Source organism: Azolla caroliniana, unplaced genomic scaffold (assembly GCF_043228905.1).
Source record: "Azolla caroliniana isolate FFs.n. ecotype wild unplaced genomic scaffold, voAzoCaro1.0.p SCAF_9, whole genome shotgun sequence".
In the NCBI taxonomy this organism is placed as follows: domain Eukaryota; kingdom Viridiplantae; phylum Streptophyta; class Polypodiopsida; order Salviniales; family Salviniaceae; genus Azolla; species Azolla caroliniana.
This window is the reverse complement of record NW_028230444.1, coordinates 4,678,123-4,822,301: the sequence shown is the minus strand read 5'-3', so window position 1 is coordinate 4,822,301 and position 144,179 is coordinate 4,678,123. Positions and strand designations below refer to the sequence as shown.

At 39.5% G+C, this 144,179-nt stretch overlaps 7 protein-coding genes and 7 non-coding genes across 17 annotated transcripts; 10 read left to right on the top strand and 4 right to left on the bottom strand.

The window, feature by feature from the left end:
* Positions 1-43,172: 43,172 nt before the first annotated feature.
* Positions 43,173-43,258, top strand: TRNAY-GUA (transfer RNA tyrosine (anticodon GUA)). The gene is given in 2 exon segments: positions 43,173-43,209; positions 43,223-43,258. It is a non-coding gene; the product is annotated as a tRNA-Tyr (tRNA).
* Positions 43,259-44,395: 1,137 nt separating this feature from the next.
* Positions 44,396-44,481, top strand: TRNAY-GUA (transfer RNA tyrosine (anticodon GUA)). The gene is given in 2 exon segments: positions 44,396-44,432; positions 44,446-44,481. It is a non-coding gene; the product is annotated as a tRNA-Tyr (tRNA).
* A 505-nt stretch (positions 44,482-44,986) lies between these two features.
* On the top strand, positions 44,987-45,072 carry TRNAY-GUA (transfer RNA tyrosine (anticodon GUA)). The gene is given in 2 exon segments: positions 44,987-45,023; positions 45,037-45,072. It is a non-coding gene; the product is annotated as a tRNA-Tyr (tRNA).
* A 7,214-nt stretch (positions 45,073-52,286) lies between these two features.
* TRNAY-GUA (transfer RNA tyrosine (anticodon GUA)) lies at positions 52,287-52,372 on the top strand. The gene is given in 2 exon segments: positions 52,287-52,323; positions 52,337-52,372. It is a non-coding gene; the product is annotated as a tRNA-Tyr (tRNA).
* Positions 52,373-53,463: 1,091 nt separating this feature from the next.
* TRNAY-GUA (transfer RNA tyrosine (anticodon GUA)) lies at positions 53,464-53,549 on the top strand. The gene is given in 2 exon segments: positions 53,464-53,500; positions 53,514-53,549. It is a non-coding gene; the product is annotated as a tRNA-Tyr (tRNA).
* Positions 53,550-57,927: 4,378 nt separating this feature from the next.
* Positions 57,928-59,331, bottom strand: LOC147859974 (uncharacterized). The gene has a single exon (XM_087324605.1). The coding sequence runs from the start codon at positions 59,329-59,331 to the stop codon at positions 57,928-57,930; it is 1,404 nt and encodes a 467-aa protein (XP_087180731.1).
* A 2,411-nt stretch (positions 59,332-61,742) lies between these two features.
* On the top strand, positions 61,743-61,828 carry TRNAS-GGA (transfer RNA serine (anticodon GGA)). The gene is given in 2 exon segments: positions 61,743-61,779; positions 61,793-61,828. It is a non-coding gene; the product is annotated as a tRNA-Ser (tRNA).
* Positions 61,829-62,349: 521 nt separating this feature from the next.
* TRNAY-GUA (transfer RNA tyrosine (anticodon GUA)) lies at positions 62,350-62,435 on the top strand. The gene is given in 2 exon segments: positions 62,350-62,386; positions 62,400-62,435. It is a non-coding gene; the product is annotated as a tRNA-Tyr (tRNA).
* Positions 62,436-73,081: 10,646 nt separating this feature from the next.
* Positions 73,082-76,654, bottom strand: LOC147859971 (5'-methylthioadenosine nucleosidase-like). Its single transcript, XM_087324922.1, has 8 exons — positions 76,519-76,654; positions 75,374-75,437; positions 74,985-75,076; positions 74,799-74,905; positions 74,241-74,315; positions 74,078-74,152; positions 73,904-73,996; positions 73,082-73,548 (listed from the first exon to the last, which is right to left on the bottom strand). Exons 1-8 carry the CDS (start codon positions 76,583-76,585, stop codon positions 73,351-73,353), a joined length of 771 nt encoding a protein of 256 aa, XP_087181048.1. The 5' UTR covers positions 76,586-76,654; the 3' UTR covers positions 73,082-73,350.
* Positions 76,655-89,931: 13,277 nt separating this feature from the next.
* Positions 89,932-93,298, top strand: EMB2769 (Cwf15 / Cwc15 cell cycle control family protein). Its single transcript, XM_087325190.1, has 7 exons — positions 89,932-90,110; positions 92,053-92,156; positions 92,252-92,296; positions 92,408-92,495; positions 92,595-92,685; positions 92,789-92,883; positions 92,974-93,298. The coding sequence occupies exons 1-7, from the start codon at positions 89,980-89,982 to the stop codon at positions 93,095-93,097; spliced, it is 678 nt and encodes a 225-aa protein (XP_087181316.1). The 5' UTR covers positions 89,932-89,979; the 3' UTR covers positions 93,098-93,298.
* A 5,023-nt stretch (positions 93,299-98,321) lies between these two features.
* On the top strand, positions 98,322-103,490 carry LOC147859969 (uncharacterized). Its single transcript, XM_087324604.1, has 6 exons — positions 98,322-99,833; positions 99,963-100,173; positions 100,559-101,362; positions 101,733-102,444; positions 102,719-102,794; positions 103,054-103,490. Exons 1-6 carry the CDS (start codon positions 98,322-98,324, stop codon positions 103,159-103,161), a joined length of 3,423 nt encoding a protein of 1,140 aa, XP_087180730.1. The 3' UTR covers positions 103,162-103,490.
* Positions 103,491-105,533: 2,043 nt separating this feature from the next.
* LOC147859968 (uncharacterized) lies at positions 105,534-106,949 on the bottom strand. 2 transcript variants are annotated; one of them, XM_087324195.1, is made up of 2 exons: positions 106,060-106,949; positions 105,534-105,763 (listed from the first exon to the last, which is right to left on the bottom strand). In XM_087324195.1, exon 1 carries the CDS (start codon positions 106,766-106,768, stop codon positions 106,067-106,069), a length of 702 nt encoding a protein of 233 aa, XP_087180321.1. In that variant the 5' UTR covers positions 106,769-106,949; the 3' UTR covers positions 105,534-105,763; positions 106,060-106,066. The 2 variants fall into 2 exon arrangements, with proteins under 2 accessions (XP_087180321.1, XP_087180322.1); XM_087324196.1 differs by lacking the exon at positions 105,534-105,763 and adding an exon at positions 105,952-105,967.
* Positions 106,950-114,400: 7,451 nt separating this feature from the next.
* Positions 114,401-120,709, top strand: LOC147859967 (alanine aminotransferase 2-like). 2 transcript variants are annotated; one of them, XM_087324485.1, is made up of 15 exons: positions 114,401-114,613; positions 115,293-115,343; positions 115,456-115,506; positions 115,641-115,706; positions 116,147-116,208; positions 116,351-116,429; positions 116,633-116,737; positions 116,832-116,942; positions 117,646-117,783; positions 117,869-117,943; positions 118,077-118,197; positions 118,760-118,914; positions 119,449-119,523; positions 119,620-119,823; positions 120,246-120,709. In XM_087324485.1, the coding sequence occupies exons 1-15, from the start codon at positions 114,437-114,439 to the stop codon at positions 120,360-120,362; spliced, it is 1,587 nt and encodes a 528-aa protein (XP_087180611.1). In that variant the 5' UTR covers positions 114,401-114,436; the 3' UTR covers positions 120,363-120,709. The 2 variants fall into 2 exon arrangements, with proteins under 2 accessions (XP_087180611.1, XP_087180612.1); XM_087324486.1 differs by lacking the exon at positions 120,246-120,709 and having other exon boundaries at positions 119,630-119,774.
* A 421-nt stretch (positions 120,710-121,130) lies between these two features.
* On the bottom strand, positions 121,131-124,869 carry LOC147859966 (serine/threonine-protein kinase SAPK3-like). 2 transcript variants are annotated; one of them, XM_087324487.1, is made up of 11 exons: positions 124,535-124,869; positions 124,337-124,435; positions 123,618-123,747; positions 123,406-123,480; positions 123,211-123,312; positions 123,066-123,119; positions 122,812-122,904; positions 122,533-122,625; positions 122,037-122,141; positions 121,829-121,927; positions 121,131-121,442 (listed from the first exon to the last, which is right to left on the bottom strand). In XM_087324487.1, exons 3-11 carry the CDS (start codon positions 123,735-123,737, stop codon positions 121,167-121,169), a joined length of 1,017 nt encoding a protein of 338 aa, XP_087180613.1. In that variant the 5' UTR covers positions 123,738-123,747; positions 124,337-124,435; positions 124,535-124,869; the 3' UTR covers positions 121,131-121,166. The 2 variants fall into 2 exon arrangements, with proteins under 2 accessions (XP_087180613.1, XP_087180614.1); XM_087324488.1 differs by having other exon boundaries at positions 123,211-123,317; positions 124,345-124,435.
* Positions 124,870-144,179: the final 19,310 nt, after the last annotated feature.

The following is a 144,179-nucleotide window of genomic DNA, read 5'->3' as shown; positions in this document are numbered from 1 at the left end:
AAGGTTGGGTCTGATCCATTTCCGGCTCATTTAGAGCCTTCCGCGTAGTGCGACCTCTGATGCCTTTCTGCGTCTTTTCCGCTCGATCCGGTTTTGTCTGAATCGACTCTCTTCTTCCAACACTCGCTCTCCCTGTGGCCTTTCTTTCCACAGTACTAGCATTCCGTCACGACCTTCTCTTGCCGGCTTCCGGCGCCGCTGTGGCTCCCCCTACTTCCAAAGGGTTCGGAATTGCTTCTGGCATTTCGATTATGCTGCACATTCTACTCTTTTCGGCCATGTCCATTGCGTGCCGATTCGCCTCATTTGCCACGAACATGGGGCCTATCTTTCTCCATGTACAACATCCTACCGTCGGCGTGCATACTTGTCGACGCACCCGTGTGATTTTCCTCCACGAGCAACATCGACTGAAGCTCGAAGAACGAAGGCATATTCTCCCTTGTGCAGAATCCCGTTCGGAATGCTCCAAACTTTGACGCTAACCCTCCAAGACAAACCTGCACCATTTCGTCCTCCTCGACATTCACGTTGACGGAGGCGAGAGAGTTGCAGATCTCCTTGATTTGGGCCGTGTAATCGGCCACGAACAGATGTTTCTGTTGGGGACAAGGCTGTCAATGCGGAAGTGCAAGCAACATTCGTGATGAAGAAGAACCTGTGTATGCACGAGCAAGATAGACATAGGGAGAGAGAGAGAGAGAGAGAGAGAGAGAGAGAGAGAGAGAGAGAGAGAGAGAGAGAGAGAGAGAGAGAGAGAGAGAGAGAAGCACAAAGTAAACAATATATTCCAATAGCAACAGTTACAAATGACAACCAACCTTTTCTAAAGGTTACAAAGTCACTTTATATAGTGACTATCCTAGGGCAACTGCCCTTTATGCTATTTACAGAAATAGCCCGAACTTGGTCTGTCCAAAGGGACAGTGTGAATACGGCCATTATACACTCGTATTCGACACTCCCCCGTAATATGCATATACATGGGTTATCTAGAGAATTACAAGTATATATATAAAAGGTTTATCGGACAGATCGGTTTTGTCAGAGTCGGCAAGATCCGAAGACAGAGGACTGAACCGGTCGGGTCAGAAGGGCTGAAGCCGATCCTCAGAGAACTGATGTTGGTGGTCCGAAACCATCCTGTGCTGTGTGTCCGACTTTAATCGGACCGATTTTTCGTTACGCCCATCTGGTGCCGAAGGGACCGGAAACGATCTGCCGAAAGACACTTGGTCATTCCATCTGTGACATTATCGGTTGTGGATATCTTCTCGAGACCGATTTTCCCTGAAATGACGCAGTCCTGAACGAAGTCATATCGAACGTCGATATGCTTAGAGGCGTTGTGGTGAACCGGATTTTTTGACAAAGTAACAACACCCTGATTGTCGCTGTAGACAACTGGAGCTGAGTTGGAGTCGACCTGTCGAAATGTGTGCGCCAGCCGACCGAGCCATAAAGCTTCTTTTGCCGCTTCGGTCATTGAGGTGGCTGTGCACGCTTGAAGTTTTGACTTCCACGAGATTGCTCCATTGCCGAATTTGAAACAGTATCCGGTTATTGATTTCCGACTGTCCACACAGCCAGCGAAGTCTGAGTCGGTGTAACCGACTATGCCTGAGGTTGAGTTCGGACCGAAGAGAATGCCGTGGTCTTTTGTGCCAACTAGATATTTGAACACATGCTTGACTACGTTCCAGTGCGATCGGCTGGGGTTGTGCATGAATTTGCTGACGACTCCTACGACGTGAGAAATATCAGGCCGTGTCGCGACCATCGCGTACATAAGGGAGCCGACTGTCGGTGCATACGGTACCGACTTCATATCTTCCCCCTCCGGATCAGATGTCGGGTAGTCTCGCCGAGATAGCCGAAGGTTGATGGGGAGCGGGGTTGAAGCAGACTTGGCCGAGTGAATGTTGAAGCGTTCCAGGACACGTCCGATGTAGTCGGTTTGAGACAAGAAAAGTTGTCATGTATCACGATGTCGACTAATCTTCATACCGAGTATGTGTCTTGCCGGACTGAGGTTCTTCATGGCAAACTTCAACCGTAGTTTCCAAATGAGTTCGGTGAGCTCTCCGGCATGCCGATCAGAGAGTAGCATGTCGTCCACGTAGATGATGAGGAAGACGGGAGACCCGTCTTGAGCTGTTTTGGTGAAGAGACAGTGGTCCTCATCGCTCTTTGAGAAGCCGACCGACTGGATGAAGTCGTCGAACTTCTTGTACCATTGTCGGGGTGCCTGTTTCAGGCCGTAGAGACTCTTCTTGAGTCGGCAGACTAGATGTTCCTAGCCGGATGCCACAAAGCCTTTCAGCTGCTCCATATAGATTTCCTGGAGGAATGCCGTTTTTACATCTAGTTGAATCAACTCCAAGTTGTCGGCGGCCACAACGCCGAGCATGAAACAAAGGGTCGTCATTTTCACCACTGGTGAAAAGATTTCGTCGAAGTCGACGCCATATTCTTGTCGAAATCCCTTCGCAACTAATCTGGCCTTGTACTTTGGGGTGGTCGAGTCGGACGTCTCTTTTAGTCGATAGACCCACTTACACGGAAGAGCACGTCAATTCTTCGGTAATTCGACCAAGTCCCAAGTCTTGTTTGCCCGAATGGAGTGCATTTCCGACTCCATCGCCAGATGCCATGTGGCTGAATCGGTAGATGCTGATGCTTCTTCGTAAGATGTCGGTTCGTCGGCGTCGGTAAAGAAAATTCCGGGAGAGTACCTCTCCGGAGGTTGCGACAGTCTCTCGGATCTGCGAGGTATGACTGGACTAGTCGCACTGGGTGTCGATGTCAGATGGTCGGGAGCCGAGCCATTCGGCTGTGCCGAATCGGTGGATTCGGTGCGAGAGTTGTCGGTTACCCGTGAAACCAATCTCGTGTGGTGGGCTGGGCCGTCATGAAGGGTTGGCACTTCGGAAAATATTACCCTTCGGTCTTCAATAGGCCTTTCGTCCGTTTGATGCATAGCCGACTCGTTGAACACGACGTTCGAACTTCGGACGATTTGTTTGTGCTCGGGGTCCCAGAGTCGATATCCAATCTCGCTGTCGGGTCCATATCCAAGAAAAACACATTTCCTTGACCTTGGTTCGAGTTTCCGGCGGTCGTCTTTCGGTATGAGAGCATACGCCTCGCAACCGAAGATCGTCAGTTTGTCATAATTCAGCTTACTGCCGGTCCATATTTCCTGAGGTATTTGAAGTCCTAGAGGTCTACTTGGCGACATATTATGTGTACTACCGTAAGTAGAGCCTCCGCCCAAAAGCCATCCGATAGTCCGGAGTGTTGGAGCATGGATACTACGCGTTCTTGAATCGTCCGATTCATGCGTTCAGCAATTCCGTTTTGCTCTGGACTATAGGGTGCCCTATATTCATGTCGAATGCCGCGTTCCCAACAGAATTTGACGAATTCTTCAAACTTGAATTCTCCTCCATTGTCGGTTCGGAGACATTTCAGTTTCCGACCGGTCTGATTTTTGACCATTGCAAGCCATTCAGAGAAGATCGAGAACACCCGATCTTTGGTTTTGATAGGGTAAGCCCACACCTTCCGAGTTGAGTTGTCAATAAAACTGACGAACGCTCATGTATTACATGTGGTGCATGATAACCATGTCACTCATTTTAGCTCGCATGTATGAGAATTTATATGTAAAAGTACAATGATAGAAATATAATTTCAACTAAATATCTTGGCTTAGTGGTAAGCCAATTGACTTCTAACTTGGAGGTGCAAGGTTCGAATCCTTACTTGCCTTCCTTGTATATGTATATATATTTATATATTTATTTATCTAGTCGCCGGATGCCGGATGACGCCGGTTTGCCGGATGCTGGTCGCTGCCGATTATCGTCGGTCGTCGGATGCCGCCGGTTACCGGTGGCTGCCGCCTCGTCGATTGCCACCGGATGCCGTCGCCTCGCAGGCTCTGTCGGATGACAATTCCGCCAGATCACCGGTTGCCGGTGTGCCACCGTCGCTTTGTCGGCTGCCACCGGATCACCGGCTCCATCGCCGGTCCGGTTTTGGTTGGCCAAAACCTTTATGAGTGGCTAGGCTACCTCCACTCTTAGTTCAAGTTACCTTGAACTCTCTATGCTTGACACATAGACACAAAGATAATAACTTTTGCTCCACCTTATATATGGTGAGAGCCTTATTCGTCTTGTCTATGTGGGATACCTCACAATTTTCTCTTTTTCTTTCGCAACTTCTTACCCACATAAGTTGACACTTAGATGTCTGTTTCTTATGTAGTAAAGTGCATCTCTTGAAGATCTTCGTCTTTTGTACTAAGATATTAAACTTACTTAGAATTAGTATATTCACTATTATTGTTTTATGTGATTCATACTCGATTTTGTACTTTTTATGTCATTTTCACACCATTGCCGAAAATCTTCACGACAACGCGGAGAAGGTTCGAAGATTGGGTGGAAACACTGGACAAGGGGCTGAAGGTCCTCGATGTGTTTTTGGCATTCGAAAGTCGATTCAAGAGGATGTCCACGAGAGATCAAGCTATCCTCGCACAAGACAAAGTGATCATGTTCGGGACCGGAAAGATCTTGGAGTGCTTCTAGAGGATACGACTACTGAGAGTGGGCTCACCAATATATGGGAAAACATGCGGGACATAGTCGCGTGATACACAAAGAGGGGGAAATTGGTCGGTAACGAAGAAAAGAGAATATCAGAACCAATCTCGAGACCAAGACCCGGATTGGAAGATCACCAACCACGACCTTGGGAGACTATGACCAAAAAGGGAATCGATGTGACCACGGTGGAGCAATTGTTGAAAGAGATGGAAAATCTCAAGATTACCATGGTGATGAAATCGGAAGACCGTCCCACGAGTTCTAAGCATATGAACCGTTGATGCATATGGTGCGATAGCACCGAACTTGATCAGAATGATTGCGATGAGCACAAGGAGGCTCTACAACGGGATCTCATCTACTACGAGGGAAATCAGATCCATTTTATGGACTCCCGGAAGCCACTTCGTCCGAACTTCCGAAAGGGCTGCATGAAGAAGTTCCTAGAGGAAGAGATTGCAGCAAAAAGCAACTATGCGACAACCGCGGGAATATGTGTGGGAGAGACATCTAGAGCGAAGTCGTCTTTCTGGTCGGAAGTGTTAGAAATCTCTGAGAAAACCGACTCTAATGAGATTCAAAGCACCGCGGAAGGCATCCGAGAAGCTACGGGATGGGAGTGCCCCGTAGACAAGAATAGAGTTTACGCCCTATGCCAATTACATGAGGTGTTTGTATATGAGAAACGACGGTGCACAGATGCGGCCAAACCATCAAAGACACCGGAGAGCTGGAATTTTGAAGGAAAAGGAAAAGGGAAAACTATTCTGGCATTCAAACTCGCGTTGAATATCGAACAACATACGGATCTAAAGAAGGTGTTCGAAGAGAGAATTCTTGATAATCGGGTGGAATTTTCTCTCCGGGAATTGTTCGAAATAGCAAAGAAAGAGTTCCAAGATCTCCTTGTGAACCTGGCGAAGAGAAAGAGGCAAGCTATGGAAGAATTAAATGCTCCAAGGGTGAATGAGAATACCGTAATGAACGGCACGGAAGTGGAGGATGAGATTCCAAACTCTCACTACGCAAAGTCACACTGGGCACGAGCAACTACGGAGACTCCGGTCTGAATTGGAAACATCAAAGAGCCCGTAGTTGCATTGATTGATCATGGATTGGAGATCAATCTGATGTCCAAGGAGTTCTACCAGAAGGGGAAGTGGCCTATTAACACCAATCATGGATGGAAGATCCGGGCAACCTCTAAAGCAACGGAAGACCTATTTGCGGGTTGTTTGGATGTGACGGCGAAGATTGGAGATGTGGTGATTGGCCAAAATTTCTTCATGCAAGATGAGGTCTCACATTCCATGATCCTCAAGCAACCTTTTATCACGGCTTCACGGATGGAAACATAGGTGCTTGATAACAGAGCGGCTTTTGCACGGATTCGGAGCCAAAGCGGAGGGAAAACCGTCCAATTCCTAACTGTGGCATCAAATCACAAAAAGAACAAGAGAGAGCTCTTGTCCCAAACAAAAATGGATGTTTAAAGCGGACTATTGCGCAGTGGGGAAGTGATGGTCCGAGAAGCCTTGATACCCCACACAAGAAGAAAACTCTTGCAACGAAACAATTGCAGATTAGTCCAGATGGGGCATCTATGTACATGGTCGTGACCAGAGAAATGAAGAAAGATCTCCAGATGATGCAGGATGAGCTACGGTCTACATCAATCATAAAAGAGGATGAAGAAATCATTGGAGTAGTCGAAGAAGTGTTCTATGGGCACACACTACAACGACTTGAAGAGCTTGCGAAAGAGAATAGCCAAGAAGATTGGGTAGTTCAGGTGGAATCGGTTGGGTTGTACGAGATCATTTTGAAAATGGGGCCGGATGTGCTTCGCAAAGAAGAAGCAATGGTATGTAAGAAATATAAGACCGTAGAAAAGAAGGTAAAACCATATGCGGAACCATTACCAACCAATAGTGAACAAAAGAGGAAAGAAGTCTCGGGAGATCCAACACTTCGAAAGTTCGTGGATATCAAACATATCTTCACAAATGAGACCCGAAAGAAACTCCGGATCGGTGGAGATAGGTTCCTCTTACCGAAGGAGGAAGAAAGATTTCGTGAGATTTTGGAGCAACATGGAAAAGCATTTGCAGCCGATGGTGATCTTCACGATTGAATATGTGCTGTGGAACCTGAAGCCGATTCCGGTGCCACGGGCGTATATTCCGAAAATCATTGACTTGCTCAAGGAGAAGGTGGCGATGGGGATTCTAGAGCCATAAAATGCTCCATACTCAAATCGATGGTTTACGGTTCCAAAGAAGAATGGGTCACTCTGGTTCATTCAAGATTTGCAGCTGGTGAACAAGGTCACGATTCGGAACTCCGGAGTCGGTCTGATTGTGGATGAATTTGCGGAAGCGTTTGCCGGACGTGCGATATACTCCATTGGAGACCTATACTCCGCGTATGACCAATTCCAACTAGCCGTGGCAAGCCGAGATATCACTACAATGTGGACACTGATAGAATTAGTCCGGATGTGTATGCTACCACAAGGAGCGACAAACTTGGTCACACATATGATGAATGTGATGGACAAGGTGCTCCGAGACTGCATCCCGGAGATAACAATGCCGTTCCTAGACGACATTCCAATGAAAGAATGTGCGGCGGAAGAAAAGGATGAAAATATGGATGATCAGGGATGTCGTAAGTTCGTAGTCGAGCATATTCGCGACTGTGAGAAAGTGCTACAGAAGTTAGAAGATGTGCACTTAACACTCTCCGGAGAGAAATCAGCATTCGGACAAGGAGAGATATTGGTAGTCGGACATCTATGTGGGCCCTATGGCCGAAGACCGTCACCAGTCAAGATTGATGCGATTCAAGCTATGAAAGAAATATGCGAGTCACAATCTGAAGTTCGTAGATTTCTTGGTGCGTGTGCATTTTTTCACAAATGGATTCCGCACTATGCACACATTGCAAACGCACTTTATCACTTGTTCGGGAAGGGTAAGAAGTTCGAATGGAGACTGGAACATACCAAAGCCATGAAGAGCTCAAGAAAACACTACGAAGGGCAGAAGCACTTAAGAAACCGAACTACGACCGACAGATCATAGTAACGGTTGTTGTATGTTTTAGGGTTAGGGTAAATGATGATAATGATAAAGATAGGAATAGAGTTAACAATCATGTAGATTGATAATGTATGTGTGATGATGATGGTGAGAGATCATGAAGAACAAGACAAGCATTGAATGATGATGGTGAGAGATCATGATGGTGATGATGATGGTGGGGGGTGGTGCCTAGAATGGCTCCACCCCCCTCCCAAGGGGGTTCAACGTTAGGGAAGGGAGAGAGAGAAAGATCTCAAAGAGAGAGGGAGAGAGAGAGAGAGAAATGGTTATTGTCTTCATTCATTCCCCATAAGGGGTTAAATAGGTACAAAGGGTGAGATACACAAGGTTGCAAACCCCTTGGGCATTCACACCTAACCACTCACTCACACCTCTTTGTATCCACCACACTCACACTTACATTCACACTCATAATCATATAACATTACACATACATATCAACACATTACATCTTTCACCCTCACTTATCACAGTTATCAATCACCTGTACAATTATCACAGTCCAACCGGGATCGGATGGGTCGTCAACCAAGTCGACTCGGATGGTTCGCGATACCCGATTTGATTCGGAGCAAAGGTTCTCAACGAAAGGCAATGCGGATATGCACACGTTAAAAGAGAATTATGGGGAGTCATGTCGGCAATAAAATCTGATCAAGATTATTTGATCGGAGCTGAAGTAGTGATTGAAACGGATTGTCTTCCGTTACTCAGGATGATGCGATGTTGCACGGTACCAGATGTGGCTATGTTAAGATGGATTGCATATGTAAAGTCACTTAATCCGGAGGTTTGACATATCTCGGGAAAAGACAACACGGTGTCGTGAAGATTCCGGGCCATAGGTGGAAACAATGTGAAACGCGCAGGAACACTGGTATGCACGAGTGCACACCCCTAGTAAATTAAATAGTGTAAGTACTAGGCATAGGTAGAAAAAGGTGTACTAGGTAGTTAAGGCATTAATAGGGATTTAGACATCGCGTAAGGAGGGAGAGGTATGAGGAGAGTGAATCAGGGGGAAGAATTTAGGAAGGGAAAGCGACAGGTCATGAATGCTCTATAACGGTCGCTCCTTGTGCTATAAAAGGGGCGACCTTTGATTGTTTTAGGGGGGGTGAAGTAGAGAGGAGAAAGAAACAACTAGAGGAAGGGACGACGAGTCCTACGAGGTATCACCGGAAGGCGCTTCGCCTGCTCGCGTCAGACGCCCGAGTGCTCCCGACCGGGGGGTTGACCTTCTGCGTGCCTACGTACCTTTGCATCTAACTACTGCAGAGCTCTATGCACTATCACCGGCACTGATCCGGTTGTAATTACCCATAGCACTACGCGCATGTTTTGATTAATAGAAACTTATCTACCTAACTCAAGTTGTTCTCAAAATCTCTTTCTGCGCCTGTGTCTACACGCGGTCCTCTTACACTCTCTCTCTCGTTTCGCTAACCTTCTCTGTTTAACCGCGGTCTCGGGGCTTACGTAAACTACAAACTTGTTATTCCTTAGGGCAGGACAATGGCCTAACACAGGGTGTCTACGGAAGACACTTCACCAAAGGGGTGCTACGGCGAGATAAATTAAGACTCAACAATTAATCAGACTTTAATTGGTTACTTAGCAATATGGCATTAGATTTGATACACGTGTATGATAGAACAATTAGCACAGAACGATAATCAACACTTAAGGACAAAACAAGAAGCTCTATTAATTATCCGTCAAAGTTTTACATTGTAACTGGGCCTTTATATAGGTCACCGGTGTTGAGTACAAAACGGTGCCAACCGGCACCTGTTCGGAACCGGTTCGGATCCGGATCGGCATATTGATTCTAGTTCATCCGTTCACGTCTCATAAACTACTTAATTATAATAGATTCCGAATATACAATCCTTTTCACATTCTGGTCTTTAACTCCTTTGCTGGCCGGGTAACAAAACTCTTCCTCACTTCTTGATTCCTTGGTTCAAGATCCCCGTGGTCCTGCCCAACTTCTACGCATCAACGAGGATTTTCTCGACATATTTGGTGAACCCGACGGAAGGTGAAGCCCGTTGCGGCCCCCTTGCCGGAGGGTAGCTGGGAACGAATAAAGGGGGTCGCTACCGACTCGAGCTTGCGAGATCTGACCGTCATAGGACACCGTTTCACTGACAAAATGCTACGAGAGCTGAAGATCGGTCGGGGTGGCTTCCTACTGCCGACGGAAGAGGACTGGTTCAAAAGGATGCTCGAGAGGCATGGGAAAGCCTTCGCATTCTCACTAGGAGAGATCGGATGCGTCGACCCAACCATTGTCGAACCGATGGTGATCTTTACCGTGCTGCACGTGCCATGGAGTCTCAAACCGATTCAAGTACCGAGAGCTCACATGCCAATGTTGATGGAGCTTCTTAAGCAGAAGGTGGAGCTGGGCATCCTCGAACCATCGAGTGCCCCTTACTCTAACCAGTGGTTTACGGTACCAAAGAAGAACGGTGTCGCGTTACGTGCGCACATGTAGAAGGGGCGGGACCACGAGGGTCTCAGACTAGGGAGTAGAGGAGAAAGAATAAGATAGGATATGGAGGCTTAGCTCAAGAGGAGAAGCAGAAAGAATAAGATCACCACATAGAAGGAGAGATCGGCGGAGGTAAGATACTCAACAAGATATATTAAAAGAAACGAATGATTACAACAATGGTGGCCGCATGGGCCGCACCAAACGACTATGAGAAAACCCTAACCGAAGGAAAACCCTAAAACGGTAAGAACTCTAGACTAAGTGGTGTACCTCTCCTACGCAAAATAGGCAACCCTTCATAAGTGATCCCTCCCTTCCTTTTATAGCCCAAGGAGGGAGGGACCTTACAATGTGGGATAAAATTTCCCCTCTTATTTCTATACACCATTTCCTAGTATAAGTGTGCACATGTTGCACACCACCGACTTGCCCTTTCCACCCCAGTTTCCGCCTATGGATGAAAATCTTAACGACAACGGTACGATGTGCTTCATCCAGGACTTACAATCGGTCAACAAGGTGACCATCTGTAATACAGGAGTTAGACCGTCGATCGATGAGTTCATGGAAGCCTTCGCCGGGAGGTCCATATACTCGGTCGGAGACCTTTACTCGGGGTACAACCAGTTCCAGCTGGCCGTGGAAAGCAGGGACATCACAACAATGCGAACCCCTCTCGGCCTAGTTCAAATGTGTATGCTACCACAGGGAGGGACCAACTTGGTAGCACACATGGTGAATGCAATGAACAGAGTTCTGCGGGACTACATTCCAGACATCACCATGCCTTTCCTGGATGACATCCCTATCTAGGGGTGTCCGGAGTACACCAAGAATGAGTCGATCGGCACGGACGGGTGCCGAAGGTTGGTCACCAACCATATCTATGACTGCGAGAAGATACTATAGAGGCTTGAAGACGCGCAACTTACCTTCTTGGGAGAGAAGTCGGCCTTCGAACAGCCAGAGATCTTAGTGGTGGGCCATCTATGTGGGTCGTACGACCGGAAGACATCGCCGACCAAGGTAGAGGCCATCTGGGCAATGAAGGAGGAGTGCGGATCCGTCACAGAGGTCTGACGATTCTTAGGAGCATGCGCCTTCTACCACATATGGATCCCTCATTACGCGCACGTCGCCGAACCGCTCTACGGCTTGCTCAAGAAGAGCAGGAAGTTCGAATGGACAAAGGAACATACTAAGGCGGTTCAGAGGCTAAAACGAACGCTCACCGCGGCACCAGCTTTATGCAAAGCGGAATACGCACCGGGAACTCCGGTCTACATCACGGTGGACACCAGCCCGACTGGGATTGGATGGGTCGTAAATCAAGAGAACGAAGACGACACACATTCCCCTATCCGGTTCAGCGCGAAGGTATTGAGTGAGCGACAACGAGGATACGCCCAAGTCAAGCACGAGCTATGGGGTATCGTTTTGGCGGTTAAGGTCGACAAAGACTACCTAATCGGGACAGAAGTGATTATAGAAACGAACTGCCTGCCGATTCTCAGTATGGTCTCCGGATGCGCAACTCCCGACCTGGCAATGCTCAGGTTGATTGCGTACATCAAGTCCCTGAACCTAGAGATACGACACATCTCGGGTAAAGACAATGCCATGGTCGATATGCTTTCTAGAGCAAGGTTCGAGGACGAGGACGACATGGTATCAGAGAACGACGAAGTCGGCGCAGACTTCTTCGAATCAGCAAGGATGAGGATAAAAAAGCGAAGTGCTCCGCCCCTGAAGGAGTTCGACGAAGACGGCTACGATGGGGAGTGGCTTCTAATCGGAAGATTTCTAAAACCAATGACGGCGGATGCCTCGATGACTAGGGAGGAAGCGGGACAGCTCCGAAAAAGGGCATACCAATACTTCCTACGGAACAGGAAAATCTGGAGGGTCCCAAAAAGGCGAAACGACGCGCCGCTCCGGGTAATAGCGCAGGCGGATGATCAAGAGAAACTAATATCGGAGTTCCACGAAAGCCCTTGGTCTGGACACCGGGGTACATGGGCCACATTTGAGAAGTTAAAGGAGAAATACTGGTGGCCGGGTATATATAAGAGCTTGCACGACTTCGTGTCCACGTGCGAAAGCTGCCAGATGCACTCGGTGGTTCGACACCACGACGAGCTGCACCCAATATACCCCCCGACCGTGCACTTCAAATGGATGGTTGACTTAGTAACGATGCCGATGGGAGAGGAACAGAAGCGATACTTGGTGCTGGCTAGAGAAGACCTAACGAACCAGGTAGAGGGCTGGGCACTAACGAACAAGACCACCGCGGTAGTATGTAAGTTTTTGATTGAAGATGTCATATGCTGATACGGGTGCGTGGAAAAAATCGTGGCTGACCGAGGCGAGCTAGACACGGAAGAGGCCGAGGAATTGTTCGACCGGTTAGGCGTAAAACTGTCCCTCACGACGGCGTACAACCCCGAGGCAAACGGAAAGATTGAGCGGGGCCATGGTCCGATCGTAAAAGCCATTGTACGCGCGCGCGAAGGACGAGTCAGCGACTGGCCGAGGTTGCTCCCTTACGCGCTATGGGCGGATAGGACTACCCACAGTTCGGTGACAGGGTACATGCCAGCAGAACTAATGTATGGATAGAAACCCATCATGCCAGTAGAGTGGACGATCGCCTTGTGGGCTGGGATCAATTGGGTCAACGAAATGAGCCAAGAAGAATTGCTAGCAACCTGAATTAGGCAACTCGAGCGAAGGCCGGAAGACGTGGAGTGGGCCACAGCAAGGGTGAAAGAAGCGAGAATCCGGCAAGGCCTGGTTCGACCGAACACACTGGCTCCGGCCAAGGAAGATCGAGGAAGCTGATTGGGTGTTGGTCTACGACAGTCGCCTCGACAACCAACATAGGTCTACGCGTAAGTTCGCGAAACGATGGTTCGGGCCATACGTGGTAATTAGCGTCAACGATAACGCGATGTATCATCTCACGGAGCTCGACGGGATGCGAATGAAAATTCCGGTGGTCGGGAAGCGGATAAAGGCCTTCAAGAGGCGGAACCAAACCCAGGAGCCAAAAGTTCCAGTTCAGAAGGGGAGGACGAGTAGCAGATGGCCCGGAATCCCTCACTAAATTCGCTACCCGGCACATAATGGAGTATCTGTGGTTTAGTGGGGGTGGATGTCGTGAAGATTCCGGGCCATAGGTGGAAACAATGTGACACGCGCAGGAACACTGGTGTGCACGAGTGCACACCCCTAGTAAATTAAATAGTGTAAGTACTAGGCATAGGTAGAAAAAGGTGTACTAGGTAGTTAAGGCATTAATAGGGATTCAGACATCGCGTAAGGAGGGAGAGTTACTAGGACAACGAATCAGGGGGAAGAATTTAGGAAGGGAAAGCGACAGGTCATGAATGCTCTATAACGGTCGCTCCTTGTGCTATAAAAGGGGCCTGGTTCCAAGATGACACAGTCGAATCAGATAATGAAGAAGTTTCCGAAGACTACTTTACTTCGGAGCACATATGCTGGGTGAACGTGATTCGGGAGTTCCGGGAAGACGAATACGAGGGAGAAAGCTTACTGATCAGGAAAGTGCTACAAGAAATCGAGGAATCATCAGACAATAAAGAAAAGAGATCCGAGATTCGAAGGAAGAAACGACAAGTCCGGAAGTTCTTCTTGAACAATGGATTAATTTGGAGGGAGCCGAAAAGACCGGATGGTATACCACTCTAGGTAGTCGGCACAAAGGAACAACAGAAACAAGTAATATCTGAATTTCACGAATCTGATTGGGCTGGACATCAGGGAACATGGGGAACATTTGCAAAGATCAAGCAAAAATAGTGGTGGAAGAATATGTACAAGGATGTAGTAGAGTTCACCTAAAGATGCGAGAAATGTCAAATCTACTCCGGAATTCAACACCGGGATGAATTACATCCGACATTCTCACCGACAATCAACATTAAATGGATGGTCGACATAGTGGCCATGCCAACCGGGATCAGACAAAAAAATTACTTGGTGCTAGCACGGGAGGATTTGACGAACCAAGTAGAAGGTCGGGCGCTATGGAGAAAAACATGTTCTGCAGTATGCCAATTTCTCCTGGAAGAACTATTCTGCAAATGCAGGTGCGTAGGACAAGTGATTGCGGATCGGGGAGAACTTGTCTCTGATAAAGCTAGGGAATTCTTTGCTAAACATGGAGTACGATTGACACTAACCACGACATACAATCCAGAAGCAAATGATAAGATCAAACGAGGACATAGTCCAATCGTAAAAGCACTTACAAAAGCGTGTGATGGGAGGGTCAAGAATTGGCCGTAGATGCTTCCGTATGCACTATGCGTGGATCATACAACGCATAGTTCCGTGACCGGATATATGCTAGCTAAACTTATGACTGGACAAGCTCCGTTAATGCCTACGGAAACTGCAATTGCAACATGGACAATGCTACCATGGAAGGAAGAGATGAGTCGGGAAGAACTACTAGAGGTTCGGATACGACAGCTAGAAGGAAGACCGGAAGACATAACGGAAGCGGTGCACCAACAACAAGAAGTGCGATTTCGGAACAAACATCGATTCGATAAAAAACACTGACTTTGACCGCGGAAGATAGAAGAAGGGGATTGGGTGATAGTCTATGACATTAGTCTAGATCATCAACACAACTCAATACGGAAATTTGCTAAAAGGTGGTTTGGACCATACGAAGTTCGAAAAACATTCGACAACGGAACTTATCAGCTAAGTGAGCTAGATGGCACAATTCTTCGAGTGCTTGTAGCGGGGAAGCGAGTGAAGATTTTCAAGAAGAGAATTGATAAAGAAGCCTACGTAGTCTTCGACAAACCCGACACAAAGGAGCAATCGGATAACAATCACGAAGGTGCAGAAAGAGAGGAAAGTGAGTTGGATTTAATAATCGACATATGGGAACAAACAGAGGCGGCTTCGGATGAAGAAGAGTAACAAGTACCGCAAACTTTGGCACATACCGGAGGTTGTGCAGGTTTGGAGAGGGTGAGTGTCTTAGTGTACTTTGTACACTACGTAAAATATGTGTGGAGTACCCGATAGACCAAGTATAAAGAAACAGGAGAAAATACTACAATAATTATGTCACATGCATATGGCAGGATTTGAACTCTGTACCTCCATGTCAATGATTTTAAGCCTTACCATTGTGCTACCACATCATGAGTTTTAAAGTTATACTAAACTTTATCCCATGTAAATATTCTAGATAAGCATGATAGAAAAAGTTATTCATGCATACACACTCAAGTTAAATGAAAAGGTGTGATAGAAAGACTAATCAAACACTCGAGTTAGAAAAGGCATGATGCTTGCATGTGGTAAACTTAGTCTCTCCCATCATTATATAAGGATAGGGAAGCAAATTGTAAAGGGTTGTTGTCGATTTTGGGTTTTCAAAATATTGATTGAATTGATTATACTCGTGTGATTCACGATTTCCTATATCTCTCTTCCAATCTATTGAAAGTTTGGGTTAATTTCTTGATATTCTTAATACTAATTATACTAATTCACTATACTCGTGAAATTCAAGAGATTCCTACATTTCTCTTTCATATTCTTATTAGCCTTAAACTTCTCCTCCTCCTAGTCCAAAGCCTCGGCAATTTCCATCCGACTCATGTAACAATCCGGCACCGAAAAAACGACAACATCGTCATATCACTCGATCGAATCACAGTAGTAAGATTATGTCACAATATTATTAAAACCCAACCTTAGCTCAGTTGGTAGAGCGGAGGACTATAGTTGAACTATCGTAATCCGTCGGTCACTAGTTCAAATCCCGTAGGTTGGATGTAACCAAAACATTATCACAAACATCATTTGTGTGAATCTACTTAACCATTTGATCAACTTTGGAGTATGGATGCAAATTCTAAGAGTTGACATCTTGCCAACATATATCTAAATTGGTTTAAGGGCGCAAGACTATAGTCGCGTCGTCAAATCACTCGATCGAATCACACTAGTAAGATTATGACTCTTAGAATTGGTTGAGCTTAATATGTCTAAGCACTCATGACTATAGTTGCGTCGTCATATCACTCGATCGAATCACACTACTAAGATTATGTCACAATATTATTTAAACCTAACCTTAGCTCCATTCGTAGACCGGAGGACTGTAGTTGAAATATTGTAATCCTTAGGTCACTGGTTCAAATCCGGTAGGTTGGATGTAATCAAAACATTATCAAAAACATAATTTGTGTGACTGTACTTAGCCATTTCATAAACTTTGGAGTATGGATGCAAAATCTAAGAGTTGACATATTGCCAACTGTTGAGAGACAAGCTCAACATCGGCCGGATCGGCTGAAGAAGCCGAGGACCGGATCGGTTGGGACCGACCGGTTAGGCCGAGTGCGTAAACCGGGAGGCCGTTTGGAAAGATATTCCGTGAGGAATATATTTGGGAGTTAGTGTAGGAGCTGTTAAAGAGCATTGAAGTACGATCAGTACTTCGGTCAGTCCTTCGAGGACTTGTATAAGAGTGTTCATTGAACACACATATGTATAGAGTGGTGAATAGAGTGTTGAATATAGTTCTTGTGTTTTCTCTCTCTCACTCTCTCTGTCTCTCCCGAGTATACTGCGTAAGCTCAAGCTCTCCATTAAACCTGAGTTTTCTTCCTTCTGTTCATCTTTATACTTGCTTCCGCACGCTACTTTTTACATGGTATCAGAGCGCGAGGGTTGAGAACCTCTCTGCAGCCGACACAGCTTGACGAAGAAGAACAAGAAGAACGATGGATAGAGGCATGGCGAGCTCGCTTCCAACCGAGAAGCTCGACAGAACCAACTACGCATCTTGGTCTTACAAGATGCACCAGTACCTGCTCGGGCACGGCTACTGGAGTTATGTCGAAGGAGCTAATGACGCGGCACCCGAATCGACACACAGAGACTTCCCGTCGTCGAAGCAATCGGCGAGCAGGGTATTATACTGCTTCGCGTCGTGTGTGGGCGAACAACTATTGAGCTATGTTCGGGATGCAAAGACGTCGAAGGGTGCGTGGGAAAATTTGAAGAAGATCTTCGCCGCGAGCACCACAGCTAAGAAGCTTCAGCTCTGACAGGAGTTGAGCAACCTATGACAACGCGACTTGTCGGTGGTGGACTATACCTCGAAGATCAAGGATATCTGCGACTCCCTTGCCTCCATAGAGGTGAACATCGAGGAGAGCGAGATGGTCCAGATCTGTCTCAGAGGTTTGGCGTCGAAGTTCGGAGCGTTCCGGACGGCTGTGTGTACCCGGGAGAATACGCCGTCCTTTTTTGACTTACAGTCGATGCTCCTGGTAGAGGAGAACCACGCGGGTGCGTCGACAAGCACGCACACCGACATCAAGATGTTGTACACGGAGGGAGAAAGGCCCCGTGGTCGTGGCCGACGAGGCGAGTCGGTACGCAATGGAAGTGGCCGACGAGATCAAGGAAGAAGGCACCGAAGTGATGCCGACAACAACTCCGGACCCTCCGGAAACAGGGGGAGTCGAAGCGATGAGAACTGGCAAGGGAAGGCCATCGCGGAGTGCTGGTATTGTGGCAAGAAAGGCCACAGGGAAAGTGAGTGCTGGAAGAAGCGCGCCGATTTGGAGAGAACCGGTTCCGGAAACGGCTCCGGACATACCGACAAGGGAAATCGGCAGCGATCGCACTACGCCGAAGACTCCGGGAGAGACGGAGAATGGTCTGCCTTCGTGACGAGACACGAAGCAAACTCAATGAAACAGACCACCCCGAGATCGGACGAGGTGTGGTACATAGACTCCGGCGCGTCAAACCACATGACGAGCCATAAGGAGTGGTTCTTGTACCTTGAAAAACTGATACAACCTGGAGTAGTCGCAACTGGAGACGACACTCCGCATCCGATCGCGAATGTCGGAGAAGTTCCCCTTAGCCATGTCGGGCAGAAAGGGAAACTCATGAACGTGTTGCACGTTCCGACAATCACGAAAAACTTGGTCTCGGTCGGACAGATCGTCGACCAAGGGATGGAGGTTCGGTTTACACACCTCGGGTGCTTCATTGAGGAAGAAGGCCGTGTGATTGCGCAAGGGCGCAGAGACGGGAGGATGTTCATCCTCTATTCCACTGACGGCGGCACCGCAATGTTCGCGAAGGGACAAAAAGCCGAGTCGGACATCGACTTGTGGCACAAGCGGATAGGCCACGTCAACTACCAGCGGCTTCAAGATCTGCAATCGAAATAGGTAGTGTTCGGATTGCCCAAATTTAGTGGCCGAAAGGGACAAATTTGTGAAGCCTGCCAGATCGGGAAGCAACACCTACTTCCCTTCCCCAACGAGCGAAACCGGAGCCGGAACAAGCTCGACCTTATACACTCCGATGTATGGGGGCTGACACAAAACGTTAGTCTTGGCGGGAGCCGATATTTCGTCTCCTTCATCGACGACCACACGCGGCACACGTGGATCTACCTCATTGAGAGGAAGAGCGAAGTCTTCGACTGTTTCCGGGACCTCAAAGGGTTTGTGGAAACGGAAACGGGACGAAAGATCAAGTGCCTGCGGTCGGATGGCGGGAAAGAGTACTTTTCCGGTCAATTCAACGGTTATCTACAACAAATGGGAATTCGGCGCAAATTCAGTTGTAGATACACGCCGGAGCAGAACGGCGTGGCCGAGAGGAAGAATCGGTCAGTTGTGGAAGCGGCACGGGCAATGCTGGAGGAGAAGAGCTTGCCCAAGTTCTACTGGGCCGAGGCGGTAAGGACCGCGGTATACATCCAGAACCGGATCGGAGACAAAGTGTCGGCGAACGAGCTATATTTCGGAATGAAGCCGAACTTGCGACACTTGAGGGTGTTCGGTAGCATTGCATATGTGCATGTACCGAAGGAGAAAAGGAGGAAGCTGGACGCAAAGGCCGAGAAATGCATCTTGGTCGGTTACTCGGACGAGCAGAAGGGTTATAAGTGCTATAACCCTCGCACCAAACAAGCGCGTGTCAGCCGCAGCGTTGTGTTTGATGAGTCCGCGTCCTGGTACCAGCCCCCGACTCCGAACCCCGACTCCATTCCGTGTTCTGACGATGAGGTCAGCGAGGCCGAGATGCCTCCGGATGAGCCCAAAATCGAGACCCGCGAAGAGAGTCCGATTTCACTCCGTTTAAGTGGACCGATTGGACGACTGAGTCGGTACGACCAGTCCGATGAAGAGCCGGCGAGTAGTGGAGACTCGGCCGTGCATTCCCCGCGTAGGAAGCCGAGGAGACGGCTTACGCGCAAAGAGAAAGGGAAGAAGAAGGTGTCGGATTCCGGCACGCAAAGGAACGAGTCAGACCGACGCGAGTCCAACTCCGAGGGGAAGGCCTCGACATTGGCTAATGCAAGATTACGCCGATCTACCCGCCAAAAGAATCCTGTTTTGCGGTTCGGATACAACGAGTACATGGCGCATCATTATGCGTACATGACCCGTGTAGCGGAAGTGCGTGAGCCGGAGAGCTACGCAGAAGCGGCTATAGACACGAATTGGCGTGCCGCGATGGAGGAAGAGATGCACGCATTGGCGGAGAACGAGACCTGGTACCTGGTTGACGCACCAAGAGGGGTAAAACCGATCGGGTGTAGGTGGGTGTACAAAGTCAAGTACAACACCGATGGCTTCGTTAACCGGTACAAGGCTCGGCTAGTGGCAAAGGGCTACGCGCAGAAACACGGCATCGACTACGATGAGACGTTTGCGCCGGTCGCGAAAATGACGACCGTCCGTGTTTTGCTCGCAGTAGCTGCGGCGAAGGGGTGGCACTTAGATCAGATGGATGTGAAGAATGTGTTCCTGCAAGGTGACCTTGAGGAACAGATGTACATGGTACAACCCCCCGGATTTCACTCTGGAACGAACTCCTCGGTAGTATGCCGACTAAAGAAGTCCCTTTACAGACTGAAGCAAGCCCCGCGTGCCTGGAACACGAAGATCACGCAACAACTGCGTCGGATGGGCTTCGTCACGTCAAAATCAGACTCTTCCCTGTTTATCCGGAAAGGTCGACTCGGACCGGTTAGTATTTTACTATATGTTGATGATCATTACTTCCTCGGGATCAAAGTGATCCGTACCCCCGAAGGCATATTGATTAGCCAACGTCATTACGTGCTGAGTATGCTCTTCAAATTCGGGATGGCCGACTGTAAGTCCGTCTCGACTCCTCTGGATAGAACTGTCAAGCTTTGTCCCGATACGGGAAAGGTATGCGACCCGACGAGGTTCCGAAAAATTGTCGGAAGCCTCATATACTTGACCATCACCCGACCCGACCTCAGTTATCCGGTCGGAGTGATCAGTCAATTCATGGCGCGACCTACCGAGGAGCACCTTCAGTGTGCGCAACGCATACTTCGGTATGTCAACGGCACTAAGGACCGGGGATTGCTATATCGGACCGGTGCAGCCGCACAGTTAGTCGGCTACACCGATGCTGATTGAGCTGGCAATGCCGCCGATCGCCGATCCACGTCAGGATACGCGTTCTCTCTCGGGAGTGCCGTGATCGCGTGGAGCAGTAAGAAGCAGCCGACAGTTGCACTGTCGAGCACCGAAGCTGAGTACCGAGGAGCGGTTGTCGCGACATGCGAAGCCATATGGTTGAAGCGGCTACTTAAGGACCTGCAAGAGGAGGTGTCAGATCCGATGACGATCTACTGCGACAACCTCAACAGCATCCAGCTCGCGAAAAACCCCGTTTTCCATGCATGGACCAAGCACATTGAGGTGTACTACCATTTCATCCGTGAGCGTGTCCTGTCCGGTGAAGTCAAACTTCAGTACGTTCCAACGGATCGGCAGACTGCCGACATCTTCACCAAGCCTCTTGGTCTGGACAAGTTGCGGCAATTCTCCGGTGAGCTCGGGTTGCGTCACCTCAACGTGCCAAACTTGAGGGGGAGAACAGTCCCAAACGACCAAGCAAAGCAACAGGAAAGGAGCGGAGGCCGTGACACCGAGTCGGTTGACTCGATTGTTGACTCGGTTGTCAAGTTGGACTTCGGATCGGCTAAAGAAGCCGAGGGCGGACCCGCGGAAAAGTCCGAAAGCGGACAGAAGGGGAGCAGCCGAAGGAGAGAGCCGAAGCCAACCACGAATGGGGAAGATGACGCCATCGAGGGCGAGAAGACCGAAGACAAGTTGGAGACAACCAACTCGGACGAGAGCGAAAACCGATCGGAGGTAGCCGAGTCGGTTCGGATGTTTGATTCAGATACGCTAAATCAACCGAGGCCCAAGCGGAAGAAAAGGCAGCAGGAGAAGCGTCAACACCGCAACAGCAGAAGAGCTGATAAGGGCCACATGAGCAGACAAGCCGACCGGAAGGGTCGAAGCGCGTGGAGTCGAACAGGTCGAGGAGCGCGAGCGAGGCGTGGAGCCAGGAGGAACCGGAGTTGTGAGCCCGAGGATCCCGAAGAGGCTCGAGTTGAGCTTGAGGGGGAGTGTTGAGAGACAAGCTCAACATCGGCCGGATCGGCTGAAGAAGCCGAGGACCGGATCGGTTGGGATCGACCGGTTAGGCCGAGTGCGTAAACCGGGAGGCCGTTTGGAAAGATATTCCGTGAGGAATATATTTGGGAGTTAGTGTAGGAGTTGTTAAAGAGCATTGAAGTACGGTCAGTACTTCGGTCAGTCCTTCGAGGACTTGTATAAGAGTGTTCATTGAACACACATATGTATAGAGTGGTGAATAGAGTGTTGAATATAGTTCTTGTGTTTTCTCTCTCTCACTCTCTCTGTCTCTCCCGAGTATACTGTGTAAGCTCAAGCTCTCCATTAAACCTGAGTTTTCTTCCTTCTGTTCATCTTTATACTTGCTTCCGCACGCTACTTTTTACACCAACATTTAGCTTAATTGGTCTAAGAGCACAAGCCTATATATGCGTCTTCATATGACTTGATAAAATGACACTAGTAATATTATGTCACAATACTATTGAAACCCAACCTTAGCTCAGTTGGTAGAGCGGGGGATTGTAATTGAAATGGTGTAATCCTTCGGTAACCGGTTCAAATCCAGTAGGCTGGATGTAATCAAAACATTATCACAAACATAATTTGTGTGACTCTACTTAACCATTTGATAAACTATCGTTTCATCAACGTTGGATACGGATACAATTCTAAGACTTGAAATTTTGCAAACATATAGCTTGATAGGTTTAAGAGCTCATGACTTTAGTTACGTCGACATATCACTTGATCGACTAACACTACTAAGACTATGTTAATTTACTATAGTTTGTAGTGCAGAGGATTGTAGTTAAAATGCAATAATGCGTAGGTCATTGGTTCAAAACCGGTAGGTTGGATGTAATCAATATATTATCACAAACATAATTTGTGTGACTCTACTTAACCATTCGATAAACTATCATTTCATCAACATTGGAGTACGGATGCAATTCTAATAGTTGAAATCTTGCCAACATATAGCTTAATAGATGAAAGAGCTCATGATTATAGCTGCGTTGTCATATCACTCAATCGAATAACACTAGTAAGACTATGTCACAATACTATAGTTTGTAAAGCGGAGGACTGTAGTTGAAATGTTGTAATCGTTAGGTAATTTGTTCAAAACCGCTAGGCTGAATGTAAATCAAAACATTATGACAAACACAATTTGTGTGACTATACTTAACCATTCGATAAACTATCATTTCATCAAATTTCCAGTATGGGTGGAATTCAAAGAGTCAAAATGTTGCCAACATTTAGATTAATATGTCTCAGAGCACATGACTATAATTGCGTCGTCATATAACTCAATCGAATCGTACTAGTAAGGTTACACTATCAATACCCAACCTTAGCTCAATTCATAGCGCCGAGGACTGTAGTTAAATTGTTATAACCCTTAGGTCATTGGTTCAAATACCGTAGGTTGGATGTAATCAAAGCATTATCACAAACATCATTTGCATGCTTGTACTTAACCATATAATAAACTATCATTTGATAAACTTTGGAGTATGGATACAAATTCTAAGGGTTCACATCTTGCCAACATTTATCTAAATTGGTTTAACAACACCGGACTATAATTGCGTCGTCAGATCACTCAATTGAATCACACTACTAAGTTTATGTCACAATACTATTAAAACCCGACCTTAACTGAGTTGGTAGAGCGGAGGACTATAGTTGAAATTTTGTAATTCTTATATCACTGTTTCAAAACCAGTAGGTTGGATGTAATCAAAAAATTATCACAAACATCATTTGTGTCACTCTACTTAAGCATTTGATAAACTATCATTTCATTAACTTTGGAGTATGGCTGCAATTCTACGACTTGAGATATTGCAAATATTTAGTTTAATAGGTCTAACAACTCATGACTATAGTTGTGTCATCATATCACTCCATCATATGAAAACTAGTATGATAATTTCACAATAATAATATGTAAACCCATCCTTAGCTTAGTTGGCAAAGAGGAGAATTGTAGTTGAAATGTTGCAATCCTTAAGTCACTCGTTCAAATATGGTAGGTTGGATGTAATCAAAACATTATCACAAACATCATTTGTCTGACTCTACTTTACTATTTGATAAGTAATCATTTAATTAACTTTGGAGTATGGATGCTATTCTAAGACTTGAGAACTTGTGAACATTTAGCTTAATAGGTCTAACAACTCATGACTATATTTGCGTCTTCATATCACTCGATCATATAAACTTAGTAAGATTAGGTCATAATGATATTATGAAAAACCCAACCTTAGCTTAGTTGTGGAACAAAGGATTGCAGTTGAAATGCTGTAATCCTTAAGTCACTGGTTCAAATCCGGTAGGTTGGATGTAATCAAAACATTATCATAAACATTTTGTGTGACTCTACTTTACTATTTCATAAACTATCATTTCATTAACTTTGGAGTATGGATGCTATTCTAAGACTTGAGATATTGTCAATATTTAGCTTAATAGGTCTAACAACTCATGACTATAGGGTAAAAGCATGCGAGTGGAAACACTATTATAGCTAATTAGCTACTAAAATGGCCATAGCTAATTAGCTATTTGTTTAGCTAGTCTTTTTTGTGGGAAAATCAAATATTTGAAAAACTAATTTATGAAAAAACTCAAATATTTGAACTTCTGTTTCAGACGTAGTGGAACTTGGGGAATAGCACCATCATCTAAGGTCAACTTCAATGTAATCAATTTCCTGTTTAGCCTAATTCTGATTTTGAACGCAGATGGAGTACTCAGAGCACGAACGCAGACGTAGCTCCCGCAACAGCAGAAAATCAACATTGCAGATTGAGAGCTACAACACAGAACCCGCTCGATCATCGTCCAGGTATGTTGCAGTTACAGAAACCCCAAACATTTGTTTTTTCTTTTTGACTATTGTCTGAACTTTGGTGCTGATTCATATTTCCCCAAAATCGAATAGGGAGAAGTCCTTGGAGTCCCATACAAGGATGTCTCGCAAATCGGGGAGTAGCAACAAGTGTGTTTATATTACTTTTTTTGTGTTTAATCCTGTCTTTAGTGATGATTGGGGTTTCTGATTGAAATTTCTGATTAGGGTTTGTGATTGAAATTTCTGATTAGGGTTTTTGATTATAAATTTCTGATTATAATTTCTGAATAGGGTTTCTGGTTACTAATTTTGATTACATATTAGAATTTCTGATTAGAATTTCTGAATAGGGTTTTTGTTTATAAATTTCTGTTTAGGATTTTTGATTAGGGTTTGTGATTGAAATTTCTGATTAGGGTTTCTGATTGAAATTTCTGATTAGGGTTTTTTATTATAAATTTCGGAATAAGGTTTCTGGTTACAAACTTCTGATTACAGATTTTGATTAGGGTTTCTGATTTTAAACTTCTGATTACAGATTTTGATTAGAGTTTCTTCAAATTTCTGAATACAAATTATGATTAGGGTTTCTGATTTGCTAAGTTAAAGATTTTGCACCATTTTTGTTGTTGTTGATTGGGGTTTCTGATTCTCACATATTCTGATTTTGCACTATTTCTGATTTCTGAAATGATATTTCAGATGGCTCGTTCCTCCATATACGAGAGTGCTAAACTTCGCAAAATTTTGTGAGACAAAGGAGGACTTCCACAACACCTATGGTCTGTCACTCGAGGGTGTTGACCCTGCTGTCCTAAGTGATAAATTGATCAGTGATGTAGACTGGATGATAGTATATACAGTGCCTAGAGTCAAAGGCAAGGTCAAGCTGAAGCATGTACGAGCCGACTTGTACGATGACTACATGAGACTACACCAGAAAGTTCATCAGGAGATCCCAGTCAACAATGAGTTGTCAGTTTCATTTGCTAGAGCATTTGTATATGAGTACTACAAAACAACGAAGGAATCCAGAGACCCTGAAATGTATAGGGTAGCTTGGGCATTCTATGGTGAGGCATCGGTAAAAAGATGCCGAACAATGGGGACCTTGGCACAAAAAATAGACAGATTTTGGAGCATGGCAGCTGTTGATGCAACTGCTGACTCCCAGCAAGACCAGGGGCATACACCACACCGACACCCAAGGAAAGCCAATGTCGATGATACAGGTGAGACATTGGTTAGTTATATGCTAAAAAATGTCCATGAAGCCTATGAGACATTGGCATTTTTTAAGACCGAGTTAGAGAAAGCTACAATGGCTTCTGCAATGGAGAGCAAAGTTACTTCCGCTGTTACAACAATTAGAAATAAGATTCAGGTAACTATTGTTTTGCTGGTATGTGATTGTGTTATAAATAACGGGTAAAATGTGCTAATCAAGCATTATCTGGAATAGGTTGCGCAACAGGAGCTTGAATTAGAGGGGCCACTGGATCCCCAGCGTAAAATAGAACTGCAAATAGAGATTCAGGTTCTTTCAATGAACCTGGACCTTCTAGGTGTAAATACTGTTGCAGATTACATTTTGGATAAGCTTCAAGTAAGTTAACAATTCCTGAACAAAGTTGGCGTATCTTTCAACAACAAGAATAATTAATCGGTAAATTTCTCTGTTGCGTTGAAGGTGTCGTGACTCTTGAGTAGGAAGCAGAGAGAGAGAGAGATGGCGATAGAGATAACGATAACGATAGAGATGGCGAGAGCGGTAGAGATAGCGATAGTGATAGCAAAAGAGAGTGAAAAAGGGAGAGAGTGCGAGAGAGAGAAAAGTATAAGTGAGAGATAAGAAATGGGAATGCGATTATATTATGAGAAAGAAGATTACAAGGAGTAGGCTAAGGGCTAAAGACTGGTGTTGAACCGAATGAGTTGTGATGAGTGTATGGACTCTTATTTATAGGCCCTTATGGAGTATTCTAGAATGTTCTAGAATATTTTAGATATTTATGAATAATAATAATAATAAATATAATCATGAAATATTCAAGAACATTCTAGAATAATCTAGAATGTGCTAAATATCTCGTAATAACTAAACATATAATTATTATGATTACATCTCACATATGTTATTACAATGGTTAAAGTACAATATGTAAACCAAGAGGTTATGGGTTCGATTCCTGGTTCGCCAAGATGAATGTCATGATAAGCCAAGATGTATGTCTTCATGACATTATCCCCCCTTTTCGATGACGAGTTGCACGAGTCGGAAGAAAAGAGTTCAGACTTGGTTTATGAGGATATTGGTTGTGAAATGCAACAACCATGTCGGAGGCATTGGCAAGATGTTCGGCAGGCTCCCATGTTCGATCATTAGGTGTATAGCCTAACCAATCAACCAAGTAGTATAGTTTGTTGCGAATTATCTTGGAGTCGAGGATAGCGGCAACCTCATATTCAGAGCCATTGGAAACGTCAATTGGAGGTGGGGGAGGTGTAACACGACCCGGAATAGAGCTCGTTGTGTAGGGCTCCAAAAGTGAAACATGGAAGACCGGGTGAAGATGCATATGAGGAGGAAGATCAAGACGAAATGTCACATCATTGATCTTACCACTTATGACATATGGGCCAAAACATTGATAATCCAATTTGTAGCAAGGTCGGGTCGTTTTAATGCTACCTTGTAAGAGCCATACACGATCGCCTACTTGAAATGTAGTCGATGAATCACGCCGATGACGGTCAGCAATCTTCTTTTGAGTGTTTTGGGCTTCACATAAATGATGCAAAAGCATATCCTGAACTTCTTGGAGTCGAGTGAGCCGATCTTCAGCAGCTGGGTTTTTTGGGAGTTCAGGATGTTCAAGCATCGTCCAACGAGGATGGTACCCAATGTTTGCAAAAAATGGGGAATATCCAGTAGAAGAATGCTCGGAGTTGTTATAAGCAAATTCTGCCAAAGGTAGTAAATCCACCCAATCATCTTGTTGATAGTTGACAAAACAACGTAGATATTGCTCGACTGTTTGGTTGGTGCGCTCACTCTGCCCATTAGTCTCTGGATGGTAGCCGAAAGAGAGTTTACAAGAAGTATGTAAGAGTTTGAACATGTGCCGCCAAAATTTCGAGATGAATTGGGGACCCCGATCACTGATAATATCATCCGGAAGACCATGATGGCGAAACACCTCCCGCATGAGTAAATCAGCTGTCTCTTGACTAGTAATGGTCTTTGTGCATGGAAGGAAATGTGCCATCTTCGTAAAACGATCGACAACCGTGAGAATCGAATCAAATCCCTTGGAAGGTGGAAGATCCGTAATAAAGTCCAAGGAAATAGATTTCCATGGGCTCTCCGGAATAGGCATTGGCTGTAATAAGCCATATGGATGATGTCGAGGCTTTTTTGATCGGCAACATGTATCACAGCTACGAACATAATCCGTAACAAAATGGCGAAGCCGTGGCCACCAATATCGGCGAGAAATCAACTCAAAAGTCTTGTGGATGCCGAAGTGTCCCGCCATTGGTGTGTCATGACATTGTTGCATGACTTTGAGTCGAGAAGGACCGTCAGGCACATACAAGAGAGTTTGTCGAAAAAGTAACCCATCATGCCAACTAAACTGGGTGTAGTCTAGACGAGGATTTTGAGTTTGGGAGCTAGATGCACGATTTGGGATAATATGGCTCAAAACCTCTTGGGCGAACGCATCAGTCGCAATCTGCTCACGAATGGAATCAAGAAGCCTTGAATCTCCCGATGTGTTGATGGTATGCATTGCCATTATTCGTAGACGATCAGGACCTAAGAGGATTTGCTTTTGGCTTTCAAATGCGGCCTCTCCAGGTTGAAGTTCCATATACGAACGTCTAGATAAAGCATCTGCTTTTCCTTGTTGCATCCCAGGGCGATATAGAATTACAAAATCGAAACGAGTTAAGAACTGCGCCCAACGAGCTTGTCGTCGATTCAAGACTCGAGCACTTTGAAAGTATGTTAGATTTTTATGATCATTGTAGACAATAATCTGCTGAGAAGAACCCTCCAGAAAATGACGCCATTGTTGAAAAGAATCCACAATGGCAAGAAGCTCTTTGTCGTGAATCTCATAGTTGATTTCTGCGGCTTCAAATTTTCGTGAGTGAAAAGCCACCGGGTGCAGTTCACCATCATCACCAATTTGGGATAGTACACTTCCGAGTGCGAAATCCGATGCATCAGCTTCAAGTATAAAGCGCCTCATTGGATCGACATGGATTAAGATTGGTGCGGATGTAAATGCTTGCTTTAAACCCTCAAATGCAGAGTTCGCATCTATACTCCATACAAATGATCGATTCTTGTGCGTCAGTTGAGTGAGGGGCAACACAATTTTTGAATAATCTTTGATGAACTTGCGATAAAAGTTTGCAAACCCCAAAAAACATTGCACATCTCGCACGGACTGTGGTGTTTGCCAATCCAAAATTGTTTGAACCTTTGATGGATCCATAGAGATGCCATTTGAAGAGACTATGTACCCCAAAAACTCCACTTGACATTGGTCGAAACTACACTTCTCCAATTTTGCATAGAGACCATACTCTCGTAGCCGTTGCAAAACTTGGCGAACATGTATATCATGTTCTTCTTGAGTTTTTGAGTAGATCAAGATATCATCCAGGTAAACAATGATGAAGATATCGAGGAAGTCTCGAAAAATATCATTCGCCATATGTTGGAAGACTGCTGGTGCATTCGTGAGGCCAAAAGGCATCACTGTGTACTCAAAATGACCATAGCGAGTGCGGAACGCCGTCTTCCATTCATCCCCAGGAAGAATTCGAACAAGGTTGTAGGCACCTCGAAGATCTAACTTCGTGAAATACTTTGCTTCACTGAGGCGTTCTAGAAGGCTTGAGATCAATGGGAGAGCATATCGGTTTCTAACGGTCACTTTATTCAAGCCTCGATAATCCACGACCATACGAAGCGTACCATCTTTCTTCTTAACGAAAAAGATGGGTGCACCAGCAGGAGATTTTGAATGTTGGATAAAACCATTTGCCAAGTTCTCATTGATATATTCTCGAAGAACCTCTAACTCCGTGGGCGAAAGATTATAAATTGGTCCCCATGGAGGCTCTTTTCCTGGCTGCAAATCAATTGGGCAATCATATGGTCGATGCTCTGGTAGTCTATTAGCCTTCACCTTATCGAACACATCGGAGAATTCTATGTACTTCTTTGGTAGTTGGACCCCCAATTCTTGTGAGCTAGATGAGGGAGTTGCTAAAACCGCAAATACCATCATGTCTTCCTTTCTTCCATCCTCTCGTAATTGATGTATAGAGATTGTTGAAATTGTGGGGGATCCTAGATCCTTAGTTGGAGCTTCAAGGGACTTGGATTGTACGGTGACCTCTTCAATAGTTCTTTTTCTCCAATCAATGGTTGGGTTATGTAACTCAAACCAAGGAAGACCAAGAACTAGAGAGTGCTCCGGACTACTAATGATGTTAAATGAGATGACACTAGCCAAATTACCTAGGACTACACGAATTGGTTCAGACTCTTCGACTATATCTCCTGATGCTATAGGGCGACCATTGATGACTCCTACAGCTACTGGGTTTGGGAGTTTTTTCAAGATGATGTTTTGAGTCAATGCAAACTCGCGATCCATGAAACAAGAATTGGCTCCGGAATCTAGGAGGGCAGAGGCTAGGGCGCGATGACCTGTAGATGTGCTAAGCTCGACTTGTGCAGAAAAAACTCTACATAACTAGGATGGTCCAACCAAATGGCTCCTATTTTGGCCGGACTTATTCGTTTAACACATCCTCTAATTGGCTCAGGACATCAAATCTATTCTCATGGCATGGGCTATTAGGCTTAGTACTTAAGTTATTAGAAGTGATAGTAGAACTTGATGTAGGGTTGTCATGTGCACTTACTTGGTAAACTTGATGCCTGGGTTTATGTGGACAATTCACAGCTATATGTCCTGGACCACCACAGTAGAGGCATAGGCGATGCGCCCGACGTCGTTGTTTCTCAGCATCTGATAAGGGCCCTCGACGTTGTGTCGACTCTATTTCCATCGGAGTGGGACCATCCCTCGTAACGGGTCTAGAACCTTGTGGCGGTGTGGCGACTATAGAAGCGTATGTCTGTTCCGGTTGGCGGCGTAACATTTGTTGACGTTCAGAACGTCGCTCAAATAGGCGATTATCACATCGCACAGCTCGGCTAATAGCTTCAGTAAGAGACTTTGGATCTTCATGGAAAGTAAGAAGAAGATCTTTGACATCGTTACGCAAACCCTGACGGAATTGATCCATTAAGGCTGCCTCATCCCAAGGGATGTCGCATGCCAAGAGACGGAAATCTGCGGCATAAGCTGAAGCGGGACGATCTCCTTGTCGGAGTCTTCGAATCTTGTTTATTGCAGTCCTAGTGCTATCCGTATCTCCAAAACTAGCTTGAAACTCCTTAACGAATGCCTCGAAATCCTCCAGTAATGGTGATTTCTTCTCAAGAAGTGGTGCAAACCATGCTAACGCTGTACCGCTTAGCAAGGTTCCTATTAATCCCACACGGGCAGCATCAGTTGGATACCGATTGGGATGTAACTGAATCACCAAACGAACTTGATTCAGGAAACCTCGAAAGAGAGATCTGGTACCATCAAACTTGGCAGGGAGGCTAATCTTTGGTTCCCTTGGGGAGTTTTGAACCCCCGCCGCTTGTTCTCGTAATGTTAATATAGTAGCCTCAAGTTGATGAACCCGTTGTGATAACTCCTCATATTGATGAGCTTTCTCAGTACTGACTTGTTGAAGATCCCCGAGTAGCCTTTGATTTTCTTGCTCTAATGCCACAAACTTAGTGGTGAGCATATCGAGCTCCGAAAGGACACGCATATACTCTTGCTTGCTGACCGACTCCATAACCGCGGGGGAAAAAGAAAGAAGGATAAAGAAGAAAGCTTGCTAGGGTTATTGGAGAAAGGGAAAAGAAACATTCGGTTCAAACTGTCGTGACTCTTGAGTAGGAAGCAGAGAGAGAGAGAGATGGCGATAGAGATAACGATAACGATAGAGATGGCGAGAGCGGTAGAGATAGCGATAGTGATAGCAAAAGAGAGTGAAAAAGGGAGAGAGTGCGAGAGAGAGAAAAGTATAAGTGAGAGATAAGAAATGGGAATGCGATTATATTATGAGAAAGAAGATTACAAGGAGTAGGCTAAGGGCTAAAGACTGGTGTTGAACCGAATGAGTTGTGATGAGTGTATGGACTCTTATTTATAGGCCCTTATGGAGTATTCTAGAATGTTCTAGAATATTTTAGATATTTATGAATAATAATAATAATAAATATAATCATGAAATATTCAAGAACATTCTAGAATAATCTAGAATGTGCTAAATATCTCGTAATAACTAAACATATAATTATTATGATTACATCTCACATATGTTATTACAATGGTTAAAGTACAATATGTAAACCAAGAGGTTATGGGTTCGATTCCTGGTTCGCCAAGATGAATGTCATGATAAGCCAAGATGTATGTCTTCATGACAGAAGGAACAATACATTCATCAAGAACATGTAGTTAGCTGCCTTTAGAAGCAGCTACATTTTGTGGAGGGAATGGTAAGGACTAGACAGGATTTGGACCTGAACATTCTTGCTCCCTTACCAAATGATTTATTGACAGTTCAAGCACGTTGCATCGCTTGCGGGTTAGGTGTGGAGGACAAAACTGCGTCTTTGTTGGTTCACCTACAACCATGCAACCACACATACCATCTGCTTTGTTTTCAACATGCCTGTCGAATTGCTGCATTCTGTTTGGGAGATTGCAGTACAACTCTACCAAATGAGTGGAGAAAACTAACAGGTATACCATAATGTAGCTAATAAGCTTAGTCTTTTCTAATTAGCTATCCTACTAATGAGCTACTAGCTAATTAGCTATCCTAGTAGCTAATTAGCTATGGTACTAGCTAATTAGCTAGTACCATAGTTGTGTAAAAAAGCTAATTAGCTATCCTACTAGCTAATTAGCTACTGGCAACTAATTAGCTATCCTAGTAACTAATTAGCTATTGCCATAGTTGTGTAAAGTAGCTAATAAGCTATCCTAGTAGCTAATTAGCTACTAGCAGCTAATTAGCTATCCTAGTAGCTAATTAGTTATGGTACTAGCTAATTAGCTAGTACCATAGTTGTGTAAAAAAGCTAATTAGCTACTGGCAACTAATTAGCTATCCTAGTAGCTAATTAGCTACTGGCAACTAATTAGCTATCCTACTAGCTAATTAGTTATCATAGTAGCTAATTAGCTACTACCATAGTGTGTAAAGTAGCTAATAAGCTATCCTAGTAGCTAATTAGCTACTGGCAGCTAATTAGCTATCCTAGTAGCTAATAAGCTATCCTAGCTACTACATAGTTGAGAAAGTAGCTAATTAGCTTTCATTGTAGCTAATTAGCTATCCTACTAGCTAATTAGCTATCCTAGTAGCTAATTAGCTATCCTAACTACTACCATAGTTGAGTAAAGTAGCTAATTAGCTATCCTAGCTACTACCATAGTTGAGTAAAGTAGCTAATTAGCTATCCTAGCTACTACCATAGTTGAGTAAAGTAGCTAATTAATTAGCTATCCTAGCTACTACATAGTTGAGAAAGTAGCTAATTAGCTATCCTAGCTACTACCATAGTTGAGTAAAGTAGCTAATTAGCTATCGTACTAGCTAATTAGCTATCCTAATTAGCTATCATACTAGCTAATTAGCTATCCTAAATAGCTGCCATGTTATTGTAGAATCTTGTGGATTAAGGACGGCACATGATGTGTCTGGTGTTGATGACGCTGCAACAGATGAGGATACTACTGCCAGCGTGGCTGAAAGTAAGAGTCCTACTATCACATCTCCTTCAGATCAGCTCCACCCTATTCTTTTGGAACAATGTACTGAATTAGGCAATGATGTGAAATGCCATGAAATAGTGGAAACAACATGTAAAACTGAGGTTCACAACAACAGTGTTTATGAACACTTGATGCAACATTTCTTCGAATCTCAAGACCTTGATTCCACCCCACCGAGCCCAACTACTGAAAATGTCCAAACAGATCCCTCTATACTTGAAAAGCTAGTTCAAGAAACGGCTGATGTGCAATTAGCTGCTGAGGCGATGGGAAGGTTGTCGGAGGAGGACACACTTGCGCATTGGGTGAAAGAAGCAAGGCTAAATGGGGAACCAACCAGAAAAAGGTTGAAGAAGGGGCCACGATCGGGAACAAGACCAGTTACTCGGTCAAGGGGCCCAGACGTAGTGGAGCGAAATACTGTTTAGTTGGATATGATTGTTAGCTTAGGGATTTTGCTAGGGTTTTATGAAGTTTTACTATCCTGTTGGACAAGTAAAACCTCAGATTAGTTGTTGCTTGATCCACATTATGTAATGGAACTCTATGATGTTTTTCCAAGATAATTTGAAGAGTGTTGTTCTATGACTGAAACTCTTTGATGTTCAAGATATTGTTTTGTGAGATTGTTAGTTACTTTGTGAGTGTGAATATGTTGGTGTTTTCTGATGTTGCAGAGTCTAAAGGGTTTGATTCTATTGCTCGTAAGGCCAATGGCAGTGTGGATACTGTTGATGTTGCGGCATGTTTAAAGGGCCCCATCTTGAAAGTAGATGTAGCAACTGACACAAGTGATCTGGTCACACAAGTTGATCAAGCATGTAGCACGGATGACTTGGTGTTGCAGGTAGATGCAACATGTGATACCAGTGGACTGATATCGAGCATATCAGTAGCTACATGCACCGAGGTAATCCAAGGATTGATAACTAAGTCGACAAAACAAGAGCACCAGAATGTGAAGCCAGGCCCAACACAGTCGACTAGGGGTTTGAAGAGGAAAAGGACGCCAGTTGTGTCGGTCGAACCTGAGCTGATTGAGATTGATCGTATCCTACCAGAAAATGGTGTAACAGCGGCTCAGTTTCAGGAATGGAAACCTAAACCACTAGAAGTCGAAAGAAGAGCCTTGATCTTGGAGCTTGATAAAGTCTTGATGAGTGTGAGATATATGCAGCCAAGGAGGGACGCAAATCAGTTTCTAGAGTGGGTTGTGCAATACTTTGATTTGTTTATTTGGAGTGAAAAACCAAAATCAGATGTGTGGAAGTGTTTGGCAAGATTCTTCCCAAAATGGCGAAGTCGTTTTAAAGGTCAATGGGCACGAGAAAATTGTGAGCAAATGGAAGCTGCAAGATTCAAGAGACTTTTTGATTTTTGGGCTACTTGGCCTGAATATAATGCCGACAATACATTGATTTTGGATACAGAACATTTCCGGCACTACTTCAATATTCGGAGATGCTGTCTCATTCTACCCGAGGAAATGCCTGAACAGTACCTGGTGCAAATAGTGAGCTGCCAACCAGGTGCATGGTTGTGGACTCCATTCCGAGCTCGATATGCGGATAATATATGTAGACTCGTTCCACTGACTAGCAAGAGCTTAGCTGTTTATAGGAGATTTGTAGACATTTCCAATGGTAATTTATAAATATGTAAAGAGATGACATTATTCAATGAAGAATTTAATTACTTGTTCCCACTGTACTTATCTACTGTGTAATTTGAGGAATATGTTGCAGATTGTTGATTTCATGCTATTGATGACTATTTAGCTATTGACAGCTAATTAGCTGCATTTGTACAGCTAATTAGCTACTGATGACTATTTCGCTATAACTTATAACTTAAAACTTAACAAAAAAGACATGATTTTATTGAGAAAGAAGCACAGAAAGTAGATTGTATACAAGAAATTGATTCCAAACGAATTTATTTAACTGTTTTCGCGAAATACATGTTTGTTTTACAAGAGAACATGGTAAGTGCTACTTGTAGCTACAAATTCCATGGCATACTATTGTAAATACATTCATACACATTAGCACCAACAGTGTATAAACTGGAGCAGCTATTGTATTCTGACATTGGGACGTTGATGCACCTGACCAAATGAGAGTACATGTACGCCGCTGGTTTGTCTTCTAACAGCCTGTACACATATTCGTAGTCATCTAGTTTTGCATAAAAAATGCCTTCGATGTAGAATGTCCCGACAGATACAAAATTTCTCCATGCATCTACAATATTCTACCTTGCACACTGTTTACTAACCGTGCACTTTAATATATAGAAATCAGCACCCTCTGAATTGCCTTCTTCAGCATTTATAGCGAAGTTATCCCCAACGTTCAGGACATCACTCAAAGTATCTCCAAGTCCCTCATATGTGAAGTCAGCATTCTGCCCTGTTTCTCCATCAACTGCTTCCTTATCATTCAGAGTGTGATACTCCCAATTCTGAATGTATGCTTTGTTTAGACAATATCTCCAATTTCCCTGCACACAATGGAAGCAAAAACAAGTCAATTCTCTAACCGCAATACAATGACCATCCAACCTGGAATAACCGCGAACAACATGCAGAGATCGCAATTCGGGAATTCCTTAGCACTCTCCCTATTTACTTCATCTATCTTCACTTCCCAAAATTCACGTTTGATATCTCGGACTTGCGAGGAATAAACACCTGTGGCACTCGTTGACATATTTGTTCTTAAAAATTCAACTACATGTGATGCACAATTCATGTGCACACCATCTGTCTTTAGTTGTTCATGGGTAAGTGCCCGCTTTATAACAACCCCTACACCATCATGTTCACCTTTACCATGGCCAGACCCAAAAAAATTCCATCTCATCTCCAAATCTGTTATAGCAGGATACCTCCCCACAAAATAAAATGGACGTCGAGCCTTGAATTGTGATGCAGCTCCGTCAGACCAGACCCAATGTTGAGTAAGCTCCAAACGTTGAGCTAATAACCACTGCCAATGTAACTTAAAACAGTGTTGGACGAACAAGGTATCATGCTTCTTATCATCGGAAATAAAGAAATGAATTACTTTTTTAACATCACCTGAAACTCGAAAATATGTTATGTGTACAAAAATGGTTACCTGAACTGAACACCAATGCATAGATTGAATTTCATTCTGCTACTTGAAAGTATAATTCTCTGCGAAATCTACTACTGAGACTACTGCATCATTTGGGAAATCAGATATGCAAGTCTTAAATTGATGGGCCTGCCATGAATAAATGAAGTTGTGTTTAATGAACTTTCCTAGAGATACTACAAACAGAGACACCAAATCCCTTGGTTTAAGCATCTTCCGAACTAGATCCTTTCTTTTACACACCTTTCCTTCGAAATTGGTGTTCACTGACTCAAATAACTTCACAGAGATCAATATTTCACTACTCAATTCATTTGGACACCACCTAAATCTAGTAGGGCCACAATCTTGACATAAACCCATGACACATTTATGAATATGGAAGATAGCGTCAGTTTCTCTCGGACACAATATTGAATCTAATAAATAACTCATGGAAGAGATAACGTGCTCAGATGATTTACACTCCTCTTGCGGGCTTGATCGACAGATTGGGCACCCACATGTGCAAACTATATTAGTTAGGGATGCGCTATGGTGACGTAGTAGATTAACAAAGTCCTTCAGAAAACCCATCTGTACATGGTAAATGCAACAACATGTGTATCGATCCTTTAAGCGTCTCACAAAGTGTGGCTTAAGAGACTCGAATGTTCATAGTTGAACTTTGATAGTTGGATGCATTCGTTTGAACCTAATAAATAAATTGACCTGCGTAATAAAGGGGAATTAGTTATTCTCGTAACTAGCTAACTATCCTAGTAGCTAATTAGCTATTCTAGTAGCTAATTAGCTATCATGGTAGCTAATTAGCTGTCATAGTAGCTAATTAGCTGTCCTAGTAGCTAATTAGATATCATGGTAGCTAATTAGCTATTCTAGTAGCTAATTAGCTATCATGGTAGCTAATTAGCTATCATGGTGGCTAATTAGCTTTCCTAGTAACTAATTAGCTATCATGGTAGCTAATTAGTTGGTCTAGTAGCTAATTAGCTATCATGGTAGCTAATTAGCGGGTTTAGTAGCTAATTAGCTATCATGGTGGCTAATTAGCTGTTTTAGTAACTAATTAGCTATCATGGTAGCTAATTAGCTGGTCTAGTAGCTAATTAGCTATCATGGTAGCTAATTAGCGGGTCTAATAGCTAATTAGCTATAATGGTGGTTAATTAGCTATCCTAACTAATTAGCTGGTCTAGTAGCTAATTAGCTATCACGGTGGCTAATTAGCTATCCTAGTAAGCTAATTAGCTATCATGGTAGCTAATTAGCTTTCCTAGTAGCTAATTAGCTGGTAATAACGAAATAGCAAACTAGCTACCAGTATAGCTAATTATCTGGTAATACCTAAATTAGCTATTGAGAATAGCTAATTAGCTATCATGGTAGTAGCTATTGAGAGTAGCGAGTTACCTATGTAGCTATCCTAGTAGCTAACTGAGGTAAATGTAACTGATAAGCTAATTAGCTTTTCTGCTAACTGAGCTAATTAACTTTCCGAGTAGAGTCAAAACAAATGTTGAGATAAATGTAAATACCTGAGGTACATCAAGAAGATGAATGGGATGCTCCTCGTATTGATTTCTTCCAACACGTTTCCTGCATAAATCCTTTTTATTGGGTGAAACCCTACTCTCATTAGTCCAAAACATTGTGATTACATCCTTGATTTCAAATGTTATGGGTGTCATTGGCTTACATCTTGTAGTTAGCTTTAGTAGACTAGTTCCTTCACCCGAGGAAATTATACGGTTCATTGTATTGTACACTGTTTTTCTACTAACACCAATTACCTTAGATAGCTCACTGATGTTTATATCGTCAACATCACTATTAAGTAACATCATTAGACTAGACCTTTTTAAGACAAGATCATCTTCTGACCTGCTCATGGATACGAAACTATTACGAAGATTATTTACTAAAATAGATGATATGTTTGCATTAAGACCATCACAATCAACTAAGTCCTTTATCGATGGATCATTACATATTCCATAAAGTACTACCTTCTTTTCTTCATTGCTGATGTGCTTGGTTTGAACATTGAAATTGTCTACAACCTTTCTCTCTATGATGGTAGTTGCATTACTTACATTCTCAACTAAACTATCCTTACCTTTACTGAGTGTGGCTTTCGTATCCTTCAACAATTGACGATGTTTCCTTTTTTTTCTGCCCAATAGTTTCGTATGGCTTGTTGTGTCCTAATAGCATCATCTCTATCCTTATGATCATTGAGGGGTAATTCTAAACACTCTTCTTCCCGTTCCATTTGGCTGGACATGTTAAAACCCTAAATTTCCAGAAAAAAAAACAAGTATTAAAGATGGCTATGGGCAACAACAATACACAAAAATATTCCACAATACACAAGATTAGACACAACGATACACAAGATAATCAATAGACAGAAAAGTTATTGCAATCCAAGACCGAACAGTAGAGGATTTCACTCCGTTGGATCGAACAGTTGAGGAGGCGATCCAAGACCGACCAATGGCGACAACTGAGTGTAGAATGTTGCCGTTGGATGAGTGAACTCCGTCAAATCGAAATGTGGAAGCAATCCGGGACTGGACAGTAGCGGCAACTGAGTATAGAATGATGGCAATGGAGGAGAGAACCCCGTCAGATTGAACAGTTACCGATGATGCTTGGAATGCACATAGAAGGCACCTTTGAGTAGAGTGGCACAGAGAAGAGAACCCCGTCAGATTGAACAGTTACCAATGATGCTTGGAACGCACAGTAGCGGCCCCTGAGTGAGAGTGGCAAAGAGAAGAGAACCCCGTCAGATTGAATAGCTCTTTGATGATGCTTGGAACGCACAGTAGCGGCCCCTGAGTGTAGAGTGGCAAAGAGAAGAGAACCCCGTCAGATTGAACAGCTCTTTGATGATGCTTGGAACGCACAGTAGCGGCCCCTGAGTGTAGAGTGGCACAGAGAAGAGAACCCCGTCAGATTGAACAGCTCTTTGATGATGCTTGGAACGCACAGTAGTGGCCCCTGAGTGTAGAGTGGCACAGAGAAGAGAACCCCGTCAGATTGAACAGCTCTTTGATGATGCTTGGAATGCACAGTAGTGGCCCCTGAGTGTAGTGTCATAGAGAAGAGAACCCCATCAGATTGAGTAGCTCTTTGATGATGCTTGGAACGCACATTAGCGGCCCCTCAGTGTAGAGTGGTGGCAGGTGGACTCGATAGGGTTTAGCAACAGTGGTAGCAACTAACCCACAGTACTCAACTAGAGATGGCCTACGTGATGTGGCAAAGGATCATGCATAATGGACCTAGGAATTCGATATATAATTTATGGTACACATTTATGGTGCACACATCAATTTATGTTGCACATTTATGGCACTCATTTACATATGTAATTAAAACACTCTAGTATTTTCAATGGTAGTTTTTTGCATACTTAATTTATTAATGATGGCTTTTTACTAAAATGACTATTTATCAATGGTAGCTTTTTGCATAGCTAATTAGCTATGTCAAGGACATAGCTAATTGTTTCCACTCGCATGCTTTCACCCTATAGTTGTGTCATCATATCACTCCATCATATGAAAACTAGTATGATAATTTCACAATAATAATATGTAAACCCAACCTTAGCTTAGTTGGCAAAGAGGAGAATTGTAGTTGAAATGTTGCAATCCTTAAGTCACTAGTTCAAATAAGGTAGGTTGGATGTAATCAAAACATTATCACAAACATCATTTGTCTGACTCTACTTTACTATTTGATAAATAATCATTTAATTAACTTTGGAGTATGTATGTTATTCTAAGACTTGAGAACTTGCGAACATTTAGCTTAATAGGTCTAACAGCTCATGACTATATTTGCGTCGTCACATCACTCGATTATATAAAACTAGTAAGATTACGTCATAATTTTATCCAAACCCAACCTTAGCTTAGTTGGTAGAGCGGAGCACTGTAGTTGAAATGTTGTAATCCTTAGGTCCCTGGTTCAAATCCAGTAGGTTAGATGTAATCAAAACCTTATCATAAACATTTTGTGTGAGTGGAGGATTGTAGTTGAAATCTTGTAATGCTTAGATCACTAGTTCAAAACCTCTTTACAATTGAGCATCTGATCCCCGCTAAGTAGACGTTGTTGTACTCTATATAGCCGCATGTTACTAACACATATGCAATTTTGAATGCAACTCTACATATCTGTTGCGCATGGAAGATATAATACTCAAATGATACTTTGATCCCCGTACATTTGTCAGATACTAGTTGCATATGTGACCCGAGGTAAGTGTCTTGCTCATCACTAGTCATCGAAAAATAGTATCGCCTTAATTCTCGCAATTTTGATTTTCCAATCATAGACATACAACCATGGGCAAAGCATATTTTTTTGACATCAAATCCAATCTGTTTATCTAATGTCACCAAGCTAAATCTAGCCAGACGAATTCTTCGTGGGATTCTTCTAATATGCATAGGGCTTCCAGATTTCTCTTCCTGCATAGAGGTTGGTGTAACCTTGTTACAATATAATTCTTTGTTGCGACCATCGCCAATGTTATTCGATGTTTCATTGGCACTACCTTCATTCTCCGTATCTTTATTAATATCATATTCTTCAATAGAGAACTCTTCACATGTGTCATTATTTACATTCCCTATAGGTGAAGATGGGCTCAGACAATATTCTTCGATAGAATATGGTGAGTCTGTCGACAGATAATATTCTTCAATAGAATATGGTGAGTCTCTAGACAAACAATACGTTTAAGTAGAAAACGATAAGTCTGATGACAAACAATATTCTTCAATCGAGAACGGTGAATCTTCACTCATTGCTTAAGGTCTAGATAAGGCTCTTTAAGTTATGTGCTTAGGCTAAGGTAAAAAACTAATAAGCTCCTCTCTAAACATATACTCCTCTCTAAACATAAACTCCTCTCTAAACAAAAGCTCCCTCAATATAATGTCTATATTATTTAATATTATATTAATACAATACATAAACATATTATTTTTAATATAGTAATTGTATTTAAAATATCAATAATTATTTAAACTAGGTCTATTTGAAGTTAAATCAAGTATAATATAAATCCAATCATTACCAAGCCATAAATATGTTGGATTAAAGTTAAAATCATTGGCTAATTAATGGCACCCATATTTGATATAGAACTTCTCGGTCATTGGTTCATTAATGCTCACAATTTTAAATATTAGACTTATCAATCATTGGTTCATTCATGCCCACATCTTTAATACACAGCAATTGAGAGTCATAAAAATGTCGCTTTTAGTAATCAATCATTGGTTCATTCATGAACCTCTATCATTGTGTCCTTCATGACCTTTAAAGTCATTGTAAGTTATTATGACTATAAAAGATTCATCAATATGTTAGTTTAACTTTGTAATCATTAATGCAATCATAAGTTACTCTTGTTAATGTGATTGTGGTTACCAACTAACTAACCTCAAACTTACCAACCCTAGTTAAGGTGATTGTGGTTACTTTAACCACTGTGGTCAATCCCTATAAATAGGAAGACCTCATCATATTTCACTCACAAGAGTACACAAGAGCATACAAGATAACACGGAGCGAACAGAGCACATAGAGTACACAGAGCACGAAGCACGAAAACGCTATCTCTGCCTCCACTTCCACAAGATCAACCATGTCTTCAAAGAGAATCGAGCGCCAGGACTCCAGGTAGGCCTCTGATGCCGTATCGAGTTCCTGATTAAAACCTAAACTTTAAACAGGAACTCGATACGGCGTATCGAGTTCCCCTGTTTTCTTTGCTTTTTAAACAGGAACTCGATATGGCATCATCATATCACTTGATCATATGAAACAAGTAAGATTATGTCATAATTTTATCAAAAACCAACTTCAGCTCAATTGGTAGAGCAGAGGACTGTAGTTGAATTGTTGTAATCCTTAGGTCACTAGTTCAAATCTGGTAGGTTGGATTTAATCAAAACATTATCACAAACATTTTGTGTAACTCTATTTAACTATTTGATTCACTATAATTTCATTAACTTTGGAGTATGGATGCTATTCTAAGAGTTGAGATCTTGCCAATATTTAACTTAATAGGTCTAAGAGCTCATGACTATAGTTGCGTCATCATATCACTCGATCATATAAAACTAGTAAGATTATGTCACAATGATATTATCGAAACCCAACCTTAGCTTAGTTGATAGAGTGGAGTATTGTAGTTGAAATGTTGTAATCCTTAGGTCATTGATTCAAATAAGGTAGGTTGGATGTAATCAAAACATTATCACGAACATCGTTTGTCTACCTCTATCTACCTCTACTTTAGTATTTGATAAATAGTCATTTCATTAACTTTGGATTATGGATGCTATTCTAAGGGTTGAGAACTTGCAAACATTTAGTTTAGTAGGTATAAGAGCTCATGACTATATTTGCGTTGTCATACCACTCGATTATACAAAACTAGTGAGATTAGGTCATAATTTTATCCAAAACCAACCTTAGCTCAGTTTGTAGAGCGGAGGACTGTAGTTTAAATGTTGTAATCCTTAGGTCACTGGTTCAAATCCGGCAGGTTGGATGTAACCAAAACAATATCACAAACATTTTGTGTAACTCTAGTTTACTATTTGATAAACTATCATTTCATTAACTTTGGAGTATGGATGCTATTCAAAGTGTTTAGATCCTTGCAATATTTAGCTTAATAGGTCTAAGAGCTCATCACTATAGTTGAGTCATCATATCACTCGATCATATAAAACTTGTAAGATTATGTCACAATGATATTACCAAAACCCAACCGTAGCTTAGTTGGTAGGGCTGAGAATTGTAGTTAAAATGTTGTAATCCTTAGGTCATTGGTTCTAATGAGGTAGGTTGCTTGTAATCAACACATCATCACAAACATCGTTTGTTTGACTCTACCTCACTATATGATAAATATTTATTTCCTTAAATTTGGAGGATGGATGCTATTCTAATAGTTGAGAACTTACGAACCTTTAGCTTAATAGGTCTTTGAGCTTATGACTATATTTGCGTTGTCATATTACTTGATCATATAAAACTAGTAAGATTAGGTCATAGTTTTATTAGAAACCAACCCTACCTCAGTTGGTAGAGCGGAGGACTTTAGTTGAAATGTTGTAATCCTTAGGTCATTGGTTCAAAAAATGTAGGTTAGATGTAATAAAAATATTATGACAAACATCATTTGTGTGACTCTACTTTACTATTTGATAAATAACCATTTCATTAACTTTGGAGTATGGATGCTATTCTAAGTGTTGAGATCTGGCAAATATTTAGCTTAATAGGTGTACGAGCTCATGACTATAGTTGCCTTATCATATCACTCGATCATATAAAACTTGTAAGATTATGTCACAACTCACAATGATATTATCAAAACCCAACCTTAGCTTAGTTGGTAAAGCGGAGGATTGTAGTTGAAATGATGTAATCTTTAGGTCATTGGTTCAAATAAGGTAGGTTGGATGTAGTCAAAACGTTATCACAAACATCGTTTGTCTACCTCTACTTTGGTATTTGATAAATAGTCATTTCATTAACTTTGGAGTATGGATGCTATTCTAAGAGTTGAGAACATGCGAGCATTTAGCTTAATATCTCTAAGAGCTCATTACTATATTTGCGTCGTCATATCACTCTATCATATAAAACTTGTAAGATTAGGACGTAATTTTATTGAAAACCAACCTTAGCTCAGTTAGTAGAGCGGAGGACTGTAGTTGAACTGTTGTAATCCTTAGGTCACTGGTTCAAATCCGGTAGGTTGGATGTAATCAAAACATTATCACAAACATTATGTGTGACACTACTTTACTATTTGATAAACTATCATTTCATTAACTTTGGAGTATGGGTGCTATTGTAAGAGTAGAGATCTTGCCAATATTTAACTTAATAGGTCTAACAACTCATGACTATAGTTGTGTCATCATATGAAACTAGTATGATCATTTCAAAATAATATTATCAAATCCCAACCTTAGCTTAGTTGGTAGAGCGGACGATTTTAGTTGAAATGTTGTAATCCTTAGGTCATTTGTTCAAATAAGGTAGGTTGGATGTAATCAAAACATTATCACAAACATCGTTTGTCTGACTCATTAGTATTTCTTAAATAGTCATTTCATTAACTTTAGAGTATGGATGGTATTCTAAGAGTTGAGAACATGCGAACATTTAGCTTAATAGGTCTAAGAGCTCATGACTATATTTGCGTCGTCATATCAGTCGATCATATAAAACTAGTAAGATTAGGTCATAATTTTATTGTAAACCAACCTTAGCTCAGTTGGTAGAGCGGAGGACTGTAGTTTAAATGTTGTAATCCTTAGGTCACTAGTTCAAATCTGGTAGGTTGGATGTAACCAAAACAATATCACAAACATTTTGTGTAACTCTAGTTTACTATTTAATAAACTATCATTTCATTAACTTTGGAGTATGGGTGTTATTCTAAGTGTTGAGATCTTGCCAATATTTAACTTAATAGGTCTAAGAGCTCATAACTGTAGTTGCGTCATCATATCAATCGATCATATAAAACTTGTAAGATTATGTCACAATGATATTATCAAAACCCAACTGTAGCTTAGTTGGTAGGGCTGAGGATTGTAGTTGAAATGTTGTAATCATTAGATCATTGGTTCAAATAAGGTAGGTTGGATGTAATCAAAACATCATCACAAACATCGTTTGTCTGACTCTACCTTACTATTTGATAAACTATCATTTCATTAACTTTGGGGTATGGATGCTATTCTAAGAGTTGAGATCTTACTAATATTTACCTTAATAGGTCTAACATCTCATGACTATAATTTTGTCATCAGATCACTCCACCATATAAAACTAGTATGATTATTTCACAATAATATTTTTATTGTTGATCATACGATCGTCGACAAGGAGTGCGAATGGTGTATCATCAATGCACGGCTTAGAGAGCATGAGAGAGAGAGAGAGATTAAACCTTCATAACTTTAATTACTATAAGGATTAAAACTAAAATATCTAAAACTATAATGAGAAAGGGAGAGAGGGCTAGTCATTAAGTATTAATTAAAAGACAGACAAATGTTACTAACATGTTGAGAGAGAGAGAGAGAGAGAGAGAGAGAGAGAGAGATTGAGAGCAAAGCTACTACTAATTATCATTAAGATTAGAACAGAAAAGAAATTACATGGGGATATGGTCATGAGCAAACTAGTTTCGCCCACTATGGGGCTCATCAGTGCTAAAATGACCATTAGGGTTTGATAGGTTTATATAAGGAGTTTTAGGAGAGGGTTTAGAGAAATGACAATAGGGAGTGGGGGTGTGTGCTTATGGATATGATTTGGAAAGGGGAAGATTTGGAGAAGAAGGAAAAGGATATTATGAGCTTTAATGTGACAAGGGGGAGGTTTTGGTATAAGGAAATAAAGGTTATAATGTTAAGGAGGAATAAGAAAAGAGAGAGTTAGGATATGAAATGTAAAAAGAGGGGAAATATTAAAAGGGGAGTTAAGATTGAGGGGGAAATAAGGAAAATATGTGAGATGATGAGAAGGGAAGGAAAGAGGAAAGAGGAGAGAGAGAGAGAGAGAGAGAGAGAGAGAGAGGGAAATGAGTAGAAGACATAAGGGGAGTGAGTGCGTAGATATACGAGGATTAAGGGTGGGATAACGAGAGAAAAGTAAGAGAGAGAAAGAGGGTAGAGAGAGGAGAGAGATGCATGTGTAAACTAGACAAAGTAAGAAAGAGAAAGGAAATAGGAGAGAGGTAAGGGAGGGAGACAAGTATGGGGAAAGAGGAAAAAGAAAAAGGGGGAAGGTTATAGATTTAGGAAGAGGATGGGGAGGGGTAGGGGTAGGGTAAGAAAAAGTAGAACATGGGTGAAGGTAGAAAAACAAAAATAGAGAGGTGGATAAAATAGGATAGGAAAAGATTTTGAGAGAGGGAAGTAAAAACTAAGAGAGGGAGAATTGATAGCTTAAGTGTGAGAGAGGAATAAAAAGAGGAAAAGATTTAGAGAGAGGAGGGGTGGGGGTAGGGTGTTTCGTTTTTAAGAAATGAGGGGGGGTGTTTACGGGAGGGGTAGAGTGGTAATAGGAAAAAGTGGGAGGAGGGGTAGAAAGGTAATTTTGAAAAAGTGAGGGGGAAGGGTAGGAGGGTAATTAAGGGTAATTTAGGAAGGTAAGGGAGGGGTACATGGGTAAATTGACAAAGTGGGGGTGAAGTGAAAAGTTCATATAATGGTTCATTATTTGAATAAACGTCTAAATGGCTTCACCACCAACTCCTCCCTATACTTCTACGTCAAAAACAATATCTTAGGGACTCCCATTCCCTTGTCCAAACCTTAGAACAACTTATAACACCACCCAATAGCTTTATTTTTTCTTTTGATGTTGAATCACTCTACCCTAGCATCCCACCAAAACTAGGACTCTTAGCCCTAAAAAATATTATTTCCCCCCACTTTTCGAACCAAAAAACTAATTTGATTCATACCCTTAGCGCCCTCACTTTAGAATACCACTTCCTAAATTTCAACAACCAAATTTATCAACAGGTAAAAGGAACAGCCATGGGCAGTAATTTTTCCGTTGTCTACGCATGTCTCTTCCTCTCATATCTAGAAAATTCCAATCCATCACCCCACCTTTTCTATTTCACTAGGTATATTGATGATGCCTTTGGCGTTTGGACTGGTACTAAACCCCAACTTTTCGAATACCTAAACTTCTATAGTAACACTACTCAAAACTCTATCAAACTAACCATACATACTTCTTACACGAAACTACCCTTTTTAGACTTGTGGATTAATTTAGATAATAATAGATACACTTTTAATTGCTTTCAAAAAACACTTAATACATATCAATACATCCCTTACTCCTCCAATCACCCTCTCCATGTTAAAAATAGTTTCGTTTCGAATGAATTAAAAGGATATATGGTTAGCGAAAGCACATCCCTAGGTTATTTAAATATGCAAAAGAAATTCTTTACGAGACTTAGGGCCCGAGGTTATCCCACGCATTTTATTCTAAAGAACTTTAGAAAACACCCTTACTCCCTTAGACACACTCTCCTCTTCAAAGAAAAAACTAAAAAAACCACCCCACCCACTATCTTTAAACTTAGATATACTCGCCATACCCCCACACTAATTATCAAAGAAATGCTCAATAGCCTACACTCTAGCCTACAATTAGATCCCCAACTATAACATATCCCTAAATCCATTATTTGTTGGACAAAATCCAAAAACCTCCACTCTTTTCTAGTCAAAACTAAAAACATCCTAGACCCCCCCCCCCCATAAACATATTTTCTCACCCTTCATCTATCCCCCTTCCTTGTTCCTCTCTCCTTCCCCCTTACTACTATTTACTAGTCACACACATCTCCTTTTCCCCCTTCCCTCCTATCTATATTCCCTATCATTCCCTTATATTTCACTAAAATCTATATTTCTCTCTCTCTCTCTCTCTCTCTCTCTCTCCCTTTTTTCTCCCTTCTCCCTTCCCCCTCCCCTATACCTCTCACTACCTTTTTATACACATTACACTAAAATCCATAGTTCTCTCTCTTTCTCTCTCCCTTTTTTCTCCCTTCTCCCTTCCCCCTCCCCTATACCTCTCACGACCTTTTTATACACATTTCACTAAAATCCATAGTTCTCTCTCTCTCTCTCTCTCTCCCTTACTACTATTTTATATCTTTACTCATTCCGTTTCTCTCTCTCTCTCTCTCTCTCTCCCCTATACCTCTCACGACCTTTTTATACACTCTCTCTCTTCCCTTGTTTCCCTCAAACCTTCTCCCCACCACCTCTTACTAACTTCCTTTTTCATTTTCCTTCCTTTCCCTTCTTATTCCCTTCCTTAATTTTCACCTTCTCACCATCTTATGTTTACTTACTTATAATTACATACCCTATCACTCATTCATTTCCTCTTATCACCATATCCCACTCACTCATCTGTCTTATCACCCTATCAATCTTCCTATCACCAACTCATTTCCCGCTTTCTCACCACCCCCCCTATCATCAAGATCTTCCACCTTAAATCCTTACAGCCTTCCATCTATTTACACTCTTATTACACCCCGGTCACTATGATTATACTTTCCCTCTTTCTCCTCCCTTCCCCATTCTCAACATCCTATATAAACCACCATTTGTATTTCCATGACCTTTTGCACTGATGACCTCTAAGCGAGCGAAACTAGTTTGTTGCATAAGGTCTTTCCTTTCAATTTAATGAAAAATTTCTTGAGTCTCTCCCTCTCTATCTCTCTCTCCTCTGTGCTTAGAATCTCTTCTTTTACTATTAAATTATCTACTATATCACAAAGTCGCCCGCACTCCTTGCTACAACCGAACGGTTAATGACAGAAAGGGCTGAGGATTGTAGTTGAAATGTTGAAATCATTAGGTCATTGGTTCAAATAAGGTAGGTTGGATGTAATCAAAACATCATCACAAACATCGTTTGTCTACCTCTACTTTACTATTTGATAAATAATCATTTCATTAACTTTGGAGTATGGATGTTATTCTAATAATTGAGAACATGCGAGCATTTAGCTTAATATCTCTAACAGCGCATTACTATATTTGCGTCGTCATATCACTCGATCATATAAAACTAGTACGAATAGGACATAATTTTATCCAAAACCAACCATAGCTCAGTTGGTAGAGCGGAGGATTGTAGTTTAAATGTTGTAATCCTTAAGTCACTAGTTCAAATACGGTAGGTTGGATGTAATCAAAACATTAGCACAAATATTTTGTGTGACTCTACATTACTATTTGATAAACTATCATTTCATTAACTTTGGGGTATGGATGCTATTCTAAGACTTGAGATCTTGCTAATATTTACCTTAATAGGTCTAACATATCATGACTATAATTTTGTCATCATATCACTCCACCATATAAAACTAGTATGATTATTTCACGATAATATTATCAAAACCCAACCTTAGCTTAGTTGGTAGAGCGGAGGATTGTAGTTTAAATGTTGTAATCCTTAGGTCATTCGTTCAAATAAGGTAGGTTGGATGTAATCAAAACATTATCACAAACATCGTTTGTATGACTCTACTTTAGTATTTGATAAATAGTCATTTCATTAACTTTGGAGTATAAATGCTATTCTAAGATTTGAGAACTTGTGAACAGTTAGCTTAATAGGTCTAAGAGGTCATGACTATATTTGCGTCATCATATCATTCGATCAAATAAAACTAGTAAGATTATGTCATAAATTTATCCAAAACTAACCTTAGCTCAGTTGGTAGAACGGAGGATTGTAGTTGAAATATTGTAATCCTTAGGTCATTGGTTCAAATAAGGTTGGTTGGATGTAATCAAAACATTATCACAAACATCGTTTGTTTGACTCTACTTTAGTATTTGATAAATAATCATTTCAATCACTATGCAGTATGGATGCTATTCTAAGAGTTGAGAACTTGCGAACATTTAGCTTAATAGGTCTAAGAGCTCATGACTATATTTGCGTCGTGATATCACTCTTTCATATAAAACTAGTAAGAGTAGGTCATAATTTTATCCAAAACCAACCTTAGCTCAATTGGTAGATCGGAGGACTGTAGTTGAAATGTTCTAATACTTAGGTCATTTGTTCAAATAAGGTAGGTTGGATGGAATCAAAACATTATCACAAACATCGTTTGTTTGACACTACTTTAGTATTTGACAAATACTCATTTCATTAACTTTGGAGTTTGGATGCTATTCTAAGAGTTGAGAACTTGAGAACATTTAGCTTTATAGATCTAAGAGCTCATGACTATATTTGTATCGTGATATCACTTGTTCATATAAAACAAGTAAGAGTAGGTGACAGATTTATCCAAAACCAACCTTAGCTCAGTTTGTAGAGCGGAGGAGTGTAGTTTAAATGTTGTCATCCTTAGGTCACTGGGATGCTTAATAGGTCTAAGAGCTCATGACTATAGTTGCCTGATCATATCACTCGATCATATAAAACTTATAAGATTATATCACGACTCAATATGATATTATCAAAACCCAACCATAGCTTAGTTGGTAGAGCGGAGGATTGTGGTTGAAATGTTGTAATCCTTAGGTCATTGGTTCAAATAAGGTAGGGTGGATGTAATCAAAATATTTTGTGATTTGATAAATAGTCATTTCATTAACTTTGGAGTATGGATGCTATTCTAATAGTTGAGAACTTGCAAACATTTAGCTTAATAGGTCTTAGAGCTCATGGCTATATTTGCGTCGTCATATCACTCGATCATATAAAACTAGTAAGATTACGTATTACTTTTATCAAAACCAACCTTTGCTCAGTTGGTAGAGCGGAGGATTGTAGTTGAAATGTTGTAATCCTTAAGTCACTATTTCAAATTCGATAGGTTGGATGTAATCAAGACATTATCACAAACATTTTGTGTAACAATACTTTACTATTTCATATACTATCATTTAATTGACTTTGGAGTATGGATGGTCTTCTAAGAGTTGAGATCTTGCCAATATTTAGCTTAATAGGTCTAACATCTCATGACTATAGTTGTGTCATCATATCACTTCACCATATAAAACTAGTACGATTATTTCACAATAATATTATCATAGGTCTAAGAGGTCATGACTATAGGTCTAAGAGGTCATGACTATAGTTGTGTCATCATATCACTCGATCATATAAAACTAGTAAGAATAATTCCTAACTTTATCTAAAACCAACCTTAGCTCAGTTGGTAGATCGGAGAACTGTAGTTCAAATGTTGTAATCCTTAGGTCACTAGTTCAAATACGGTAGGTTGATATAATTAAAACATTATCAAAAACATTTTCTATGACTCTTCATTAGTATTTGATAAACACTCATTTCATTAACTTTGGAGTATGAATGCTATTCTAATTGTTGAGATCTTGCCAATACTTAGCTTAATAGGTGTAAGAGCTCATGACTAGTGGCCTCACCATATCATTCGATCATATAAAACTAGTAAGATTATTTCACGACTCTCAACGATATTATCAAAACCTAACCTTAGCTTAGTTGGTAGAATAGAGGATTGTAGTTAAAATGTTGTAATCCTTAGTTTATTGGTTCAAATAAGGTAGGTTGGATGTAATCAAAACATTATCACAAACATCGTTTGTCTGACTCTACTTTAGTATTTGATAAATAGTCATTTCATTAACTTTGGAGTATGGACGCTATTCTAAGAGTTGAGAACATGCGAGCATACAAGAGTACACAAGAGCATACAAGAGAACACAGAGCGAACATAGCACACAAAGCACAAAGCACGAAAGGGCGATCTCCGCCTCCACTTCCACAAGATCAACCATCTCTTCAAAGAAAATCGAGCGCCAGGACTTCAGGTAAGCCTCTGACGCCGTATCGAGTTCCTGTTTAGAACCTAAACTTTAAACAGGAACTCGATACGCCATTTTGAGCTCCCCAGTTTTCTTTTCTTTTTAAACTGGAACTTGATGCGGCATCACCATATCACTTGATCATATGAAACTAGTAAGATTATGTCATAATTTTATCAAAAACCAACCTTAGCTCAGTTGGTAGAGCAGAGGATTGTAGTTGAATTGTTGTAATCCTTAGGTCACTAGTTCAAATCTGGTAGGTTGGATTTAATCAAAACATTATCACAAACATATTGTGTAACTCTATTTAACTATTTGATGAATTATAATTACATTAACTTTGGCGTATGGATGCTATTCTAAGAGTTGAGATCTTGCCAATATTTAACTTAATAGGTCTAAGAGCTCCTGACTATAGTTGCGTCATCATATCACTCGATAATATAAAACTAGTAAGATTATGTCACAATGATATTATCAAAATCCAACCTTAGCTTAATTGGTAGAGCTGAGTATTGTAGTTGAAATGTTGTAATCCTGAGGTCATTGATTCAAATAAGGTAGGTTGGATGTAATCAAAACATTATCACGAACATCGTTTGTCTGACTCTACTTTACTATTTGATAAATAACTATTTCATTAATTTTGGATTATGGATGTTATTCTAAGAGGGTAGAACTTGCGAACATTTAGTTTAATAGGTCTAGGAGCTCCTGACTATAGTTGCGTCATCATATCACTCGATCATATAAAACTAGTAAGATTATGTCATAAATTTATCAAAAACCAACCTTAGTTCAGTTTGTAGAGCGATGGATTGTAGTTGAAATCTCGTAATGCTTAGGTCACTAGTTCAAATACAGTAGGTTGGACGTAATCAAAACATTATCACAAACGTTATGTTTCAGTCTACTTTACTATTTGATAAACTATCATTTCATTAACTTTGGAGTATGGACGATATTCTAAGAGTTGAGATATTGCCAATCTTTAACTTAATAGGCGTAATAGCTCATGACTATAATTGCGTCATGATATCACTTGATCATATAGCCCAATTTAGGTCAGTTGTTAGAGCGGACGACTGTAGTTAAAATGTTGTAATCCTTAGGTCATTGGTTCAAATAAGGTAGGTTGGATGTAATCAAATCATTATCACAAACATGATTTGTGTGACTGTACTTTACTATTTAATAAATAGCAATTTCATTAACTTTGGAGTATGGATGCCATTCTAAGCGTTGAGAACTTGCGAACATTTAGCTTAATAGGTGTAAGCGCTCATGACTATATTTGCATTGTCATATCCCTCGATTATATAAAACTAGTAACATTAGGTCATAATTTTATCCAAAACCAACCTTAGCTCAGTTGGTAGAGCGGAGGACTGTAGTTTAAATGTTGTCATCCTTAGGTCACTGGTTCAAATCCGGTAGGTTGGATGTAACCAAAACATTATCACAAACATTTTGTGTAACTCTAGTTTACTGTTTGATAAACTATCATTTCATTAACTTTGGAGTATGGATGCTATTCTAAGTGTTCAGATCTTGCCAATATTTAGCTTAATAAGTCTAAGACCTCATGACTATAGTTGCGTCATCATATCACTCGATCATATAAAACTTGTAAGATTATGTCACAATGATATTACCAAAACCCAATCGTAGCTTAGTTGGTACGGTTGAGGATTGTGGTTAAAATGTTGTAATTCTTAGGTCATTGGTTCAAAGGAGGTAGGTTGCTAGTAATCAACACATCCTCACAAACATGGTTTGTTTGACTCAATTTTACTATATGATAAATAATCATTTCATTAAATTTGGAGGATGGATGCTATTCTAATAATTGAGAACTTGCGAACCTTTAGCTTAATAGGTCTAAGAGTTCATGACTGTATTTGCGTTGTAATATCACTCGTTCATATAAAACTAGTAAGATTACGTCATAATTTTATCCAAGACCAACCTTAGCTCAGTTGGTAGACCGGAGGACTGTAGTTGAAATGTTGTAATACTTAGGTCACAGCTTCAAATCCGGTAGGTTGGATGTAATCAAAACATTATCACAAACATTTTGTGTGACTCTACTTTACTATTTGATAAACTATCATTTCATTAACTTTGGAGTATGGATGCTATTCTAAGAGTAGAGATCTTGCCAATATTTAACTTAATAGGTCTAACAACTCATGACTATAGTTGTGTCATCATATCACTCCATCAATTGAAACTAGTATGAATATTTCAAAATAATATTATCAAAACCCAACCTTAGCTTAGTTGGTAGAGCGGACGATTTTAGTTGAAATGTTGTAATCCGTAGGTCATTGGTTGAAATAAGGTAGGTTAGATGTAATCTAAACATTATCACAAACATCGTTTGTCTGACTCTTTAGTATTTGGTAAATAGTCGTTTCATTAACTTTAGAGTATGGATGGTATTCTAAGAGTTGAGAACATGCGAGCATTTAGCTTAATAGGTCTAAGAGCTCATGACTATATTTGCGTCGTCATATCACTCAATCATATAAAACTAGTAAGATTAGGTCATAATTTTATTGTGAACCAACCTTAACTCAGTTGGTAGAGCAGAGGATTGTAGTTTAAATGTTGTAATCCTTAGGTCACTAGTTCAAATACGCTAGGTTGGATGTAATCAAAACATTAGCACAAACATTTTGTGTGACTCTACTTTACTATTTGATAAACTATCATTTCATTAACTTTGGGGTATGGATGGTATTCTAAGAGTTGAGATCTTGCCAATATTTAGCTTAATAGGTCTAACATCTCATGACTATAGGTCTGTCATCATATCACTCCACCATATAAAACTAGTATGATTATTTCACAATAATATTATCAAAACCCAACCGTAGCTTAGTTGGTAGAGCGGAGGATTGTAGTTGAAATGTTCTAATCCTTAGGTCATTGGTTCAAATAAGGTAGGTGGGATGTAATCAAATCATTATCACAAACATGATTTGTGTGACTGTACTTTACTATTTGATAAATAGCAATTTCATTAACTTTGGAGTATGGATGCCATTCTAAGGTTTGAGAACTTGCGAACATTTAGCTTAATAGGTCTAAGCTATTTGATAAATAGCAATTTCATTAACTTTGGAGTATGGATGCCATTCTAAGGGTTGAGAACTTGCGAACATTTAGCTTAATAGGTCTAAGCGCTCATGACTATATTTGCATTGTCATATCCCTCGATTATATAAAATTAGTAAAATTAGGTTATAATTTTATCCAAAACCAACCTTAGCTCAGTTGGTAGAGCGGAGGACTGTAGTTAAAATGTTGTAATCTCTAGGTCACTAGTTCAAATACGGTAGGTTGGATGTAACTAAAACATTATCACAAACATTTTGTGTAACTCTAGTTTACTATTTAATAAACTATCATTTCATTAACTTTGGAGTATGGGTGCTATTCTAAGTGTTGAGATCTTGCCAATATTTAGCTTAATAGGTCTAAGAGCTCATGACTATAGTTGCGTCATCGTATCAATAGATCATATAAAACTTGTAAGATTATGTCACAATGATATTATCAAAACCTAACCGTGGCTTAGTTGGTAGGGCTGAGGATTGTAGTTGAAATATTGTAATCCTTAGGTCATTGGCTCAAATAAGGTAGGTTGGATGTAATTAAAACATCATCACAAACATTGTTTGTCTGACTCTACTTTACTATTTGATAAATAATTATTTCATTAACTTTGGAGTATGAATGCTATTCTAAGAGTTGAGAACATGCGAGCATTTAGCTTAATATCTCGAAGAGCTCATTACTATATTTGTGTCGTCTTATCACTCGATTATATAAAACTAGTAAGATCACGTCATAATTTTATCCAAAACCAACCTTAGCTTAGTTGGTAGAGGGGAGCATTGTAGTTTAAATGTTGTAATCCTTAGGTCCCTGGTTCAAATCTTGTAGGTTACTTGAAATCAAAACTTGTTCATAAACATTTTTTGTCACTCTACATTACTATTTGATAAACTATCATTTCATTAACTTTGGGGTATGGATGCTATTCTAAGAGTTGAGATCTTGCCAATATTTAGCTTAATAGGTCTAACATCTCATGACTATAGGTGTGTCATCATATCACTCCACCATATAAAACTAGTATGATTATTTCACAATAATATTATCAAAACCCAACCTTAGCTTAGTTGGTAGAGCGGAGGATTGTATTTGAAATGTTGTAATCCTTAGGTCATTGGTTCAAATAAGGTAGGTTGGATGTAATCAAAACATTATCACAAACATCGTTTGTCTGATTCTACTTTACTATTTGATAAATAGTCATTTCATTAACTTTGGAGTATGAATGATATTCTAAGATTTGAGAACTTGTGAACAGTTAGCTTAATAGGTCTGACCTCATTCTAAGATTTGAGAACTTGTGAACAGTTAGCTTAATAGGTCTAAGAGGTCATGACTATATTTGTGTCATCATATCATTCGATCATATAAAACTAGTAAGATTAGGTTATAATTTTATCCAAAACTAACCTTAGCTCAGTTGGTAGAGCGGAGGATTGTAGTTTAAATGTTGTAATCCTTAGGTCACTAGTTCAAAAACGCTAGGTTGGATGTAATCAAAACATTAGCACAAACATTTTGTGTGACTCTACTTTACTATTTGATAAACTATCATTTCATTAACTTTGGGGTATGGATGGTATTCTAAGAGTTGAGATCTTGCCAATATTTAGCTTAATAGGTCTAACATCTCATGACTATAGTTGTGTCCTCATATCACTTCACCATATAAAACTAGTATGATTATTTGACAATAATATTATCAAAACCCAACCTTAGCTTAGTTGGTAGAGCAAAGGATTGTAGTTGAAATGTTGTAACCCTTAGGTCATTGGTTCAAATAAGGCAGGTTGGATGTAATCAAAATATTATCACAAACATTTTGTGTGAGTCTACTTTACTATTTGATAAATAGTCATTTCATTAACTTTGGAGTATGTATGCTATTCTAAGAGTTGAGATCTTGCCAATATTTAGCTTAATAGGTCTAACAGCTCATGACTATAGTTGTGTCCATAGAATGAACCATACGTATCATACGTGCATTCACGTTCGCGAATGATTCAATTATACGTGTGTGTGGTAAATCATCTCCAAGTTGGATTGGATTGACACGTTGGATTGGATTGAATATGGTCTATATTATATATTGATTTATTCTCAATCCCAACAAGTGGACTATGTCATTATAAACTATCATCAAACATTTAAAAACTCATAAAGCTTATATTCGAGAATATGAAGAAAATATGACACTAACAAAAAATTCTACTAGTTCAATTGACGGAGTAATTTGTTTGAGGACTCTCACTAGAATTTGCCTTATAAGTGTCTTCAATGTCCTCATCTCGCATACTATTGCGGATATCATTTTAATTTTCAGTATGTAAAATTTCTCGCTCCTTTTGCAAGTTCAATAACCTTTCAGCATCTTCCTCTTTATCAACCATTTCCATTGTAATTTCCAATGGGGTGTAACCTCTTTCTTTGATCCCTTGAGAAGCCGTAAATTAGTGTGCAAGTACACTAATTTCTCCACATGGCATGGGGATAACATGTTTCTTCTTCTTGTATGTATGAGAGAAAATGTATTCCAATTCCTTGCACATGGAGATGCACTAGAACCTTGTGAGAGCACACGAATTGCGAGTTTCATCAAATTGGGAGTAGTTGTTCCAAATGTCTCCCACCGCATAATTGGATTTTTCATTCTATTTAAATCCTTTGCAAATGGAAGACGAAACATATAGCATGTCTATTTTCTATAAGCATAAAACTGATCTATCAAGGCATCTTGCAAAACTTGATTGCCACTAGCATAACGCATGATTGTTGTCATCCAACTAGTATTTAGCTTATTATTTATTTCTTGACCATTTCCAGTCCATATTGGATGCAAAACATACCCTGTAAGATGTAATGGAGATTGCAACATTGACCATCTATTTCTGCAACACAGTTTGATTTCATCAAGTTTCATAGGATCAATTTCTATCAAAGACATATTATTTATTTCTTTGATCATTTGTTGCGTAAGATCATAAATTAATCCCATAGTAGCACCCTCCCTATCTGCTAAACGAAGTAGTTTCAAAATTGGTACGCGTAATGTCACTATCATCTTCACATTTGACCAAAATCTAGCATCAAAAATAATTGTAACTATCTCCTCAACCTTCTTTGTTCTAGATCCCTTCCATTTGCCCCATTGTTCACTAACCATCATTCTTCTCAAACCACCATATACTATCTCATCTAGCAAATTCGAAAGAACAATAAAACTATATGCAAACCTTGTATTAGAAGGTTTAAGCAATTCTTTCTCACTAAAACTTCGAAACATTGCCAAAACATTTTGTTTTCTAGTTATGAAAACGGTAATCTTCATAGTTGATCGCAAAGTGTTATCAATCCAAGCCAATTTGGCGATATCCTCAAATAATAAATCTACACAATGGCATGTGCATCTAGTATAGAAAATTGATGGCCACTCTTTTTCTATCATCTCCCCTGTCACCACACAATTAGAAGCGTTATCCATACAAACTTGCACTACATTCAATGGTCCAACTTCGAGAATAACATCTTTTAAAATGTTAAAAATGTATTCTCCTATCTTAACATGACCGCTTGTGTCCACCGATTTCAAAAATACTGAGCCATACATAGATGATGCCATAACATTAATAATCGTTCTATTTCTTGTATCAGTCCAGCCATCACTAACGATTGTGCATCCATATGTTTTCCAATATTCTTTCATTTGTGATAAATCGTGTTCGACAGATTTAATTTCTACATTCAAATACTTATTGCGCAATTGATACGCACAAGGTGGTTTAAAAGAAGGCCCAACTTGTCCAACAGCCTTAAGCATATGATGGAAAAATGAACTTTCTACTTTTCCATGTCGAATATCTTCAGCATAAAATAACCTTGCTATTGCCTCTTCTGCATTTTTCCTTAATTGCATATTCCATGCCATTGGTAAGGAACTACTTGCATCCAATTTCTTTTTTTTCCTTGTTTCACTACATGCTTGAGGTTGACATACATTATGCATTTCATTTTCAGAAATCAATGCAGAAGTAATACTTTGATTTTCATTTCGAATAGGTGCATCGACATTTGAAACAACTTCCTCACTTGCAATCCCCATTCATCTCTTGATTTGTTGTTTTACATCATTACTTGCATGTTTACATTTCTCCACTCCTTGTCCTCTCAATCCCAATAAGTGGACTCTAATCCGTTGTGGACCACCAACATAAGTATGGCTGCAATATCCGCATTGCACCACATGCATACCTTTGGGATGCTTCTTAAGAATCAGGACATGGTTCCATTCTTCACCCTTTTGTCTACCCATTTAATTACCTAAATTCCACAAAAATTGTAGAGCCAAAGCTACAGAGATTTGAGGACTTACTGATGAAGACAGAAGCAAGTCTGTTTTACATACAAATTTGGAATATTTGGGCAAGTTGTATGTTCTAGTTGTTGCAATGAAGATGTTGGGACAAGGCCTGCAACGAAGTTGCAGAGAGAGAGACAGAGAGACAGAGAGAAGAGGGGGAGAGGAAGCGACACAGAGAAACAAAGAAGCAACATCTCTTTAAAAAAACATACAAAAAAAGGACAAAAAAAAGGACCACGCATTTTCCCCGTTTCAAACGTGTTCGTGAATACGTTTGGATGCCTCCACGAACACGAATATTACGTTCTATGGTTGTGTCATCATATCACTCCATCATATGAAACTAGTATGACTATATCACAATAATATTATCAAACCCCAACCTTAGCTCAGTTGGTAAAATGGAGGACTATAGTTGAAATGTTGTAATCCTTAGGTCACTGGTTCAAATATGGTAGGTTGGATGTAGTCAAAACATTATCACAAACATCATTTGACTGACTCTACTTTACGATTTGATAAACTATCATTTCATTAACTTTGGAGTATGGATGTTATTCTAAAACTTGAGAACTTGCAATGAGTCGCCATATCACTCGATCGTATAAAACCAGTAAGATTATGTCTTAATGTTATCAAAACCCAACCTTAGCTCAGTTGGTAGAGCGGAGGACTGTAGTTGAAATGTTGTAATCCTTAGGTCACTAGTTCAAATACGGTAGGTTGGATGTAATCAAAACAATATCACAAACATTTTGTGTGACTATACTTTACTATTTGATAAACTATCATTTCATTAACTTTGGAGTATAGATGCTATTCTAAGTGTTGAGATCTTGCCAATATTTAGCTTAATAGATTTAAGAGCTCATGACTATAGTTGCGTCACCATATCACTCGATCATACAGAACTACTAAGATTATAATATTATCAAAAGCCAACCTTCGCTCAGTTGGTAGAGCGGAGGACTTTAGTTGAAATGTTGTAACCCTTAGATCATTGGTTCAAATAAGGTAGGTTTGATGTAATAAAAACATTATCACAAACATCATTTGTGTGACTCTACTTTACTATTTGATCAATAACCATTTCCTTAACTTTGGAGTATGGATGCTATTCTAAGAGTTGAGAACTTGCGAGCATTTAGCTTAATAGGTCGAAGAGCTCATGACTATAGTTGCGTCATCATATCACTCGATCATATAAAACTAGTAAGATTATGTCACAATGATATTATCAAAACCCAACCTTAGCTTAGTTGTGGAGCGGATGATTGCAATTGAAATGTTGTAATCCTTAGGTCACTGGTTCTAATACGATAGGTTGGATGTAGTCAAAACATTATCATAAACATCATTTGACTGACTCTACTTTACTATTTGATAAACTATCATTTCATTAACTTTGGAGTATAGATGTTATTCTAAAACTTGGGATCTTGCGAACATTTAGCTAAATAGGTCTAAGAGCTCATGACTATAGTTGAGTCACCATATCACTTGATCGTATAAAACTAGTAAGATTATGTCTTAATTTTATCATAACCCAACCTTAGCTCAATTGGTAGATCGGAGGATTGTAGTTGAAATGTTGTAATCCATAGGACACTAGTTCAAATACGGTAGGTTGCATGTAATCAAAATATTATCACAAACATTTTGTGTGACTCTACTTTACTATTTGATAAACTATCATTTCATTAACTTTGGAGTATGGATGTTATTCTAAGAGTTGAGATCTTGCCAATATTTAAGTTAATAGGTGTAAGAGCTCATGACTATAGTTGCGTCATCATATCACTCCATCATATAAAACTAGTAAGATTTTGTCACAATGAGATTATCAAAACCCAACCTTAGCTTAGTTGGTAGAGCGGAGGATTGTAGTTAAAATGTTGTAATCCTTAGGTCATTCGTTCAAGTAAGGTAGGTTGGATGTAATCAAAACATTATCAGAAACATCATTTGTCTGACTCTACTTTAGTATTTGATAAATAATCATTTCATTAACTTTGGAGTATGGATGCTATTCTAAGAGTTGAGATCTTGCGAACATTTAGCTTAATAGGTCTAACATCTCATGACTATAGTTGCGTCGTCATATCACTCGATCATATAAAACTAGTAAGATTATTTGTTAATTTTATCAAAACCCAACCTTAGCTCAGTTGGTAGAGCGGAGGATTGGAGTTGAAATGTTGTAATCCTTAGATCACTAGTTCAAATCCGGTAGGTTGGATGTAATCAAAACATTATCACAAACATTTTGTGTGACTCTACTTTACTATTTGATAAACTATCATTTCATTAACTTTGGAGTATGGGTACTATTCTAAGAGTTGAGATCTTGCCAATATTTAAGTTAATAGGTGTAAGAGCTCATGACTATAGTTGCGTCATCATATCACTCGATCATATAAAAGTAGTATTATGTCACAATGATATTATCAAAACCCAGTCTTAGCTTAGTCTGTAGAGCCGGGGACTGTAGTCGAAATGTTGTAATCCTTAGGTCACTGGTTCAAAAATGGTAAGTTGGATGTAATCAAAACATTATCACAAACATCATTTGTCTGACTCTACTTTAGTATTTGATAAATAATCATTTTATTAACTTTGGAGTATGGATGCTATTCTAAGAGTTGAGATCTTGCCAACATTTAGCTTAATAGGTCTAAGAGCTCATGACTATAGTTGCATCGTCATATCAGTCGATAGAATCACACTAGTAAGATTATGTGACAATGATATTCTTGAAACCCAACCTTAGCTCAGTTGGTAGAGTGGAGGATTGTAGTTGAAATGTTGTAATCCTTACATCACTGGTTCAAATCCGGTAGGTTGGATGAAATCATAACATTATCACAAATATCATTTGTGTGACTTTACTTTACTATTTGATAAATAATCATTTCATTAACTTTGGAGTATGGATGCCTTTTTAAGAGTTGAGATCTTGCCAACATTTATTTAATAGGTCTAAGAGATCATGATTATAGTTGTGTCGTCATATCAGTCGATCGAATCACACTAGTAAGATTATGTCGTAGGGTGAAAGCATGCTATGGTGTACCAACTTTTGGCCAAAATTTTAGTACTAATTCGATGAGGAGGAAAGATAAATAATCCAATATTTGGGTTTAAAACGTTGAGCATATTTTGTGCTAAAATTAAAAGTCACGTTCAATGAAAATGGATTTTAAATATGAAAAAAACATTGCATATCCTTCCACAATTATAACTTATGTTTGTGTCCAACTGTCTAGTTCATTTGAGATTGTTGGGTCACAGTCCTAGGTAATGATGTATGGAGATCTTAACTGTACAAGATCTCAAGTAGTGACTCAATTATGAATATAGTAAGTATGTCTCTCTCTCGCTCTGTCTCTTGGCACTTATGTTCATCTCGAATTGTTAGTTAGTCAGCTAGTCTCTCTCCCTCTCTCTCTCCCTCTCTCTCTCTCCTTCCCCCTTCTACTCGCTGATTCCCGAGGTTCGTACCTCCTCTCCCCCTCTTTGTCTCTCTTCCACCTTCTGTACAAGTCTCTGCAGACTCCAAGTGCATCACTGCTCGTCGTTCGTACCTCCTCTCCCCCTCTCTAGCTCTCTCTTCCACCTTCTGCACAGGTCTTTGCAGACTCCAAGCGCGTCATTGCTCATCGTTCGTACCTCCTCTCCCCCTCTTTGTCTATCTTCCACATTCTACACAGGTCTTTCAACCTCTCTAGGGTTGGCCATGTTCTCTCTCCCTCTGTTGACCTTGTTCTCCCTCACTGTGAGGTGTTCTGTGCTCACCGTGTCCTAACGACATCGACCTCTACTCTGTTGGTCATGTCCCCTCTGTTGGTTGTGACCTCTGCTTTGCTCTACCTCCAGGTGTTCTCAAGTCGTTGTGTTCCCTCTACCTAGTGTGTTTGTTTGCTTGCAACCCGTGCTTCAAACGTATCCCCTCTACAAGGACTTCAGAAAGGTAATCCTAGTATCTGCAACCCTAACGACATCTGAAAAGGTAATCTTGCTTTAGGCTTACCTTCACATTCTGCTACATGTTAGGGTTTTGTTGTTGTTGTTCGTGTTGTTCTCCCTTGATCATTTGAGATACTTGTACATGCATATGCTTGAAATTGAGAGTGTTTTACATGCATATGTCATTTATTGCATGATTTAGAATTTGGTACATGTTGACATATTGGAAGATGGTTCTATGATGGTATGTTGCAATGATTTTCCATGGTTTATCATGTGTATGTTGTGTATCGGGATTTAACATTATGTTGTAAGTTTTATCTTTGTTGCTGATGTTTTTGTCTTTCCTCCTAATATGTGCACTTTCAAGAGAGACTTCTACATGCATGAATCTTGTTTTTGAGCCAACTTGAAGTATGTTTAGGGTTGTTATGTCTCATTGTTATTCTTATTATGCGTGATTTAATCATATGATAAAAAAGACAGTTGTGATTGATCTATTGTTATTTACTATTGTTGTGTGTGTGAGGTGAAGAAGAGAGATAGGACTCAAATGACAAGGAAGACACCCACGAAGAAGAAAATGGTCAAAGAAAATGTCAACACACCATGCAAAGAAAGAAAAAGGACCCCCATCAAAGAAAGTACGATGACCCCCACTAGAGGGAGGTTTAAGTTGTCAACATCTCAGAGCAAGAAGATGTTCACAAACATCCTTCGAGGTAGAAAGTTAGGATGGGGGGATATTTCCTTCGTGCACGACCTGACACTTATGAAGACCTAGACATGTGGATGATCAAAACATGGAGCTCATCACAACCGGAGACAAGGAGAGGTTTTCACCTCACTCAATTGAAGAAGGATTATCTCACTGAACTAAAGTCACGATATGAACAAGTTTATGATACAAAACATATCCTAAACAATGAGGTAGGAACTGTTTTTGCACGTGCATTTGCATGTGAACTCCATGGTGGCATTGAAGCTGATTGGGAAGATTTTGCTCATCATCGATCATCACATTATAGAGGATCCTCAAGTACCAAACACTACTATGAAGTCTGAGGGTACCTCTCACATTGAAATCCCGGCTAGGACATCTGTGTTCACTAAACAGATTGCAAAAGAAAGAGCTACACTGACAGAAAAGCATGAACAATGATTGTTGCGTTGCATAGCTTCCATGCAAACAAGAATGCAAGCGCTGCTCACCGATTTGGAAGAAGTTTCATCTAGTGAGATGGTGGCAAAGAAACAATTCACATCTATATCGAATACATACGAATGGACAATAGCAACAATCCAACATTCTGAAAGCGATGTGTTGAAAGAGGAGTTGAAGAAGGAGCTGACAAATATGGGCACTCAACTGGGAAAATTGAAGAAAGATCTGGAGACATGGAGGTCATCTCGTTCTGAAATTGATGATAAGTTATCAGCCTTAAAAAGTCACTCTGAGAACCTAACATGTTTAATGAAGGGTCTAAAAGATAAAGGTTTAGATCCTCTATGGCCAGAAGTAATTGAGCATCCCACTTGCAATGAAAGTACCATTACAAGAATTATTGTATCAAGGTAATGGTTTATATTTTTACAAGTTGACCTTCTATTGTATAAAATATCATCGTTGCTAATATAGTGTATGTTGTGTCTCGTATTTGAAGGTGTGTATTTGTGGCCTTGGATTCAAGTTTGAGGCCATGGATGTTATCATTACACCATGCTTGCACACATATCATTGTTTATGCGCTAAGTACCATTTTGAGAAAGAAAATATATGTTTACATTGTAAAAGTACAGTTGGAGCCAAATGGTACTTAACTTGGGGTTTGCAAGTACATTTCTATGGTATGTGATTAAGAACATATGTAATTTTTATACTATGCTTTTGTAATTTTAACATGTGGTTCTGGTCTTGTACCCATGAGTATTGTTCCCCCAAGATCATTTTTACATGATTCAGTACTAGCATTACTTATTACATTGTATTCCTTGGTGATCAGTTGACAATGTGAATCTTATTTAGTACTGAGGATCTTAAAGGTCTAGTTGTATAACTTGCATGTGCACTAACATTATTCATTACATTGTACTTTCTGTGTCCACTTGGCTTAGGCTCTAGATGACCGAACAAATAGGCATGAAGGTCTAGGTTTTTTAGTACTAACATTGTTCATTACATGAAATATGCATGTCCAGGTGGTTGTGTCATGTGCCCTCAAGTTCCTTGTTGGAGGATTCAGTACTAACATTACTGATTACATTATATGCCTTGGTGATCAGTTGATTCAATACTGAAAGTCTCAATTGATTCGTTGTATAACTTGTATAAGTACTAACACTATCCATTACATTGTACGTTTTGTGTTGTATAAGTTCAACTTATTACAATGTAAGTTAATCACTAGAATTTTCAAGAAACTTCTAGAGAATGCATAGACATGCACTCTCTAGAAGTTTCCATGCATTCTCTAGATGGTTCCTAGCTTACATGCATACCACCACATTCTTGTATAAATACTTCGGTGCACCTTGATTACAATCAAGGTGAACAACCCCAGTTCAGAAGCATAATTTAGTTCTCGCTCGTTTGTCTACCCTCTCTCTCTCTTGTTCTCTTGCCTATGCTCCTCTCTATCTATATATCTATCTTTCTCTCTTTCTTAATATTGAGCTCGCCTATTTGTCCTTGCCCTCATCTACGTCCGTGACATTTGTTCACCTTCCCTTCTTGTTACCATGTCCGACTCGGCCTTAAACCAAGTAATGGCAGCCTTGGAGCAACTTCCATTAGAAAATGAAAGCCTTCGTCAGTCATTGCGAGAACATCAAAATAGCACAGCCAACAATCATTCACCCGTTGAGCCTCACCTTCCGTCAGCATCTAACCCAACCCCTTCCTCTTCCCATTCATATGTCCTCGAACCTAACGTCAGCCTACCTGACAAATTCAACAGCTCGAGGGCGCATCTTCGTGGCTTCATCAATCAAATTCGGCTTATTATCCACTTACAACCCCAACGTTATGCTAGTGATTTCTCTCAGGTTAGCCTCGTTGGCAACCTTCTCTCTAGGCCATCACAAGCGTGGTTTGCACCATTGATCGAGACCTCATCACCCCTCCTAGAAAACTTTCATGCTTTCCTTTCGGAGCTTGAAGCCACATTTGGAGAGACAGATCGGCGACGAACGGCACTCACGAAACTCTATTCCTTACAACAAGGCCCTCGTCCAGCTTCCGTTTATGCTTCAGAGTTTCGTCAGATCGCGTGCGATGTCATCTGGGATGACCAAGCTTTATGCGACCAGTTTCGTCGAGGCCTCCGAAATGATATCAAGACTCTTCTCTTAAACTTTCTGGAGCCCACATCATTGTCCCAGGTAATCTCCCAAGCCGTCTTTTTGAGCTTCAACAAGACGAACGGGGGACTCGAGGTTTTCCATCTTCCTCCCGCAATGCTCCACTCACAAGGTCGTATATATTAGTTTCGCCAAGCACGCCACGGCTGCCATCTTCCAATAGTGCTCATACCTCGATGGAGGTCGATCCCCATACCCCAATGGAGATCGACCATGCTCGGTTCCAACCATTAACTGATGCCCAACGGCAACATCGACGTGACAATGGCCTCTGCCTCTATTGTGGTACCCCCGGCCATGTCATCCGCCATTGCCCGATGCGCGGCCCTCGTCATCAATCCCACCGTGCACGTCTTGCAAAGGTTTCTCGACAACAAGAAAACGATCGTGCACGTCTTGCGGAGGTTTCTGGACAACAGGAAAACGAGCAAGTCTGGCTGCAGTAGGAGCCATGCCGCTAGACACTTTCCGTCACCCTACTTCCTCAGGCTCCTACAATTCAGTCACGCCAACAAGAGGTTTTACTTTGCAAGTAAGCCTTTGTTTTGGGCCTATTTCAATAAAATCCCATGCCTTGCTCGATTCTGGTGCATCTACTTGTTTCATCGATATTGCGTTTGTCCGAGCACATAAAATCCCAACCATCCGCACAACACAACCCATATCCGTTGAAGCTATTGACGGACGGGTTCTCTCTTTAGGGGCGGTTACCGAAGCCACTGTCCCGTTGGTATTTCAAGTCGGGTTCCACTAGGAGGTATTAACAATCTACCTCATTGCAACCCCTCATCATCCGATTGTTTTAGGGCTCTCCTGGTTGGAAACACACAATTCGATGGTGGATTGGTGTAGTCGCTCCATCACTTTTCCACAAACACTGTTACTTGTGTGGGGGTTGCTTTCAGCTTGGGTGCACATTCTTCTGATTTCAACTCAGTCTCCGACGTTGCCGATTCCGTTATGGCCAATTCTAGCGTGGTCACTTCCATTCCCGTTGTGTCATAGGACGTCCCTATTCTTGTCACCGATTTACCCGCAAGATATAGCGATTGTTTGGACATGTTCGAAAAGCAAAATGCAGACCAGTTGTCGGCACATCGCCCCTATGATTGCCCAATCGAACTCCAAGATGGCGCACACCCACCATTTGGGCCCATCTATGGGCTATCCGAACCCAAACTGGAGGCCCTTCACACATATCTGGATGAAAACCTCGCCAAGGGCTTCATTCAACCCTCCAAATCACCGGTTGGAGCCCCAATCTTATTTGTCAAGAAGAAGGACGGCTCATCTAGCAATGAATATGTTCTAGAACAATTCAAAACCCAAACTTAGCTCAGTTGGTAGAGCGGAATGTAATTGAATTGTTATAATCCCTTGGTGATGAGTTGAAATCTGTTAGGTTGGATGTAACGAATATGTTAGAAACAAACATAATCTTTGTGATGTTACTTATTAAACAATTACATAAACTATCGTTTCGTTACAATCGTGTCGTTATAGTAGTTAAGTGAAAAATAATTTGTTTGACACTACTTAACCACCTACATAAACTATCATTTCATTAATTTTAGAGTGTGGATGCAATTGTAAGAATTAAAATCTTGCCTAGAATTAGCTTAGTTGGTAGAGTAGAAGACTATAATTGCTAGGTCACTTGTTGAAATTTAGGCGTTTGCTCTAATTAATATCTTAGAGCAATATATTTACAATAACCAAAACCCAATCTTAGCTCATTTGGTTGAGTGGAAGATTGTAGTTGAATTGTTGTAATCCTTAGGTCGTAGGTTCAAATCCAGCAAGTTTGATGTAAGGAATGCGTTAGAACAAACATAATTTGGATGATGCTACTTAACCAACTACACAAACTATCATTTCATTAAATTTTAGAGTATAGATGCAATTGTAAGAGTTAAAACCTCGCCTAGCATTAAATTAATTGGTGGAGCAAAGGACTATCGTTGAGTTCGATTAGCTATAATATTTTATGTACTAACTAAAGAACTCGACCTTAGCTCAATTGGTAGAGCAGAGGATTGTAGTTGAATTGTTGTAATCCTTACGTCGCTAGTTCAAATATGATAGGTTGGATACATTACAATAAACATAATTTATGTGACCTTACTTAGCTAACTACAGAAACTAATTAATGTTAGAGTATGGATGCAATTATAAGCATTAAAATCTTGCCTAGCCTTAGTTTAATTGGCAGAGCAAAGGACTATAGTTGACTTGCTAAGACGCTCATTCAATTCTAACATGTTCACTATAATAGTTTATCCATTAACGAAAGAACCCAACCTTAGCTCAATTGGTAGAGCAAAGGATTGTCGTTGAATTGGTGTAATCCTTAGGTTGCCAGTTCAAATTTGATAGGTTGGATACATTACAACAAACATAATTTATGTGACCTTACTTAGCTAACTACAGAAACTAATTAATGTTAGAGTATGGATGCAATTATAAGCATTAAAATCTTGCCTAGCCTTAGTTTAATTGGCAGAGCAAAGGACTATAGTTGACTTGCTAAGATGCTCATTCAATTCTAATATGTTCACTATAATAGTTTATCCATTAACCAAAGAACCCAACCTTAGCTCAATTGGTAGAGCAAAGGATTGTCGTTGAATTGGTGTAATCCTTAGGTTGCCAGTTCAAATTTGATAGATTGGATACATTACAACAAACATAATTTATGTGACCTTACTTAGCTAACTACATAAACTATAATTTCAATCATTTTGGAGTATGGATGCAATTGTAAGAATTAAAATATTGCCTAACATTAGCTTCATTAGTAGAGCACAAGATTATTGTTGCGTAGTTATGTCACTCATTCAAATAGAGTACCAATCAAAACCCAACTTTAGCTCATTTGGTAGAGTGGAGGATTGTAGTTGAATTGTTGTAATCCTTAGGTCACAAATAGGTTGGAATGGATGCAATTGTAAGAGTTAAATCTTGCCTAACATTAGCTTAATTGGTAGAGCACAAGATTATTGTTACATAGTTAAGTCACTCGTTCAAATAGAGTACTGATCAAAACCCAACCTTAGCTCAGTTGGTATAGTGGAGGATTGTAGTTGAATTGTTGTAATCCTTACTAGGTCACAAATAGGTTGGATAAAACTGTACGAATTAAAATCTTCCCTAGCATTAGCATAGTTGGTTGAGTTGAAGACTATAATCGCTTCGTCATTAGTTCAAATTCTTTAGGTTGGATGTAATGGATAAATTGGAACAAACATCATTTATGTTGTCATACTTAACCAACTATATAGACTATCATTCCCTTATTAAGAGTAAAAATCTTGATGGATGCAATTGTAAGAGTTAAAATCTTGCCTAGCATTAGCTTCGTTGGTAGAGTAGAAGACTATAATCGCTAGGTCACTTGCTGAAATTTAGTACGTTGGCTCTAATTAATATCTTAGAACAATATATTTACAACAATCAAAATCCAACTTTAGGTCAATTGGTAGAGCGGAGGATTGTAGTTCCATTGTTATAATCCTTGAGTAATTGGTTCAGAATTTGATAGGGTTGATGTAATACATTCCTAGAACTAACATAATTTATGTGGTGTTACTTAAGCAAGCTGATAAACTATCATTTCATTAAATTTATAGTATGGATGCGATTGTAAGACTTAAAATCCTTCCTAACATTTGCTTCATTGGTAGAGCAAAGCACTATAGTTGAGTGATTATAATTGTTAGGTCATATTTATTAGGTCACTCGTTAAAATCCAATATGTTGAATCTAATGAATATCTTTGAACATAATCAAGAGTATTGAAAATTCAACCTTAGCTCAAGCGATAGAGTGGAGGGTTGTAGTTGCATTATTGTAATCCTTAGGTTACTAGATCTAATTTTGTAGGTTGGATGTGGTGCTACTTAACCCACTAGATAAACTATAACCAACTAGATACAATATCATTTTTAAATTTAGAGTATGGATGCAATTGTAAGACCTAAAATCCTGCCTAGCATTAGCTTAGTTGGTAGAGCAAATGACTATAGTTGCATCATTACAATCATTAGTTCATCATTCATATCCAATATGTTGAATCTAATGAATATACGAGAAGAACATAGTCTACGTTGCGCTAGTTAAGCAATTAGATAAACTTACAATATATATGTTAATTAGCTTTAGTTGGTTGCCAAAATCTTACCTATCATTACCTTAGTTGTAACAATGGATAATAGTTTGGTTTGAGAGTGTCAAACGCAAACCGTTTAAAAATTTTGAAACTTAACCAAATCGAACCGCGAAATTGTTTAAACCAAACGGTCACAAAAAAATCAAGCTCAAAACTACACGGTTTTAGAGATTTTAAAAGCTTTAAAGGATTAAACTATTCGTGATTTGGTTTCAATTTTCAAATTACTAGGTCAAAACTCATATTTTCACATTTTAGTTTTTTAATTTTTTAATTTTTCAAAATTTAAAGATTTTTCTAAAAATATCAAAATTAGGATTAAAATGTTCGAAAGATTTTTGGAAAAAATAAATGTTCGAAACAATATTTAAGAAAATAATCAAATGTTAATCCTAAACCATCTAATCGTTAAGCTGATAAAGGCTCAAACCAAACCAAACTGTTAACCCCTGAACCTGAACCAAACCAAACTAAATCGTTTAAACTGTTAAGCCGTAGTTTCGCAATTTGTTTCAATCCAAACTATTGTCGATTGCTACTTAGTTGGCAGAACAAAGGGCTATAGTTGTGTTTGTTGTAATAGTTAGGTCACTTGTTCAAATCAATATGTTGAATCTAATGAATACCTTAGAAGAACATAATCAACGTGGCACTACTTAAGCAACTAGATGAACTTATATAGTATATCTTTTCATTAGCTCAAGTTGTAGAGTAGAGAACCTTGGTTGCCTCATTGAAATCCTTACGTCATTAGGCATTAGTTCAATCTGGTATGTTGCAAATACATTAGAACAACGTGATACTTTTCGACATTGAATTGTCCTCATCCTTGCCTGAGATGACTACATGCTTCCTTATTGTCACTTCTGCATTGTAGCTCATATTTTCCCTTGGTTGCCTTTACTAGGCTTTGATCCCTTACCCCTTTCGCTACAAGTGGTTAGTGGTTAAATCTTATCATTTAGTCTATGCTTTCTTGTAACAGTAATTTTTTTCCTCCAATGTTCAATTTCAGCAAAATAACCTTTACACAAGTTGCCTTGATTTCCTCCCTTTGTATTAACCATTTTCATACACCTAGATATTTGTCAGAAATGAAGTAGCGAGTATAGCATTGATGAAAGGGACAAATGGATAAGGAAAGAGACAAAGGAATAGAGAGACTTGTGATACAATGGAAAAAGGTCGAAGAGCATTGTAAAAGCTATAGAATGCACTTTTACCAATCTTTTAAGCTTGTTCTTAACATCAAGACTCTTTGAAATCTTTAATCACTGAGTAAACTTTAAGTATGTATTTAACTTAATCTCACTTGAGTCTTAATCTAAGTGTTTGTGTTGGTGGTTGTTATGTAGCCATGAATAGGCTACGAGGGAAGATTTGTCCAAGAACATCACACCACCTAGGCAAGATATGAACATGTCATATTGCTCAATGAGTTCAATGAAGACGATTCCACCAAGATGATGCGAAGCAAATCCATCAATTGGATTGAACTCAATCAGAATATCATAATGGTTCTCAATGTTTTCTCTAGGTTCAATCATAGATTTAACCAATTACCATTCAAGGACTACCAATGTGGTGTCACTATGACTCATGAGTAGGGCAGACAATGAAGATGGTTTGAATCTCATTACACTTGCAATTATTGAGCACAAGCTACCACCATAAACTTGATAGATTGGGAATTTTAAAGACAAATTGCATAGCCACGTCCCACGACATTTGATGAAATGATTGGTTAGCTTTCCGAAGTTTTAATTCACTAGCAGAAGTTTAACTTTACTATTATAACTGCCATTATGATAACTACATCAAGCTGCAATATGATCATTATTTGCATTTAAACTAAATGCATTATTTCCATTATTTATATTGTCAATTATCACAACCCGTCTCCATTTGACATCCTACTTTTCTACCTGAACTGAAATCTATCAAAAGATGATGTGGGTTTAAAGAAAAGAGAACGATTCTGTTCAATTGAGGTCTTAATAAAAAGCTTACACAACATTCTTCATAAATAATTTGTATCAATACTGAGTCATTGTCCACCCGAGAATATAGGCCTCTTTTCACCAATGTCAATGCAATTAGTTAGATTTTTATTAAGGGAATCAATTGTGCATAATTCAACAAGTTACAACAACATATAATCATGGAATGTAATACACACATCATTGTTCTTCACTGGATTATTGTTGATTTCTTCATACTCAGGATCATCGTAGGTCTTTTATAACCTTTCACAATGTTATGATTCTTTATAAGTCCTTGATAGATTTGCCTCTGATGAAGTTCAACATCCGTGTAGCTGTTTCAAGAAGCACAAGAGATGCTGTTGACAAATTCGCTAGAAACTCTTCTGAAGTAGGTCTATCTCCATCAACAATGTCTGTGACAACCTTCAGTAGTATGACTGGTGTAGCCAAAAGACGTGCTACGTAGAGTACTGATGCCCCCTGAAGATAACCCATTTGGACGTTAGTAGAAACCACCATCGCAAAAAGGTTTGTCGTGATTGCATATGCATATATATATATATATATATATGTTCAGGGTTGTCAGATTTAAGGATATAGAGTTTGGGGTTAGGTTTTAAGAGTTTGGGGTTAAGACTTGATGCTCTGTAGTGTTTAGAGTTTAGGGTTAAGTGTTTAGGTTTTAATGTTTAGTTTAGTATTTTTTATTTGCTGATATAGTGTTAAAAACTTAGGATTTAAGATTTGGCCTTTAGTGTTTAGTTTACTAATCAGTATTGAGTATAATGAAGTTATTAATATTTAGCATTCAGCATTTAGTGTTTATGGCACAAACCTCCATATCTTTGACTGAAGCATCATTGGCTTTAATCAATTCTTCATCTTGGGGAGTCATATCCAGAGAATTACCGGTTGACAGTTTGCCTTCCTGGAATATTCAGATTAAGAATGCCTCTCTGAGGTAACATATATTAAAGTTCAGTGAAGAGTTCAACAATTCAAATTATACCTTCAACTGCAAACTCTGCACCAAATTTGGGGTTGGTGTGGTGGGATTAGCTCCAATACCATATTTATCAAAAATCTGAAGCATACAATAGACATTCTACACGTGAGAATCCAGTATCATACTATCAGTCCTAGGAAAAGTTTTGATACAAATTTTATCTTACCGGTATTGGTATTCGTCTATCATGATTAGCTGCTTCTGTAGCAATAAAAGCATCTCCAACACTTGCCCCCTTTGCCTATCCAAACATGAGGAAAAAACAGATATTCAGAATATTAGTTTTATCTGCAATAATATGATAATAAGCCAGGAACGTGCATCTTTACATTACGATATCCAAAAAAAACTTTCAAGATTGTCAAGCTAAGCAAGGTGATTGAGAAACACACTTCAGTAATAAAGGATCCCCGCTAGATCATAGTTATCCATATGTGAACCATATGCCAAATGGATATAGGTCTAGAAGTAATAGAGAAAGTTTATAACGTACAGTACATGTGATGTAATATATATGAAATTCAACAATAAAGATGTTTCTAAACACGAGTATAAGAGATTAAGTGAATTAAAATGCATTGTGGTTTCAACTTCCACGGAAGAAATTATCAAAATACATTTAACTCTAAATCAATGTGGATGAAACTCATTCCTAACTAGACTATGAGATATATTCGGGTATGTGAAAAGATAATAAATAAATAATGGATCAAAATTGTCCAACCTTAAAGCCACCAGCAGTGCCCATATTGATGATTAAATCAGGTTTCAGTGCTTGTACAGCAGCAAAAGTGATAAGCGCGGATGGAACAGTACCCACATTATCAACACCTAAATGAAAGACCATTAGTAACGAATGCAAGAATTTATAACTTAATACTCAAAACTGTAATGCATATTTTTCACTCACCAAAAACCAAGCATTTCCCTGGCACAACAATGTTTATATCTAAACCTTCATGACTCCCATGGTATCTTATCCATGGCAAACCAGAAGGAAACCTGAAAACATATTCAAGAAAACACAAAAAAAACAAAAGAAAGTTATACAAAATAGATACTCGTCTACTCTTCGTCTAGTAAAAAATCAAAAAAGTCCTGGAGATAGAGAGAACAATTGACCCATCATTACATGGGATAAGAATCCTTGCAAGGGGAGATGTCTCTTCTCCAAACATTAGCCATGGTAGGAAGGCAACATTTATATATCCAAACAATCGAATGTGCAAATTTAAATATCATAAATGGGAGCAGCCTATATTTTTGAGGTGATGTATCATTGGACAATCCAAAACTTACAAGGAGCTATCATCTTGTTGGAGCTTCAAAGATTCTACAAATGGAAGTGCTTCTGCCTGCATTGCTGCAAAAAAATGTTCTGATCTCTTTGTTTTGGTTAAAAAAATGTCAGAAATTCTTGATCTATAAACATGGAAAGTACTGTATTATGCAAATACTAGTAGGATAAACAAATGGACAATCACTGATGGGTCCTGTCAACATTATCAAAACCTATGTAGCCTTTTTCTCAGTACCTTTGGTGGCATAGGCCTAATGGATCTATCATTCAACCTACATAGTACCAGGTTACCAAGATCTGGACCTGCCTTCTGACACATATCCAACAGAGGACAACTTGTGTCATCCATAGTGATCCATCAACTCTATAATAAGGATTGTTTGAGCTTAGATCTACTACTCCATTGAGCATGCCATTGTGTATCCTACTATAATTTGTGATTGAGGTAGCTGTATAGTTTCATATATGATATTTGTAAGTCATGTAGCATATAGGATCGCACCTCGCTTCATCCTTATGATTGTCATCAACAACTGCATGTATCACCATCATTATGATAAACTACGTACATCATCATTGACATCATCCTTTGATAGCACATATGATCGTCATCACACATTAAATTTTCAGCATTATTTTGCCCTTAATTCAATATCTGGAGAACACTAGTTCCTATACTTCTGATCAATTGTCTCATAGGCCAATCTCAGCTTCTTAAAGCAATTAACATAACTCACTCTCTCTAACACGCACGCGCGCACGCGCACACACACACATACATATATTAACTATGTCAACTATGTCTTTTCATTGAAACGTCTCACATACTTTCTCTCAAAAAAAAAAAAAAAAATCAATACTGAGGTTTTTGATGAAACCTCGCAATCTCTCTCACACACAGTCTGTATAACTCCACCACACACATATCCAACTACATATAGGCCTTACACTTTCCCTCTCGAACTCACAAAACCACACACACACACACACACACATCCAACATACAGATCTTTCAGGTTCAAAAACATATGTATATATATCTCAACCACGCACATACACATCCAACAAAGTATAGGCCTTCTCAAACCTCTCTCTCTCTCTATCTATCAATCTATCTCTCACTCGTACAGATAAGAACACTTACATACGATAAACAGGACGGAGGAAATCGGGGTTGAAAGGGCTTCATCTGTGGGGATGGAAGAAGGCATGGCTATTCCCGTCGTTCAAGTGGGTGAGTGTGGAAGGGGAGTATGTGTAGTAATGGCGGGGGGGGCGCATTTCACTCTGCCATGTCTGAAGGGGGAGCAACAGAGCATATCAAGGCCATGGCTATACATACATACATACATACATACATATATTATTATTATTAGGTTTTTATATACATACATAGTCAAAATGTGATGATAGATGGGGGGGGGATGCTCACAACAAAATCAGCCCAATAAACTCTTGGCTCTCCAAATTGAGCCCAAAACTCCGGCTCCTGACCGACCGACCGAAATCAGCCCCAAAGAGAGATCCTCCTGGGTTTCGGCTCTGTCACGTCTGTTTTTTGTGCGGTGGTCCATTGTGAGGGCTACGGAAGAGGCTCCTCCTCCCGTGGGCTCTTGTAGAGTACAGGGTCAGGCGGCCAGAGGAGCTTGCACACATCAAACACACCTACCCCCGCATGTTCCCCACCCAAAACCTAGACCCTCTGTTGACCTCAACTTCTCCCTGACCTGCGTACGAACTGAAACCAATCACTCTTGTGGTTGAGCCATCCACCCACCAAGACTTCACTTTCATATCGACCATCCAACGAGTTATGAATGAAGCCTTGCATTCGATGATCGGATGGATGCATGCAACTCGTCGTCGTCATGTTTTCATTCCCCCTATGGGTATTTGATTGTGGTTTCGGGTTTCTTCATTTCCTGCGATTTCGCCATTTCATTTTCATTATGGAAGAACGGATAGATACCATGCCATGTAGCACATTCGTCCTACTTTGTCATGATCGGGGGCAATCCCCTTTGAACTTCTTATTCACTTTCCCGCATTTCATTAGAAATGTTAAACTGGGCCCTAGCTCTAGGGTATTGAGTCATTGACTAGCGCATATGAGGAATTCTGAGTGGATCTAAGCGTCTACTTTGGAAAATGCCAATTAAATCCAACCCCATAAGAGTTTATTCTTGACTGACACCTCATACCAAAATTCGATGGTGAATGTAGAGTCTTGGTTTCCATCACATCTATGTGCACACTACAACTGTCACAAATATTATGCCTTATTTTCACCAATAATTTGTGGCTTGCAACATACAAAGGGATTTTGGTGTTTTACTTATCCTACGCGTCACCACTATTGTAGGTTGTTGATTTCATTAGATAAGCTTGAGGGAAAGCCTTTGTGTTTCCTATCCTATTGTTATTGCTACTTTAGGTTTCTAACTTCACGAGATAAGCTTTAGGGAAAGCATTTGTGTTTCCTATCTTTTGTTACTACTACTGTAGGTTGTTGATTTCGTTAGATAAACTTTATGATTTAGCTACATTCTACTCTTTCAAAATACACAATACTGATAAAATGAAGTTATGTTTGTACTTTTTCAACATTGATTGTTATGATATCTTTGCATATATACCTTTTTTGTTGTACAAAAAGTAATCTTTACCTCTTATTTATATGGGATTTTATGCATGAAAAAGTGTAAGGAATCTTTAAAGGAAATAGTGCAAGTCGGTAATGTTCCGTGGGATCAGTAAATGTGTTTCATATGCCTACTCTAGCAAGGGTTTCACATTTTATCAAACGCTTTGCTCCTTGCCTGAATAAGAACCAAATGTAAGTGTTGAAATATCAAGCTTAACTTAGTTTAGTTACTTAGTCAACCATGTAACTTTATAATTACCTAGATAGAATCTAGTTAGAAGTATTGACTATAACGCCTTAAATAGGACCTTGTACTTAAGTGGGATATTCTAGATCCTCCACTCCTAAGTACATTTAATATAGGACTTACACCTTAGTACCTATATTCCACTCACACATGTGCACCTTTGCACATGAGATTTATATATACCTCATTGTGGGTATTTTTGTTTTTGATGATGATAAAGCTAATTTAATATAGTTACTCATTCCCCATATTGTGTTGTTCATAAGTGTATCTCTCTCTCTCTCTCTTCCTCTCACACACATACACACATATCACTTAATCTTCTGCTTATCAACTAATCACATAATTAGGTACTAATTAACCCTTGCTTAATTACTTACCTAATTCTTAACATGGTATCAGAGCGTGTGGTTTAGAAAATCCACTAAGCCCACCCGACTCCGTGATTGTGTGTTCGAGACGCCGACGACAAAATCCGGCTATCGGCTACCGTAGTGCCGCTACATAGCACGTGTACGTGATCGAAGGAAGAAAAGCAAAAGAAGAGAAGACACAATCAACATGCACACACAAATGGGTAGTTCGCTCCCTAGTGAAAAGCTAGATCGGAGCAATTATTCATCTTGGGAGTACAAGATGACCCAATACCTCGTTGGCCAAGGGTATTGGAGCTACATCAATGGCGCTCAAGAAAATCGACCCGACTCAAAGAACGCCGACTACGCAACATGGGAGCAAGCGGCTAGTCAAGTCATGTATTGCTTGGCAACATGTGTCCACGACCACATGCTTATCCATATTCGAGACGCCAAGACGCCTAAAGAAGTGTGGGCAAACTTAAAGAAAATGTTCGCCGCCAACACAACCACCTGAAAGCTTCAACTCCAACAAGAGTTGAATAACATTCGGCAAGAAGATATGTCTGTGTCGGACTACACTACCAAGATCAAGAGCATTTGCGACTCGCTTGGCTCCATCAAAATAAACGTCGACGAAGACGAGATGGTTCAAGTATGCTTGGGCAGCCTTGCACAACGATTCGACTCGTTAAGGACGGCAATCTTAGCGAGGGAAAATCTTCCTTCGTTCTTCGACCTTCAATCAATGCTAATGGTTGAAGTGAACCACGTCCAAACCAAAACCAAGACATTAGAAGGACAAATGTTCTTCTCAAATTCGGATGGTGGCCGAGGACGAAGTCGAGGCGGTAGAAGAGTCCAATTCGGCCCATCACACAAAGGGAACTCAAACCTTCACGGAAGCCATCGAGGAACCTTTGGAAGAAGGGGGAGCTTCCACGCCGAACAAGGTCAGCAAACGAGGCCCGCAACTTGCAATTATTGCGGCAAAGTCGGCCACGACAAGGCGGAATGTCGGAAAAAGAGAAGTGAGTCGGCTTCAACAAGTCGACAACTCACAAAGTACGCATCGAACTCCGACTACAACAATCGTAGCAGAATGTTCACGAATCACATATCAAATTTCGACTACGACGACCATGGCGAAATGTTCGTAATGAGGCATAGAGCGAACTCTATGACGGCCTCCAACTCCGCAAGCACCTCCAATTCGAAAGATGTGTGGTTCATCAATTCCGGTGCCTCACATCACATGACATCTCACAAAGAGTGGTTTCATGATTTACGAACGCCGGATCGATCCGGTTTCATAGAGACGGGAGACGACACCACGCACCCCATTCGACACATCGGCAATGTCCCATTCGGGAAAGAAGGCGAGCAAACTTGCATCAAGAATGTCTTGCACGTGCCCCAAATAACGAAGAATTTGGTCTCGGTCGGCCAAATCGTGGAGCAAGGCATGCAAGTCCGCTTCAACAACGAAGGTTGTTTCATTGAGAAAGATGGCCAATTCATAGTTAAGGGATGGAGAGACGACCGAATGTTCATCCTTGATTTGAACAAGGTGAAATCGGCAATGTACGCCAAAGGTCTCAAAACCGAGACAAGCATCGAGTTGTGGCACAAGAGAATCGGTCACATAAACCTCCAACGACATCGAGCGATGCAAACCAAGGAAGTCGTCATCGGACTTCCGACATTTGAGTCGAAACAAGTCGACCGAGTATGTGAAGCTTGTCAATTCGGCAAACAACATCGACTCCCATTCCCAAAGGAGAGCCACGCAAGAAAAGACCTCCTCGACATCATACACTCGGATGTATGGGGACCGGCTCAAATGCCGACGATCGGTGGATGCCAATACTACGTAACCTTCATCGACGACTACTCCCACTACACGTGGATCTACCCGATGAAGAAGAAAAGTGAAGTGCTCTCCCACTTCCAAAAGCTCAAGGGGAAAGTCGAAAAAGAAATCGGTCAGCACAATCGATGCCTATGATCGGATGGAGGCAAGGAGTACTTCTCTGACAAATTCACCTCCTACCTCCAAAGTGGAGGCATTCGGAGAGAATTCTCATGCTGACACACCCCCCAACAAAATGGAGTCGCCAAAAGAAAAAATCAGCAAATACTCAAGGTAGCACACGCTGTCGTGACTTGAGAATGAGGAGAGAGAAAAATAAGATGGCAGTAGAAGGTAGAGAGAGAGAGAGAGAGAGAGAGAGAGAGAGAGAAAGAACACTAGAAATGGAAAGAGAGTTTATATTATAAGAGAGCAAGGATTACAAAGAGCTAAGGGGCTACAAACTGGTGTTGAACCGAATGAGTTGTGATGAATGAATAGACACCTATTTATAGGTCCTTATGGAGTATTCTAGAATGTTCTAGAATATTTTAGATATTTATGATATTTAATATAATCATGGAATATCCTAGAATGTTCTAGAATACTCTAGATTGTTCTAGAATACTCTAAATGTCTTGTAATAACTAATAATACATTTATTATAACTATACATCATATATGTTAGTATAATGGTTAAAGGTCTAACATATAGACCAAGACGTCTTGGGCTCGAATCCTTGTAAGGCCAAAATGTATGTCGTCATGACATTATCCCCCCTTTCCGACGACGAGTTCCATGAGTCAGAAGACAAGATTTCGGACTTGGCTTATGAGGATATTTGTTGTGAAATGCAGCAACCATTTCGAAGGCATTAGCAAGATTCTCAAGAGGTTCCCATGTTCAATCATTAGGTGTATAACCTAACCAGTCAACCAAATAATACAGTTTGTTGCGAATGATCTTGGAGTCGAGAATGGTAGCAACTTCATATTCGGAGCCATCTGAAACTTCGATTGGAGGTGGGGGAGATGTAAGACGGCTTGGAATAGAGCTGGTTGTGTACGGCTCCAAAAGTGAAACATGGAAGACCGGGTGAAGATGCATATGAGGGGGATGATCAAGGCGAAATGCCACATCATTGATCTTACCAGATATCACATATGGGCCAAAACGTTGATAATCCAATTTGCAGCAAGGTCGGGTTGTTTTATTGTGACCTTGTAAAAGCCATACTCAATCCCCCACTTGAAACATAGTCGATGAATCACGTCGATGATGGTCGGCAACCTTCTTTTGAGTGTTTTGAGCATCACATAAATGGTGCAAAAGGATATCTTGAACTTCTTGGAGTCGGGTGAGCCGATCTTCAACAACCGGGTTTGTCGGGAGTTCGGGATGTTCAAGCATAGTCCAATGAGGATGGTACCCAATGTTTGCAAAAAATGGGGAAAATATCCAGTAGAAGAATTTTCTGAGTTGTTGTAAGCAAATTCCGCCAAATGTAATAGATCAACCCAATCATCTTGTTGATAGTTGACAAAACAACGAAGATATTGTTCTATTGTTTGGTTGGTGTGCTCACTTTGTCCGTTAGTTTCTAGATGGTAGCCGGAAGAGAGTTTGCAAGAAGTATGTAAGAGTTTGAACATGTGCCGCCAAAATTTTGAGATGAACTGGGGACCCTGATCGCTGATAATATCATTAGGAAGACCATGATGCCGAAACACCTCTTGCATGAGTAACTCGGCTATCTCTTGGCTTGTAATGGCCTTTGTGCAGGGAAGAAAATGTGCCATCTTGGTAAAACGATCTACTACCGTGAGAATAGAATCAAAACCCTTGGAAGGTGGTAGATCCATAATGAAGTTCAATGAAATAGATTTCCATGGACTCTCAGGAATAGGCATTGGTTGTAATAAGCCATATGGATGATGTCGAGGTTTTTTGGATCGGCAACATGTATCACAACTACGAACATAATCCGTAACAAAATGGCGAAGTCGTGGCCACCAATACCTTCGAGAAATTAATGCCAAAGTCTTGTGGATGCCAAAATGTCCAGCCATTGGTGTATCATGACATTGTTGCAAGACTTGGAGTCGAGAAGGACCATCAGGCACATATAAGAGATTTTGTCGAAAAAGTAAACCATCATGCCAATTGAACTGGTTGTAGTCTTGACGAGGATTTTGAGATTGTGAACAAGAAGCACGATCTGGGATAATATGGTTCAGAATATCTTGGGCGAATTCATCAGTCTCAATATGCTCCCAAATGGAGTCTAGAAGACTTAAATCCTCGGGTGTGTCTATAGCATGAAAAGCCATTAGTCGTAGATGGTTAGGACCCAAGAGGATTTGCTTCTGACTTTCAAATGCGGCCTCTCCTGGTTGAAGTTCCATATATGAACGCCGAGATAAAGCATCTGCTTTGCCTTGTTGTGTCCCAGGTGATATAGAATTACGAAATCAAAACGAGTTAAAAATTGCGCCCAACGAGCTTGTCGACGACTCAAGACTCGAGCACTTTGGAAGTACGTTAGATTTTTGTGATCATTATAGACAATGATTTGTTGAGACGAACCCTCCAAAAAATGACGTCATTGTTGAAAAGAATCCACAATGGCAAGAAGCTCTTTGTTGTGAATCTCATAGTTGATTTCTGCAGCTTCGAATTTCCGTGAATGAAAAGCCACAGGGTGCATTTGGCCATCATTGCTAATCTAGGATAATACGCTTCCTAGTGCGAAGTCAGATGCATCAGCTTCCAGTATAAAGCGCTTCAATGGATCAACATGCATCAAAATTGGTGCGGATGTAAATGCTTGCTTTAATCCTTCAAATGCAAAGTTTGCATTTATACTCCACACAAATGGTTGATTCTTCTGTGTCAGTTGAGTGAGGGGCAATACGATCTTTGAATAATCTTTGATGAACTTGCGATAAAAGTTTGCGAACCCTAAAAAACATTGTACATCTCGCACAAACTGTGGTGTTTGCCAATCCAAAACTGTTTGAACCTTTGCTGGATCCATAGAGATGCCATGTGAAGAGACTATGTACCCCAAAAATTCCACTTGACGCTGGTCAAAGCTGCACTTCTCCAATTTTGCATAGAGACCATATTCACGCAACCGTTGCAAAGCTTGTCGAACATGTATATCATGATCCTCTTGAGTTTTTGAGTAGATCAAGATAACATCTAGGTAAATTATGACGAAAATATCGAGGAAATCTCGAAAAATGTCATTCGCCATATGTTGGAAAACTGTTGGTGCATTCGTGAGACCAAATGGCATCATTGTATACTCAAAATGGCCATAGTGAGTACGAAAAGCAGTCTTCCATTCATCCCAAGGACGAATTCGAACAAGATTGTAAGCACCTCGAAGATCTAACTTTGTAAAATACTTACCTCCATTAAGGCGTTCCAGAAGGCTCGAAATCAATGGTAGAGTATATCGGTTTCGAATAGTTACTTTATTCAATCCTCGATAATCCATGACCAGACGAAGCGAACCATCTTTCTTCTTAACGAAAAATATGGGTGCGCCGACAAGAGATCTTGAATGCTGGATAAACCCATTCGCCAAGTTCTCATCGATATATTCTTGAAGAACCTCTAACTCCGTGGGTGAAAGGTTATAAATTGGCCCCCATGGAGGCTCTTTTCCGGGCTGCAAATCAATCGGGCAATCATATGGTCGATGCTCTGGTAGTCTATTGGCCTTCACCTTATCAAAAACATCGGAGAATTCTATATATTTCTTCGGTAGTTGGACCCCCGATTCTTGTGAGCTCGATGTGGGAGTTGCTAAAACTGCGAACACCAACATGTCTTCCTTCCGTCCTTCCTCACGTAATTGATGTATAGAGATTGTCGAAATCTTTTGGAATGTCATATCCTTTGTTGGAGTTTTAAGAGGCTCAGACTGTATTGTGACTTCTTCAATGGTTCTTTTTCTCCAATCAATAGTTGGGTTATGTAGCTCAAACCATGGAAGACCAAGAACTAGGGAGTGCTCTGGACTACCAATGATGTTGAATGAGATGGCACTAGCCAAATTGCCTAGGACTACATGAATTGGTTCAGACTCTTCAAGTATATCACCTGATGCTATGGGGTGTCCATCAATGACTCCGACTGATACTGGTCTTGGGAGCTTATGCAACTGAATATTATGCATTACAGCAAACTCACGATCCATGAAGCAAGAGTTGGATCCAGAGTTTAAGAGGGCAGAAGTTGGGACTCGATTGCACCTAGATGTGTTAAGCTCAACTTGTGTAGAGAAAACTCGACTAACTTGACCGGATGAAATGGAACCACAACTAGGGACGGACGTTACATGCCTAGGGCTGTCCAACCAAATGGCTTCGATTTTGGCCGGACTTACTCGTTTAACACATCATCTAATTTGCTCAAGACATCAAATGTATTTTTATGACAGGGACTACTAGGCCTACTTGGGTTACGAGAAGGCAAGATAGAAATTGAGATGGGATTGTCATGAGCACTTACTTGGTTAACTTGTCGTCATGGTTTATGTGGACAATTCACAGCAATATGCCCTGGACCACCACAATAGAGGCATAGATGATTCGCTCGCCATCGTTGCTTTTCAACATCCGATAATGGTCCTCGACGTCGTGTTGTCTCAATTTCCATTGGAGTAGGGCCTTCCACCACACTTGACTTTGATACTTGGGGTGGAGTTGCAACCACCGAAGCATATGTTTCTGTTGGTCGAAAGTGTAACATTTGTTGGCACTCAGAACGCCGCTCAAATAAGCGATTGTCACATCGCATGGCCCGGCTTACTACTTCAGTAAGAGATTTTGGATCATCATGGAAGGTAAGAAGTAAATCCTTCACATCATTGCGCAGACCTTGACGAAATTGGTCCATTAATGCCGCCTCGTCCCATGGAATATCACATGCTAGAAGGCGAAAATCTACAACATAAGCGGAAGCAGGACGATCTCCTTGTCGTAATCGCTGAATTTTGTTTATTGCAGTCCTCATACTATCAGTGTCTCCAAAGTTGGCTTGGAACTCATTAATAAACCCTTCAAAATCTTCTAATAATGGTGAGTGCTTCTCTAGGAGTGGTGCAAACCACGCTAATGCGGTACCCGTTAACAAGGTACCAACTAGACCCACACGAGCAACATCAGTTGGGTAACGGCTAGGATGCAATTTAATCACAAGTCGTACCTGATTTAAAAATCCACGAAATTGAGACCTTGTACCATCAAACTTGGCTGGCAGACTAATCTTGGGTTCCTTCGGCAAGGTTTGAACTTCCGCCGCTTGTCGTTGCAATAGAGTAGTCTCCAATTGATGCACCCGTTGAGATAATTCTTCATATTGTTGTACTTTCTCAGCACTTACTTGTTGTAGGTCTCCCAGCAATCTTTGATTTTCATGCTCTAGTGCCACGAATTTGGTTGTTAGCATTTCGAGCTCGGAAAGAACACGCATATATTCTTGCTTGCTGACGGACTCCATAGTTGTGATAGAAAATTGCTAGATTTGGTTGAATAAGGTTAAGATAAGAAGAAGAAGTTGGAGAAGAAGAAAAGAGATAAATTCGGTTCAAACTGTCGTGACTTGAGAATAGGAGAGAGAAAAATAAGATGAAAGTAGAAGGTAGAGAGAGAGAGAGAAGAGAGAGAAAGAATACTAGAAATGGAAAGAGAGTTGATATTATAAGAGAGCAAGGATTACAAAGAGTAGGCTAAGGGGCTACAAACTGGTGTTGAACCGAATGAGTTGTGATGAATGAATAGACACCTATTTATAGGTCCTTATGGAGTATTCTAGAATGTTCTAGAATATTTTAGATATTTATGATATTTAATATAATCATGGAATATCCTAGAATGTTCTAGAATACTCTAGATTGTTCTAGAATACTCTAAATGTTTTGTAATAACTAATAATACATTTATTATAACTATACATCATATATGTTAGTATAATGGTTAAAGGTCTAACATATAGACCAAGACATCTTGGGCTCGAATCCTTGTAAGGCCAAAATGTATGTCGTCATGACAGACGCCATGATACATGAGAAACACATGCCGAACTTCTATTGGGCCGACGTGGCATCCGCGACCGTCTATCTCATGAACCCGTGCACCACCAATTGAGTTCATGAGCTAACTCCCTACGAGCTCCTCGTTGGAAGGAAGCCAATCTTGTCGCACCTCAAGGTGTTTGGAAGCATTGCGAATGTACGCATCCTGAACGAACAACGACAAAAGCCCGACGCAAAGTCGAAGGAATGTATCCTCATAGGATACTCGTCCAAGAAGAAGGCATACAAGTGCTACGACCCTTCTACCCGAGCGGTTCAGGTAAGTCGAGACGTAGTCTTCGACGAGCCTGCATCCCGGTACGCACTGGAGACAACTTCGACTCTAACTCCGCTCGACCCGGAATCCGCCAAACAAGAGGTAGAAGATGGAGATCGCTTCGAACACATGTTCGAAGAAAGTCCGATTACGACAAAGCCTAGTGGGCCACAAGAGCCCCCACGCGACCCAAGCACGTCACGGCCAAGTACAAACTTGGAGAAAGGCAAAGGTAAGATGCCCGAATACGAAGTCGACCACCCCGACGACAATGATTCGGATGGATCGGCTCCCTCACTAGACAGTGAGTTTGGTGTACCCATCATGCATAAACCCGGAGTAAAGAAGGCGCTCACATCAGCGAGCGAAAAACTTCGACGCTCTTGAAGAATCATGTCACTCGGCTCGGCTACAACGAGTAAATGGCCCATCATTACGCCTTCGCGATGGAGGTAGCGGCCGAACAAGAGCCCAAGAGCTCCACCGAAGCAGCTCGTAACCCGTGATGGGTGGAAGTAGTCGACCTTCACCCACACACTACAAGCCTTTGTCACCGGCTTGAGGGGGAGGAACCGAGATTGCCATGGCGAAGAAAGCCGAAGGCTGGACGGAAGCACACGAAGCCGACGAAAGCCAAAGCGGATGTCGGACGCCTCCCACTTGAGCTTGAGGGGGCGTGTTGAGAGATCAAGCTCAACTTAGTTTAGTTACTTAGTCAACCATGTAACTTTATAATTACCTAGATAGAATCTAGTTAGAAGTGTTGACTATAACGCCTTAAATAGGACCTTGTACTTAAGTGGGATATTCTAGATCCTCCACTCCTAAGTACATTTAATATAGGACTTACACCTTAGTACCTATATTCCACTCACACATGTGCACCTTTGCACATGAGATTTATATATACCTCATTGTGGGTATTTTTGTTTTTGATGATGATAAAGCTAATTTAATATAGTTACTCATCCCCCATCTTGTGTTGTTCATAAGTGTATCTCTCTCTCTCTCTCTTCCTCTCACACACATACACACATATCACTTAATCTTCCGCTTATCAACTAATCACATAATTAGGTACTAATTAACCCTTGCTTAATTACTTACCTAATTCTTAACAGTAAGTAACTAGAAGTTGGATGGTGTTAACTAACTTTTAAGAGTTGTGTGCTATTGGTACGTTTAGTGCTTCAAGGTGGGAGGCATTTCGAAATAGCAACACATGCTTCATATCGAGTGTGAATGTTATTCATCCTCAAATTATTGGTCAAGGGATAACATGAGAATCATTCTACCTTCTCATCTAAACCTCTCCATGCTCCAACATGCTAATGTAATGGTGGGCACAACGGCTTGCATTTAGCACTAGCTTTGAAACACCAATACATTTTAGATTAGTCATTATTTTTTCTCATTGTCATCATGATGTGGCATGGCCGAAGGTAGAAAGTGGATAAACAGGGGGTTTGACCATGACCACAAAAACATATGGTTATACGAAAATATTATTATAATAAATAAAGACCATTGGCATAGTGGTTTGAGCCATTGACTACGTATAAAAGGTGCAAAATTTGAATCTCTATTAACGTGTATTAAACACTTATTGTATCATTTATTTTTAACGCAAAAGGGAATAAATACATTTAATGCCGAAAATAAGCGTATCCTCTATAAAAGAGGAGAAGAGAGCATATTTCGGGTCACTTGTTTTGAGAGTGCATCATTAGGGTTTTGTGATATCTTTCTTCTTCTTCTCCGTCTCCTCGATATACTTGAGGTCTTAGGGGTTTCCTTTCCCTCTTCTTCATGAGTATTAAGGTTCTTGGTTCTTGTTCTCAATCATACCTTGAGGCCGATTCTCTAGTGAGTGCCATTATGTGTTGGTGGATTCAAAGAAGGGGTTCACCAAACTCACACACCAGCTGTTAAAGGGGAGGAAGAAGTTCCGAGGACACTACTTCAACTTGAGGGCCATTGTCATTGAATGTAGGTGAGGTTTTGGGTGCCCACTTGACTCGCACCTTCATCACAAACTCAACCACCTCCTCAACTTTCATTTGTGTTTTATACTTAATGGTTATTTTTTAATCGTTCATTGTATCGCTACTTGTTACCACCCTTGTACTTAATCTTTACGAACGTTTTCTAAACCCTACTTTACAAAGGGATTTCTTGTATAAACTACCATCTACTTCTTAAATATGAAGACATTCTAATTTTAATCTCATGTACTTGCATCAATGAAGTGTATTAGGCCTAATCCCATGTGCTAATCGCTCATGAGTGCCTTTGCGGAAGAGAGAGTGCGAGGAGATGAGAGAAGGGAAGTCGTGGAGGCTGAACGTTCGAGTTCTCTAAGTTCTCGAGTTCCCTCTACTTTCAAGCCCCCTAAGCATTCAAGTCTCCTCTACACCCACCTCTACATTCGAGTCCCATTTATGTTCAAGTGTAGTCTACGCTCGCATATCCTCTACGTTTTGCGTCCTCCTTAGTATAAGACCCTCATGGTCCCGCTCGAGTAGCACACACACACATTTTTGCAACACCGCACAATTGATTGAGTAGGATTCCAAACACAAAGTCCTCGCACATGCCCGAAGTGCTAAAAAGCCATCTTGGTCATTACCTTGTCACTGGCAATGTTGGGCACAATGGGTTTTGCATTTGGGCAGTAGCTTTAAAACATGAATGCATTTGAGACGAGTCGTTATTTCTTCACCCGCACGATTGATGGAGTAGGATTCCAAACATAAGAGAATTCCAGGGGTAGAGGCAGAATTTTGTGAGAAACTACAAGTACGTCCCGTGAAAACGCAACCGTATAAAAATACGCCACCGTATATGTACACGTGTATATAAAAACGTATACGAGAGGAGATAGGTATATAAATACACACGTATGTATGTATGTATGTATGTATACACTCCTTCTCCTTCTGCTTCTTCTCCTTCTCAGAGTCTCATCAGACGGAGACGCACAGAGTAGACAGACAGAGACAGAGAGACAGAGACAGACAGACAGAGACATAGACAGACAGACAGAGACAGAGACAGAGAAACAGAGAGGGAGAGAGAACCCTAGAAAACGCGAAGAAGGCTAAGAAGTAAGGAGGGAGCAGAAGAACAGAGCGTGAGAGATGACGACTGCTGCACGGCCCACTTGGGCTCCCGCGAGAGGGGGCCAGGAACAGGGCGGCACTCGCATGTTCGCTCCCTCCCAGAAGTTCTCCTCTCGCGACCTCGCCGCCCACACTAACCTCAAAACCAGGTCAGGTCGGCTATCCTGTTCTGTTTTAAATTTTTTTTTAAATTTTTGTTTTTTACTCGGGTTCTTTTGCCTTTTGTTGTGTTTGATCTCTGTTGTGGTTTTATTCCTGTTTCCAGTAATCCTGGTTCTTGACACCTGCTATCTCTGGTGTTGTGTTTCTATCATCTGCTATTTGGTTTCTTTGATCTATTATATTTCTATCATATGCTTTCTGTTACCTGATTTTCTGTTCTTTCCTTGTAATCTCTTACCTTTCATGAATATGCGATAGGCTGTTTGTTTTGATTTCCTGGGGTTTCTTTTCTCGATGTGAAATCCCCTGATGCTGCATATTGGCAAGTGCTTTTATTTGTTTTTATTGATCTTGCTTCAAATTAGGGTTTTTTATTTTCACCTGATGTTTTTATTTTGTTTCCGATGCTTCTTCTTTTGATTTAGGGTTTAGTTTTTGTGGTTGAGTCTGTTGATGTTGTGTATTGGCAAGCTCTTTTCTTTTCCCAAATCCACTCTTAAAATTAGCTCTACTTTTAGTTTGGTCGATAGTGCTTTTATGAATACGCAGTCCAGGATGTTTGAAAGTTGCTTAGCATGTTCAGTTTTCGTTCCTTTGGATTTACTGCTATTCAAATTTGTTAATATTGCATTTTTTTCCATGTGTTTTTCCTTATTGATTCTGAATTAGGATTTCTTTCTTTTGTCTGCGAATCAATTGAAACTGCATATCTGGTTCCTTTACCTTTCTTTGTTGTTTATTTAGGGTTTCTTTGTCTGTTATCTGTTGAAATTGAATATATCTGGTTTGTTAGTTTTGCTTGTACTTTAGGTTTGTATGTTTTGAACTTATGTACACATTCATATTACCTTTCTTTTAATTTAGGATTTATCTGTTTGTTAATCAATGTAAATCACAAGTTGATTCAATGTCCCATTTCCAAAATTAATGTTCTTTTATAATGCTGTTTTGAATTTATGAAAGGGGCATCTCCGTCTCCAGCATGCAAATTCTTTTAATTTAATTTTTTTCTCTGTTATCTGTTGAAGTTGCAAATTCCCCATTTTCTCCTGGCCATTGTTGGCCATTGTCTCAAATTTAGAGTTTCTTTCAGCTGTGTTCTGATCAGATCTTCTTTCTTGCAAGTGCTAATTCACTTGCGTTGATATTATATTCTCATGTGGTCATTTCAACATTAAACATGTTAAGGATTGTTGTATAATTTCTATCCATGAGCTTTTCACGATTGTTTCTTCAGATTGATATAAGAAAGGCTTCCAGCAAGTATGTAACTGAATGCCGAGCTTAGTCTCAGCTTCTAGCATAATTCAACAAAGTGATATTAAAGATGGGTGGTCATTGGACCTATTGCCGCTATTGTAGAACAATACATTTTTATGGTTTCTTGGGGACTTTCACAAGTGCACACTGCTTGTAAATTATGTATATATGTATATGCAATACATATTAATACAGATAGGACATCGTATTATCTCATGATAACATCTAAATTGAAGGCTTGCAAAGAGATTCTATTCTGATATGAAGGAAAGATGAATTCAGGCTTTGATCACAACACGCCTAGGATCAATTTTTTGTACTAAATTCTACATATTGAGTATTCTAATGTAACTGAAGGTTTACTGAATTGTTTGAATAATATTCACTCCCGGAAACATAGGAATGTAGTCTTTTCACATTTAAACGTTATGAATATGCTATATTTTTTCCCCTCCATGATGTTTCTTTTCCCATATTGGATTATTGGCTGATATTGTTAGATTTGTTTGATATAGCATAACCATTTCAGGGATTTTTATTGTGTAGAGTTTGTTAGGTTGATGTTACTTTTTATATGATCATTGAACCATTCCAGGATGTTTTACTGTGTAGAGTTTGTTACTTTTTATATGATTATTTGAAGTTCCTGATGGTGAAATTATTACACAGAAAGGAAGGTCAAGACACTCAAGAAGAGCTTCGCAAACGAAACCTTCGTGAGGAGTTGGAGGAACGTGAAAGGAAACACTTTACTTCCAAAGACAGGGGTTATGGTATATTATCTTTTCAAATTTAGATGGTGTATTAGTGTTTTGTTTGTTTTATGTTCTATTTGTAATGGAAGTTTCTCATTGGATTCTCTTTTCAGATGACCGGGAGAGGAGGAGAGGTGCTCCATATCTCGAGAATGGAGGTAAACCTTTCTTTATTTGCGTGGATTGTTTTTGTTGTTAAAAGAAAGAAACTCCCAAAAAATATGAGCCACTTGTGTATGGTTTTAACAAGCTACTTTTTGACTATGCAGGAAGAAGGGATGCAGAAGAGAAGCTAGCTATAAAGAATATAGATGCAGATGATTCAGATGTGGATCTTAAAAGTGATTCGGATGAAAGGTAGTTTTATTTAAGAAAACCCATTGAATCGGATTTTTCTTAGAGTTTATTGTTTCTATCTAGTTTTGTTAACTTATTTATCACTACATACATGTATAGTGATAGCGACGATGATGAAGATGATACAGCAGCTTTGCTTATAGAGTTGGAACGAATCAAGAAAGAAAGAGCTGAAGAAAAAATGAGAATGGTACGTGAACCAAAAATCAAACTTCTTTGGTAGCTGGTACCATGATACTCAAAGCCAGCTACTTTGATAATGATGTTGATATCTTTTTTGAATTGAATTACAGGAGAAGCTAAAGATGGAGGAAGAGCTTAAAGCTAAAGAAGTTGAGCTTGTGAGGGGAAATCCATTGATGAATCCAAACTTCTCCGTGAAGAGAAGGTAAGAGTCCAAAGATTGAAGGTGTTTACTTTTTTATGTTGGAAAGAGTTATTTTACTCATCAGGTTCAATAATTTGTGGTTATGTTCAGATGGGATGATGATGTTGTTTTCAAGAACCAAGCTCGAGGTGAGCCAAAGGTGGCAAAGAGATTCATTAATGACACGATTAGGAATGACTTCCATCGCAAGTTTCTTCAGAAATATATGAAATGATGGCAGATGGTTGTCACTTGCTTTTATGATGGGGTACTATTATTAGTGGTTGTTGGTGCCAAGATTGCCTGTAGTTTTGAACTAATACTCCTTGAATCACTATCAAGGAAATCCAATTGTAAGACATGGAATTTTACTCTTCCCACGAGGGAAATGCTCAAGATGTATGCAATCCATATTCCCAATGTATCATTTTCCATATGGAGTTGTCTGAGCTGAGATGATTGTCATTGCATTTTTTTTTCGTTCTTGTGATTTTTTCATCTCAGTTTTTTTTAAAGGAAATAAGAAACAGGATTGTGACCCCATTCTTTTCATCATTGTTTGAATGAGGTCAAATTGAGTATTGAATTAGTTTCAAGATTCTTGCATCATTGGGATGCTCAAAATTCCGGATGCTGAAAATGAAACCTTGTTCATCTAAATTCGAGAGATGTGTGTGTTTGCTGACAAATGAATGCATGGTAAACTTTGTAAACTCTGATATTTTTCTTCCCCAAAGGTTTTCAATTCGACTTGCAATGAGGAAATGAACATTTTAGGCAAATGGAAAATATAGGCAATTAGGGATTGGCAACGGCTTGGCTCAAGCCTAAACCGTTTAAAAATGGCTTAGCAGCTTGGCTTGAGCCTTGCCAAACCGGTTCAAGCAATTTAAGCCGTTTATGTTATTCAATAATTAGGGTTTAGAAAGTTAGAAATTAGACAATTAGTAGTTAGAAGTTAGAACTTGAGAGAGAGATTGATAGGAAGCCATAGGCAACGACGCTTGAGTGACAAGAGAGAGGGAGAGGGAGCTTGCATAGTGGACGATCATGAGGAGTAGGACCTCCTTGGTGTTATATACATTCTTTTTGTACATATAGGTTAAAATATTAATTCCAATTCTCTTTGAGTTGTCAAATTTGGAGAAGGATTGGATCACCAAGACCGAGAGGTCGCCATAGCATCAGGGCTCGTGGTTTGGGTGGTGGGAGGCAGGGAATTGATGGATGTTGGCCAACCAATCGTAGTAGTCTACGGAGAAGGAGTCGTGGATGTGGGACTTGGAGTTGAATTCGGACTCATCGGTGGTAAGGTTGAGGAGGTGGGAGTTATGAGGAGGAGAAGAAGAGTAGGAGGAAGTGGTAGTGGTGTTTTTTGGGTTTCTTACACCTGTAATTTTTTTTGTCCCAAACTGGTTCACAAACCGGTTTAGCCTAAACCAGTTTAGGGATTGGATCGGTTCAGGTTTGAGAACCCCAAAATGGTTTAGGCTTAACCAGTTTGGCTTGGATAAGGGCAAACCGGTTAAGCCTAAATCGAATTGTTGACTATTCCTAGATGATGAAACAATGAAATTGAAGATTGCTATATAGTAATACAAATGATGGTGTGGTGGCATTGGTGTTCAAGCTTACAACCCTGGATTTGAAGTGTTAGATCCTATGGTATTTATTTATGCATTCAACCTTCATCTTTTCTTCTTTTTATTCTAGATTTGAAGATAATCTCCATTAGTTATTGATCCTCTTCTTCTCAATGACATTTGAGTGTAGTATCTTCAATTGATCAAAGATTTTTTACCATATGATTCGGGGTACTTTGGGAAAAGTTAGTCACTTATATTTGGCTTTGTTGAGAGAAAAACTGTTGGTTCTTTGCCTTTTTTTGTCATGTTGGAATTGATCTATGCCAAATTCCTTTGAATGGACCTATCTCAAATACCATTGTTGGTTATATTTTTTAATAGAAATGTAAGAAGCATAGATTGGGAGCCTGTGATAGAGTGTACCGTAACATGAAACAAACATGATATATTTCATATTATTTCTCCCATACAATTTCACTCATAGCATTTCACGCATGATAATCCTATCATGATATTCATGTCACCAAAGACAATAACCTCTACCATGGCTTTGAAGTAAGCAATGGCATCTTAAAAAAATATGACACAACAAGTCATGAGTTAGTCCCATAGTAGGGCAACTTGAAAACAAATTCTCTCTCTATATGATGAACACCATAAATAGGGTACAACCATTGTTGAAGTTGTCATGATAATTGTTATTCACTTTATTTCATATACATAGATAACTATAATAAATATCTCCTCAGAGTGTACACATTCACCATTACTTTTCATGAGTTAATGTTCAATCATTTGGACAATAATGGCAAGCATGCACCATCTTATGGTCAAGACTCTCAACCAAAAATGACAAAACCAAACTATCAGTTTGTGTTTTTTGTCCATGGGACCAAACCTAAGGAAGTGTGCCATGTATTGGTTTGTACTTCATCACTGTGGCTCAATGGTAATTCCATTTCTCACAACTTGGTTTAACCTTGGCGATGTTCTTTCTAGGCTCATGTATTGCATGTTGAATTAACAATCATCAATCATTGTCAATATTCATTAATAATCAACAACACATAATTGTAGAGGTGATGATAAAAGACTAGGTGGCTTGCATGCCATAAGAGTTCCACGCCATTATGCCACACTAATAAAAACAATGTTGTGTTATTTAGTAAACACACAACTCAAATAGTACATGACATGTTACCCATGTCCATTGTATGCAATGCATTGATATCATCAATCATGGTCAACTTGCATTAATAATTTCAACAACACATCAACATAGAGGTGGTAATAAATGATTGGCAACTAGCTTGCATGTCATAAGAGTTCCAATGCCACACTAATCAAAACAATCTCGTGTTATTCAGTAAACAAAGCACTAAATAGTACATGGCAAGTTACCCACATCCACCATCCTATGCAACGTTATGATTAGGGGATGATTACAATAACAGTATTAGCAAACAAAGGTCAAGACATATGTTAATTAATCCTACAAGACAAAAGCCTAAACCTATGAAATTGGCACTAAATAATTGCATCCTATGTTTATCAACAAGTGGTCCAACACAAGTTTGAGCTCCTTTTGTGCCACACTTATTGCACAAGCATGTTTATAAACAACCCCACCCCTACTTGATGGCCCCACTTCCCTAATAGAAGTCATTGACGCGCACAATACATTTTCAACTTCTTGAGAAGAAGGGTGTACATATAAATTTGTCCATTCTGATGAAATCAAGTAGTGAGTTAGTTTACCTAGTTCGTACCGAATGGCATTTATGTCGTCAAGGGATTACAATTATTTTTTGTGTCAAGCATATTAGGATGAGTGCATAGGCAAAAATTTGTCCATTTCGATGAAATCGTGTAACGAGTTAGCCTTCCTGATTCGTGCGAAATTGCCTGTTTATTTCATTGAGCGATTGTTATTTTTTTGTGTCAAGCCGATTAGGGGCAAGTGTCAAACTAATAGGTGGTGTGCCAATGGTCATTTCACATGAGTCATTGAGACATGCTAGAGTTACATCATGGGGAGGCGATTTGTTTTCCGCGCGCGGGACTCGGGAGAGAGAGAGAGAGAGACATGGAGAACTATGGAGAGAGTTCCCAAGTAGCCTAACTAACTTCCATGCAATCATACATAGTTAGGAGGACCATATTTTATCTATCTGTACATAATTTTGCTTCCAATGGTTGGGGAGGAATTCTGGAAGTAAAGGCATTATTAAGGAGGGGGATTTGGCTTTCTAAACAGACTGAAAGAAAACATGTGTTATTGTACACATGATTGAATCCAATATTATTTGTACCACATTGGGACTTGATTTTCTTGCATAGATTTCAAACCCCCCTGCCCCCCAAAACAGAGGTTTTAATAGAGTCTTTACATCTTTTCAAGGTTTTCAATGTCTAACAATGATTAAGAAGGATTAAAGAAATGATGTCTTTTGACCCAAGAAACAGAGGTCTCAAATCTAGGCATGTAGAGATAGATATAGATAATTCACTCAGACATCCATGAATCTGTATGGCATAGGTGGGTTAGGTAACAGGTTGATTAGCAGTAAAAAAGAAAAGAAAAAGGATTCATCAAAATCAATGGCCTGAAGCTATGGTTCAGCATTAAATATACATATTATGTATATATATACATGGTTTTCCTATGGCCTGTCTAACATGTCTGCTAAATTTCAGAGCTTTTAATATTATTATGTGATTTAAACTCCTTGAGGAGTCAAATGAATGAATTAAATTCAATTACAATTTATGTATATATATATAATAATATACATATATCTAAAACATAATCTAACATTAAAAAAAGAAAAAGAAATAGTGGGTGGTTATTTTGTGAGTAAACAAATACTAGGGTTTCAGAAGACAGTGATTCGTATTACAGTAAATATAGATATATCGAACGCAAACATAAGAAATATATCGAATAAAAATAAAAAGAGAAAACGTTTAGATGTGATGATTGGAGCTAGGGATAAAATAAAACCCTAAAACGAAATAATGGAGAATCCATGGGCGCTTGCCATTAAACAAAACAAAGAAAAGAAAAAGAAACTAGGGTTTTGGCAAGACAAAAAAAAAGAGTGTAACTAATGATGAATTTAAGCCCATGAGTTCCTTAAGATGATGTTTTGGTTTCATATATATTTTTTACGAAAGATTTTTAGGGATTTATTGATTTATATTTTAGCAAAAGATATATCAGGGATTCAGCTATTTAAATAATAATGATAATAATTTACAATATAATTCTTTCTATCTCTATTTTTCTCTCTAGAGTTTAGATAGATCCTCAGTTTCCTGTATCTTTAAAGAGATGATTGAAGTTTGAAACACTACTGTGTTTTGAATTGAATTGCCCTTTTAAGAAAGTAATCGAAGTCAACTAAATTAATTCATTCGTTTTGCATCTGTTGTTGGTTTCCTTCTTCTTCTTCTTCTTCCTCATCCTCCTCTTCTTTTTCTTCTGTTGTCAGTGAGAAAGTTTGTTGATCTTTTTCAACGGCTCATTAAATTTGTTTGGTGTCTGTATTGTTTTTTTTTGTGTCAAGGTTAGAATCGAGATCAACCAGTTCAGTTAACACTCTGCATCTCTATAAGTTTTACTAAAAGCTAGTTTCCTAGGCTCATATCAATCATTATCCCTCACTTTTTGGTCACAATGTTAGTAATAGCATACTATTAAAATGCTTTACTTTTTGTTGGGAATGTGCAATTGTTTCTGATTAATATAAGAATGATTCAACAACAAACAAGGCACATTCAATTACATTTACATAAATATAAGGTATAGATATGGTAGCTTGTATATATAATCTCTGATTCGAGAGTCTATCTTTCTATATGGCCAGACCCATGTCTGATGGAAACTTGAAGATTAAGAACCAGCATCGTTATGTAGTGAAGAAACCTAATTCTCATTCTTTAATTATGCATCCTTGTAAGAGGTTTGGGAGATCAACTACTACTAGAAGCACGCGCCATTGTAATGCAAGGAAGGATCGAGTCTATCGACATGTACTCCGGAGTGAAGCGAGATCATCGATGGGTATGAGATCGAGACGATCAACTACCTCATCACTGCAGAGGAAGGAACTGTTGCAATATGTTGAACATGTGAATAAGGCCCTCTTACAGAAGAAATCAAGCTCAAAACTGGATAGGATATTAGATACTGGCGATGGTTATTGTCATGCTAATAGTAATGAGCCTAATATAAATCATGATGATGTTGATGGTGATAGACATTGTCATGGCCATAGTCATGATGATGGTGATGATCATTGTGATGGTAGTCTTGGTGATGGTCATGCTGACATGCATGGGCATGGTTATGTACATGGTCATGGTAATAGTCATAGTCATAGCCATAGTTGTGATGACGGTGATGATCATAGTGATGGATATGGGCATAGTGATAGTGATAGTGATAGTGATAGTGATAGTGATGGGAATTGTCATATAATTGCTGCTGCTGCTGCTTTCCATCATAGTTCAGTAACACAAAGACTAAGCTCCGACGGCAGTAAAAAAGATACTCATCAATATAAACATAGGCCTCAAGCCCCTGCTTGGATTAGTCATCATCGGAGCCTTATCGGTAAGTACCGTCCCAAATGTTTTGAGGAGATTGTGGGGCAGAGCATGGTCATGCAGACCCTTTCCAATGCATTGATCAAAGGGAAGATAGCACCATTTTATCTCTTCCATGGGCCAAGGGGCACCGGGAAAACATCGGCAGCAAGAGTATTTGCCAGATCAATCAATTGTTGGTCATCATCATTATCACGAGGAAGAGGAGGAAGAAGGAGTAGTAGTATCAAGTCACTGTCAATGCCTTGTGGTTCTTGTAGACATTGTAAAAAGCTCTTGCTAGGAATTGAACCCATGAACATTCAAGAGATTGATGCCACTGGACATAACGAAATCGACACCATTAGACCATTTATGCGGCAAATCAATTCCCCGGCAGCCTCTCCTCAAGATGATGAATACAAAATATTCATCATTGATGAATGCCATCTTCTCACAAAAGAAGCATGGCATCTTCTCATGTGTAGTTACAATGCATTGGGAGCCAGCAGTGCTTCTAATAACCTTGTGTTCATTCTCATCACAGCAGATGTTGAACAGTTGCCAAGGACTGTGGTGTCAAGATGTCACAAGTTCACATTTCCTAAGGTCAAGGATGCTGATATTGTATCAAAGATGAAGGTAATCAGTTCTCTAGAGAGAATTGACATAGAGGAAGATGCATTGCAGCTCATTGTTGCTAGAGCAGATGGGTCACTATGTGAGGCTGAGATTACACTTGATCAACTGAGCACTTTAGGCCAAAAGATCACCATAGAGGTAGTCAGTGAAATGGTAAAGACTTCACTTGAACATTATCATGTTCAACCTTCAAACTGTGTTTTAATTCATCTGTTTCTCTCTTATTGATAAACTGTCCATAACTCTTTTGTTTAACTTTTTGAGTTGTTTGAAAATGTAAAGGTGGGTTTTATCCCAGATGGAAAACTTGTTGAGTTACTGGAGCTGGCCTTGTCTGCTGACAATGTCGTAAATATGGTGAGATGCATAAGAGACCTTGTAGATTCAGGAATCGAACCGATGGCATTGTTGTCACAACTTGCTAATCTCATCACCGATCTTTTGGCGGGAAATTGCAACCATGGATTCCTTGGCAGTCCTCCTGGAAACACATGTAAGATAATATCACTTTGTGTTTATGTATGTATTTTATCCTTGCATGTATGTATTGGATGCTTAAAAAATGTGTATGTATCCATTTTGTATGTTTGCATGCTTCTCTATTACATGCACATGCATGTATATATTTGTGTTTATATATCTTGTATGTATACATCTCAGTATGTATGTGTGTATCTGCATTTGTATGTATAATATGCATCTTAATATGTGATAATATGGGACCGTGTATGAATGCTATATGGACCACCATGTATATATGTTTGTATATGAATACATATGCTATCATATTTAGATTCTATATATGAATCATTGTTGGTAAGTTATGCATTTTAAGACGGATTTGAAGGGTTCTGATGTATATAAGATTGGATCTTCAGTGAGTAGAGTAGATCTGGAAAAGCTGAGGCAAGCCTTAAAAATCCTGTCAGAAGCTGAGAAGCAATTGAGGGCATGCTGTAACAGCAACAGGATCACTTGGCTCACAGCAGCTCTTTTGCGATTCTCGCCCCTCCAGAATTTCCTTCAATTCGAACAACCTCATCACACATCGAATATTCAAGAATATTCGATCTCCGCTCGGACTAGTGTCACGCAAAGTCCCTTAACTCTTCTGGAAACCAGCGATAAGGAAACCGGAGATTTGCCATGCATCATCAACACTTATGATGGCATCATCACCAATGCCAATGTGGACATCACAAGTAATAAAATTGCCAAGAAACAGTGGCTGGAAAATATGCGGATGGCCGATCAATCTGAAAAGTATCGAGAAACACATGATAATGAACCAGGACAATGTCGGTTGCCAAGAATTCACACACCAAGTCCAGCGGTAGAGCTTCATGGAGATTTATCCTCAAAAAGAAGGAATGTGCAACATACTACACGTTCTAAGTCCAAAAATGTACACAAATCATCATCCATACTTTATAAGGGCGCCATGAGAAATAAGGCTAATTCGCATGGACTACAAGCACTGCCACTTGCGACTAGTACCAACAACAGTTCCTTGAGAAGAGGCCTTAAGCATGATAGGATCACTAATAAGACAGACATGTATGAAATGAGTCATTCCACTATGGATGATATATGGGAGAAACTATTGGAAGGCAGCCCATCGAGTGTTCTACGGCAGATACTAAGCGGCGAAGGGAAGCTAGTTTCTCTTTCGGTTTCAGATGGTATCAATTTGCCTTTCATTGTATGCATATATATATATATATATATATATATATATATACGTCAAAACAAACATTTTAACTTCTCTTCCTGGGTGGGAAACTCATGAAAGCCCAAGAAGAAAATAATTGATTCTAAGTAGACTAGAAACATTCACAATATTTTCCTCCATATCATGTACTAATATACATTGCAACCATAAGTTAGATACATACATATATACATTATACCTACATACATACAACATGCATACATACATACATACATGTCTAGACTCTACATACATGTCCTGTGCATATTATAACAAATATATGTAATACATACAATTTAATTTCATGGAGTCTGTATGCTGACATTTTGTTTTTTGTGAAGCTTATGCCATTGCCCATTTGGAATTCCAAACAGTGGAGAACAAAGAAAGGGCTGCTACGCGTAAAGAGACGATAGCAAAGTCATTTCAAATGGCATTGGGATGCCCAGTCCAAGTTAACCTCAGCCTTGCAGCATGTGCTCAAGAAGGTTCTCAAGACAGAGAGATTGTGATGGAGAAGCCAGTTGAAAATGCACACCCTTACCAAACCAACAAAAAGTCTCTGAGGACTAAAAAGGTTAAATCCCAAAGGAATGAAGGCAATGCCATTTTGGCTGAGCTCTCTGCCAATGAAAAGGATCCATCCCTCGTCGACAAAATCTGTAGATCGATTAGTAACCACAATCCGAAGGCTGGATTAACTTCTAACCACTTATTGATGAGGAATTCATCATTAGGTGGCAGCTTGACCAGACACAGTACAATCGACGAGAAACCAAGATCAAATTCGACACATTACTCGTCTCAAGCACATGATGTAGTGAAATCACAACGTGTACTTGATCGAAGAGAAGACGAGATAATAGCTGCATCCTCGATGAATAAGGAGAGATTGAGTACCCAACAGGAGGACATGGATCCGATTAATGCTGCGAAAATCATCCTATATGCTAAGAATGGGCCTTCATTGAAGATGGATACCAGGGTTTCAACAACTAACTGCCAGTCTTTCAGTGTACATGATGAACAAAGTAGTGACCATGTGGAAAGCAGGTATGTTAAATAAAATTAGTTGGGACAAAATCCTCATCTTTTCTTTTTGTTTTTTTTTTTCTTCTTTTTTTCAAGAAGTTGTAGACTCTCCTTTTTTCCACATTACAATATATTTCCGGCAATGTGTAGACCATGCCAGAAAAGAGTATCATGAGCTTAGGTCGTTATAACTTATAACCCGAATCATAACGTACTATATTGGTTGTTCTTGTGTTTACAATTTAATCTCGCTAATGCTTTGTTGTTGTTTGCTATATTGTTGAAATGGGATCAGGACACCTGCATACAAGTCTGGATTGTTATGTTGGAAAGGGGCTCGAAGGAATAATTCACCGGACGACATTCGTGAGGTTGTTTGCAAATCAATTGTGGGGGATAAAACACCAAAATTTGTGCTTGTAACTCCTACTAGAATATCTACATTTTGTTTCTTGGCAATTTTTAAAAAACCCGAAAGGGTATTCTTGGTAAATATATAGAATGTTAGGGGGTGTTTTGGTGCTTGTCCATAGAAGTTTATACACATGTAATTGTCATGATATGATCACTTGTGTATATAGTGTGTTAAAATGCATTAGATGGATGAATCTGAAAATGTTCTTTTAACAGGTGAAGTTGAGGGCTGAAAGGAGAGTACTAAACAAGAACAGTTTGTCTCTAATGAGCTCAATTTCCACGCTTGCTGGAGTCGGACGCTACTCACATCGGGAGAGATGAAGACGGCCAAGCCATGACAATACTAAAGAACACTTTTCGCTTTAACTTGATGAACGAAGCCATATTTATCAAGTCACTCGGACTACATCCAACGCCACAAACATTGTCCTCTTCAACTTCATTAAACCAAGCCACATGGTCAAATCACTAAAAACAAGCATATGGTAATCATGTAGAAAAGACCATCAAGTCATTCATTCCCTCGCATGAATGACACCTTTTTCTTGGTTGCTTTTCCTATACTATTCTTTTAGGAAACAATATTGTTATATACTAAAGGTCGCCCAATAATGGAAGCCGAGTATACTTAATACCTTGCACTAATGTATCTAGTCGCTTCTTTTCCAAACTACGCGATAGTTGTTGCAACGTATCAGTGACTTAGTTGGAGAGTAGATCAAACGAGTATATAAAGATGTAGAACAAATGCACATATTCCATGATACTTTCAAAACCACAAAAGAAAGTTCTTTTAAACAAATGCTACTTGGCACGTGTTCACCTACCTATCACTTCATGCCCTTTAGATGTGTTACCCTAAACATTGCATATTGATGTAATGACACTACACAAAAACCTACCCAGTTCTTGTTCGTTAATTTTAAGCTATTATTGTAAGGTCAATTGGAAACTTTGAGGCAAGCATAACCCCCATGTTGTAGCTCTACATTAAAATACTCTTGCACATTAACTACATAATGCCTTGTCTTGTTAACGTTAATAGAAATATAACGACATCGACTAGTTTGAACCATTAACCGAAGAAAGATGTGCCATTTCCTCCTTGTGAATGCGCTTTCATTAGACAAGGTTTAGGTAATGCTTGGAATTTTGTGGTGCAACTAAAATCTTATTTGTATAATTGGACAAGAAATCAGATTTGGGCAATAGGCCCACTCATGTTATAGCTATGCATAACAAGAGGGCCAACAGACTTGTATGGTTTATGTGTATACATATTACACCCGTCAATGATTATGAAGAACTTAGAGCTTATAATGACAACATCATTAGTGAAGTTCCAACTAATTTTGGTAATTGTAAAGGATTGTAGATACGTGATTATTGAAATGCGAATGATCCCTTTATTCCCATTTTCCACTATGTTATCACCAATGAGTCACAACGCAAGATTGTAGAGATAAGATGGTATTTAAAAAACTAAAACTTACTACCTTCTATAAACACAAAAGTAAGTCGTGCAATCAAATTTTGACAATTTCTTGCTCTACCCGTATGTCTATGAGACATTGCAAATTACAATTTTAACCTCATGAGTGTCTTTGCTATGGTCTCTCATCATTATGGTAATCACACCGTCAAACATCCATTATTGGGTGTGGTAGGTGCTACATACATACATGTGTTTCTTGAAAGGTCTTGAATATTGCATCTCCTCTAGATGTACAAAGGCTAAGAAATTTACAGTTCCAATTGTGTCACATTCCCCAGGTTTGAGGGTAAATGCAACACAATCGCACAATGCTCAATCCATTCTCAAAACAAAACTAGCATTATCATCCCTGCATGCTTTTGACAAACATTAACATGATTGTATACATATATTGGGACATCATACTACATACATATATTGCTCATCATTCTATACATATATTGGGACATCATACAACATATATTGCTCGATTCTCGGAGCAAGCATTCCTGGAAATTTTCTTCCATTCAACACAGAATAGCTATGCAATGTAGACCTTTTCACAAAACCTTTCTTCTGAAACCATGTTGACACATCTCTCGTCTACATGTTTATCACCCACTAACTCAATCTCAAACCTCGGATATAATGATTCCAATACATGCAATAGACATGGCACTGCAATTGACGTGCAATAGCTTGTACAATATACCTATCCCATAACTTGAAAGGACAACAATGTACCGAATATAATTCTCACTACGGTAGGAGTTCGAAACACGCAAGGTAGGGACATAATAACAAGCATAATAGGTTGGCCGAGAGATTTGGAATGCAATCATAAGACCATGTCGTTTCTATAGGTTGGTCCAAAATGTGAGGTCCCTTCTTCTCACCTTGGATCATTAGGCATTTGCTCACATACAACTTTTGACATCATTTCTCTAAGAAGCTATCCACTTTATAAAAACATCTAAACTACACACATTTCCACATACAACATATTGATATACATAGCTCTCCCACCATCAACATACTCTCTCTCTCTCTCTCTCTCTCTCTCTCTCTCTAAGAAGCCACAAATTCAAAGGTGACCCCATTGTTTGTTTTTTTATTGGCATCAAAAATCAAAAGGGAACAAATTTCTATGCTAGAAAATGACTGCATTTTTTTTACATCCAAGTTTTTTGAGGGTCACAAATGATTTTTCCACACACACACTCTCTCTCTATATGCATCAAGGAGAGGCAGACATCCACTCTCTACAAGAACATTTACCATGGAAAATGAGAACCTAACATGCACACACTAGAGATGGCATGGCATCCACTCTCTAGAATGCAGAATATAAGAGAAACCAACCTAACATCAACATGCACTCTCCCTACTACAACCTGACTGACATCTGCTCTCTAGACTTAGGGTGGCATGGGGACATCCACTCTCTAGCTAGGCTAGGGTTGCATGGAACATCTACTCTCTAGACTAGGTTTGCATGGCACATCTACTCTCTAGAGTTAGGGTGGCATGGGGACATCCACTCTCAAGCTAGGCTAGGGTTGCATGGAACATCCACTCTCTAGGTAGGCTAGGGTGGCATGGAACATCCACTCTCTACCTAGGCTAGGGTGGCATGGAACATCCACTCTCTACCTAGGCTAGGGTGGCATGGGACATCTACTCTCTAGACTATATGTGGCATGGCACATCCACTCTCTAGACTAGGGTTGCATGGGGGCATCCACTCTCTAGCTACACATCCATGGAGAAGCTCCTCTGGCACGTGTAGGATTCAATGCCTCTTGAGCTCAAGGAGAGGTTAATGGCGCACTTACAGATCAGTGCAGAGTGATGGGAGAATATGCCAAGAGTAGTAACCTTCCCCATTATAGTAATAGAGACACCCATCTCCAATATACCAGAATTAGAAGAAGACAGTGATGGTGGTGATGATGATGAAGTATCACCATAGCTCCTCATTGTTTGGGCTGAGAACCCACCATCTTCTCCACCACCACCACTTCCTTGTTCGAAATTACTCAGAGAAACAGAGAGAATGGCGACGGATTTTGAAGCAATGGTTCCTTGAGGAACAGAGGAGAAACCCACTTCTTGCACGTAGTTGTCATCATAATACAATCTTGCTTTGCTCCCTTGCTGTATCACGAAATTTGCTCGGTTAGGGTTTTGTATGGAGATTTGTAGGTTTAGGGTTAGGTTGAGAGTGGATATGGTGGAAGAAGATGAAGGAGACGCAACCGAATAATGGGGTATGTAAAGAGAGAGAAGTTGCATTGTGGGTATTTGAACTTGTGGGTCTTTAGGTTTGAAGAGAGAGTAGTAGAGAACTGATAGGACGACGATGATGGAGATTAGGGTTAGGGTTAGGGTAATGCAGATGAATTGTTTCTGCTTTTGTCTTGACTTGTAGCTTCCTTTCTCTCCTTTGCCCATTGCAGTGGATAGATGGAAGGATGAAGCAGAAGAAGAAGAAGAAGAAGAAGAAGAAGAGATGAATCAAAGAGTTGGATGAAGAATGAAGAATGAAGAAGAAGAAGAAGAAGAATCAATAGCTATGGAGGACAGAGAACAGAGAGGGGGGGGGGCATTAAAGTCAGTTTAGTAGGTATTGTCAGGGGATTAAGACATATTGATTTGATTTGAGAGAGAGATAAAGAAGTCAAGACACAAAAACCAAAAAACCACTTAACCTAAGCAAAACCCTAAAACCACTTAACCTAAGCAAAAACCCTAAAACCACTTAACTTTAGCAAAACTCTCTCTGGTTTTAGGGAGAGGTCTAGGGGGTCAATGTGTGTATGGAGAATGGGGGCATTTCTTGGGACTTGGTTGGGTAGATGATGTGTTGGATGGGCATTTTAGAAGTTAATGCTAAAATGTCTTGTGAAGGGCATTTCAGGAATTATGCAAAACCCTAGAGGCTAATAATAGGTTTTTATGGGTTGCCAGATTGAATTGAAACATGAACATTCTCCGATCTCGTCCCCTCAAGCAGAAACATGGAAGAGTGGAAATTGTGGTTGGAGAGAGGGAACACTGTAAAGATTTTATGTCCGAATCAATCAATCGGGTGAGTCTGTCCAAAGATTCCATTTGGACATTCAATAGATGAATGGATTGATCAATTTTTACTTTGAAATGCCTCCGGAAACATATCATTACATTAATCTACTCCATACCATGCATTCGTACATCTCACAATCCAAAATATTAGTATGTTCGCTTTTGACGACAACATTGTGTTTACAAAAACAACATGTTCTTCTAATGTTGGGTCGCTTCTTCTTATTTTTTATTTTAAATTTGATCTCATTTTAATGTTTTCTTTGTGAATCTGAACCCTCCAAAGATCGTAGCTGGATTCCACTTGTTTTGGGCTTGCAACCCTCTACTAATTTACACGTTTTTTCATGTGTTACATCAATCCATACCCTCGATTCGTCCTCTTGATTTGTGCATACGGAACTGACCTTTCGATGTTTACACATTTTCTTTTGTATTAATCCACATTCTTGAACAAAATCTGACATAGATGTAATATGTAGTAAGTAGAACCAAGTCCACTTGTTTTCCTTGAACAAACGATCATAAATGTTTAATTAGGATTTTTGAGACTGTCAAATAGGGTGTGACTCCCACTTGTAAGCTAGTCCTAGATCATCACTGTGGTATGCCTTCATGGTTAAAAAGCATGGCCACATGCTAGATGGATTGGAATTTGGCATGCATGGGATAGTACTTCTCTAGAATTGGCACCAAGTATACGTATCATCCATTTTCTAATGTAGTGGTGGTGGTGTTCTTGTTCAACATAAAAAATAGTTTCTCGTAGCTTCTTATAGGAGTTTTTTCGAGGATTCACCATGATTTACCTCAAACTTCTCTAGAGAGAGACATCAAAGGGAGACAATCACCGTCAATTTGAATTCGAAGTGAGGTTCCATGGAGAAGTTTCTGCTGAAACATGTGGGTGTATACGCCAATTATCAATGGTCAAGCAAAACTATGGTAGAACATCCCTTGAGTATCCCCAAGAGGGGGAGGGTGGGGCATCTTTGATATTCTTCCATTTTTGGACTTGGTGCGAGGTATCACATTACAAGAACAAATACATGTTCCAAGGTGTAATTTTTATGCATTTCAACCAAGATTCCCTTACAAGAGCACTAACTCGTATATTTCAAAAAGTCTTCTGTGGGCAAAAACTTTTGTGGAACAAACCCTCTGAAAGACATACCATATTATCAAATATTTTACTGTTAGGAACAAGATAACAACGAAGTAGCATGTGACCTCGGGAAATTCAAAACTGATTTCATTTAATGATAAGAAAAACGTGTACGATGGACATTTACAACACTTTGATATTCAAGAAAACTAGAAAAGTTTGTCTCCATAATTTCTTTAAAACACAGGGCTCGAGATGTAGTTGTTTTTCTTCTTATTTGGAATGCGAAACACATAAGATTGTTGGAATATAAGGTTTTGTTAGCACGTTAGAATGTTGCGATGCATTGTTATAACTTATCCCTATATTCTTAAACTAGAGCCAAAAGAATTTGACTGACCTAATTTATGTTGTTTGTGCGTGGGCTTGTATTCATTCTTACTAAGTAAAGAATTAACTCAATTTCGCCGATGATTAATTGTTTGCATTTAGATAAGGACCTCACCATTTTGTTCAATGGAGGTTTCCGGGAGAAGCCGCCCTTGAAATATCGTCCTCAAATATTACTAATCCATATGAATCTCCTTGATTTCTTAGAGAAAATAATCAAGATGGAGTAAGAATAACATCAAAGTGTAAAAAATTGTTGCACTAAGGATGAAAGCATTTTACTTCACACTCACAATGATAAACACTATATATCACACTCACCCCTCCATGTAAACAAAAGACTAAAAAGGTTGAGGAGCCACTCCACAATAAGCTTAAGCTTAAGCTTTAAAAAGTCACTTTGAGTTGCAAGTTCAAGGGTAGAACAATTTTAAATAGCAGACAATGCCAATTTATTCAAATACATGAGAATCATAACACATAGAGTCCACCAAGAACACATTAAAAAACATTCCATAGACAACCTCATAACACATTCATCCACCGATATATGTACACATCACATAAATTCATTTAAACAAACTCTTTAAACCTATAACTACTCAAAATCCTCATACAATATAAAGATATTTCAAACCTCGGTACCATGTAAAACCATAAAAAGGAAACAGCATAGCATGGAAACCTTGTCAAATAACCATATGACATATAAAAACATTCAAATACCACATAAGCTCATATAATCCCATTCAAAGTACACATCATAGCATATCAAGACACTAAAAAAGAAGGTCATATCGAGCAAGAGGATGTTGCAGATGCTCTTTCTCTCGACATGGTCTAATGCAAAAAACAACTATACCCCTGAATCCACAAACGCCGACTAGTAAAACTGAGATATATTATATGAAAATTTTTAAGTAGTAATATGATTTGATATATTTGGAAGGGCGTGTGCTTGAAGGTATTTCAAAATGTGACAGAAAGGTTTGCTCATACAATTATCAAGATTTGGATAGAGTTTGTGCATAACCTAAGAGGTTATTTGGATAACACTAAATGGGCAGAATTACAACAATGTTTGGAGTTTCATGCTAAACAGGACAAATGTATATTTTAGAGGTGATTTTTTGACAAGGGGGAGTGGTTTTACTCTATGGAAAATAATTTATTAAAGTCAATAATTATAACTTAACCTTGGTAAAAAAAAACGGGGGTAATTACTTATATGTACATATTTCGTGTATAACCTTACGACGTTTCTTAATACTAATGTAGTATCTTTTCTTGGAAACAAGAAGTAGAAGCTCATATCACATACCAATATTTTGGAGGATTTGGATTATGGAAAGGAGACCAGTACCCGATCAACTTGGAATCTTGGAGAACTGTGTTGGAAAGGGTGGGTTCAAGCTTAGATAAAATATGTGCCTTTTTTTTAGTATTATGGGATGATAGGTGCATGCACTATAATGAACTTGACAACAAATGGATGGAGAGTCTCTTAATAAAAAGGTACACCTATTCAAGGGGACTGGGAAAATGTATAAATATGAAGCCTAGCTACCTTCATAGACAAATTATGTCAGAAGACTAAAGTCGTGAAATACCAGTTGAGCACGTGAGGCTTTCAATAACTTTACCTTCATAGACCAATTATGTCAGAAGACTAGCTTGAGGGTAGTCGAGAGGAACGAGTTCCTCTATCCAATAACTTTACCTTTACTTCAATTTGGTTTTTTGTTCAGAAAGAGGTGGTTAACAATGTTTTTGGAAGTCTTTTGGTTTCCTTCCATCTATAATTTAAATGTTGTAGCCGATTTGGCTTTTCCTAACTAATGGAAGGATATTCTTTTAGGGAAAAAATGGTTGTTAGCAATGTTAGATCATAGATGATGAGACTATATGACTATGCATGCTTTCCCCCAAACAAGTTCAGGAGTCGGAGTATCATACATTGATACAATGCTCCACCTTTCATCATATTCGACTATGCTTCCCACACACCTTCAACCCAACCCAATCCTTTCATGTATTACGGCATTCATTGGTAAACTTATTGAACAACAAGAGTTGCTACTCACTCTCACATGTATTACATGAAAAATTTATAATTTTGGTCTCATAGGTCATCTTTAACCTTTAAGGATGATAATAAATTCTATCTATCTATAACTCAGATTGCATGTGAAACACGTTGTCATAAAGATCACTATCGTGTGTCACAATTGCACCTTAGCTTCACGACAACATAAAAGAAAAATCTTAGTTTATGCATGTATGTGAGATATCTTCACAATGCGTCAATAGATTCCTCAATGAATGAGGTTTTTTCCACAATGCTAATGTATTGTGATTTGGGAAAGATGTGAAGACTCAATTTTCACACATTATATAACATACGTTACACCAACCTACAAAACCATCTTCTTCTATAAATAGGGAAACCCACCCAATAACACATGCTAGATAGGTGTGGACGTCCTAACTATCCATTTTATAAACATTTTATTAAATTGTATTGTCTTGGTTATCAATTGTGGAGTGTGGATCGCACACGTTTATTAGGGATAAAGTGGTTTACATTTGTGGGAGCTTTACTAATTTTGCTGATTTTGCCACTCTCAATGTTCACGAACTTTACATGATTGTTGCAATTAAGAATGCATGTTGTGACTTTGAGTGAAATTTGTGCAAGGATTATGTTAGTCTAAAAGTGGTCCATATAATGGAAGGGGAAAGAAAGATCATGCCATACATGGGTAGCATGATCACTTATTTGTACTCTACCAATATTTGGTGGCACAACAAATTTAAATCTATATGAACATGTGGTGGCTCAAATATTCTCTTTTCTTAAGGTTATGTTTGAGAGAGAATAACCATAGACAGAAAATTTCACTTACGTTATTGAGAAAAAAGGTATCATTTTTGCTAGTGATATCTCATCTTTTGGGATGGGAACATAAGCATTCTCTTATACCCTACTTTAGCCATATGGCACACTTGGGCTTGGTTAATGTACACGATTCCACGTTGGGAACCCAAAGAAAAATAGTGGCTTTTTGAACAAGTAGGACAAGGTTTCAAATCCCTAGAAATTACCTTGCTATATGGTCTCTGTTGCTTGAAATGCCAACTTTGAAATATCCAATTCCAAATTTGACCAAGGTTACAAATGAGGTAGATTGGTATAGAATGAGGAATCACAAGATTGATGGGGGCAATCTACAGTACAAATGGGGTGACAATCATTCCTTGTTGTAATAATCGGTTCATGGTAGTGAGGTTGGCAAAGGAGGGATTAGGAATTTGTACGTGGGCCATGCCTCATGTACATCAATTGCATTGATCTTTATCACATGGGAGTGTATATGTCCATAACGATGTATCTAGAGATGAGGGATGACATGGGAACCTCAATAGACCACTTGAACTTGACCCCGCTATTGTTAGAACATCAATATAGATTTGAGCACAAAGTTTGTCATCAACTTATTGTAATGCATATCTTAATAAATACAACATTGTACTAGATTGTCATCTCTTGCTCCAAACATAACATTAGCACCACGAACCCATTATTTATCAAAACAATGTACATGGGGAATGCATATGTGATGCAAAACCAAGAACCCTGAAATCAATCATTGACACATTTCAAATTATCCATGTTGGTTCACTCATATAAGATACTTGAAATGCCTTGTCACCATTCAAAAATCCCTCTCAACTAGCATTATGGACAAGGTTGTTAGAATAAAATTCTCATCCGAGGTAGACTTCTTTATGCATCATTTGAAGGGGGATGATGTACACGGCCGCAAGTCATGGCACATTCCCCACCACCAACACAATAAATGCTATGATGTTGAAGCATGCTCATCATCAACAGATGGGTTCTTGTGAAATTGTGTCAACATTGCTCATTGAATAATATATATTGTGTAATTAGTCTCATAATTAGTGGTAAGTTGTGATTTGTTCAAGCAATGTGGAGAATGCAGAGGCCGAAACTTCACTTACCAAAATACACTCAACTATGTAGATGTACGTCAACGACCTCGAGAATGCAAACCTCACTAAAACACAATAATTCGGACATAACACACTTACAATGCATGTGCATGACACATGCCTCGAGATGCTCAACTCACTTCACGTATGCAACAAGACATGGGGCGCGAGACCACATACAAAGTTGACGAGGATGTGCTTACAATGCACTCCAATAGTAGTAGGAACAAAGCATGAGAAGAAAAAGAAGAAGAAGAAGAAATGCAGATTGCATGAGACTTGGGACTTGGGATCTGAGGATGCTAGAGTCCATGCGGGACTGGCATGCAGGGTAGAGTCTACAATATGTGGTCGTAATGTGTTCTCATAAGCATCACAGACACACACACACACACACACAACAAACAAAATGAAAGATATGTATACGGGATGTGATCGTAATGTGTTCGCATAAGCATGACACACACACACACAAACAAACAAACAAAATGAAAGGCACCTGCATCTCCATCTGCATCGCACGAGACTTGAACTGGGGAACAAAAACTAGAAGGCTTTAGTTAGCTTCAAAATCCATGGTATCCCATTCATACATATTACATATACATATCCGTATATACAGAATTGGGCAAGCGCACACAAAATTGCCCATCTATCTGAGAGATAAAACTCAGAGCCACATACATACATACATACCGGATAAGGTAAGGATTCAGGATGACAAACAAAGGCTAGAAGGTTTTAGTTGGCTTCAAAATCCATGGTATGCCATTTATGTATGTCTGTACATATACATGTGCACACAAAACTGCCCATCTATATGACAGACAAAGCTCAGAGGCACATACATACATACATATTGGATAAGGTAAGGATTCAGAATAACAAACAAAGGCTAGAAGGTTTTAGTTGGCTTCAAAATCCATGGTATGCCATTTATGTATGTCTGTACATATACATATACATATACATATACATATACATATACATATACATATACATATACATATACATATACATATATACATCTACATGTACATATACATATACATGTGCATATACATATACATGTGCATATACATATACATGTGCATGTACATATACATTATACATATACATATACATATACGTATACATATACGTATACATATACGTATACATATACATATACGTATACATATACGTATACATATACATATACGTATACATATACAGTCTTACAGAATTGGGTAGCAGAGAAGCTGCCTATCTATCTACATATGTATGTATGTATGTATGTATGTATGTATGTATCTGACAGACAGATTTAGAGGTAGCTCGCTAGCTAGCTACTGGACAAGGATTCAGAAGGATGTGTGCTTTATCGCCCTCAGATAAAGCGACGGACCCTGCACAGAGACAGCGAGAAAGGAAGAAGCTCTTGACTGCATAGACCGGGTGCCAGGTTCTCAATTTTCTGGGCGTATTATCTATCCCCCATTGTTTGTTTTTTTAGCTGAGATCTCGGAGACGTCGTCAGAGAGACAATGAAGAGATCTTCATTCCTTCTGATTAAGAGAGCTGCCAACAGTTATAGGGCTGTGCCCTCAGCACCTCGTTCTTCTAGAAGCTTCCTCAGACCCTTCTCTTCTTCTTCTTCTTCTTCTTCTTCTTCGGCAACTCCATGGTCTCCTCCTCTCACTCTTGATAACATCAATCCAGTGGTATGTACACACACACACACACACACACACACACACACACATACACACACACACACACACTCTCTCTCTCTCTCTCTCTCTGTATCCTCTATTCTCTACTCTATACTTTCTCAAGTGCTTAGTTCTAATTTGAAATTGCTCTGTAGTTTGCTCAATTTTTTGTTGCCGTTGTCGAGAGCTATGTCCTTAAGACATAATACTTCAAGCTAAGAATGGGGTCGACAATTCGCTGTCTTTTCATTCCTTAGCAATGCTGATCCTATTCCACTTTTAACAATCAATAATAGTTTTTGGCATGTGGGTATTTATCCATTTTGATGATTTTAGCATGTTGTTGCTCATGCATGGAGGCATCTTTGATTTGATGATTTTAACAAATGGGTACTTGATGATGATTTTATCATGTGGCATTCATTTTGTGAGCCATATTGAATGATTTTTAGCATTGGGTACTCATTCTTGGAGATATATTTGATGACTTCAACATGTGGGTACTCATTGATGAAGACATATTTAATGGTTTTAATGTTTCAGAATGGGCTCTGCATTAGCTCATTCACATCCATTCTCGAAGGCCGATTTGTAACATATCATCTGAATGCAGATATTGTATTTGAAATCACAGATTTAGATCCAGAAACGAACTTGTTGATTAACGCACTCATTTAATTGTTAACAGGTATTTTCGTGTGAATATGCTGTACGCGGAGAGATTGTGGCGCATGCAGAGGTGCACCTGAGATATATAATCATTTTCTTAATTAGAGAGTCATTCTGAATAGTTTCCTGTTAACTATCTACTGTACAAGTCAGTTCACTTTGGTTGTTTACGAACATGACAGAGGTTGCAACACACATTAAAAACAAATCCATCCTCTCTTCCTTTCGATGAGGTACAAAAACATTCTTTTACATTGAGATAAAGTATATGTGATGATGCATGCAGAGAAGATGCCTTGATCAATTCCTGTGGAATATCTAACACAATGAATGCGACTGATGGAATATGCAATTTTGGTTTAAATAGATCATTTACTGCAATATTGGAAACCCTCAATCTCTGGGACAACAGCCAATCACATTTTTCCGAGAGGTTCGTTATGGATGCTCTTCCCAAGCGGAAGTTTTAAGGTCATTATAAATTATTGAATGGTGCAAGAATTCATGTTAAACAATGCTTGGATGAGGTCATTTTTATTAAGTCTAATTATTCTTGCATGGATATATGGCATACCAGCTCCAAATCCGGAAATTTATTGTGTGGGTTAGAGATGCCCCTTTTATGCCTTATTAGTTCCAAATATGTATCACATATTCAGACATAATGCAATTTTAGTGTAAGTTCAAACATGGATTTGATGAGAGATGTGGATAAGGTCATTGGCTAACACATATTGATGTGAATGAATCTAGATTCTACTTTAATTCCTCAATATTGAAGCAATGATTTTCAAGTGTAGTAACTACATCAATGTAATCTTTTGACTATGCCTTTTTTTCATAAGAATCAGTGAAAAATTGATGACCATGCAGGTGCTAGCTATATGTGATTATCCTGGTTTACTTGACAAGGACGAGACTCATGGTATTTTCAGGTGTGGTTTTTACAATAACACAGCTGACTTAATTCGGAAATGTCTCTTTTATTTAACTCACTTTAAGAATCTTAAATGAATAGTTGATCTTTTGACTTTGATCACCATTACCATTGCCATCACCATTTTTCTGATTTTGCAGTTCAGATTCCATTAGTAGAGCTGAGAGTATAATTGCCGCCATACCTGGAAGGGCAACTGGAGCATACAGCCATAGCAAGGTGTTCTTCTTTTCTTGAACCATATGACATGCTAACAGAAAGTCAATAGTAGCATCTTACCTTAAGGCGCTCAAAACATTCTTCAGTTTCACCTAAAGTGGATGTAGCCTTACATCACGGAAATCTTATTTTGTACTGATTAGAATCTTGTTCTCTAATTCCATTGGATTTCTCTAGCACTAAACATATTTCATAACTTCCAGGGTATTAAATCACTGAGAGCTACCATTGCAGAAGGCATTGAACAGCGTGATGGATACCCTGCAGATCCTGAAGATATATTCCTTACAGATGGAGCTAGCCCTGCTGTGAGATAGTTTCTTTCTTAAGAGAAGTTTTTTAAATGTTGTGCTGGTTATTTTTAGATGACCGTGAATGTAATTCAGGAAATATTCTTTCCAGGTCCATACAATTATGAAACTCGCAATTACCAATTCTTATGATGGCATTTTATGCCCAATCCCACAATATCCTTTATACTCTGCAACAATCAGTCTCCATCATGGATCCCTGGTGAGCTAAAAGCATATCATTCAGGTTATAAAACAATGGTTAACCTTCACTTCCCCGTAAGTATTTTGAGATACTGGTACTATTTTTTACTTAAAACCTGAAACAATAAACTCAAGGGTTCAGTCTCAAATTTTAAGAAAAGGTATCTTTGATTGTTGGAAAAAAAGAAAATATTCCATTGAGATTCATGAAATTAATTCCAGATTCAATTTTTATTGAGGTTTTCACAGTTTCCGTTAAGCATTCAAATATCTATGAATGAGCACATACATTCTCTTAACATATTGCTCCAGTAAAGCTAAAATATTAACATATTGCTCTTCAAATATTGAAATTTATGAAACTAATTCAAGGATTCACTCTTATATTAAGGTTCCCACAGTATCTGTTGAGCATTTGAATATTTATGAATGAGCACGTACATTCTCTTATATCTCTCTAGTAAAGCTAAAATTATTAACAAATTGCCCTTTAACACATTGAATTCATGGACGTTAAGTTCAGGATTCATTCTTCTATCGAGATTCCCACGTTTTTTGTTTAGCATTTGAATATCTATGGATGAGCACATTCATTCTCTTAATGTATTGCTCTAATAAAGCTAAAAATGATCTATTTATTTATTTAGTTTCATATATTTTGATTCTACTTTATTATTCTTGAATTATTACACAAGAAAAGGCAGAACTATTTTATTCAATAGGTGGCATATTATCTGAACGAAAGCACAGGATGGGGTCTTGAGGTTTCTGAATTGAAGTTAAGACTCGATGCTGCATTTGCAGCAGGTATTAATGTTAGGGCACTTGTTGTGATTAACCCTGGGAATCCTACTGGACAGGTAACTAATAACATTATGTGGGTAGTCTAAGCTTTATTAAACATTGTAAGCCATCTAGGTTGATGCTTGATCGTTTCGTGTACAGGTGCTTACAGAAGAGAATCAAAGGGAGATTGTACAATTTTGTAAGGATGAGCACTTGCTTCTACTTGCCGATGAAGTTAGCTCTTGATAGCCTTTATTATATATGAAACTTCCTTTGTTCTTGATCTTAATGACATGAAAGGTTGTTTGTTTCTAATTAACCAGTTTATTTTATTTAATGAAGTCCTGTTGATGTTCTCTATTTGCAGGTTTATCAAGAAAATATCTATGCAGAGCATAAAAGCTTCACTTCATTCAAAAAGATTGTTAGAAGCATGGGATTAACGGAGAAGGATTTTAGTCTCATTTCATTTCATTCAGTCTCTAAAGGTTTTAATTCCCTTCAGTTGGTATTAGATTGTTAAATTTTACTTATATTACGATAATATTGGATATAAGGAGAATTTGATTCTATTGAAACTGCCCAAAATGCTTACTCGATGGATTGGGGTTGAGGTGAGTATTTAACAGTATTCTTTCATTCTTGGAGAGTGACTGTGTAACTGAATTCACATTTAGTGTAAATCACGTAACGACGTTTTCGTAATGGATAATATGTTCATAGAGAGTGCTTTGTATATTGTCGTATGCTTCTTGGGGATTTGTGATGTAGTTGAATTTCGATTTTTCCAGACTCTACATGAATCCTGCTCTGCCCCTCTCCTATGCAAAGAAATGAGGTCTTGCATAAGTGAGAATTGAGATTAAGATAGAAAATTAAGCTGATGCAGCATGTAATATTTTTAGTGGAATGGCTATCACAATTCAAAAGTTTGCTTTTCATTTCCCATTTAGAGATTGGAATTGTTGAGTTTTTTTCCTTTCCCTTGGTTATATATGTTTGATTATGTTTCATTCATATATGCTCTATGATTTGTCCACATATGGTCAGGTTATTATGGTGAATGTGGCCGAAGAGGTGGCTACATGGAAGTGACTGGCCTAGATGCAGACATCAAAGATCAGATATATAAACTGGCATCTGTAAATCTTTGTTCAAATATATCTGGTCAGATATTGATGAGTCTTGTGATGAATCCTCCAAAGGTAATGTAGTATTATTGTATATGTTAAAATTTAATATACTTATACCATGTAAACATGAAATCTGATAATAACCTCGTCTTTTTTGCTCATAAGCTACCAAACAAGAAAATTTCAAAATTTTACTAAATTGACTCCGTAAAGCTTAGAATGAAAAAATGTTATCGAAAGAATTATATTCACGAAACATTTAATCTGATGATTCGTTATGGTTACTTGGGTAAGCATGTAATTTATTTGGAAGTATAATAATTAGCTCCACATTTTGACAGTTACACCTTTGAAAACAAAACATGTGTAGGGAACTTAGTTGCCAATATTGATAAAATGATCTTGTAACCTACAATAACTTCTGATTTACTTGATTCAGATGCTTCAGTGGCAAATCCATGCTGGATATCAATTTATTACCTTTTGTGAAAATGTTCAAAGTTTAGTTCTTATGAAGTAAATGTATATTCTGGTTTTGTCTGGTTCAGTGGCTAGCATAAGTCTGGCTTTAAAATCAATGGATATTTGATGTTGGCATATTTGCAGGTTGGAGATGAATCATATGATCAATTCATTAATGAACGCGAGGAAATTCTTCTGTCATTAGCTAGGAGAGCCAAGGTATTCCAAAAACAATCACATATGATGCTCTGTAGTGTGTTACCACCACAATCACATATGATGCTCTGAACTCATCTCTCTCTCATACATGTTTAGATGCTAGCAGAAGCTTTGAACAACTTAGAAGGTGTGAGCTGCAATGAAGCTGAAGGGGCCATGTATTTATTTCCTCGTATAGAGTTACCTAGCAGGGCAATAACTGCTGCAAAATCTGCTGGAATGGTCCCAGACACTTTCTATTGTCGGCGCCTGCTTGATGGAACAGGCATCGTTGTTGTACCTGGTTCAGGTTTCGGCCAGGCAAGGATAAATCCTTCATATGCAGGCAGATAGATGTCGATTAAATGGGGAAAACACCAACACACTGCCCTAATGTTTTTGCATATTTAATTATGATTTATCTGTTACTAATTCAGCTTAATTAGTGATCTAAATGCTTTGTTCTGCACTTGATTCAGAATAATTAGTTCAGAGCAATAGTTTTAATTAGTTAATGATGAAAGATTAATAAGTCTGCAGTTATTTTAGTTCTAGTTGTTTCCAAGGTAAAGCTTATTGCTCCTTAGTGATTAACAAGCTAGTGTCTGACTAATTAATCTGATTATTAATTGCTAGTTATTGTGGTACCAAAAAATAAAAGGTATCAGGGTAGACCAGAAAAAGTTGGGTTTATGCTTATGGTTTTCTCTAGATTTTAATAATTCTATTGATACTAATTGCAGGTACCAGGAACTTGGCATTTCCGAATGACCATCTTGCCACCAGAGTCGAAGATGCCGGACATTGTGTCACGATTGACTTCATTCCATGAGAGATTCATGGAGGAGTTTAGGGACTAATCTTCTTCCATGTAGCACGAGATATCCTTAACGCAGTAAAGGTAGACTTTGGGAGTGGGATTCAGTTCAGTTGGAGTTCTCTATTTTGTTCTTTTGCGGTGAGGATATATACAAAAGAAAATAAAAGAGTTGCATCCCAAAGACAAGAGACCAGTGCATCAAGTGCGTTATGCTTGAGGTTCAAGAATAATGGATTATTTTTCAGATAAAAAGACAACAAAAGACTTGTATTCTCCATCATACACTATGTTTAGTTTGTAAAGACGTAAATGTGGATGGAGGGTCATATAATCAAAACAATGAACCATAAGAGCCTTTGGATGAATAATAATTTATTCTTTGCTTATATTATTACAACAGCAACATAAAAGGCATTCTCACTATGAAATCGAATTTCTTTGAAATGTTGTTTTGCATTTTGCATAAGGGTTATTCACATCACATGTGCATGGTTTCAACTCACTTTATCAGAATATGGGTTCTAACATATTTTTATGAAGTGTACCGTAATGTATAACTAGGTAGTATTGGAAATTGGGTTTCTGCATATATAAATTTACCATATAATACATTTCTCATCAATGAATACGAGTTAGGGGGAACTACCACTTCAAAAGGTTGGAGAATACAACTTGGTTTTCATATATTCTAAATATCTAGTAATCAAAGATTAAAATGCAAGCAATGACAGAACCACTCACTAATACAAGAAAACCAATTTGAAATTTGCAACCACTATAAATGTTCTGGATTTTCATAGACAAAATATACATGCAAATGGAGTGATTTACATTCTAGCAAAATCTAGAAATTTAATCGATCATCTGCATAATCTTCTATACCATACTCTTGCATTATAAATCCTCCACTACCTTCGCCAATATCGAATTCAACGTCTTCAAGTTCATAAGGATCAGACAGTTTTGGTAATGATGGAACCTTTGCCTCATTTACTATTTTCATGATATCTTCCTCACTTTGCAAAATATCATCATAAGTATTGGTTGATGCAAACCCAAGGTCCCTTGGCAAATTTTTCCGAAACCAAGGATGGTTCTTAATCTCCGGGATTGTTATCCTCTGCATGTTAAGAAGCCATGTCATTTGTAGTCCTAACTAGTATGTATTGCTTTTTGCAAATGCATGTGAATATCAATGAGTTTTATAGAATGCGAAATGTTAAAATATGACTTTACCCACTTTTTTAATACAGTTCATATTGTGGTTGGTATATTTAAAAAGTATTTAGCTGAAGGAGAAAATCAAATTAAACAATTTATATCATGTTTTTTTGAGCTTCTAGATGGACCAAAAAAGTCTATGCACATTCAGCATGTTTCTGAGGCTGTTTTAGAATCAAATCTCTAGATGTGGAACAAAATCCTGTTAATAAAAATTTTACCTTGTGAAAATTCTCATTTGTCTATTTCTTTGGGCCCAAAATAAGTATAGAGAAAGTCTCTTACCTTCACCGGATTAACCACTAAAATCCTTGCAAGTATATTGCGACATTCAGATGATATTCGAACATACTCCGGGATTGTATATTGTGCTTTCATAATCCGCTAGTTTTGTATTAAATGTGGTACACTTAAGTTACAATTAATGAAAAGAAATAAAAAAAGAAAAAGAAAATAAAGGTTAATAATCTCATAAATGTATTTGACTACTTACAGTAATGCTTTTTCTGAAATTATTAGGATCTAGAGGGTCTTCAAATGGATAGGATCCAACCAACATAACATAAAGTGTCACGCCGCATGACCAAACATCAGCAATCTGCAATAATTTTTGGCCACATTAAATTCAAAACTTCTTAACAGTCTTTATTTCACTTTCAGAATAATGTTTTCAGCCTTCTTTCTTTTCATAAATGGCATTGTATTATATTGATGTATAGCAAAAAAAGACTTATAGAAGTGCAGATACTAGGGTCACATCATCACTACAAAGAACAAAAAAGAAAGAAGCCAAGACCAACTCATAACTCATAGAGCACACTTGAATTTTCCGATGGGCAACTCTTCACATATAATGCTTATGTGCCATTAATATTCTTTGTTCACAATACAGTCAAATGCTTCTTTGGGTTCTTAATTAATGCTTTGTTGGCAACATTTGGTTATATGCTTCTTGGTAAATTTTCTCATGTATATATATTAGAGCTTACCTTTCCATTATACCCTTTTCGCAATAGGACTTCAGGGGCAATATAAGCAGGTGTTCCCACTGCTGAATTTGGTTGTGAATGTCGCATTGATGACTGCAAAAGAGAAGTCCAATGAGCATCAGTTATATATATTATATATATATGTATGTATGTATAGACCGTTAACCATACACACACACACACACACACACATGTATATATATTGGATAAACTACTAAGGAAAACCACTAAGTATATATTAATTTTAGATTTTTTTGGACTTGGAACAAAAAAAATCACCTTGGAGTAACCAAAGTCACAAATTTTGATCCGTGGTGCTTGGCTTCCATCGAGTAATATGTTTTCTAGCTTTAAGTCTCGATGACAGATTCTCTGGTCACATAAAAAAATGAAATTTGAGTATTTAATTAATGCTCAAAAGAACATCAATTAGCTTTATTAACCAAACTACCAAATATATAAAAAAACAATTAGAGCACATGTAATATGCAAAACCATTACTAGCTATGATAACAAGCACCAAAATACAATACCATATCATGGCAATAATTGACTCCCATAATTAGCTGCTGAAAATAGTATCTTGCCTATACATGCAACAAACGAGATTAACATTTAACAATAGATCAAATGTGTTAGCATTAATTTGTTTTGAAGAAGTTTTATATAATGACAAACCTCATCTTCTGTGAACCGGCCAGAATTACAAATTTTCTGAAATAACTCTCCACCAGCTGCATACTCCATGACAATTGCTAAATGTGTTGGTGTAAGAAATACCTGAACTTTCCATTTTAAGGAATGTTTTTTAAGGGATTTGCTAGATCAAAAAATTAATCAATGGTAACTGCATCTCTCAAAAGAAAAATTCACCTCTTTAAAGCGGATTATATTTGCATGTCGCAAGGACCGATGATTGATAATCTCTCTGTGAACATTCTCATCAATCTTAACAAAAACAAAAGAAAAAATGATATCCACTTTACCTTATCAATCTTATAAAAGAAAAACAAGAAAAGTTCCAACTTTGCAATGCATCTATATCCAAGTATATATTGACTACATAGATTGCATCAATGTATCACCTTGGGGCCACGGCAAAGATATTTAACCGCAACAAGTTCATGTGTTCTCTTATTTCGCATCAAATGAGCAACACCGAAGTTGCCTGAACCTATCTCTTTAACCTCTTCGTAATTCTCCATTGAAAGATCTCTTTTGAAATAAAAGCAATAACAAAGAAGTAGTTCAGTTTGGTGTCCAGAGGAGAGTAGCGTATGCATAGATTGAGGATGGGTGATTTATATGCATAGATTGTTCATTCTATTGAAATCCCAAAATTATGGCTCGAAAGATTTTCTTCTTCATCTAAGAGATTCTTCTTCTTCTTATCTTGGCTTCCTGAGGACTATAATACAGCTACCTCTCTTTTTCTAACGAATTTGAAAGCAATACAAATAAGTTTTCTTCTTAGAACTTTGTAGGATTGTTTCCATTAATGAGCTTGACATCGAGAAATTAGTGAACAAATCCATTCCAATCTCTTCTCTGATTAGGAAAACTGATATAAACTTCAAACAAAACACTGTCTCTCGAACAAGAAGATCAATATGCTATTATTAAAGAGTCCACGATGAAGAAAGTGCTTGTTTTGATAGAATTGATAGAAAAGGTCATATCATATTAATATTTCTAAGATCCCTAAATGAATAGATAATTTACACTTAGAAAGTGGTTCTTCAGATTAAGAATCCTCAATAATAATGAAAATTACTCTAAAAAGGGAAATCTACTCATAAGATACATACTTACAGATTGCCTTTTTATACTTTCTTAGGTTTTCTCTCAGGTTTCACATAACCACTCTTGTTGATCTTTGGACGCGGTCTCTCTCTGAGACAAGCTGATATATCAGAATTAGAAATTCAATTAAATTATTATCATCATCAAAATAGCTGAACAAATTGATAACGATAGTAACATAAATGTTAAGACTAACCACATATGAGTGTTGACTTAACTTAAGCCTCTTTGATTGATCTCTACTCTGCGCCAAGGGAAGAAAATAGAGAAAGTTTAAAAATACTGTATTAAGCCTAGAAAGTTAACTATTAATTACACAGCATTAAGGCTATAAAAAAGACTGTTAGGCACACTGTATGCATGTTAGACAAAATCCTAATCCTTCTTGATTAATTACACTGTATTAAGAATAAAAAAGATAACTACAAATTAGACTGCTTTAAACAATTTAAGTATTCATTATTCTTATATAAATGCTAAACAATCAACTAATCCCCTCAATGAATCCCGTTCAAGCAGAAAATTCTTAATTATATAAGCCTAATCCTCCTTCATTTTATGTCACTAAACAGAGGAAAGATACTAGATAAACAGCAAAAACAGAGGAAACATACTATATAAGCAGAGCGGAGACAGAGAATAGAATGGAGCCAAAACACAATAAAACAGAGGCAAACACATAGAAGAAGAAGAAGAAGAAGAAGAAGAAGAAGAAGAACAGGGTCAAAGACAGAGATGGCATACCTGGATGATAAAAGAATAAATGGGAGAGCTTGCAAGAGGTGAGAAGATCAGAAAACAAACACATATACTGTTCTTTTCCACCTTCCATCCTTCTTCTTTTTTGTCCTTCTCTCTCTCTCTCTCTTCTTTAAAAGGAAGAGGTGGGTCACACATACACACACCACCCGTTCTTCTTCTTCTTCTTCTTCTTCTTCTTCTTCCCTCCTCTTTATTGTTCGTCTTTCTTCTTTTTAGGGTTAGAGTTTCTATTGGATGAAATGCCATAGCTAAGCGACATATGCTGCTTATTTTGATGTTGACATGAGAGCATATGCCTTCTTTACTTCTTCTTCTTCTTTCTAGAAGACACAAAGCAACACACCATTCATCGTCACCATCTTCATCATCAGCAGCAGCATCCTCATCATCATCAGTAGCAGCACACAAAACATTGAAAAAAAACAGGCTGCTTTGTCCTTCTCATGTTTTGGTCCCCATCCATCCATACATACATACATACATATACTTATCATACATACATACACACATAGCAATACATACATACATACATACATACACACACACATAGCAATACATACATACATACACACATAGCAATACAAACATACATACACACATAGCAATACATACATACATACATACACACATAGCAATACATACATGATACATACATACATACACACATAGCAATACATACATACATACATACACACATAGCAATACATACATGATACATACATTCAGACATAGCAATACATACATACATACATACACACATAGCAATACATACATGATACATACATACATACACACATAGCAATACATACATACATACACACATAGCAATACATACATGATACATACATTCAGACATAGCAATACATACATACATACATACACACACAGCAATACATACATGATACATACATTCAGGCATAGCAATACATACATACTGTATTATACATAGTATGCACCATACGTGAATTCGCATTCGAGTATGGTAAACACCCAATAAGTATGGTATTTAATAAGTATGGTAAATACCATACTTCTGTATTCATTATTTATTACAAGGTAAATTTTTTTAAAGGTAAGAAAGTTAAGGTAAAAAATGTATAAAAAAAACATAAGAATGTTTTGATAACACACGCATTCTTTTTCATTCGTATGAAAACGAATGTTTGCCTATGCATTTGAGTATATTATGTACTATGCATATATACATACATACATACATACATGTATACACACATATAAATACAAATATACATACATATATATATATACATTCATGCGTACGTATCCATCTACATGTGTGTGTTGCTATATATGTGCACCTGTGCGAGGCGATATGATCATCCATGTCAGTGTTTTTTCCAGCCGAGTTATTTAGTCTACTCGTCGGATTGAAGCTTTTCTCTGGGGACAACCATTCATCTTCGATTCGAGTTTCCTCATCGCATGCTCTTGAATTGATAGAGCCACATGCGTGTGATGTCGGCAAACAACATGATTGGATGGGACCCCAGTGTCTATGATGTCAAAAAAAATTCAATCTTGCAAATCTACCGATTCGTGTTTTTGACCATCTTTGTGATGTTTATGGGTGTGTTTGCTTATGCTACGGTATGTATAGGTTTATACAAGTTGATTTGGTTCTCCATTTTTTAGCTACATTTATTTTTGTTTGTTTTCGATTTGACGTTTTTTCTAGGGATGTCGTGTACTTGGGTTTCCTAATCGCACGCTCTTGAATGGGCGGAGTCACATGTGTGTAATGCCAACAAATAGCATGTTTGGATGACATTCACGTGTTTATAATGTCAAGAAATAACATTGTTGGACGGAATATAATGTGTAATGTTGACAAATAGCACGTTTGGTTGGTGCAAAAGCCTACAAACTAGATACAGTGCTAACCCTTTTAGTCAAGTAATTGACCATTGTTTTTTGTATCGTGCTTACAATAGTGTGTAGTTCTAGTCACCAAAGAAACAACTTGATGCATTTATATCTAGAATGAAATATTTTTCTACGCCATAAGCATTTTTAACCTTGACGCGATGACCTCACTCACCTCTCACAAATGCTATAGATGGGGAACTTTGTATGTTTTTTTGTACATTGGAAACAGTGCAATTGATGGCCATCCTTCTCAACTTGCTAGTGATGTAAAACTACATATATGGCTTGCTACCTTCGGATAAAAGGATTTCAAGGGCTTGTTTAATGCTAATATAAGGATATTTTGAAATCATTCCAAAGAAAAATGAAGGCGTAAGTATTTAGGGTTTTCTCTAAACAATCATTTTAATGCTCTTAAGGGCATCTATGTGGGCAATACAATACAATTGGTTTATGGAATCATTGCTTGGAGATATAAGAAAAACATGAAGCCACAAACTTCTACCAAGATAAGTAAGAACATTGCCTAATGTCAACTGTCACGTCCTATTTGGTAGAGCTCAAAATGGATAGACATAAATTAATTTTAAAGATATATAATATATAATATCATGAACATTTCATCATCACAACACAATACAAATGGTGCATTGGTGTAATTTTAGCCTAGGAAAATGAATGTGATATGATTACAATAACAAATATTCCCGAAGGCCTCTTGCATTTTATCCTATATTCCCCTGGTTCTATTTTTCGATTCCCATGGGTTAATGATATGAGTCAACACCATACCAACTCTATTATTTTCTTCACACATCCACAAAAGCATAAAAGCTTATCACTTTCTCTCCTACTACCTTCAAACTTTTGATGTAACTCAAATTCGGAAAACTCTTGAGGTTATGGCTCTTTATTAACCTGTCTTTCTTTACTATGTACAAATGCCATTGAGTAAAAGATTGATCAATTTCCCATGAATGGGCTCAAATCATCATTATGCAACTTGTTTCGATTATTTATAGATAATGTGATGAAGGGAGTATGGTTCAAGTCACTTTCTTGTTCATCCATGAATGATCGTTGTCGTCATCCTTCCAAAATAATCAATGCCTTTTCATCCTCACTCTATAGAGAACACTTTTGTTAATAGTTGATCTCTATGCCTAAGTGTCAGAATGAAATGCACGCTCTTGAAAACGATGAATGTCAATATACGACTTACAAAGCCTCCTTATTAGAATCCTGAAAATGCCAGTGGAATTTTCTTGTGTGGCTCATTAGTCAAAAGAGATGTCAAGTAAAAGGACAAACATGTCGTAAAAAGTAGTGAAGAGATCATATAAAGCATGAAAAAGTCTTCATCTATCTTACATCCATACACTTTTACATGAATATAGAATTGTGTTTCGAGAAGATATCGATAAATTATAATTAATGGAAAAACATCTTATAATCTTTTGAAAGTTGTGCTTAAAATATTGTCCACATAAATCAATTGTTTATGGTATATTACAAGCGAGGGCATTACAAATACTAACGTCGAAGTAATGCCTTTTTATCAAGATAATGTTTTTAGCCACAAGGTGAGGTGTAAACATTAACAAGAAGAATCTTATTTGGATGTTAAATTTCAATAGTTTTGTCTTTTGAGCACCTCAATTTGATTCTTATGATTAGGAAAATGATCACATTCATGTCATGGATTTTGTATAAATAATTAGGTATTATCTATCACTGATTTTTTAAGCCATAATAATTTGTATTATGTATACCTAATTTGATGACTAATATTACTAAAAAATGTTCTCTTTAAAAAGTACTTGCATTAAGATTACAATACAACGAACAAAACTATTTGATGTTCTACTTACCGAATATTCGTTGGAACCAAATCTCACTTGACATGTATTATTAATTTACTGATACTAGTTTAATCGCCGTATCTGAGCTCGAGTCTTGACTAGATCTACATGCTTGAAGTAATTTCACTTGACAATGTTTGTGTCATCAATCTACACACAGTTGAAGCATAATATTGCACCATCTAGTTTTGATATATCAACTTTCAAGTTTAATGTGTCTCTAGTGTTCCTTGTAACACACCCCTTCAATTGAGGGCATTAACCTCTTCAATTTAAGTCCATTGTATGCATATGTGTATGGAAACTTTCCTAAATCTAGGATAGAAAAATATTTGCTTCAACCAACAATCTCTCAATTATTGGACAAATTCAAATGCATCCTCTGCTCATCTTGGGATAGTTGCCCTTGATATTTGATTTACTTGTTTGTCCTAGTGAATAGATCACTTCAATTTTGAATTTTTAACAACATGTAAAATCTATTAGCCCTATTTAAGGTACGACAATCATTATTGATCAAGATTTAAGAGTTAACACCACAAAGGGACAATGAATTACTTAACATTTCGGCAAGTGTGAAATGGTGAGAAGGTCAAATGGTGTATAAAATTGTGTAAAAATAGGGAAATATACATGCACTTCAAGAAGCCATTGAACTAATTAATTATTATGATGGTGTTGGTTAGTTGACCAATGAATACATAATTAAAGTTGAAAGGTGGGATAATGACCTACCAACGACTAAAGAAAAGTTGCATGAAGGTTGCACAATTATAAAAACAATAGTGACAACAAGAATAACAACATCCAATAATAGAAAGCGGTTATCATCTCAATCTCAAATTGTATATGGTGTGTAATATATCTCGTCTTGTTTTCATCTTATATTTGTGTTTGTAAGTGTTCAAATTACTTGGTGTAAGGGTTCTATTTGGTGCATGTAACATTAAGATGTTGTCCTTAGGTAGCTTTCTTCCTTACAATCAGGTTTTGGTTAAATGCAAGATGTGCATAGAGAGGTATGGGATAAAAGGACTAAGTGAAGGTGTTCAAGGTAGAATGATACTTACATGATCCTCATCTTACTTGTGGAGTAGAAAAGCATTTGGACATCTAAGAGTGCCAACTTTTTCGGGACTTGGAGATCAAATATTCCTTGGCAAGGTAGAATGACATACTTATCCAACACTCACTACATCGAGAAAAAAGGTCGACGACACTTGGTGATCATGATGAGGCTTCTTAGAACATATGTCACGAATGTGGGTCGTCGATCTTGAGGAGGATGGAGCAATGGGCACGATTTTGGCTCAAACTGAACTGAATCCATAGGCCATGGTTTAACAATTTATTGGTTCCCAAAAAATTAACGGTTTGGTTTGGTTTGGATTTTAGAATAAACGGTTCGGTTCAGTTCTAAAACTCGGGTTTATAGGTTTTTGGTTAACATTTTTTTACCTTAATAGTTTATTAATTTAATGGTTTTTTATTGATTTAATAAATTTAACTTAAATGCTTATTTAATTTAATGTATTTTTATTTATTTAACAATTTAATTAGTTTGACTTAAATGGTTAGGTTTAAATTTTTTATTAAATGGTTCAGTTCGGTTTCACCTTTTTCCTAAATGGTTTGGTTTTACTTTTTCTTAAATGGTTTGGTTTCAATACTTCAGAGTTTATAAATGGTTTGGTTTGATTTTTGTTTGATATAAACGGTTTGGTTTCGGTTAAGTTCGGTTTCTTTGCATTGAAACTGAACTGAACCATGCCCATTGCTAAGAGGATGCACACCATCCCCCCTTGCTTGGGCCATTTGGAGATCCCTCACCATCTTTGTAAGCTTATCTACGGTTGAACTCCCAGCTAGTCCTTATAGAACGTTCATTGTTGACCCTTGCCCCTTGTTTACTTGATCCCTCCTTTCCATTGCAATGGTGTTCTTGGTGTTATTGTAGGTGTCTCTTCCTATTGGAGCTTAGACACTTGACGAAGCACAATAATATGATTGTCGTGGCTGTTCAAAGCAACTCCATGCTTTTTTTATGGTGGCCCAATCCATTGTGAGTCCGTCAAACATTCACAAACTTAAGGAATAATCCTATCAGGTGTTGAGAGACACAAAATCACTTCCTGAGCTCTTGAAAAGTTAATAATGATATAAACGAAGGTGTAGAGTTCAAGTCCAATTTGGCGCAGAAAGGAACCTATCCCTTTTCATATATTATGGAAGAGGACTGGGTGAGCATTAAATGTGCCTGGTGGTGCCTCTCTCACTTTAACAAGGGGAGAGGAGGTGCTTATTTTGGTGTTTGATTTTTGGCATTTTGGAGATCCTTTTTTTAAAAGGGTTTCTTCAGATTATTTCCTACTTGGAGTTTAGAGTGGGGAATGTGAATGAGAGAGTGGAGTTGGATCACCTCTCGTTTGATCTCCTCGTTATCTTCTTCTCATCTTGTTTTATCTAGACCCCCATTGAGCCATCATAACATGTTGCCGTGTTGTAGGGAAGGAACGATATTTGGCTAGTAGTCGTGGAAGAGAGCTCAAAATTTCACGAAAACACATAAACAAGAGGTGGTGTTTGCCATTGGTTGTGGGTGAAGAAGCTTTGTCAATACCACAAAGCTCAAATCCTCATCGTTAGCTCAACCGAACTATACCTTCATAGCTACGATTTCAAATATTTCTTATAGTCACTATTGCGATTATTCACAATGACATTGCAAACCCTATTTTATAAAAGGATTATCGATTGTAAACACTTAGGGGATTTTGGACCTAATAAAGGTTTAAATTTTAATGTGTTGAAGTTAATCTTGTGTTAACCTATTGAGAATCCATAAAGTTTTTGCAAGTTCTCTCGCTCAGAAACATGACATGGTGATTATAAGTCCTATTCTAGAACTGTAAGATAAACATCACGAAGATGTTTTATGGAATACAGCGGTGGTGAGAGAGTGCTTGGTTGCATGAAAGGAAATACAAGAGCATCCGGTATCTGACACTGCCTATGGAAATATTTTTGCAGTAAATAATTTGCTATGGCCATTAGAATTGGCTTGCTTTTGGGCTGAATGGAGCAAAGATAGTGTTGTGTAAAGGTGTCCCTCCTTGCGGGGGAGTCGACTGAAAAGTCGACTTAAGAGTCGGCTGGTCAAAATCGGTTGAGAAGCCGAAAATAGTCGGATTACCGAATTTGGCCGAAGTCGGTCAGAGAGCAAAAGAATGGTCGGTTTGCCGAAGAACCGAATCGGGGGTCAATTGACCGAATTCGGTGAGAAAGCCGAATTCGTACTCAATCAAATGGACACATATACATATACATATGCCTTCTTACATATAAAGTAAAAACGACCTAGTATATATATATGCTACCAGGCCTGGCAGTATATATGTATGAGGGAAAAACGAGTTGTATGTATGCGTAACTCTGAGAACGACTGATTTTTCTACACAGTAGTGGCTGTGTAAGAGTATACGTACTCAGAAGCTAAGAGAGAAGAAAAGAAGAGAGAATCAAAAGAGAAACAGAGAGTGAAAGACAGAGAAGCTTGGGAAGCTTCAAAAGGAATAGACGTCTATGTGCTAGGGTTTGGATGCGGTCGGCTAAAATCGTGGTTTCAGCACACTCCCATACCAAATCAGGTTTTATTGTTCTGATTGTATTCCGTAATTGCTCATAGTGAAATTTCCTATTCCCGTGGTTTTTCCCTGAAATCAGGGTTTTCCACGTAAATCGTGTGTTCTTCATTTTCTGTTTGGGTCTAAGTTTGATTTCTGATTTTTTGTCTGAGTGAAATTCTATCAAACTGGTATCAGAGCCTAGGTTCTAGATGGATGGGGGTAATAGAGTCGGAGTGGAGAATTCTAAATAGGAAGGCAGTGGCGACTATGAGACAATGTGTAGACATTAGTGTTCTACAACATGTAGCGAGTGACACCAATGCCTTCGAACTATGGCATAAACTTTCTGCCCTCTATGAAAGGAAAAATGCCTTAAATAATACCTTCTTGATAAGGAAGATAGTGAGACTGAAGTACATAGATGGGGAGAGCATTGTAGAGCATATCAATGCGTTTATGGGACTAGTGAATCAGTTAGCCTCATCAAAGTTCCCATTAGATGACTGTATGCAGGCCACACTATTGATATGTACTCTCCCAGATAGTTGGGAAAACTTAATAGTAACACTCAACACTTCATGTAAAGAAGACAACTTATCTTTACAAGTAGTAAAGACGAGTATTTTAAATGAAGAGACAAGAAGAAAAGACAAAAATGTCCTGTCTCAGTCGGAAGCTAATGTGACCCAAGAATTTAGTCGAGGTAGAAGAGAGCATAGAAGCCCAGAAAATGAAGATAGGTTTTATGGAAGGTCAAAGTCTAGAGGAAGACCTACATGCTTTTATTGTGGGAAGCCCGGTCACTTCCAAAAGAATTGTCGACATCTTAGAAAGGACAAAGGCATGGCTAACGAGGTCGAACCCAAAAAATTTTCTGATGATAAAAATACCTCAACCATTGCAACTAGTGAGGAAGAGATGTTATTCATCTGTGAACAAGATAGCGTGAATCTTGTAAATGATGAGTGCTCATGGGTAGTGGATTCCGGTGCATCTTTTCACCTAACTCCCAAAAGAGAATGTTTTTCATCTTACACAACCGGTGACTACGGCCATGTAAGGATGGGAAATGACGGTGAATGCAAGATTGTGGGCATAGGAACTATGTGTTTGCTAACATCTACTGGTTGCAGGATGATATTGAAGGATGTACGCCATGTTCCGGATGTCAGATTGAATCTGATATCGGCTGGACGGCTAGATGATGACGGGTACAGTGGTGGCTTCCGAAATGGTACATGGAAGTTCTGTAAGGGGAACCTGATTGTGGCTTGAGCCCAAAAATAGAACACATTGTATGTAATGTATGCGAAGTTGTGTCGAGAGGAAGCAAATGTAGTGGCTGGCTCAGATGGTGAGTTATGGCATAAAAGGCTTGGACACATGAGTGAAAGGGGAATGCATATCCTTGTGGAAAAGGATTTCCTACCAGAGGTGAAAGGAATACATTTGGAAAAGTGTGTGGATTGCCTGGCTGGAAAGCAAAATAGAACAACTTTTCACTCTAGGCCTCTAATGAGGAGAGAGCATGCCTTAGAGTTGGTTCACACCGATGTATGTTATGTTGATGCCCCATCTCATCGTTGTTGTGAAGATCCGTCACTACGCGCGGATCGTGAGGCGGAACCGCCGGGGTTCTGAACCAGAAGGATTTAGAGTCGTTTGGCGAGAAAGTACTTAAGAAAGATTGGGAAAGAGAGAAGATGAGATTACACGATTGCTTTGATAACGAATTTCTTCTTCTTAATTTTCATAAAAAAAAAACCGTGTTTTTCTCCTCCCCCTTCCCTCTTTTATAGATGCTCTCATGCATATGATGCATGTGAGGGTACAAGACATGCATAAATTGCATGTTTGCCATTTGGCGCTTAAGTATTACATGTGGTGCATGCTAACCATGTCACTCATTTTAGCACTCATGGATGAGAATTTACATGTAAAAGTACAATGATAGAAATATAATTTCAACTAAATATTATGGCTTAATGGTAAGCCATTTGACTCTTAACTTGGAGGTGCAAGGTTCGAATCCATACTTGCCCTCCTTGTATATGTAAATATGTATATATTTTTATATATTTATTTTATCTAGTCGCCGGTTCGCCGGATACCGTTGCCGGATGCCGGATGCCGCCGCCGGATACCGGTGCCGCCGCCGGATGCCAACGCCGGGTACCGGTGCCGCATGCCGCCATCGGATTGCGGTCGGATGCCATCGGATCACTGGCTCCATCGCCGGTCCGGTTTTGGTTGGCCAAAACCCTTTACGAGTAGCTAGCCACCTCCAGTCTAAGTTCAAGTTACCTTGAACTCTCTATGCTCCACACATAGACACAAAGATATTATCTTTTGCTCCTCCTTATATATGATGAGAGACGTATTTGTCGTGCCTATGTGGGATATCTCACAATTTTCTCTTTTCTTTTCACAAACTTTATACCCTCATATCTTGACATTTAGTTGTCCATTTCTCGTGTAATAAAGTGCATTCGAAACCTCCATCATTTTGTACTTAGATATTAAAAATGTTATCTTCACAATTATTGTATTACATGATTCATACTCGATTTTGTACGTTTTATGGGATTTTCACACTATTGCCGAAAATCTTCACGACATCCACCCCCACCAAACCGCACGTCCTCCGGTACGTGCCAAGAAGAGAAGAAGTGAGATTTCGGCTACGATGATCAATTAGATTTGTCCATGTCTTCATTTTCATCCGGCCTATTATGTTCATCGTTGAGGTAATCGAGGTCAGGATCCTTGTCTTGTCTTTTCTTGAAAAGCTTTACTCTTTTTCCCGCAATGGGTACGGCCAACCTTGATTCGTCTAGTTCCGCAAGGTGGTATGTGGCATTATCGTTGGCACTTGTCACCACATACGGCCTGAACCATCTTCTTGCGAACTTCCTTGTTGTACTGTGTTGATTGTCAAGGGTGCTGTCGTAAACCAAAACCCAATCCCCTTCTTCAATCTTCTTGGGACGAAGTCGATGTGTGTTGTCGAACCGAACTTTGTTCTTTACTCGGGCTGCCTTCATCATCTTTCGCGCTTTTCCTAAATCTTCAGGTCTTCTTTCAAGTTGCCTTATCCGCGCCGCTAATAACTCTTCTCGGCTCATCTCGTTCTCCCACGGTATCGCTACCCATGAGGTGATCGTTCTTTCGATGGGCATAATCGGCTTTTGTCCATACATAAGCTCCGTCGGCATATACCCTGTCACCGAGCTATGTGTCGTTCTATCGGCCCACAAGGCATAGGGTAATAGTCGTGGCCAATTCCCGACTCGACCGTTGCATGCCCGTACGATGGCTTTAACGATAGGTCCATGCCCTCGCTCGATCTTCCCATTTGCTTCCGGATTGTAGGCAGTCGTGAGGGAGAGCTTCACGCCTAGTCTTTCGAAGAGCTCCGTCGCTTCGTGCGCGTCCAACTCCCCTCGGTCGGCCACTATCTTCCCTACACATCCATATCGGCAAACAACATCTTCAAGTAGAAATTTGCAAACGGCTGAAGTCGTCTTATTTGTCAAGGCTCGTCCTTCCACTTGATTTGTCAAGTCTTCCCTTGCCAGCGCTAAGTACTTCATTTGTCCCACTCCCATTGGCATCGAGACCAGATCCACCATCCATTTGAAGTGTATGGTGAGTGGGTATGTCGGCTTTAACTCATCACGATGACGTATATTTGAATATACTTGGCAAGTTTCGCATGTGGACACGAAATGGAGTACATCTTTGTACATGCTTGGCCACCAGTACTTCTCCTTCAACTTTTCGAACGTCGCCCATGTTCCTCTATGACCTGCCCAAGCACTCTCGTGGAATTCGGTCATCAGCGTCTCTTGCTCTTCTTTCTTTACCACCACTCGACGTGGTATTCCTGTCCTTTTTGGATGTCGCCAAAGGAATCCTCCCTTCAAGAAGTATCGGTAAGCTTTCTTTCGGATTCGTAGGGCCTCCTCCTTTGTCAACGAAGCATCTGTCGTCAATGTTCTTAGGAATCTACCGATGAGTAACCATTCTCCTTCGTACTCGTTCTCGTTGAAGGCGTGGAGGGTTTGCGTGTCCTGGTCTTCCGCCGACAATCGAGCCATCTTGAAGAAGTCGAGGGCGACATCTTCATCTTCCGAAACCATGTTACTTCCATTTGAAAATCTTGCCCTCGACAGCATGTCAGCCATGGCGTTCTTCTTCCCTGCGATGTGACGGATCTCTGGGTTTAAAGACTTGATGTAGGCGATCCACCTTAGCATAGCAAGATCTGGGGTCGCACATCCCGAGACCATTCCGAGAATTGGGAGACAATCTGTCTCTATTATCACTTCTGATCCGATCAGGTAATCTTTGTCCGTCTTCACTGCCGACACAATACCCCAAAGTTCCCGCTTGACTTGGGCATATCTTTGTTGCCGTTCGCTGAGAACCTTTGCTCCAAACCGGATGGCATATCGCGCATTATCTTCACCTTCTTGATTGATGACCCACCCGATTCCGGTTGGGCTCGTATCTACGGTCACATAAATTGGTTTCCCTTCGGCATAGTCGGCCTTCCTTAGTGCCGGAGCTTCAAGAAGCAGTTTCTTTAATCTTCGCATCGCCTCTGTGTGCTCGTCTCGCCATTCGAACTTTATTCTTTTCTTTAGTAGTCCATATAACGGTTCGGCGACATGAGCGTAGTGAGGAATCCATATATGATAAAACGCGCACGCTCCAAGGAACCTTCGAACCTCCGTTTGGTTTTTGCATTCTTCTTTCATGTCTTGGATTGCGTTCACTTTGGATGGCGAGGGCTTCCGGCCGTATGCTCCACACAAGTGACCTACCAACAAGATCTCCGGTTGCCCGAATGCGGATTTTTCTCCCGAAAATGTCAAATTCGCATCTTCGAGCCTTTGAAGCACCTTCTCGCAATCTTTCATATGATCCGCAACGAACTTTCTACAACCTTCCTTATCTTTCGATTCATCTTTCTCCTCATCCGAACATCCTTTTATCGGAATATCATCCAAGAATGGCATTGTGATGTCCGGAATGCAATCCTTCAAGACTTTATTCATGGCATTCACCATATGAGCCACCGAGTTCGTTGCGCCTTGGGGTAAGGTACACATCCGCACAAGCCCGATCGGAGTCCTCATGGTTGTAAAGTCCCGTCTGTCGATCGCCAATTGGAATTGGTCATATCCGGAGTAGAGATCGCCAATGGAGTAGATGGACCGGCCCGCAAATGCTTCGGCAAATTCGTCCACGCTCGGACCGATTCCGGCATTTCGAATTGTCACCTTGTTGACGGGTTGAAGATCTTGGATGAATCGCAATGATCCATTCTTCTTCGGCACCGTGAACCACCTATTGGAATAAGGAGCATTCGACGGTTCTAGAATTCCCATACTCACCTTCTCCTTTAAGAGCTCGATCAGCTTCGGAAGGTGTGCTCTCGGAACCGGTATCGGTTTCAAGTTCCAAGGCACATGAGGCACCGTGAAGATCACCATTGGCTCTATAACCTTTGGGTCGGCGCATCCGATTTCTCGTGGGAAGAATGCGAAAGCCTTCCCATGTCTCTCAAGCATATCGCGAAACATTCGCTCCTCTTCAGGGAAAAGGAAATCCTCCTTTCCAACTCGTAGCTTCCCCTTCGTCTCTTTGGTGAAGTCATGACCTATCTTCTTCGGATCTCTTAAGCTTGGATCGTTAGTGACTTCCTTCATCTTTTGCCAGCTATCTTCCGGTAGCGGAACCGCAACTGGCTTGATCTTCTTATCCACTGTTTTATATTTCGTGTTGATGTCAGCTTCATTCATCGAGATGCCACGACGGTATTCATCGATGATAGCGTACATGTTGACAGAGTTAACCGAAATCACACGTTGGTTGTGAAGATAGCTCAAGTCCACGACGTCCTCGATTTTGCCGATGGTGTCGTTAAATGAGGCTTCTTCCATAATATGAGTCATGAACTCTCCTTCTTCTATTATGTTCTCTTGTTTCAGCATCTTCTCGAATTCTTGTATCCGGCGCTTGTGCTTCTTGTCGGGTAGTACTAGTTTACATGCGCCACTAGGTGTGACACATGTTGCTTCTCCTTGCAATCCACGCGCTCTTCTTTCTTGTGGGGTCTTGTGATTGCTCGGACTATTTGTGCCCCATGCTTCAATAGTCCGCTCTAAAAATCCGAGGATTCGCCTCCGACACTATCTCGATTCCTTTCATGATTGGCTCGCACTGTTAGGAATTGGACCGATCTTTGGTTGTCAAGTTTCTTTATTCGTGCGAAGGCTGCTCCATTATCGAACACTTTGGTCTCCATCCGAGATGATGTGATATAAGGTTGCCCTAGGATGACAGGATGCGATGCCGATTCTTGTACGAAGAAGTGTTGATCCATCTCCACATCCCCGATCGTGACTTTGACATTGGGACAAGCTCCGTACAAGTCCTCCGTAGACTTTGTTGCCGCGCGAATCTTCCATCCGTGGTTTGTATTAATTGGCCATCTTCCCTTTTTATAGAAGTCGGTTGACATGAGGTTGATCTCTGAGCCGTGGTCGATCAAGGCTACGATAGTCTCTTTCTTCTCCCCGATCTTCACCGGCGTCTCCGTTGTCGCTCGTGCCCAATGAGGTCGAGTGTAGTGGCTGTCCACCATATCTTCATCGATTTCGTCTCTTGCCATCGTTATGGCATTCGTTTTTGCTTTCTGCGGCTTCTCATCTTCCTCGTCCGATTGTTGTCTCTTTCTCTTTACAAGGTCCACGATCGTGTCATGGAACTCCTTCTTCGTAATGCCAAGCAATTCCCTCAAGGACAAAGTTACATGGCTATCAAGAACTCGTTCTTCGAGAATCTTCTTTAGGTCCATCGTCTGCTCTATGTCCGACCTTAGCTTATAGGTAGGTATGGTCCTTGTCCTCCGAGCGGGGTCTTCGACACCAACCTTCACGGGCCGAACCGTTTCTTCAACTCGTATGCTCGGCTCCCCTTTTCGGCTTGATTCTCGTTCCTCCGTTTGTAAAGGTCGACTCGTCTCCGCATCGTCCTTCTTTTTCGCGTTCCTTGTTTCATGTCTTTTTGATGGCCCTTGCTCTTCTATTCTCTTTCTCTTTTCTTCGACGAACACCTCGTGGTTGTCGCACATCACCTTTGCGAGTATGGTGTTGTCGTCCACCGGATCCGACCACCCGGTTATGCTTTGCACACTTCGGTCCGCAAGCTCTACCTCATTCGATGTGATTTTTCCCTTCTTCTCATATTCGAGAACGGAAGTCCAAAACTTTGCTCCCGCTCTAGCAGCTTCAGTCTTGTCTTTCCCGACTCTTATTCCGGCCGACGCAGCATAGTGCATCGCTTCCACATGAGTCGCATCGGCATCCTCCATAGATCTCTTCATTCCTCCTCTTCCGAAATTCACCCGTAGGGGTCTTCTCGTCTCGCTTGAGCAGATCATGTTGTCCTCTATGTATACGATATTTTGTCGAATCGCCTCTCGAAGGCTCGCACAATCCCTTCTCATGTGGTCCATGCTATCGCACCACACACATCTAAAGGGTTCTTTTCCTTTAGGGCCCCGACGATTCATGTTGGCTAGCGTGACCTTCTCGAACTTCTTCGCTAGTTCTTCGATGATGTCGTCATCAATCTTCTTTTCTTCCACGTTACTTTGTCTCAGCGGCTCAACTACTTTCGGCGGTCTTGCTTTCTCCGTGGTAGTCGGTCCCGTCATGTCGGTGTCATCAACCCATTGGCGACGCTTGTCGAGCCTATTGCATGCCCGCTTCACCGCGATCCAGTCCGCTACGAGCCCATTTGCTTGGGTATCATCTTCGAGAAGAGTCCCCAACTCCTGTCTATCCTTTATGTCTACGGCCTTCAAGAAGTACAAAGTCTTGTCCTCTTCAAGCAATACTTGGTCCGTATTGGGGAGACGACTAAACATCTGGTCGAATTCGTCGTACACCCTCGAGACGCTCATCTTCTTATTCTTCTTCTCTATCCACTTCATCAGGGCATGTCGAGTCATCCTCGTTGAGTCTTCAGTCACGAACTCCGCTAGTATCGTTTTCTCGAACTCGGACCATGTTGTCTTTCCTTCTTGAAGCTCGATGACGCGTCTTTGGATGTTGTTGGCGACAACTCTCTTGAAGCTTGCGATTTGACGTGCCTCGGACACGTCCCTTTGATTCATCTCCCTCTTATATGCATCAAGGAACTTCGTAACGTTCCTTCCATCGAATTGGCCCTCGAGCTCTACGACACGATCGACAGCCTTCTCCACGCTCGCGTCGTTGTCCCGAGATCTCATCATTTGCTCGACGATTAGCATCATCCTTTCGAGCTCTCCCGCTTGGTTGCTTGAGGACGCCATCTCCAAGTATTAATCTCGACTTGATCCTTCCTACCGCCTCTTTCACGTCGGGTTCACCACTTAATTATGTCGTGAAGATCCGTCACTACGCGCGGATCGTGAGGCGGAACCGCCGGGGTTCTGGACCAGAAGGATTTAGAGTCGTTTGGCGAGAAAGTACTTAAGAAAGATTGGGAAAGAGAGAAGATGAGATTACACGATTGCTTTGATAACGAATTTCTTCTTCTTAATTTTCATAAAAAAAAAACCGTGTTTTTCTCCTCCCCCTTCCCTCTTTTATAGATGCTCTCATGCATATGATGCATGTGAGGGTACAAGACATGCATAAATTGCATGTTTGCCATTTGGCACTTAAGTATTACATGTGGTGCATGCTAACCATGTCACTCATTTTAGCACTCATGGATGAGAATTTACATGTAAAAGTACAATGATAGAAATATAATTTCAACTAAATATTATGGCTTAATGGTAAGCCATTTGACTCCTAACTTGGAGGTGCAAGGTTCGAATCCATACTTGCCCTCCTTGTATATGTATATATTTTTATATATTTATTTTATCTAGTCGCCGGTTCGCCGGATGCCGCCGCCGGATACCGACGCCGGGTACTGGTGCCGCCGCCGGATGCCGACGCCGGATACCGACGCCGCATGCCGCCATCGGATTGCGGTCGGATGCCGTCGGATCACCGGCTCCATCGCCGGTCCGGTTTTGGTTGGCCAAAACCCTTTACGAGTAGCTAGCCACCTCCAGTCTAAGTTCAAGTTACCTTGAACTCTCTATGCTCCACACATAGACACAAAGATATTATCTTTTGCTCCTCCTTATATATGATGAGAGCCGTATTTGTCGTGCCTATGTGGGATATCTCACAATTTTCTCTTTTCTTTTCACAAACTTTATACCCTCATATCTTGACATTTAGTTGTCCATTTCTCGTGTAATAAAGTGCATTCGAAACCTCCATCATTTTGTACTTAGATATTAAAAATGTTATCTTCACAATTATTGTATTACATGATTCATACTCGATTTTGTACGTTTTATGGGATTTTCACACTATTGCCGAAAATCTTCACGACATCGTGGAGGACAATACTTTGTCACATTTATTGATGACTTTAGTAGAAAGGTGTGGGCTTATGTGTTGGTGTCTAAAGAACAAGTGTTGTCGGTCTTTAAAGAGTTTCATGCTAGGGCAGAAAGAGAATTCGGACAGAAGCTGAAGGCTGTCCGGACAGATAACGGTGGCGAATATAGAGGCCAATTTGAGATGTATTGCAAGACTCAAGGCATCAAACTTGAGTATATGGTGCCGAAGACACCTGAGCTAAATGGTCTAGCAGAAAGAATGAATCGAACCATAATGGAAAGGGTAAGAAGCATGTTGGCACATGCAAAATTGCCAAAGTCATATTGGGCTGAAGCAATGTTGACAACTGTTTACCGTATTAACAAGTCTCCATCAGTGCCTCTAAAAGGGGATGTACCACAAAGAGTGTGGACAGGAAGAAGTGTGTATCAACACTTAAAGGTGTTTGGATGCTTGACCTATGTACATGTTGCTAAAGATCAGAGGTCAAAGCTGGACAGTAAGTCCAAACCTTGTATATTCTTGGGGTACTCGGAAGACGATTTCGGGTACAGAATGTGGGATCTCCTTGATAAGAAAGTGATAAGAAGTCGAGATGTCATATTCATGGAAGACAAGACAATCGAGGATTGGAAGCAACAAAGACCAGAGTCGTCTCCCAAATCGACTACTGTTATGGAGTCAATACTAGTCGATCCCACTCCCACACAACAATCGGCTAACGAAGTTGAATTTGAGTCGGTCGACACCCAACATCAGACTGATACACACGAATCGGAGTCGGAAGATGAGTTGTTGGAAGAAAACGGCCATGAGCCAATTATTGAAGGAAGAAGATATCCATGAAGACAAAGGAAGGTCTCCTCTAGATATCCAGCCAGTCAATATGTCCTCTTGACTGATGAAGGGGAACCAGAATGCTATGAAGAGGCCATGACTGATATACACAAGGAGAAATGGTATAATGCCATGCAAGAAGAAATGGATTCCTTGCATGAGAATTTAACTTATGAGCTGATGGAGCTGCATGATGGTAAGAAGGCACTTAGAAACAAATGGGTCTACAAATTAAAGACTGGTGAAGACGACAGTACACCCAGGTATAAGGCCCAGATTGTCGTAAAGGGTTTTCAATAGAAAAAGGGTGTTGACTTTGATGAGATTTTTGCCCCAGTTGTGAAGATGACCTCTATTCGGACTGTTTTGAGTATGGCCACCAGTATGAATCTTGAAATCGAACAACTGGATGTTAAAACAACTTTCTTGCATGGTGAGTTGGAAGAAGAAATCTATATGAAACAGTCGGAGGGCTTTGAGGTAAAAGGAAAAGAAAATCTTGTGTGTAGGTTGAAGAAAAGCTTGTATGGTCTAAAGCAAGCTCCACGACAATGGTATAAGAAATTTGAGTCCTTTATGTTGGTAGATGGATTCCACAAAACACAAGCTGATCATTGTGTATTTGTGAAAAGATATGATGAGGGTGATTTTCTTATTCTGTTGTTGTATGTAGATGATATGTTGGTTGTTGGACAGGATGTCAAAAAGATTACAAGCTTGAAGAAAGCATTGAGCAAATCGTTTGCCATGAAAGACTTAGGACCGGCAAAACAGATTTTGGGAATGCATATAGTCCGGGACAGGACTGAAAACATGTTATGGCTGTCACAAGAGAAATATGTGACAAAAGTTTTGCAAAGGTTTAATATGTACAATGCAAAATTGGTCGGATCGCCATTGCCAATGGACTGTAAGTTAAATTCAGGACAATGTCCGAAAACTGAGAAAGATAAGGCAGAGATGAGGAGAGTGCCGTATGCTTCTACTGTTGGCAGCCTTATGTATGCTATGGTTTGCACAAGGCCGGACATTGCATTCGCTGTTGGAACCGTTAATCGTTACATGAGTAATCCTGGGAAGGAGCATTGGACAACCGTAAAATATATTCTCAGATACCTCAAAGGAACTTCGAATGTATGTCTTAGATATGGCTCTGGGAAACTTGTGCTAGAAGGCTTTACAAATTCTGATATGTCGGGTGATGTAGATTCTAGCCGATCCACATCAGGGTATGTGATGATGTATTCAGGGGGAGCTGTGTCATGGCAATCAAGATTGCAAAAGGTTGTGGCTTTGTCAACCACCGAGGCTGAGTATATGGCTGCAGTGGAAGCCGGAAAAGAATTGATTTGGATGAGAGAGTTCTTGAGCGAACTAGGATTGAAGCAAGACCTTGTACTTAC

Coding starts and splice junctions, on each gene's coding strand:
- LOC147859974 (XM_087324605.1), bottom strand. CDS start 59,331: ATGGGGATTGCAAGTGAGGAAGTTGTTTCAAATGTCGATGCACCTATT.
- LOC147859971 (XM_087324922.1), bottom strand. CDS start 76,585: ATGCCTTCTTCCATCCCCACAGATGAAGCCCTTTCAACCCCGATTTCC. Junction 74,153..74,240: donor ATAGACGAATACCAATACCG/GTAAGATAAAAT, acceptor TGTATGCTTCAG/ATTTTTGATAAATATGGTAT. Junction 73,997..74,077: donor TGCAGAGTTTGCAGTTGAAG/GTATAATTTGAA, acceptor TGAATATTCCAG/GAAGGCAAACTGTCAACCGG.
- EMB2769 (XM_087325190.1), top strand. CDS start 89,980: ATGACGACTGCTGCACGGCCCACTTGGGCTCCCGCGAGAGGGGGCCAG. Junction 92,157..92,251: donor TTCCAAAGACAGGGGTTATG/GTATATTATCTT, acceptor TTCTCTTTTCAG/ATGACCGGGAGAGGAGGAGA. Junction 92,884..92,973: donor AACTTCTCCGTGAAGAGAAG/GTAAGAGTCCAA, acceptor GGTTATGTTCAG/ATGGGATGATGATGTTGTTT.
- LOC147859969 (XM_087324604.1), top strand. CDS start 98,322: ATGTCTGATGGAAACTTGAAGATTAAGAACCAGCATCGTTATGTAGTG. Junction 102,445..102,718: donor AGTGACCATGTGGAAAGCAG/GTATGTTAAATA, acceptor AAATGGGATCAG/GACACCTGCATACAAGTCTG. Junction 102,795..103,053: donor CACCGGACGACATTCGTGAG/GTTGTTTGCAAA, acceptor TTCTTTTAACAG/GTGAAGTTGAGGGCTGAAAG.
- LOC147859968 (XM_087324195.1), bottom strand. CDS start 106,768: ATGGGCAAAGGAGAGAAAGGAAGCTACAAGTCAAGACAAAAGCAGAAA.
- LOC147859967 (XM_087324485.1), top strand. CDS start 114,437: ATGAAGAGATCTTCATTCCTTCTGATTAAGAGAGCTGCCAACAGTTAT. Junction 116,209..116,350: donor GAGACTCATGGTATTTTCAG/GTGTGGTTTTTA, acceptor CTGATTTTGCAG/TTCAGATTCCATTAGTAGAG. Junction 119,524..119,619: donor CATTAGCTAGGAGAGCCAAG/GTATTCCAAAAA, acceptor ATACATGTTTAG/ATGCTAGCAGAAGCTTTGAA.
- LOC147859966 (XM_087324487.1), bottom strand. CDS start 123,737: ATGGAGAATTACGAAGAGGTTAAAGAGATAGGTTCAGGCAACTTCGGT. Junction 123,481..123,617: donor ATCTTTGCCGTGGCCCCAAG/GTGATACATTGA, acceptor GTTTTTGTTAAG/ATTGATGAGAATGTTCACAG. Junction 122,142..122,532: donor GAAAAGGGTATAATGGAAAG/GTAAGCTCTAAT, acceptor AAATTATTGCAG/ATTGCTGATGTTTGGTCATG.